Raw genomic sequence first — 127,558 nt, forward strand, 5'->3', positions numbered from 1 at the left:
ATATAATTTAAAATACATAAACATGCCTTAAATATCATTTTTCATGCAGTCTAACATGACCATAATTTCATAACTCATACAATATTAAATATTCATGAAGGATGCTCTTTAATCAAATTCATGAATCATATGTAATCATATACTTGATCCTAATTTTGAGAAAATATATCATATCAAATACAATTTCATAATTCCATACTTACAATTAAACAGTAAATTGGAATCAATAAGATGGTGCGAGGGTTACTTACTGCAATTTGCTTTCCAATTTCTTACGTCCGGGTGACAATTCCTTGATCACCTAAATAAATCACATAGGGGTCACATTAATCCCTATTTATTTTCTAATTTTCTAATTTATCAAAACATGAATTTACTTGCTTGGATCTCAAGTCCAATTTACTTAATTTAGAGCTCTTGGCCTCGATTTAGAACCAGATTGGGTTCACGTAGGTCAATTGGGTCTTTAATTAAAGAATTGGGCTCGGTTCCTGATTGGGTCTAGTCCTCTTGGGTCAATTTGGTCTTCTAATTAGGTTATTGGGCTCAATTTCAAGTCCAATTAGGTTTAATTTTGGTCCAGGGTCAATGTGGCTCATTTAAGCTTGAGTCAGGGTCAGCCCAAAGTCAATTTGGTCTCAATTTAGTTAAACTGGTTTTGAATTGGGCTTGATTCATATTCAATTTAGGTCTGCTGAGACTAACTCAGCTTAATTGGGTTCAGACCCAACTTAATTGGGCTTAATTTGATTCGGATTTAACCCAATTTATAGTTTGGGTTCGTCCGGACTTAGTCCAATCTGATTGGGTTCAGTTTTAGTCAAATTTGGCTAACCCATTTTTCTTTTCTTTTATTTGGGCCTAGCAGGTTCGGACCCGAACTTGGATCCGACCCGTTAGGTCGGACCCGTTAAGGGTCTTTTTTTTTTCTTTTCTTCTTCTTCTTTTCTTCTTTTTCTTTTCTTCCTTCTTCCTCAACGAACCTTCTTCTCCCTCCTTCATTTCTTCTCCTCCTCTTCTCTCGCGACGGAAGAAAAGGACGAGGGCTCGGGAGAGGCCGAGCAGGCCCCCTAGGCCGGCCGGCGGCTCCCGGCCGGGCTTGCGGCACACGCAGTCGCGCTTGCGGCCGTGCAGGTGGCGGTGGCGGGTGGCCTACGGCCGTGCGGGCGGTTCGCGACCCATGGCCGCGGCGGGTGACCTGCGGCCGTGGCCAGCACCCGCGATCGGCGATCCCAGGTAAGTCCTTAAGCCTTTTTTTTTCTTTCTTCTCCCGCGGACGGGAGATCTGGCTTGGGGAGGGCCCGAGCCGTAGCCGGCGGCACTCCCCGGCCAGTCAGCGGCACCGGTAGCCCCTTGCGGCCGCCGTGGCTTGCGGCTGACGCAGCTCGCAGCCACCGCAGCCGGCGCCTGCCACCCTCTTCCTTCTTTTTTTTTTGTTTGATTTAATTTCTAAACTAGGTCTACAAAGAATAATCTATGAGTAAGGGTGTTACCTACTTTGGAGAAGAACGTTCACCTCCTACTCCGGCAACGCGGCCCTTTGCTCCGGCGATGCAAGCCTAATACCAGATCTTGTCCACCGAGGAGAGTTTTGAGAAAAGGAGACAATGGAGGAGAAATAGAGGAAGGAGGGTGGTGAAAAGCCTCATGATCGGGGCTTCTTGTAGCCTCCGATCGCTGAGGGAGGTGGACGGTTGTAACCGTCCACCACCAGGCGTTACAAACGCCTGTACCATGGTGTAATGGCCCTCTTCCATTTCCCTTGGAATGGGGCGGTTATCACACGATTAACATACAATTGTAGAAGTTTAATGAATCTGGCATTATTTATAGTTTACACAAATAGCACAACATTTGAGCAATAAGATCCCCAAAATCCCAAACCATGGCCCCAAACCGCTAACATCCAAACGGGCAAACCGCAAGGGATTCGAAAGAGCACATATCCTGCCGCTAAAAATTGTTCAGGAAGCCAAAAAAAAATATAAAGTTCATCTCAGAAACATAAAACAAGGGGAGAGACGAATATTTTATATCAGCTGTAAAAATGCAAACGATGGAGACAATAGAGGTAAATACTGGGAAAGAGGGTTCCTTCCTCCACCAAGAAAGTAAAAAAAAAATAAAAGGATAAGGAAGACAGTAGAGGGAGAGAGGAGACTTTTGAGGGTGCTTTCGTCCGTGGAGCTTGTGGACGGCTCAAGATCGAAGAGGGATGGAGACAGATGGAGACACCACCACGGCAGCGAAGTCGAGGCAACCACGGCTTCAATCTCATAGAAGGATAGGAGGGAAGATGCTGGCAACGACGGCGGGGGAGAAGCCTGTCCGATAGACGGCGCCGGCGGCAACCGTAGAAGTAAGGGATGGCAGCGACGGCCGGCCGGAGAACGAACATTCAAATCAGCCCATCCCGGCCCAAAATCTGGCGGGCCTGGGTCTAATCTGGGCCCGTAATCAATCTAATGAGACTGTGAGACAGGACCTATCTTTTTATGGTCGTGGAAGCATTTTCTATATTTGTCACTATCATTAATGGACTCATTATGTGGTCCCATCTGAGTTTCTCCCTACAAATCTCGCGCGTCATCCATGACCTAACGTTGAGTGCTTGACGAAGGCAATAGGTTTGGATTTTCATCGTAATGTGCTTCGAGATTGTTGACTAATCACTCGGGGGGGCTGTTATTGAGGCGCTTAATTGTGGCCGTTGTGATTTCACAACACGATGTTGACCTTCGTTAAGATAATTAATCAATAGAAAGATATGAGTGGCAAGGAAAAACAACAAGAGAAATGGTATGAAAAATGAACCACAAGACAAGAACCAAGGCCAACTTCCCCCCTTCGTGACATTATCACCTCTTTTTCCTGCACCGGTCTTCGTTGCCATTATGACTTGTCCAAATTGGCCTCCACCTCTCTTGTTATCTATCACCTCTTCGTTCTTCTGATCTTCTGTTACCTGTCCAATTTCGTCTATCACATGAAATTTGGAAGATTTCCAATTTCTTATACCATCAAAGGAATCACCATGCATCTCGGCTCGGCTCGTCATTAGCCTGTTTCTTTTCCTCTCAAAAGGGCTGGCTAATGCTATTGACCTTTAATTTGCAAGGAAAGAAGAATGACAGTAGCTAAGGAGGCTAGAAAGCTCTCCTCTTCCTTAGTGGTACTCTCTCTACTATCTGTACTGCTGCCACCAACGTTCACATGTTCTTCTCTTGTGTCAGCTCTGAACACCATCACCCATCTTCCGGGATTTCATGGAACCCTGCCCTTCTATTTGGAAACCGGGTGAGCTTTCCATATTTTAGCAGCCAAGTTCTAATTGGTGCAAGGCTGCTGCTTCTCAATTATCTTGAAATTTAGTCAACTCGTGCTTCTGCTTTGCATGTTTTAGATACGTGACGGTGGATGAAGTGAATGATGCGCAGCTTTTCTACTACTTCATAAAGTCCGAGAGGAAGCCGGAGGAGGATCCTCTAATGGTGTGGCTGCCAGGAGGCCCGGGCTGCTCGGCGTTTTCAGGTTTGGTTTTTGAGATTGGTAAGGCTCCTTTCCTCAACAAAGTGATTGGTAAGCTTCTTTTAGTTTTAGCGATCATGATCCAAGCCAATCAATTCACTTCAATATTCGTCATGCTGCTTGGAAGTGTTGAGTTCACTTTGATAGTCTATTACATTGGTTAGAAGTGTTTAGATATGGATTGAAGAGCATGGGGAAGAGACTTGAGGACCATAGTGTCAAGTAAGAAAAACTTAAATAGTGGAAGTAGGGAATTCAAACAATGTCATAGATGGAAGTAATATTAGCCATTGGCAGAAGGCCGAGTTGGCATGAGGAGTTTGATTGTAGCCACAAATTCTGGTGTATAACAGATATATCCTACACGAATTGATCTCGTTAAAGTGTGTCGATGAAGCAAAATGTGAGCTACAAGCCATTGAGTGATTGTCGCCACACCCTTGCTCTTCATCTATAGACATAAATAAAAGAGATGAAGGGATCTATTATCAAGAAAGAAAACTACTATAAAAAAATTGATGTGACCTGATTATTATGGGTTTGCTTCAAGATTGCTCCATTATAAATTGGATATTATTTATTTGAAACATGAAAATGATCTCTTCATTCCTAGGGTAATAGTACGTACATATCCAACCTTTCTCTCAAATCTAGCAATCACACTGGCAAGCGTGCCTTGGTGCAATGCTAAGATTGCTTTATTGTGACCTAGTTATCATAGATTTGAAGCATAGTATAAGCCTCTCAGCATGTAAAGCTATGTATATCTAACTCTTCTCAAGCCCTCCAATGGTAGGAGTTTCAAAAGGATAAGATTCTATCATTCTATGGAATAGGATTCATGTGAGTTGATAAAGTAGGCCCATGTTCACTTGATGTGATTCCTCTTATTCAAGAGTAGGGTTAGAAATGGGCTCGGGCCGGCCCGAAGCCCATCGACCAAGCGGACTTAGGGTCGGGCTACGGGCTAGGCTCGAATAATTTCGGCCTAAGTTCGGATTTAATTACAGAGCCCATCTATTTTTCGTGTCAGGCTCGGGTAGGTTGTTGGCCTGGCCCAGGCCCAGTTCAAGTCTAAATTCAGGCTCGAACCTAATCCGATTCAATCATTTAGGATCATTCCAAAATGAGCCTGTTCAATACTTCAAGTCTCCAATGGGTTCACTGTGCTAGTAGGCTTTAAAGTATGTTTGATTGGCTGGATAATTAATTTGTTTTACATTAGCCTTAATTTGATAGCTAGATATTGAATTATAACTAATTATTTTGGGTGTCATTCAAAGAATTTTTCTGGGAGGTTCGGACTAGCCCAATTTTTGGCCCAAACAGGTAGTTTGGGTTGGGCTCAGGCTCGAGCTCGGGCCGGACTTTTCCAAATATTTTTAGACCTAAGCCCAGTCTGAAGCCCAATTTTTTTTTCTGATTATGTTAAGCTGAGATGGGTCATCAACTCTTGGCATGTAAATATTAATGGATTGATGTCATCGATATCTCTCTCTAATCTTGCAGGCCCTCTAAAATTTGACGTTGCCGGGTACACTGATGGCCTGCCAACCTTGGTCTACAACCCACATACTTGGACTAAGGTCTAATCTCTCTCGCTCTCGCTCTCGCTCTCTCGCTTTCTGAGCTTTAGTGGTTCTTCAGGTATGCAGCATCATCTTTCTCGATTCGCCGGTCGGGACTGGATTCTCCTATTCGAGTGCGGGGAAAAGCTACGAGACAGGGGACACCAAAGCGGCCCGGCAAGTCCACACTTTCCTTAGAAAGGTGTGGGCTTTTGCTATTTCTTTCAGTTTATCGAATTCATATGTTTAAGATGTTTATGAGGAGAATGGTGCGATTGATTTACGAGCAACCGGGTTGTGATGCAGTGGTTTATTGATCACCCAGAGTTCCTCTCCAATCCACTCTATGTCGGTGGAGATTCGTATTCTGGTATTGTTGTGCCGGTTGTTGCTCAAGAAATAGCAAAAGGTAATTTCTTGAAAACAGTCGTTTATTGTATGATCGATAATTTTCTGAAACCGGATGCGATAACAAGTCAACAGTCTCTGCTATAAGATTGGTATTCAGAAGATACTATGATTATTGGGAGGGGAAAAAGCTTCCACTCCTTTAAACCTTCCTTACAAACAAAAATTAGCAGCATAAATTCAACATTGCATCAAATCATTTGTCAATGTTTGTAGTTTCTTCGAGGTTTTTTGAACATAAATGCAAGGGGGCTTGAAGAACAATGTCCGGATATTGAATAGTGGAAACTAATTAGCGCATAATCTGGATAATTTATGATGGTCGACAATTTAAGAATTACTAAGCAGGTCATATTCAATCACCGATATCATAATTTTTTGAAGTCTTCAGAATTCTTCCTAAAGTACTGTTCCACTGATAAATTTGATGTATTCATACATTCATCTGCCTTTATGCCTTTAAGGTTTGTTATGTTGCAGGTGATCAAGATGGAGATAAACTTTCTTACAATCTCAAGGTTGGTGAACCTTACCAAAAAATATACCTAAATGTGTGTGTATTCATAAACAAATTATAATTGACTTCTTCCTCTGTATCTTTCCTGGTATGTTGGCAGCATCACTTAGATTTTCTTTTCCTTTATCAGAAAGTATAAGAACTGCAATCTGTGAAAGCAATAAGTGAATGATGACAGGTTCAAGACCAAGCATCATATGTAGCTGTTTGGATGTTCTCTGGAAATTAAATGAACAAATTATTCACATAATAGCATCCATTAGTGTGTACTTTATAAATTACTCTCCAACTCTCTCTAGATTTACATACGTAGTGAACTTGAGTCATTCAGGACTAAAATGACATTGAGATAATAGCAAAGCTTATTTTAGAAATAATCTGAATGGTTGCTGGGAGAAAGATCCATACCCCTTTTCTTAGAAAGTAGACTCAGTAACAAACATCTGGGGACAGGGCAAGACTTCACAATTACTTGATCATGATTCCACTCCTTTGTACAAAACAATGCAAAGCATTTTCATCATCACTACTGGTAGTGAATGTTTTTGATAGTTACATCTAATCGCATTTTGACCTTAAACTGCATGTTGTTTCCATGGTGGTATACAGAAGAAACCTTTCACCCATTACCATAATGGTGAAGTTAATTTTGACCACTAAAGAACCACCTTTTTGTTGACATATGGTGTTTTCCAGTTTTCCTAATTAATTAGATATTGCACAGCAAAGTAGCTCATTATTTCTTTCTTGCACAACATGGACTAATCCATCACAGATAAGGTATAACGACTACCAATCCTACAACATAATCATAGTTTTGATGAAACAAAGAAGTGGTCTTTTATGAACTTTAAAATGTAACAATAAAAGGTTATCATCACATTATTCTGGAATTTCCATTAGTAACATATGTAAAAAAATTTTGGTGAGCTGGATCCAATGCGAATGGTCCATAGGGACATGACCACTAACAACAATCACAATTTGTTTCATGTTCTTGTACAGGGATCACCATGACAGACCGTAGGCCTTTCTTTTCTGTTGTGGCTGTTATTGTTATTGTTTCTTCCATACACACCATTTTGCTTGCTGATTTTGAGATCGTCTGTACCATACCTGTGCCTGTAATCTTGCTTATGTACTACTTATATTTGTGTGCTTGTAATCTTCTTTTCTGGATATGGTTCCAGGGTTATCTGGTTGGCAACCCGATAACAGATGAGAAGTTTGATAAAGGAGCGTTTGTCCCATATGCGCATGGGATGGCAATTATATCTGACGAACTTTATGAGGTGAAAGAATTTATCCAACCATTTTCCTAGATTATGTCAAACCCTTTATGCTTTCCTTGGGAACACTTAACATCATCAACATCTTGAGCAATCAGAATCCATGTTAAGCAATCCATTACTGAGGTTTGTCAGATGCATCAAACAAAGGATTCCTTGACTTTTTTGTTAATGGTTGATGTAAATAAGTTGTTGGAAGGCAAGTATCACATCATAGAGATTGTTCAATAAATAGATAAACCTCTTTTGCAAGATATCTGATGATGGTCTCTATTGGACAATGTCCGTTGATGTGTCTGTTAGTTTATATCATGAATTTTCATTAAACTCTTTCCTTTATATCAATTCTAGCTCATGTGCAATTTATTGATAATTTGTAGTAAAATTATATTATTATTTTAAATTTGATTTACAGAATTCTAAACATCATGCTGACATTAAATAGTCAAAGTAGCATTCAGAAAGCAACCATTAAAATGGCACCATAATTATTGCATATGAATTTTATTATAGATATTGCTACTTTGAAGTTGGGTACATGTCCCAGCTTCCCCACAACAATAATAGTAATTTGGGAAACTCGTCACAGATATTATATAATATCCAAGCCTAATGCTCTTGAGTTGTTTACACTATGACTTCTTATTATGAAGAACTGCATTAGTATTACAGAGTTTTGGGAGAAGGTATATAATATTTAATTCTGTACTATTTCTTTCTTTCAGTCAACCAAGAAAAGTTGTGGAGGAGAATATACTAGTCCTAGAAATGAACAATGTGCAAACTATCTGCAGTCTGTAATTGAGGTGAGTGCGCTATTCACTCTTAAAAGTAAAACAACTGTTTTGACCTCTTTAACTGGAAATGGGTTTTTGGAAACATGCAGTGTATTGAGGGAATAAACTTATTCCAAATTTTGGAGCCAGTGTGCTTTGACGTCGTGAGCTTAAAGCCCAGCATGGTTGCAGCATATAGCAGGAGATTGCTTAAAGAGGATATTGAAAAGTTTCCTTTGTTAAAATCTGACCTTCCTTTGGAGTGTAGAGTAAATCCCTAGCCCTCCAACACAATCTAACACATGCACCAACACTTTCAGATGTTATCAAGTGTCGTAATATGTATTTTCTAAACTCTTCTTTGAATGTGCTTAAAGGCATTAGCATCTTAAAATGCATTTAGACTTTTGAGGCTGCTTCTTATCCCTGCATTCAGGTTGAAACTTGATCCTTGTTCGAAACTTCGGTTTAGAATCTTGCTATGTGTAAATATTGGTTCATCTGATTCTTCATATATGATTGCTTGTACATGCATCCATGTTGTTTCATGTGTGAAATAACTGCTGATGTTTATGCATTTATGTGTGCTTGCTTGTGCATTCTAATATGTGCAATCAGGTGCAGCTGTGCAGGTGTTCATCTTTGTACTAATGTGTATGGGCTTGTTAAATAGTGCAAACGGACCTCCACATGTGCACTTAGATTTGCCCCTATTTTCTTTTATACATGCTAAATCATGTAAAGATTGTTGGCTTGCATAAAATTTGAAATTGTTGATGCTTTTCTTGGACAAGAAATCTCACTGTTTCTAGCCTTGTATTTTGTTACAGAGTTCTGCATACTTGCTTTCCTACTTCTGGACAGACAATGATACTGTTAGAGAGGCTCTCAATATTCGTAAGGTAGTATACCTGATTATCTTCACTTCTGAGCTGTATGTAGTGAAATTAACAGTGTAACATAAAATCTCATCGTGCATGTTATGTATTTCTGCTACACAAATTTAACATTCTAAGGGTAGTAATAAGACAAAAGTTTGCCAAAGTTACTCGTGGGATATTTTTGCGCGGTAATTGGTGAAGTGTACTTGATCTGTGTACTAATCCTTTCATTTTAAAAAGGATCTTGCTGCATAGAAGCCTGTCAAATGTACTTGATCTGTGTATTAATCCTTCCCTTTTAGAGAATTTCTTAACAGTCCCTGAAAAGATATGGTTCACTACACAGAGTCCTTGAAGTCTGGTTACCACAGATAGAGCAGACATTCGAGGAATCTGCGCTAATTGATGTTCAAGTTATTACCTTTGCCAAATATCTCGACCATGTTAGCCCTAAATTATGTACATCTTTTTTGCAATAAGTCCCTAAAATCTTTGTGACTGGCATATTAATCCGTCGGTTCTTTTAAAATGTGCATATCATTCGTTGTAATTTAACGTGGAAGCTGTCCAGAGGAATGAAGTATGAGAGACAGTTTTCTTTTTTCGTTTTTTCTTTATATTATGTGGAAGGAAGAGGGGGGTGCGGGAAATAATGGGATGAGGGAAACTCTTGGCCTAAATTGCTGAAATCTGACTAAGGAAGAACTTTATTTTATAGCTCTCCCTTATCCCCCATGGTAGTCAAAAGCATGTAAGTCATATTACAATTCTGGTAACCCTTGACCACAAAATGGTTAAACTAGGCAAGGACTTATAAATGTCTTGACAGGTATAACTTTTAGAGATTAATATGCAATTTTGAAGAATTGAGGAATTGTTAAGGAAATAATAGAATTTTAGGGTTATTTTGCTTGGATAGTTTTGCATTCGGGGCTACCAGCATAGTATATTTATCTTCACCAATCAGATAAATATGTTCTGTTTTTGAATTACCGAAGGATGTGTGTGAATTCTGTCCAGGAACTGAGTAAGATTAAACAGTATACCAGTATGGAAACCCCTCATTCAGGTTACGATGCGGCACCAGTAAATCAGCTCTCTTAGTAGTTATGAGAATACAAGAAATACATGTGACATAGAGCTCTACTTTTTAGAAGCACATTTTAATATTTGCTTGCACACTAGATGAATGATTGCCATTCAATAGTCTTAGTCAAATGTTGTTAGTGGATTACCATAGAATGTCTTCATTTTATTTGTTAAACGGCTTGCTCATGGTTGTATAATTCAATCAAGCAGAGTAAAATTTATTCCAGTTTAGATATAAGTGATGAAAAATGGAGTGAAGACACATATTTTTGACGATGCCAAACAGGGGACAGTGCAACATTGGCAGAGATGCAACCATGACCTACTTTATACATACGATATCCCAAGTTCTATAAAGTTTCATCTGAATCTGACAAGCAGAGGTTACCGAGCGTTGGTATACAGGTGAAGTACCTACACGTTTCGCATGATTAGATATATTAATTTTACCTGCTATACTAAATTTTCTATTGTTCCATGCCAAAATGTTATTATTTGATGCTGCTTTTCTTATGCAGTGGTGATCACGACATGGGTGTATCTTTTGTGGGCACGCAAGGATGGATTAGATCTCTCAACTTCTCCATCGTGGATGACTGGCGGCCATGGTCTGTAGATGGGCAAGTCGCAGGGTGATCTCTTGTTACGCTAACCAATTTCATTAGGGAGCTTCATATTATAGTTCTTTAAAGCGTGTGATTATAAATCTTGATGTTCGCTTGTCAGGTTCACGAGGACTTACTCAAATAACCTGACTTTTGCAACTGTGAAGGTAAACAGTAATTTTCCTGCCCATAGTAGGAGATCATAAGGTACTTCATTGGAATGATGATGTTTTATCCACAGTTTTATTCTTGTCCTTGTAGGGTGCGGGACACACAGCTCCAGAATACCGGCCAAAAGAGTGCTTGGCTATGCTTCAAAGGTGGATTTCTGGCGCCCCTCTGTAACATGATTATCCTCCATAATTAACCCCAAAATCAGCAGTAGCCTGATTATAATCTGCGGGCTTGGGGTCAACTGATTTTCTATGGGACAAAAAGTACTTATAAGGAGTCCCAGAATTGGAAAGAAGAGCTACCAAGATTCCAGAGTAATTCATCTTCAAAATTGTGAACCCTTATGCATACACCAGCTTCGTTGCATCTTGATTGTTTTTCCAAGGAAAGACTGCCAGTAGAATGGGCAGAATAGAAGATTGCCATTATCCAACTATTCATTATAAAAATAAAAAAGCGTCCACTTCTTGGACTATTGCTTCTTCGATTTAAATAGTATGGTCCTTGTAGCCTAGTTTCATAGCTTAGGTTCGGTTTGGTTAGGATATGCCAGATTATCAAATACTTTGAAAATTTTTGAAAATTATTTATTTGAGAAAATGGTTATAGGAAGAAATAAATTTTACCATATCTAGCTGGCAGAAAAGTTAATTTAAAAAATGAGCGGAAAAAAAATACTATATTCGATTGGATATAATCTTATATAAAAATATTATCAAAATTTTTACAATTCAAATTATAATATTTATTTGTTGTTGAATTTATTTATTGGCCATTTATCTTCCACTCATATAATGGTTGTGAATATAGTCCATTTTAAATATTGAAATATATAATAAATATTTTTAAATTAATTATACATATTAAATATATATATTATAAATAAATTTTAGTATTTTTTAATTTTTTATTAAATAAATAACTGCACTATTAATTGATTAATTTAAAAAAAATAAATTATTAAATAGAAAATTAGACATTTGGAATTAGCGTAACTTATTGAGTTACTGAAAATGATCCCTTGGTTTATATTGTGAGTTAGGATTATTGTGGTTTGGACAATATTAAAAGAGAGCATGCGTGGGTTTCAATGAAAAAAAGTGGAGGTCTTAAATAATTCTTGGGGGTTGACTGCCTTTGGACATGGAGAAGAGGAGCACAGATTCCCACTCTAGCTCAAAATACTAGAATCGGGAACATGTCCATGTGGCGAAATATAAGATGAACGAAGTAGTTAATGGATGGCTGAGATCTCGTCTAACATGTGGTATTATGCAAAACTAACGGAGTATCTAATGGATGGTTGAGATCTCATATAAAATTGAAATAAAGGAAAATGGGCAATGTCACAAATTTGGAATTAAAAAACCAAACGTTAGGCGTGAGCTTTTTTTTTTCGCCTTCTTTGAAATAATTATAATTAGTAGGTGTGAGTTTTCGAACGAGTCGAGCTAGATGTAAGAAAATTTTACAGGTGAACTACGTAGAGGCAATCTATCGTCTATTGGTTAAGAGTGCAACTTCGTTCTCTCATCTATTTCTGCTTGGATGGACGCACTTGCAGCGGAGAAGTGCCGTCTCCGAACACAAATGGTGCAAAGCCTAGGCCTCCGAAATCTACGAGCTTGCTTGAGTAGAAGACCCCACCACCCCATACGCCTACTGCCCATTCCATTGTAGGACGTTGGCCCTGCCGGAAATCAGTTGCAGGTCGTTCAATTTGAACAGGACTGAAGCCTGACTCAACAAACCTCCAGGCATGGTTGAACTGAATAACACTTACTGGAACCAAACTCAAGTACCTGAATTCTTTTCAAACCTCGCCATCTTTTTGGCTCTCTAAGGCCAGTTTACTGCGTGTCTTTCCCCGCCTTCAGACAACCAACCCATGGTTCCCGTAATATTGCACGAAGGTCACAGGACTGGTCACTCCATGCCAAACCTTCATCTAGATCATTTTAAAGAAGTTAGGACCCGGCCCTCGACGTCCAGCCTCAGCCCTGGGAGAGAAGAGCCCAAGCCCACCATGTCTCCTCTTCTTCGCTTGCTGCTCTGCTGTTGTTCCTGCTGGCCTCCGGTCCTCTCGGCAATCACTGTCTCTCGCCTCCCAGGCTTCCGCGGGGCTTTGCCCTTCTACTTAGAAACCGGGTGAGCCCAAGTAATCCATGCTGGTCTCTTGTTTCCTATGGTCTGGTTTGTGGCTGTGGACGCTCCATTCTTGCCTTGTTTATGTTACACCATAGGTACGCGACTGTGGACGAGGTTAACGACTCACAACTCTTCTATTACTTCATCAAGTCTGAGGGAAACCCAGAAGAGGACCCTCTCTTGCTTTGGCTCTCCGGCGGACCCGGGTGCTCCTCCTTCTCTGCTCTTGCTTTCGAGATTGGTATTGTAATTAACCTTTCGGTCAAAGATTTAGATACGTCATGAGTTATCTTGTGATCTTTGTTCAATGGGATCGGGGCATAAAAGTCCTGACTGCTGCTACTTTGTAATTTTCAAGAATATGGATATTGAATTATCAATTAATCTTTTCGGCAATCACAAATCATTTATCATTTCAAACTGTTGGGTCGGGATTGATTCCTAACATGTTGTGCACAGGTCCTGTTCAATTTGAGATTGCTGAATATAATGGGAGCTTGCCAACTCTAGTTTTGAATCCGTATTCCTGGACGAAGGCAAGCAGCCCTATTGAGCCCCTTAAAATAGTTTAGTTTTTTTTACTGATTTATGATTTTCAGGTCTCCAACATTATCTTTCTTGACTCCCCCATTGGAACTGGGTTCTCATTCTCCAGAAGCACCAAAGGTTATGAAGTTGGGGATGTCATATCATCAAAACAAATCTACACCTTTCTCAGAAAGGTGAAAAAACCTACCTTATGTCAATCATGCTGCTTGTTAAGCAAAATTGGAAGGCAAATGCTGGGCAATGAATATAACATTCCTCTCGACTTGTAATGTAGTGGTTCAAGGATCATCCCCGATTCCTCTCCAATCCTCTCTACATTGCTGGTGATTCATATGGTGGGAAGATTGTTCCAGTTGTCGCACAGGAGATATCGCAAGGTGAACTCTTATGGATTTTCTTCTCCACATCTCCTGGTATCCAGAATGAAAAATGTGGAGCTCATCTAATCAAAGGAGTATCCAACTGCTCATTTCATTAATATAATTATCTGGAATCAAATTGGAAGCTTTTTTCTTTCTGCATCTGTTAAAGGTGCGGTCGCATTATCTTGTGGTTTATATCATACCATAAAACAATGCATAATGCCTAATAAACTAACATATAGTGACTTTTCTGGTTGACAATTCTTCAGTAACTAGCTGCATTGTTCATTCTTGCCTTCAAAATGATGATTACGGTATCCACCCTGGGACTGTTTTGAGAAATAAATTTTAGGTTGTGACCCAAAGGTTGTATGCAGAAGTATGTTGCATACTAACCAAGAAAAAATAGCCCAGCTGCCTATTATTTTTAACATTTAGTTAGTTATTTATATTTTCTTTTGAAATGATTTTGTTTGCATATTGTCGCGTACATACGATTGAATTCACTCTGTATCAACGATACATTGTTTGTTTGTTTGCCATTGCACCATAATCAGAACTAAGAAAATAGTTGGTAAGACTTCTAAACATCCTGTCATGGTGGGTACTTTGACTTCCATCAAAGAGAATACAAATAAGCAACTAGATGCGCCCAGACCTATATGCATGAGTCCAGATTGTCTTGCTTTGTCAAATCAGTGTATAGACTTACAGAACTTCTGAAGCTTGATTTGTTTGTTTGAGGAAAAGTTATTTTGATTTGTTGAATGAGCTTTGATGCATTTTCAGTTGGGTTATGTCATAGGTATTGAAACTGGACAGCAGCCACTTCTTAATCTAAAGGTATTGTCTTTAACTTCAGGAAAAAGATTCTACCATTTATACTTGTCAATCAAATCCTTTTTGCTGCATAATTTTCTTCTTTCTTGCACTATAATAACTTCAAAGAATTTCAATTCAGGATTTTAGCGCATTTTTTTCTAGTTAAGTATATTAATGCATCCTTGACCAAAAAAGAGGAAAAAAAAATCATTATGAACTGCACATAATCTATCAAAGTAGGTTGTCATGCTGAGAGGAATCTGTAAAAGATCATGTTAATGGAGAATGCTGGTTGCAGTTGCAATAAATGTTGGGGGAGGATACATAGACCTCAACATTGATAGTTGAGTGAGGCTTCTTTTCTGTTCCTTTTTCGGATTTCTTATTAATGTCCTGGAGGTAATTGATTGTACTTAATACAGAACATAGGTAATGGAAAGAATACAAAGTAAACATTAATAGAAGAGAAAGGGGATGAGTAGGCATGGATGAGGATAATATCCTACTATCCGAAGTTGATATGAATGTGATGTGTTGCACTTAAATTGCTACATAATATGCACTTTAATGTATTCTCAATTGGTGTTTCTACATAATATTGCTAACAAACTGGGAGGCTTCGTCCTACCCCAAGCGGTGCAGAGCAAAGGAAGCATACCGCAACAAGTGGGATTTTTATTAGTTGTCTGATCTTTTGCAATGTAGCGATTTTGATGTATCAAGAATCAACAATATGAGGAGCTATAACTTGCTTTTGAGTTCACATTCAAATGGCAGGTGACTTTGAAAAATGAATTTAAATGCTGCTTATGTTTCTTTTGCATAAGTAGGCTATAGTTTTTATCGACAATATAATATGCTGCGAAAAAACTGACAGAGGATTCATGATTTCTTTTTTAAAAAAATCTACCATAGAATACTGGTTGATCTTGATTCTGTCATAGCTGTTCCAGTAAGGTATTTTTTGATATGTGACTATATGCCCTAAATAATATGAGAACATTGTTATCTCATATCCTTAAGGTTGTAACGACCATTTGTTCTATTGATTTCAGGGTTATCTGATCGGAAACCCTTTAACAGGTGAAAGAATTGATGTCAATTCCCGGGTCCCTTACGCTTGCCAAGTTGGTATCATATCGGATGAACTCTATGAGGTGATGTCTTCAGGCACCTTTTTTAGTCTGTTAGAGACAATTATGTTCCATATGCAGAACCAAGACAGCATAGACTCTTTTCCTATTTGCTATCTAGCAGCCGGTGCTAAACATTGTGGGATAGCTAACAGTATCCTATGCAATGATGTGGAACATATTAAGATAACCATTTTTTCTTTCCTCTAAAGGGTTCAAAAATTGGTGCCAATATCGATGTCAGTATAGTCTAAGATTTTAATATGGCTTTTAAAGTTCCGTGTTCTGTTTGTCAGAACTGAGATTGTATCTAATTGTATGTGTGATGTATGATTAATTTAACTGAGATAACCTTGTTGAGCTCTCTGCAAAGTGAATTGAATAGTGTTTCTTTTGCTCCATTTCTTAAAATAAATGAAAGGGACAACCTTGTTGGGTTTTCATTCTTTCTGCTGGTTAATATGGATGGCTTCCCTTTTTGGAATATGAATCGATTTTCCTTGAAACTTTTCTGAAAAACAGTAACGGAAAACATGTCCTTGAACCATATCTTTATTTGTTGTATGCATATGCAGAAAAATGGTTTTGCTTTCAAAACATCATTCATCCAGGCAGCCACAGTTTTGGTTAGCTGCATTAGGTACAAGTAGGCAGGCAAAAGCATATGTTGCATATATAGATTCTGCTGTCTTCCAGGTTTTCTGCTTTTACTAACCTGCAATTGGAGAAAACAAATGTGCAGATTAAATAATTTTATGTTTTCTTTCTTATCAGCTGACAGAGAAGAACTGTGAAGGAGAAGATTATGAACATCCAGTTGGTGCGCAGTGTGTTGCAACTCTTGAAGTAGTTGCAGAGGTGAGAAAGCTTCTTGCTCATGTTGATTTTTTACTCAAAACAACAATGGTGAAGCTGATGTCTTCTCTATGCAGCAGTTTTTTCAAGAGATTGACTATACCCATATCTTAGCGCCTAAATGTTCTCTGACATCACTGAAACCAAAGGCAGTGACTGGAGATAGAAGAATTCTCAAGGAAAACCATGACAAATACTTGATTCCTCCACCAGCTCCTGCTCTAGGTTGTAAGGTATGTCATCTCCCCCTCTTCGCTCTGTGTGTCTATGCATGTTCATGTGCATGCATGCCTATGTTTGTGCGCATGTGACCGGTCTATCTATCTGACTATCATAGGGGTAGTGCAGATGCTACCACCCACACATGCATGGGTTAACAGTATATGGAAGCATTACACATGAACACATGCATATAATATGTCGATACTATATGGAAGCATTATACATGGACATCTAATGATGCAATTTCCTAGATTTGCAATATGTTTTGAACATATTATCAGATATTATTTGTTCTTGCAGTCATATGCCCACTATTTGTCCTATTACTGGGCAAACAATCATGCCACTAAAGAGGCTCTCCACATCCAAAAGGTAAAATCTCTACAAACCCCTTTACCCATAGACCACAATACTCAATCCAACTAAGCCTTAGTCCTAAATTAGTTGGGGTCAGCAGCTACATGAATTGTTTTCCTCTATTCCGCTCCATTGCCATACTTTCTGAAAGATACATGCTCTGTTATTTTGATGGGGTTATTTTGCTGCTTCAAAATGGACATCATTCATAGAACCGGTGCAAGGTTTTAATTTTCTTTCTCCTTGGATCAGATGGATCGGTGCATTCTTAATGATGTGTACGTCTGCAAGGCATGAAAGTTTTTTTGGGAGCAAGACCCCCTTTTGATGATATCGAGAAAGGTCGAGAGATAACAACCCGAGATTAGGTGAGATAATGATGGAGGAGGTCTTGTCGGACTAAAACAACCAAAAGGATAGTGTAGAAGAGTGGAACCAATGAAAAGAGATTTTTTTTCATACAAGCAATAAGATGAGGTTAATGTACTAAGGTCCACATTTTTTGCCTACCAAACAAAAAAAAGTGAGCGATGGAAGGATGGTGGAAAACTTGAGATACCACTTTATTTTAAACGTGCATGGCTTTCATAGTTGCACGGTGGTCCTACCTTTATCTCCATTTCTTTTAGATAGTGATGTATTTGTTTCCATGTTCTTAACATTGAACCGGCTGCCCCTGTCTTGGAAATAAATGAACTCGAATCATGTGAAGCAGGGAACAGTTGGAGAATGGTTAAGGTGCAACTATGAGTTACCATACAAACGGGACATTCCAAGTAATGTAAAATACCATCGGAAGCTTACAAGTGAAGGGTACCGAGCTTTAGTTTACAGGTGAAATTCTCAATTTATCCTATTCTCACTACCTAGCTGTATCTATAAATTGATGATGCAGCTTACCGTCAGGTTTTGTCAAATGTTTTAATTTCTTTATAGCGGGGACCATGACTTGGCTATACCTTTTCTGGGAACGAAAGAATGGATTAAATCTCTCGACTACTTCATCGTGGATGATTGGCGGTCGTGGCATGCGGGTGGCCAAGTTGCAGGGTGAGCTTCTTAGTTCTTACTGCTGGAGTCAGCTTCAGATATGAATAATGCAAATAGGAGCTTCTAAATTATCTGATCCAACAATATTCTCCTGTTATCTTTTCAGATATACAAGAACATACTCCAACAATTTAACGTTCGCAACTGTAAAGGTTAGGTATTATCTTCCTCAAAAATTATTTGGGAGAGGACTTCTTATGCAGATCGGTTTTCTATTATGTATACAGGGTGCAGGACACACAGCTCCGGAGTATCGGCCTAATGAATGCCTAGCTATGTTTAAAAGATGGATAAATCACAAGCCATTATAAGGTTAAAGCATCATTGGAAGCTGAAACCTGAACAGTCCTGCAAATTGCTGGATAAATTGTTGCATCAAATTAATCTGTGCATCCACAAATTTATAGCAATCAAGAAGTATGGAGTTTGTTTCTTACCTCCTGCCTCCACAACCCCATCTTCTCTTCAGCGTCGGCAGAGAATTGAATTAATTACGGTTTCGATTAACATACGACTGTAGAAGTTTAATGAATCTGGCATTATTTATAGTTTACACTAATAGCACAACATTTGAGCAATAAGATCCCCAAAATCCCAAACAATGGCCCCAAACCGCTAACATCCAAACGGGCAAACCGCAAGGGATTCGAAAGAGCACATATCCTGCCGCTAAAAATTGTTCAGGAAGCCAAAAAAAAATATAGAGTTCATCTCAGAAACATAAAACAAGGGGAGAGACGAATATTTTATATCAGCTGTAAAAATGCAAACGATGGAGACAATAGAGGTAAATACGGGGAAAGGGTTCCTTCCTCCACCAAGAAAGGAAAAAAAAAATAAAAGGATGAGGAAGACAGTAGAGGGAGAGAGGAGACTTTTGAGGGTGTTTTCGTCCGTGGAGCTTGTGGACGGCTCAAGATCGAAGAGGGACGGAGACAGATGGAGACACCGCCACGGTAGCGACGTCGAGGCAACCACGGCTTCAATCTCATAGAAGGATAGGAGGGAAGATGCTGGCAACGACGGCGGGGGAGAAGCCTGTCCGATAGATGGCACCGGCGGCGACCATAGAAGTAAGGGATGGCAGCGACGGCCGGCCGGGGAACGAAACATTCAAATCAGCCCATCCCGGCCCAAAATCCGGCGGGCCTGGGTGGCCCGTAATCAATCTAATGAGACTGTGAGACAGGACCTATCTTTTTATGGTCGTGGAAGCATTTTCTATATTTGTCACGATCATTAATGGACTCATTATGTGGTCCCATCTGAGTTTCTCCCTACAATACAAATCTCGCGCGTCATCCATGACCTAACGTTGAGTGCTTGACGAAGGCCATGGGTTTGGATTTTCATCGTAATACGCTTCGAGATTGTTGACTAATCACTCGGGGGGCTGTATTTGAGGCGCTTGTGGCTGTTGTGATGTTACACCACGATGTTGACCTTCGTTAAGATAATTAATCATTAGAAAGATGTAAGTGGCAAGGACAAACAACAAGAGAAATGGTATGAAAAATGAACCATAAGACAAGAACCAAGGCCAACTCCCCCCCTTCGTGACATTATCACCTCTTTTTCCTGCACCGGTCTTCGTTGCCGGTATGACTTGTCCAAATTGGCCTCCACCTCTCTTGTTATCTATCACCTCTTCGTTCTTCTGATCTTCCGTTACCTGTCCAATTTCGTCTATCACATGAAATTTGGAAGATTTCCAATGTCTTATACCATTAAAGGAATCCCCATGCATCTTGGCTCGGCTCGTCATTAGCCTGTTTCTTTTCCTCTCAAAAGGGCTGGCTAATGCTATTGACCTTTAATCTGCAAGGAAAGAAGAATGACAGTAGCTAAGGAAGCTAGAAAGCTCTCCTCTTCCTTAGCGGTACTCTCTCTACTCTCTGTACTGCTGCTACCAACGTTCTCATGTTCTTCTCTTGTGTCAGCTCTGAACACCATCACCCATCTTCCGGGATTTCATGGAACCCTGCCCTTCTATTTGGAAACCGGGTGAGCTTTCCATATTTTAACACCCATGTTCTAATTGGTGCACGGCTGCTGCTTCTCAATTATCTAAAAATTTAGTCAACTCGTGCTTCTACTTTGCGTGTTTTAGATACGTGACGGTGGATGAAGCGAATGATGCGCAGCTTTTCTACTACTTCATAAAGTCTGAGAGGAAGCCGGAGGAGGATCCTCTAATGGTGTGGCTGTCAGGAGGCCCGGGCTGCTCGGCGTTTTCAGGTTTGGTTTTTGAGATTGGTAAGGCTCCTTTCCTCAACAAAGTGATTGGTAAGCTTCTTTTAGTTTTAGCGATCATGATCCAAGCCAATCAATTCACTTCGATAGTCGTCATGCTGCTTGGAAGTGTTGAGTTCACTTTGATAGTCTATTACATTGGTTAGAAGTGTTTATATATGGATTGAAGAGCAGGGGGGAGAGACTTGAGGACCATAGGGTCAAGTAAGAAAAGCTGTAATAGTGGAAGTAGGGAATTCAAACAATGTCATAGATGGAAGTAATATTAGCCATTGGCAGAAGTCCGAGTTGGCATGAGGAGTTAGATTGTAGCCATAAATTCTGGTGTATAACAGATATATCCTATATGAATTGATCTCGTTAAAGTGTGTCGATGAAGCAAAATGTGAGCTACAAGCCATGGAGTGATTGTCGCCACACCCTTGCTCTTCATCTATAGACATAAATAAAAGAGATGAAGGGATCTATTATCAATAAAAAAAACTACTATAAAAAAATGATGTGACCTGATTATTATGGGTTTGCTTCAAGATTGCTCTATTATAAATTGGATATTATTTATTTGAAACATGAAAATGATCTCTTCATTCCTAGGGTAATAGTACGTACATATCCAACCTTTCTCTCAAATCTAGCAATCACACTGGAAAGCGTGCCTTGGTGCAATGCTAAGATTGCTTCATTGTGACCTAGTTATCATAGATTTGAAGCATAGAATAAGCCTCTCGGCATGTAAAGCTATGTATATCTGACTCTTCTCAAGCCCGTCAATGCTAGGAGTTTCAAAAGGATAAGATTCTATCATTCTATGGAATAGGATTCATGTGAGTTGATAAAGTAGGCCCATGTTTACTTGATGTGGTTCCTCTTATTCAAGAGTAGGGTTAGAAATGGGCTCGGGCCGGCCCGAAGCCCATCGACCAAGTAGACTTAGGGTCGGGCTACGAGCTAGGCCTAAAAAATTTTAGCCTAAGTTCGGATTTAATTACAGAGCCCATCTATTTTTCGTGTCGGGCTCGGGTAGATTATTGGCCTGGCCCAGGCCCAGTTCGAGTCCGAATTCAGGCCCGAACCTAATCCGATTCAATCATTTAGGATTATTCCAAAATGAGCCTATTCAATAATTCAAGTCTCCAATGGGTTCATTGTGCTAGTAGACTTCAAAGTATGTTTGATTGGCTGGATAATTAATTTGTTTTACATTAGCCTTAATTTGACAGCTAGATATTGAATTATAACTAATTTATTTTGGGTGTCATTCAAAGAATTTTTCTGAGGGGTTTGGACCAGCCCAATTCTTGGCCCAAACAGGTAGTTTGGGCAGGGTTCAGGCCCGAGCTCGGGCCGGACTTTTTCAAGTATTTTTAGACCTAAGCCCAATCTGAAGCCCCCAAAAAAATTTGATTATGTTAAGCTGAGATGGGTCATCAACTCTTGGCATGTAAATATTAATGGATTAATGCCATCGATATCTCTCTCTAATCTTGCAGGCCCTCTAAAATTTGACGTTGCCGGGTACACTGATGGTCTGCCAACCTTGGTCTACCACCCATATACTTGGACTAAGGTATGATCTCTCTCACTCTCGCTCTCGCTCTCTCGTTTTCTGAGCTTTGGTGGTTCTTCAGGTGTGCAGCATCATCTTTCTCGATTCGCCGGTCGGAACTGGATTCTCCTATTCGAGTATGGGGAAAAGTTACGAGACAGGAGACACCAAAGCGGCCCGACAAGTCCACACTTTCCTTAGAAAGGTTGGGGCTTTTGCTATTTCTTTCAATTTACTGAATTCATATGTTTAAGATGTTCCGAAGGACATCAGTGCGATTGATTTACGAGCACCCGAGTTGTGATGCAGTGGTTTATTGATCACCCAGAGTTCCTCTCCAATCCACTCTACGTCGGCGGAGATTCGTATTCTGGTATTGTTGTGCCAGTTGTTGCTCAAGAAATTGCAAAAGGTAATTTATTAAAAATAGTCGTTTATTGTATGATCGATAATTTTCTGAAACCAGATGTGATAACAATTCAACAGTCTCTGTTATAAGATTGGTATTCAGAAGATACCATGATTATTGGGAGGGGAAAAAGCTTCCACTCCTTTAAGCCTTCCTTACAAACAAAAAATAGCAGTATAAATTCAACATTGCATCAAATCATTTGTCAATGTTTGTAGTTTCTTCAAGGTTTTTTGAACATAAATGCAAAGGGGCTTGAAGAACAATGTCCGGGTATGAATAGTGGAAACTAATTAGTGCATAATCTGGATAATTTATGATGGTCGACAATTTAAGAATTACTAAGCAGGTCATATTCAATCATGGATATGATAATTTTTTGAAGTCTTCAGAATTCTTTCTGAAGTACTGTTTCACTGATAAATTTGATGCATTCATACATTCATCTGCCTTTACGCCTTTAAGGTTTGTTATGCTGCAGGTGATCAAGATGGAGATGAGCTGCCTTACAATCTCAAGGTTGGTGAACCTAACTGAAAAATATACCTAAATGTGTGTATATTCAAAAACAAAATATAATTGACTTCTTCCTCTATATCTTTCCTGATATATTGGCAACTTCACTTAGATTTTCTTTTCCTTTAGCAGAAAGTATAAGAACTGCAATCTGTGAAAGCAATAAGTGAATGTGACAGGTTTAGGACAAAGCAGCATATATAGCTGTTTGGATGTTCTCTTGAAATTAAATGAACAAATTATTCACAAAATAGCATCCATTAGCGTGTACTTTATTAATTACTCTCTTAACTCTCCAGGACTAAAATGACATTGAGATAATAGCAAAGCTTATTTTAGAAATAATCTGAATGGTTGTTGGGAGAAAGATCCATACCCCTTTTCTTCAGTAACAAACATCTGGGGATAGGGTAAGACTTCACAATTACTTGATCATGATTCCACTCCTTTGTACAGAACAATGCAAAGCATTTTCATCGTCACTACTGATAGAGAATGTTTATGGTAGTTACATCTAATCGCATTTGACCTTAAACTGCATGTTGTTTCCATGGTGGTATACAGAAGAAACCTTTCACCCATTACCATAAAGGTGAAGTTAATTTTGACCACTAAAGAACCACCTTTTTGTTGACATATGTGTTTTCCACTTTTCTTAATTAATTAGATATTGCACAGAAAATTAGGTCATTATATCTTTCTTGCACAACATGGACTAATCCAACACAGATAAGATATAACGACTACCAATCCTGCAACATAATCATAGTTTTGATGAAACAAAGAAGTGGTCTTTTTATGAACTTTAGAATGCAACAATAAAAGGTTATCATCAGATTATTCCGAAATTTCCATTAGAAATATATGTAAAAAAATTTGGTGAGCTGGATCCAATGCGAATGGTCCATAGGGGCATGACCACTAACAACAACCACAATTTGTTTCATGCTGTTGTATAGGGATCACTATTACACACCATAGGCCTTTCTTTTCTGCTGTGGCTGTTATTGTTATTGTTAATTTCTTCCATACACACCATTTTGCTTGCTGATTTTGAGATCTTCTCGACCATAAGAAGGAAAACAATATTCACATCTATTTTCTGTGCCTGTAATCTTGCTTATGTACTGCTTATCTTTATGTTCTTGTAATCTTCTTTTCTGGATATGGTTCCAGGGTTATATGGTTGGCAACCCGTCAACAGATGAGAAGTTTGATAATGGGGCATTTGTTCCATATGCTCATGGGATGGGACTTATATCTGATGAACTTTATGAGGTGAAAGAATTTATCGAAACATTTTCCTAGATTATGTCAAACCCTTTATGCTTTCCTTGTGAACACTTAACATCAGCAACATCTCGAGCAATCAGAATCCATGTTAAGTAATCCGTTACTGAGGTATGCCAGATGCACCAAACAAATATGTTGTTAAATAAACCATATGATTAGCATTAGATTGGAGATGAAAATAAACCAAATGATATAAATAAGTTGTTGGAAGGCAACTATCACATTATAGAGATTGTTCAAAAATAGATAAACCTCTTTTGCAAGATATCTGATGATGGTCTCTATTGGACCATGTCTGTGGATGTGTCTGTTAGTTTATATCATTGATTTTCATTAAACCCTTTCCTTTATATCAATTCTAGCTAATGTGCCATAATTTATAGTAAAATTCTATTATTATTTTAAGTTTGATCTACAGAATTCTAAACATCATACTTGCCATAATTATTGCATATGAATTTTATCATAGATATTGCTGCTTTGAAGTTGGGTGCATGTCCCAGCTTCGCCACCACAACAATAGTAATTTGGGGAAAATTTTGTCACAGATATTATATAATATCCAAGCCTAATGCTGTTGAGTTTTTTACACTATGACTTCTTATTATGAATAACTGCATTTGTATTACTTAATTTTGGGAGAAGGTATATAATATTTAATTCTGTACTATTTCTTTCTTACAGTCAACCAAGAAAAGTTGTGGAGGAGAATATGCTAGTCCTAGAAACGAGCAGTGTGCAAATTATCTGCAGTCTATAAATGAGGTGGGTGTGCTATTCACTATTAAAAGGTAAAACATCTGTTTTGACCTCTTTTACTGGAAAAGGGTTTTTGGATACATGCAGTGTATTGAGGGAATAAACGGAGCCCAATTTTGGAGCCAGTATGCTTTTTCGTGAGCCCAAAGCCCAACATGGTTGCTGCATATGGCAGGAGATTGCTTAAAGAGGATATTAAAGAGTTTCCTTTATTAAATTCTGACCTTCCTTGGAGTGTAGAGTAAATCCCCACCCCTCCAAATTTTGAAACTAACACTTTCAGATGCTATCAAGTGTCGTAGAATGTATTTTCTAAACTCTTCTATCAATGTGCTCAAATGCATTGGCATCTTAAAATGGATTTAGATTTTCGAAGCTACTTCTTATCCCTGCTTTCAGGTTGAAACTTGATCCTTGTTTAAAACTTCAGTTTAGAATTTTGCTATGTGAAAATATTGGTTCATCTGATTTGCTTATGGCCGGTCAAGTAATATCTTACACTAATTTATCTTCATATATGAGTGCTTGTACATGCATCTATGTTGGTTCTTGGTAACATAACTGCAGATGTTGATGCATTTATGTTTGCTTGCTTGTGCATTCTGATATGTGCAATCAGGAGCAGCTGTGCAGGTGTTAATTTGTTCAAACGGACCTCCAAATATGCACTTAGATTTGCCCCTATTTTCTTTTATACATGCTAAATCATGTAAAGATTGTTGGCTTGCATAAAATTTGAAATTGTTGATGCTTTCTTGGACAAGAAATCTCACTGTTTCTAGCCTTGTATTTTGTTACAGAGTTCTGCATACTTGCTTTCCTACTTCTGGGCAGACAATGATACTGTTAGAGAGGCTCTCAATATTCGTAAGGTATTATACCTGATTATCTTCACTTCTGAGCTGTATGTAGTGAAATTAACAGTGTAAGTAACATGGAATCTCATCGTGCATGTCATGTATTTCTGCTACACAAATTTAAGGTTCTAAGGGTAGTAATAAGACAAGTTTGCCAAAGTTACTCGTGGGATATTTTTGCATGGTAATCTGTGAAGTGTACTTGATCTGTGCACTAATCATTTCATTTTAAAAGGATATTGTTGCATAAAAAGCCTGTCAAATGTACTTGATCTGTGTATTAATCCTTGAAGTCTAGTTACCACAGATAGAGCAGACATTTGTGGAATATGCGCTAATTGATGTTCAAGTTATTAGCTTCCCAAATATCTCGACCATGTTAGCCCTAAATTATGTACATCTTAGTCAAATGCTGCTTCTTTGTGAATTACCAGAGAATGTCTTCATTTTATTTGTTAAATAGCTTTGCTAATGGTGGTATAATTCAATCAAGCAGACTAAATTTATTCTAGTTTAGATATAAGTGATGTAAAATGAAGTGAAGACGCATATTTTTGACGATGCCAAACAGGGGACGGTGCAACATTGGCAGAGATGCAACTCTGACCTACTTTATACACACATGTCCCAAGTTCTCTAAAGTTTCATCTGAATCTGACCAGTAGAGGTACGAGCGTTGGTATACAGGTGAAGTCGCCACAGCGTTTCGCATAATAGATATTTTAATTTTACTGCTATAACTAAATTTTCTTATTTTCCATGCCAAAATGTTGTTACTCGATGCTGCTTTCTTGTGCAGTGGTGATCATGACATGCTTGTACCCTTTTTGGGCACGCAAGGATGGATTAGATCTCTCAACTTCTCCATCGTGGGATGACTGGCGGCCATGGTCTGCAGAATGGGCAAGTTGCAGGGTGATCTCTTGTTGCGCTAACCATTTTCATTAGGGAGCTTCATATTATAGTTCTTTAAAGCGTGTGATTATAAATCTTGATGTTCACTTGTCAGGTTCACGAGACTTACTCAAATAACCTGACTTTTGCAACTGTGAAGGTAAACAGTAATTTTCCTGCCCATAGTAGGAGATCAGAAGGGACTTCATTGGAATGATCATGTTTTATCCACAGTTCTATTCTTGTACCTTGTAGGGTGCGGGACACACAGCTCCAGAATACCGGCCGAAGGAGTGCTTGGCTATGCTCCAAAGGTGGCTTTCTGGTGTCCCTCTGTAGCATGATCATCCTCCATAATTAAGTTGTGAATAATGGCCCAAAACAGTAGCCTGATTATAATATGCGGGCTTGGGGTCAACTGATGTTCTGTATGGTAAAAAGTACTTGTAAGAAGTCCCAGAATTGGAAAGAAGAGCTAAAGAGATTCCAGAGTATTCATCTTCAAAATTGTGAACCCCTTATGCATACACCAGCTTCGTTGTATCTTGATTGTTTTTGCAAGGAAAGACCGCCAGTAGAATGGGCAGAATAGAAGATTGCCATTATCCAACTATTCATTATAAAAGTAAAAATCATGTCTTGCCAACTTGGAAGCACAAAATAAAGTTTATCTTTCAGCATCAATCGAGCCAGCAGTTGCATCATAAATCGCACAGACGTAGATGACACGTAGAGAATTACATGAATCTTTAAGGATTTGCATATGTTACAGCATAAATTGCACCCACTAACCATATTCGTTAGAGGATATATTACAAAACAAGATAATCTAGAATTGTTAAAAGAAGGTGAAAATAACAGTCATCTATATAACTAAAATAAATTCGCATCTGGAAGCAATTCGAGAAAGATGCTGGCAAACGACGGCGGCGGAGAAGCTTCTCCGATAGATGGCGCCGGCGGCGACCGTAGAATAGGTGATGGCAAGCGACGGCTGGACAAGGAACATCTAATCAGGCCCATCCCGGGCCAAAATCCGGCGGGCCCTGGGTCTACTCTGGGCCCTTAATGAGCCTGTCCAGACTATTACGAAAGGGATCGTTTAATCGTTTTCTATATTTGTCACCCTTCGACAGGATCATTAATGGACTCCTTTATGTGGTCTCCTTATTTGTCATCCATGACCTAACGTTGAGCACAAACAGGGCCGGTCCGCTGCCTCGTGCTACGAGTCTACGACTGTGACCATAAAACCACCCGCGGCTTGCTCTTTTTTTTTTTTTTTTATGGGTACACCCGACGAAGCAAGGGTTTGGATTTTCATTGTAATTAATGAGGTTGTTGAATAGTCACTCGGGGGGCTGTATTTGGGGGCGCTGGTGGTCGTTGTTGATGTTTCAATACGATGTGACCTCCATTAGGATAATTAGCCCCGTTTAGGCCAGCTTTTGCTGGGCCAAAAAAAATAATTTTTTACGTCTCAAAAATATTTTAGATTTAATAAAAAATATTTGGTAAAAATTTTAGAGAGAAAACTAAAAATAATTTTTTAGAAGAAGCTCTATTTTAGAGCTTTTCTCAAAAAAATACTTTTGGCTCCATTGAAAACTATTTTTTTTACTAACATACATGTAATAAAATATAACAATTAATAAAATATCTTTTTCTAATTCTGAAAATATATAGAAGGATAAAAATTAATTTATACTAATAATTATAATATTTTATACCTTTATATTGTACTATACTATAAATATAATATTATATTACATATATCTCAATACATGAATATGTTATGTTAAATAATTATATTATATTTATTATGAAAAATTAATTTATGCTACTAATTATAATATTTTATACCTTTGTTATTATATTATACTAAATATTATATTATATTATGTTATATCATAATATAATTGATTATTATATTAATAATTTAATATTACATTAAATTATTATGCTATAGGTATATAATATTATATTACTATATTATAATTGTTGCTGGAAATTGGACCGGGGGCGGCCGCGAACCGAGAGGGGAGGGGCTCCGCTGCCGGAACAGTGGGTGGCGGTGCGTCGGCTGGTGGCGTTCTCCTGGAGAATCCTGCAAGAAAGCCGGTGGCCGGATTTTCCGGCGCCGGCCCTCCAAAGCTTAAGTCAGAGGGGGCTAATATGTGGGGGAGTAAAGGAGGAGAATGTTTGTTTCTATATCCGTTTGTGTGTCTGCCCTCTTCCCCAGGTTCTCGTTTATAGAAGATATTATGTTACTGGGAGGTGACGGTAGATTGTCTTTTTCGTGATAATTGGGCACGATCACGCTCATTAATGGCATTGTGGAGATAAGGCGGATCAGACCGGAGTCAGCGAACTGTCATGGTTGATCGGACCCGTTGGAGTGGTTGAACCGCGCGCGTGGTGGGCCTGGGGTTCGTAGATGGCAAGTGCATTAATTGCTGAGTGAACCGGTGATCAGGGAGAGCCATACGCTTTGATGGTTCAGTGATCCGGAGATCATCTTGAGCCGTGTTCATTTAATGGTTGGTGCATCGGAGGCCGCAGGGGTCACGCATTAATGATAGGGCGTGCGAAGGCCTGCGGAGGTCACGTGCCTTAATGGCTCAAGGATGGTAACAGAGTACGGTGGAGTCGTGTATTTGTCGTCAGATCCTCTGGAGGATTAGGCGGAGGTTGGATATTTGGCTAAGGCACAGGCTTGGCACGGGTGCCGAGCCGAGCCGGTTGCTTAGCGGAGTGTCTTGTGGTGAGGTCGGGCGTTTTTCTGGTCGGCGCTCCTTGTCGAGCGCCTCTCTGGTCGGCGCTCCTTGGTCGAGCGCTCTGAGCTGGCATGACTTGGGTTTTCCCAAAATAATAATATTATTATATTATAGTAATATTATCTATTATATTTATATGTTTATATTTATTTTATTGTTAATACTATGTAATATTTTTTATGATCATTTTGTCATATCAAAAATATTTTTTAGTTTATTTACCAATATACATTAAAGTATCACAATACTTTAAAATATAATATCAAATAAAAATAATTTTTTATAAAAAAATTGTTTTAGATAGCTTTATTTTAAAAAGCTCTGCTGCCAATGATCCTCCTAATCGAGCCTTGGCCATTAGAAAGAAATAAGTGGCAAGGAAAATTCAGAAAAATGAACCAAAGAAGAACGAAGGCCCACTTCCCTCCTTTGTGACATTTTCCTGCACCGGTCTTCGTCGCCATTATGACTTGCTAATTGGCCTACCTCTCTTGTTTTCCATCACCTGTGACTTGCCATTATGACTTGTCAATTTCGTCTATCACGAGAAATTTGGGAAGAATTTCCGATATCTTTATACCAACCAAAGGAATCCCCATCTCGGCTCGTCATTAGCCTGTTTCTTTTCCTCTCAGAGGGCTGGCAAATGCTCTTGACCTTTAATTTGCAAGGAGCGGGAATGACAGTAGCTAAGGAGGCTAGAAAGCTCTCCTCTTCCTTAGCGGCGGTACTCTCTCTACTATCTGTACTGCTGCCAACCAACGTTCACATGTTCTTCTCTCGTGTCAGCTCGTGAACACCATCACCCATCTTCCGGGATTTCATGGAACCTTGCCCTTCCATTTGGAAACCGGGTGAGCTTTCCATATTTTAACAGCCAAGTTCTAATTGGTTCACGGGCTACTGCTTCTCAATTATCTTGAAATTTAGTCAACTCGTGCTTCTGCTTTGCATGTTTTAGATACGTGACGGTGGATGAAGCGAATGATGCGCAGCTTTCTACTACTTCATAAAGTCTGAGAGGAAGCCGGAGGAAGGACCCTCTAATGGTGTGGCAGTCAGGAGGCCCGGGCTGCTCGGCGTTTTCAGGTTTGGTTTTTGAGATTGGTAAGGCTCCTTTCCTCAATAAAGCGATTGGTAAGCTTCGTTTAGTTCTAGCGATCATGATCCAAGCCAATCAATTCACTTCAATATTCGTCATGCTGCTTGGAAGTGTTTGAGTTCACTTTGATAGTCTATTACATTGGTTAGAAGTGTTTAGATATGGATTGAAGAGCATGGGGAAGAGACTTGAGGGACCATAGTGTCAAGTAAGAAAAACTGTAATAGTGGAAGTACGGAATTCAAACAATGTCATAGATGGAAGTAATATTAGCCATTGGCAGAAGTCCGAGTTGGCATGAGGAGTTTGATTGTAGCCACAAATTCTGGTGTATAACAGATATATCCTATACGAATTGATCTCGTTAAAGTTGTGTCGATGAAGCAAAATGTGAGCTACAAGCCATTGAGTGATTGTCGCCACACCCTTGCTCTTCATCTATAGACATAAATAAAAGAGATGAAGGGATCTATTATCAAGAAAGAAAAAGTACTATAAAAAAAAATGATGTGACCTGATTATTATGGGTTTGCTTCAAGATTGCTCCATTATAAATTGGATATTATTTATTTGAAACATGAAAATGATCTCTTCATTCCTAGGGTAATAGTACATACATATCCAACCTTTCTCTCAAATCTAGCAATCACACTGGCAAGCGTGCCTTGGTGCAATGCTAAGATTGCTTCATTGTGACCTAGTTATCAAAGATTTGAAGCATAGAAGAAGCCTCTCAGCATGTAAAGCTATGTATATCTGACTCTTCTCAAGCCCTCCAATGGTAGGAGTTTCAAAAGGATAAGATTCTATCATTCTATGGAATAGGATTCATGTGAGTTGATAAAGTAGGCCCATGTTCACTTGATGTGATTCCTCTTATTCAAGAGTAGGTTAGAAATGGGCTCGGGCCGGCCCGAAGCCCATCGACCAAGCGGACTTAGGGTCGGGCTACAGGCTAGGCTCGAAAAATTTCAGCCCAAGTTCGGATTTAATTACAGAGCCCATCTATTTTTCGTTGTCGGGCTCGGGTAGATCGTTGGCCTGGCCCAGGCCAGTTCGAGTCCGAATTCAAGCCCGTACCTAATCCGATTCAATCATTTAGGATCATTCCAAAATGAACCTGTTCAATACTTCAAGTCTCCAATGGGTTCACTATGCTAGTAGGCTTCAAAGTATGTTTGATTGGCTGGATAATTAATTTGTTTTACATTAGCCTTAATTTGATAGCTAGATATTGAATTATAACTAATTTATTTTAGGTGTCATTCAAAGAATTTTTCTGGGCGGTTCGGACCAGCCCAATTTTTGGCCCAAACAGGTAGTTTGGTTGGGCTTAGGCCCGAGCTCGGGCCGGACTTTTCCAAATATTTTTAGACCTAAGCCCAGTCTGAAGTCCAAAATTTTTTTTGATTATGTTAAGCTGAGATGGGTCATCAACTCTTGGCATGTAAATATTAATGGATTGATGCCATCGATATCTCTCTCTAATCTTGCAGGCCCTCTAAAATTTGACGTTGCCGGTACATTGATGGCTTGCCAACCTTGGTCTACAACCCACATACTTGGACTAAGGTCTGATCTCTCTCGCTCTTGCTCTCGCTCTCTCGCTTTCTAAGCTTTGGTGGTTCTTCAGGTATGCAACATCATCTTTCTCGATTCGCCGGTCGGGGTTGGATTCTCCTATTCGAGTGTGGGGAAAAGCTACGAGACAGGTGACACCAAAAACGGGCCCGACAAGTCCACACTTTCCTTAGAAAGGTGGGGGCTTTTGCTATTTCTTTCAGTTTATTGAATTCATTTATTTAAGATGTTCATGAGGAGATCGGTGCGATTGATTTACGAGCACCCAAGTTGTGATGCAGTGGTTTATTGATCACCCAAAGTTCCTCTCCAATCCACTCTACATCGGTGGAGATTCGTATTCTGGTATTATTGTGCCAGTTGTTGCTCAAAAAATAGCAAAAAGGTAATTCTTGAAAACAGTCGTTTATTGTATGATCGATAATTTTCTGAAACTGGATGTGATAACAATTCAATAGTCTCTGTTATAAGATTGGTATTCCAAAGATACCATGATTATTGGAGGGGAAAAATCTTCCACTCCTTTAAGCCAGCCTTACAAAAATAGCAGTGTAAATTCAACATTGCATCAAATCATTTGTCAATGTTATAGTTTCTTCGAGGTTTTTTGAACATAAATGCAAAGGGGCTTGGAAGAACAATGTCCCGTATATTGAATAGTGGAAACTAATTAGTGCATAATCTGGATAATTTATGATGTTCAACAATTTTAAGAATTACTAAGCAGATCATATTCAATCATGGACATGATAATTTTTTTGAAGTCTTCAGAATTCTTCCTGAAGTACTGTTTCACTGATAAATTTGATGTATTCATACATTCATCTGCCTTTATGCCTTTAAGGTTTGTTATGTTGCAGGTGATCAAGATGGAGATGAACTGCCCTACAATCTCAAGGTTGGTGAACCTTACCAAAAAATATACCTAAATGTGTGTGTCTTCATAAACAAAATATAATTGACTTCTTCCTCTGTATCTTTCCTGGTATATTGGCAGCATCACTTAGACCAAGCAGCATATGTCGCTGTTTGGATGTTCTCTGGAAATTAAATGAACAAATTATTCACAAAATAGCATCCATTAGCGTGTACTTTATTAATTACTCTCTAACTCTCTCTTGCTTTACATATGTAGTGAACTTGAGCCATTCAGGACTAAAATGACATTGAGATAATAGCAAAGCTTATTTTAGAAATAATCTGAATGGTTGTTGGGAGAAAGATCCATACCCCTTTTCTTAGAAGGTAGACTCAGTAACAAACATCAGGGGACAGGGCAAGACTTCACAATTATTTGATCATGATTCCACTGATTTGTACAGAACAATGCAAAGCATTTTCACCGTTACATCTAAACACATTTTGACCTTAAACTGCATGTTGTTTCCATGGTGGTATACAGAAGAAACCTTTCACCCATTACCATAAAGGTGAAGTTAATTTTGACCACTAAAGAGCCACCTTTTTGTTGACATATGGTGTTTTCCACTTTTCCTAATTAATTATATATTGCACAGCAAGTAGCTCATTATTTCTTTCTTGCACAACATGGACTAATCCAACACAGATATGGTATAACGACTACCAATCCTACAACATAATCATAGTTTTGATGAAACAAAGAAGTGGTCTTTTTATGAACTTTTAAATGTATCAATAAAAGGTTATCATCACATTATTCTGGAATTTCCATTAGTAATATATGTAAAAAAATTTGGTGAGCTGGATCCAATGTGAATAGTCCATAGGGGCATGACCACTAACAACAACCACAATTTGTTTCATGTTTTTGTAAGGGATCAATATTTCACACCGTAGGCCTTTCTTTTCTGCTGTGGCTGTTTTTGTTATTGTTTCTTCCGTACACGCCATTTTGCTTGCTGATTTTGATATCTTCTCAACGATAAGAAGGAAAACAATATTCCCATCTATTTCCTGTGCCTGTAATCTTGCTTATGTACTACTTATCTTTATGTTTTTGTAATCTTCTTTTCCGGATATGGTTCCAGGGTTATCTGGTTGGCAACCCGGTAACGGATGAGAAGTTTGATAATGGGGCAGTTGTTCCATATGCTCATGGGATGGGACTTATATCTGACGAACTTTATGAGGTGAAAGAATTTATCAAAACATTTTCCTAGATTATGTCAAAACCCTTTATGCTTTCCTTGTGAACACTTAACATCAGCAACATCTTGAGCAATCAGAATCCATGCTAAGTAATCCGTTACTGAGGTATGCCAGATGCACCAAACAAAGCATTCCTTGATTTGTTTTAATGATTAGCATTAGATTGGAGATGAAAAGAAACCATATGATATAAATAAGTTGTTGGAAGGCAATTATCACATCATAGAGATTGTTCAAAAAATAGATAAACCTCTTTTGCGAGATATCTGATGATGGTCTCTATTGGAACATGTCTGCAGATGTGTCTGTTAGTTTATATCATTGATTTTCATTAAGCTCTTTCTTTTATATCAATTCTAGCTAATGTGCACTTTATTGATAATTTATAGTAAAATTCTATCATTATTGTAAGTTTGATCTACAGAATTCTAAACATCATACTTGCCTTACATAGACAAAGTAGCATTCAGGAATCAGAAAGCAACCGACTAAAGGGCACCATAATTATTGTATATAAATTTTATCATAGATCTTGTTACTTTGAAGTTGGGTACATGTCCCAGCTTCGCCACAACAACAATAGTAATTTGGGGAAACTTTTGTCACAGATATTATATGATATCCAAGACTAATGCTGTTAAGTTGTTTACACTATGACTTCTCATTATGAAGAACTGCATTTGTATTACTTAGTTTTGGGAGAAATCATATAATATTTAATTCTGTACTATTTCTTTCTTACAGTCAACCAAGAAAAGTTGTGGAGGAGAATATGCTAGTCCTAGAAATGAGCAATGTGCAAACTATCTGCAGTCTGTAAATGAGGTGGGTGTGCTATTCGCTCTTAAAAGGTAAAACATCTGTTTTGACCTCTTTAACTGGAAAAGGGTTTTTGGATACATGCAGTGTACTAAGGGAATAAACTCAGAGCAAATTTTGGAGCCACTATGCTTTTCCGCGAGCCCAAAGCCCAACATGGTTGCTGCATATAGCAGGAGATTGCTTAAAGAGGATATTAAAAAGTTTCCTTTATTAAATTCTGACCTTCCTTTGGAGTGTAGAGTAAATTCCCAACCCTCCAAATTTTGAAACTAACACTTTCAGATGCTATCAAGTGTCGTAGAATGTATTTTCTAAACTCTTCTAGCAAATGTGCTCAAATGCATTAGCATCTTAAAATGGATTTAGATTTTCGAAGCTACTTCTTATCCCTGCTTTCAGGTTGAAACTTGATCCTTGTTTAAAACTTCAGTTTAGAATTTTGCTATGTGAAAATTTTGGTTCATCTGATTTGCTTATGGCCGGTCAAGTAATATCTTACACTAATTTATCTTCATATATTGAGTGCTTGTACATGCATCTATGTTGGTTCTTGGGTAACATAACTGCAGATGTTTATGCATTTATGTGTGCTTGCTTGTGCATTCTGATATGTGCAAACGAACCTCCACATATGCACTTAGATTTGCCCCTATTTTCTTTTATACATGCTAAATCATGTAAAGATTGTTGGCTTGCATAAAATTTGAAATTGTTGATGCTTTTCTTGGACAAGAAATCTCACTGTTTCTAGCCTTGTATTTTGTTACAGAGTTTTGGATACTTGCTTTCCTACTTCTGGGCAGACAATGATACTGTTAGAGAGGCTCTCAATATTCGTAAGGTATTATACCTGATTATCTTCACTTCTGAGCTGTATGTAGTGAAATTAAACATGAAATCTCACTGTGCATGTTATGTATTTCTGCTACACAAATTTAATGTTCTAAGGGTAGTAATAAGACAGAGTTTGCTAAAGTTACTCGTGGGATATTTTTGCATGGTAATCTGTGAAGTGTACTTGATCTGTGTACTAATCCTTTCATTTTAAAAAGGATATTGTTGCATAGAAGCCTGTCAAATGTACTTGATCTGTGTATTAATCCGTCCATTTTAGATAATTTCTTAACAGTCCCTGAAAAGATATGGTTCACTACATAGAGTCCTTGAAGTCTAGTTACCACAGATAGAGCAGACATTTGTGGAATATGCACTAATTAATGTTCAAGTTATTAGCTTTCCCAAGTATCTCGACCATGTTAGCCCTAAATTATGTACATCCTTTTCGCAACAAGTCCCTAAAATCTTTGTGACTGGCATATTAATCCCTCGATTCTTTTAAAATGTGCATGTCAATCGTTGTGATTTAACGTAGAAGCTGTCCAGAGGAATGAAGTATGAGAGAGTTTTCTTTTTTCGTTTTTTCTTTATATTATGTGGAAGAAGAAGGGGGGGGGGGGGGGGGGGGGGGGTGACGGAGGAAATAATGGGATGAGGGGAACTCTTGGCCTAAAATGCGGAAATCTGACTAAGGAAGAACTTAATTTTATAGTTCTCCCTTATCCCCCATGGTAGTCAAAAGCATGTAAGTCATATTACAATTCAGGTAACCCTTGACCACAAAATGGTTAAACTAGGCAAGGACTTATAAATGTCTTGACAGGCATAACTTTTAGAGATTAATATGCAGTTTTGAAGAATTGATGAGTTGTTAAGGAAATAATAGAATTTTAGGGTTATTTTGCTTGGATAGTTTTGCATTACCAGCAGAGTATATTTATCTTCACCAATCAGATAAATATGTTCTGTTTTTGAATTACCGAAGGATGTGTGTGAATTCTTTGTCCAGGAACTGAGTAAGATTAAACAGTATACCAGTATGGAAACCCCTCATTTAGGTTACGATGCAGCACCAGTAAATCAGTTTTCTCTATGAGAATACAAGAAATACATGCGACATAGTTAGAAGCACATTTTAATATTTGCTTGCACACTAGCAGAATGATTGCCTTCAATAGTCTTAGTCAAATGCTGTTTGTGAATTACCATAGAATGTCATCATTTTGTTTGTTAAATAGCTTGCTCATGGTTGTATAATTCAATCAAGCAGACCAAAATTTATTCTAGTTAGATATAAGTGATGTAAAATGGAGTGAAGACGCATATTTTTGACGATGCCAAACAGGGGACAGTGCAACATTGGCAGAGATGCAACCATGACCTACTTTATACATACGATATCCCAAGTTCTATAAAGTTTCATCTGAATCTGACCAGCAGAGGTTACCGAGCGTTGGTATACAGGTGAAGTCGCAACACGTTTCGCATAATAAGATATTTTAATTTTACCTGCTATACTAAATTTTCTATTGTTCCATGCCAAAATGTTATTATTTGATGCTGCTTTTCTTATGCAGTGGTGATCACGACATGGGTGTACCTTTTGTGGGCACGCAAGGATGGATTAGATCTCTCAACTTCTCCATCGTGGATGACTGGCGGCCATGGTCGGTAGATGGGCAAGTCGCAGGGTGATCTCTTGTTGCGCTAACCAATTTCATTAGGGAGCTTCATATTATAGTTCTTTAAAGCGTGTGATTATAAATCTTGATGTTCGCTTGTCAGGTTCACGAGGACTTACTCAAATAACCTGACTTTTGCAACTGTGAAGGTAAACAGTAATTTTCCTGCCCATAGTAGGAGATCATAAGGTACTTCATTGGAATGATGATGTTTTATCCACAGTTTTATTCTTGTCCTTGTAGGGTGCGGGACACACAGCTCCAGAATACCGGCCAAAAGAGTGCTTGGCTATGCTTCAAAGGTGGCTTTCTGGCGCCCCTCTGTAACATGATTATCCTCCATAATTAACCCCAAAATCCGCAGTAGCCTGATTATAATCTGCGGGCTTGGTGTCAACTGGTGTTCTCTATGATAAAAAGTACTTATAAGAAGTCCCAGAATTGGAGAGAAGAGCTACCAAGATTCCAGAGTAATTCATCTTCAAAATTGTGAACCCTTATGCACACACCAGCTTTGTTGTATCTTGATTGTTTTTTCAAGAAAAGACTGCCAGTAGAATAGTCAGAATAGAAGATTGCCATTATCCAACTATTCATTATAAAAATTTTAAGAGCGTCCACTTCTTGGACTATTATGAAATTCAAAGGCCAGTTTGCTTTTAATACTGCATTATGCTGGCCTCATGCTTCTTGGATTTAATTGGTATGGTCCGTTTGGTTGGAGTATGTTATGTTACAGGTTACTCTAACGATTTTTGAATATTATTTATTTGAGACAATGATTGTAGGAGAAAATAAATTTTATCATGTTTAATTGATGAAAAATTTACTCGGAAGTAGATTATTATATTTTATTGGATGAATCTTATTGCCATTTTTTTAATAATACTTTTAAATAAATAATTCAAATAATAATATTTTTTATTATTCATGATTATTTATATTCCACTCATATGAAGGCTGTCGAAATATATTTACATGCTTTAATAAATATTTTTAAATTAAATATAAATATATTAGAAAATATATTTTTTGTTATAAATAAATTTTAGTTCATGACATTTTTAATATTGTGTTAGTTGCTATCTTTTTTAAATTTATATTTTAATTCTTTAAATTTTTAATTTTATTATATGAACATCTCTTGGTTTAAGTTAACTAAATAATAATTTAATATTGTACTTGTATTCTTCTAACAGTATTAATTTCATATTTTCTAGATATTTTTACTCCTATTGCTCACACTAAATGAACTCCTTGCCCCTCTATCAGTGATTAATGGTGGCTAAGTTTCAGGATAGAATAGAGCCAAGGAGAAGAGACTAGATATCGAACCTCATTTGCTATTAAGTCAAGGGCATATTTGCCCTTCTTTGACTTCAACCTTATTTGCTGTGAAGTCAAGAGCATCTTTGCTATTAAGCCAATAGCATAATCGCTTTAAAGGGAAAGAGGCTTTTATGATTCAAAGTTTTGGATTGGGCTGGATCGGGTTTATATTATGTTTGGACCCTTTTTTTTTGTTGACCCAAATTAGACCTATACAGGCAGTCGGGTTCAGCCAGGTTGGGTTAGTTTGAAAAATACAAGACCTAGACACAACTAGAAATTTAGATTGAGACCCAAATCACGGGTCATCATACGTAGATTGGATCAGTGTAATCAACTCAGGACCAAGTTAGGTCACAGGCCGGCTCAACCCATTTGCAGTTTTAATTATACTATTACGCTGTAAACTTTCCCCAGTCATTTATCCACGTCACAATATCCATAGAAAGAGATGGAGTCCTGCCTACAATATCCAAAATTAGAACCAAAGATTTTGCTTTCTAAGCAAATGTGTGAACACTAGGTCAAGCCCATGTTCACATCCACATTATTGAAATATTACCATATGTTCATCCATGACACTTTTTGTACATATCTTTTATTTGTAAAAATACATTTCAATTGCAACAGCCTCTTCTGTACCTACCAAATAAAATATATTTCAATTAGTTTATTCTTGCTTAAGAAATAAATAAATAAAATTTATCAACTAAAAGTTAGTGTTCATTTATCCAACGAGACCATTAGTGTTGGCTTTCACATGATTACACTCATCTATATCAATATCAAGCATGCCCTAGCTCTACTGGCTTGCCTTCACTTTTTCATGACTATTTCATTTTTGTACACAAGTTATCAACTTCAAAAACAAGAAAGGTCTCCTCTTACTTCTTTTATTTGCTTTATAAAAATATCAATTTGACTTAAACATATAAACTCAAGTGGGTGGCGCCGGTAAACAGACAACTAAATTGATGAATAAACAAAAGATATTCCCTACAATTTCAAAAGTTCACAAGTATTTCGAAGTTTTTGTGATTGCGCTTTGTCATGGCAAACTGATGACGACTTCGAAAAAAAGAGAGTAAATTTTGCATTTAAAACATGCTCTTTTCCATTTCTATCTTCTACAAAGTGAAAAAGCCTCTCTAAGAAATAAATAATTGTAAATTACAATTTATCTAATTGAAATTTCCAGAAGGAATGTGCTATATTTTTCAGCTTGTAACCTTATCAATTAGTATAATAATGACAAAACAATAAGTAAAATTTTGTCTCCTATTTAGTATTTCTATAATTGAAACTAATAAAAAACACTTCCCCCAAATATTATTAATCAAGAAAAAAATATATATGGGATATATATAGAGATGAAAAGACAGAGGAGGACCAGTGCATGAGGTTGCAGGGCTTATCTTGTTGGAGCAAAGACCAGGTACTCCAAAACTTTCTATGTCAGTTAATTATTTTATTGGAGAAAAAAATTTCAAAGACGGTTCAGAAGATTGATAGGTCCAAGGTTCCTCACTGAGAGCAAATCATCCCTTTTAGGAATAAGAGAAACAAAAGCAAAGCTGAGCCTCGATGTTCCGTGTTAAATAAGATAAACGATCTTTACATTTATTGAAACGACAAAAATAACCTTTTCTTCGAGGAAAGGCTTGCAAGCCCCACAATCATTGACATATGAAGAGGCATGATTCAATTTGATCCTTTCTTCTTTTTTTTTTCTTTCCTGAGAACTTGATCCTTGATAGAAATATTATCATTCTACACTAAATAAAGCATTGATTCATGTGCACATAAAGCGTCATGTGTATTTCTGGGAGCTAAATTATTACATCATATTATCATTTCTGCAACCCCGCGTGCTGCTTAATCCCAAGAGAAGACTGCTGAAAAAAAAAAGAGGAGCAATTCCAAGGCAGAGGGGTTCGCCAATATATGTTGAAGTTCCAGTCGCATGGATGTCAAGGCATATCGTTCTCAAATTACTAAATAAATTAATGCACGAGATCGATTGGACAAGCATTAGGCAACCTAGAGCTTAGAAAGCGTGAGCACAGATCGATAAGGCTGTTGTTGACCAACGAATAACTTAACAAGAGTTGCATACGTAGAAGCAATTAAGATCTTAAAATTTACCAATTCCTGTCAGTAATCACCAAATCTGGCTGAACAGATTTGCTAGAGTTGGTCACCCAAATACCCAAAGTCCAAATTAAAATAATTGTCTAAGATGTATCTGCAATGTTACATGCAAAAGCATAAGTAAACTTTTTCCTTTTGAATACAATTTTCCGAATTAGTTGTGTGACAGTCTCTGTTTGAGGGAGTTGTTGGCAGTAGAGCTTTGGAAAGTAGAGTGGTTGGAAGTAGAAATTTTATAAAAAATTATTTGCTGTTTGGTAACTACATTTCTAAAGTACTTTGACACGTTTAGTAAACAAACTAAAAAAGTATTTTTGTATGACAAAATTATCATAAATGACATTGTATAGTATTATACAACAGAGCATAATAAAATATAACATATATTAATACATAAATACATGATATAATATAATATTACTGTAATGTAATATAACATTATTATAATATAGTAATATAACATTGTATACTATGGCATAATAATTTAATATAATATTAAATTATTTAACATAACATATATTATGATATAATATAATATAATATTATATTTATAGTATAATACAATAATAAAGATACAAAATATTATAATTATTAGCGTACATTAATTTCTCATAATATAACATAATAATAAATTATTTAACATAACATATTAATGTATTATAATATAATGTAATATAATATTATATTTATAGTATAATATAATATTAGAAAAGAAGAATATTTTTTTTATTAGGGCTCCAAAAAAAATTTAGATTTATAAAAAAACAAAGTATCTTCTTTTATATATATATATATATATATATATATATATATATATATATATATATATATATATATATATATATATATATATATATATATATATATATAAAAGCTTGCTTATGCATGGACGGACAAACTAGTGAATGCATGGCAACTAATCGCATGCTGAACAGAATTAATTGCAGGCACGAGAAGTGCAGTACACAACGACGTTAAGATCATATTGTGTTCCACCCGTTTACATTCACATTCAAATCAAGCGTTCCAGTACATTATGACTTTAAGATCCTAGCTATTGTGGTCCACAGGTTTTTTTATTTTTTTTATAAAAAATGATAATTTATATAGCTCTAACGTGAGCACATCCTGTTAATTCAGAAAAAAATAAAAAAGTACAAAAGAAGCGGGAGCTCTAGTGTGGGCGTCCACAAGAACTCCTCAGAATGACGTGCAACATAGGAGGCGACCCAGTCTGCTGTCTTGTTCACCTTCCGAAAAATATGAGCTACCCGGTGCACATCCCATCCACTACCCGCCTCCGTGTCTCACGAATAAGTGGGTGACCATCTCCATACCTATCCGCACCTCGTATCCACTCGATCACGATATATGAGTCTCCCTCAATGTACACCTGCTCGGCACTGAGCACCCGCCTCGCATACGATATTCCCTCCCAGGCTGCTCGAAGCTCTACCCCAGCTACGGTAAGGCCTGACGTGCACCGACCCCCTGCTGCTATCAGACTGCCACGGTGGTCTCTGATAACAAATACAATATCTCCAGACCTCCCATCTGCCGACATGCTGCCGTCCAAGTTCACCTTGAGAAAACCGGGAGGTGGGGGCACCCAAGAAACGAGAGCAAATCTGGGTGCTGTAACAACGAAGCAAGTACCCCAGATATCCCTGGCCATCCTAAGAGAACATATAGCAGTGCATGAAGTCACCTCCTCGGCCTGAAGCACCGCTCTAACCACCACCCACCTCGGAGACGACCTCCTCCCCTCAAACACGCCTGCATTCTTGTCCAACCAAATGTGGTAGGCCAGATATGCTCTAAGTACCCCTGCCTCAATAGATCTAGGGCTCTGAAATGAGTCTCTCAGCAGCTGCAACAGATCCTGTACCAATACCACCGATTGGGGAAGAGGGACTAGTGACATCCTCCATATTTCCCTGGCCCTGGGACACTGCAGAAGGGCATGCTCAATAGTCTCCTCAGAGTCCGTGCACACCTCACAACACAGAGGGATCCGCAAGCCCCGCCTAATAAGTACACTCATGGTAGGAAGGCAACCCCAAGCCACCTTTCAGAAGAAGAGTGCCACCTGCGGATGAATCTGCATCCTCCAAATCAATCCTTCCTCGATCTGTCGTACTGGCTCCTCTCTGAACAGAACCTGTAGATCCCTCGCACGCACCTACGACCGCTCCATTGACGCCCACACTAATATGTCAGGCTCCCTCCGAATAGGCACCGATAGAGACAAGACCATCTCCGCTGAGCGCTCCCAAAAACCTCCCAAATCAGGTTTACAACCTATTCAAACCACGTGTGAAACAATGAAACTTGAATTGGTAAATGCTGGTAGCTAAGTTTACCACACGCAACCAATTCCTTAATTGTTTAAAAGAAAAATTGCTATAAACTTCCAGAAGCTGCATATTGGAATATATAGTTTCCATCCTCGTGCATGGCAGTCAATGGCTTGCTCTTATCCTCGAACCGTAGCCATTGGTGTACGGCACGTAATTGCTAATAATTTTCGGTACTCAATCGACTAAGATCCCTTATAAAAACAGCTGCTCCTCCAACCAATACGCACCACCACCCACCATGGCCACCTTCCTTGCATTCGTCACCCTGAGCCTGTTCCTTTTCCACCTCCCAGCTAGCGGGTCCCCACCGGGCCCGGTCATCAAATGCACGTCCGGCGACACCAACTGCACCGTGACCAATGCCTACGGCGCTTTTCCCGACCGCAGCACCTGCCGGGTGGCTGCCGTCACGTACCCCACCAACGAGCAGGAGCTCCTCCTGGCCGTCTCCAATGCCTCGTTTGCGAAGCAGCACATGAAGGCGGTCAGCGCCTACGCCCACAGCATCCCCAAGCTGTCGTGCCCCGGCGGGCCGAGCGGCGCAGGGCTCGCAATCAGCACCGAGCGCCTGAACAAGTTGGTGAGCGTCGACCCGGCCAGCTCGCGCATGACGGTGGAGGCCGGGATCACTCTGCGGGCGCTCCTGGACGTGGCGGCCGCCAACGGCCTCGCGGTGCCCCACTCGCCCTACTGGGAGGGGGTAACGCTCGGGGGCCTGCTCGGGACCGGCTCGCACGGGAGCTCGGTGTTCGGCAAGGGCTCGGCGGTGCATGAGTACGTCGTCGGAATGAGGCTGGTGGTGCCAAGCCCGGTGCAGATCGACGGGCTCTACGCAAGGGTCGTCAGCTTTGGAGAGGATGATCCTGACCTCTTGGCTGCCAAAGTTTCTCTGGGTGTGCTTGGAGTTGTTTCTCAGGTACGTTAAAAATTTTGCCAGATGGGTGTACTAGGTCACTGACAGCAGCTTCACTTCCTTGGCCAGCAAAGATACATAAGTTTTGGATGGCTTGCATCAAAGGTAAATTGTATCCGGGTAAATTGCATGCAAGGCCTATGTGGCAGCTCCACAGCAATCACTTCTTCACTTTAATATTTTTGCACCGGTGCCGTATTCTATCTACTTATTCAGCTTCAAAAGCCCGAGGTTGTGAATTGCATGGAAGAGGGAGGATCAGGCTAAGAAAAGAACATACATGACCGAGGTAGTAAATTACACGGAGTGCAGGCGACTGCCTTTCCCACATGACCAGTCTGATCATGACGTTACATACACGTTACACATCTAAATTATTTTCTACATGTAGTGGAATTTTGAAACCAACCGTACCTTACCCCAAAAGAAAAAAAACAACCTTACCTTCCAAAACCTCGCGCGCCCGGCCCCACGCACACTCCTTTTCGACGCATCAGAGGCTCAACAAAGGTTATATATATATCTAAGATTACATATTTTTATGAATAAAAACATGTTATATATATAAATGTGTGATTATATATTTTTATGAATAAAACTATGGCCCTGAGAAAATTGAAAAAACAAGATCTCTCGTTCCAGCTCAACCATAGTCTCCTGGCAATTTTGCCCGTCTATAATAATTAAAGTTCTGGGACATGATTGCATTTCTAACCAAAGGATTTGTTGCATGAATGAACCATGCAGGTTACTCTCCAGCTGGAACCCATGTTCAAGCGCTCCATCACCAACAGGGTCCAAAGAGACGAGGCCTTTGAGCAGACCATCGCCTCATTTGCCTTCACTACGCAATACGGAGACATTACTTGGTACCCCTCACAAGCCATTGTAGTCTACGGGGACGATGTCAAACTTCCCATCAACGCTACTGGGAGAGGCGAGAACGATTTCTTAGGGTTCAGACCGCAAGCCAGGCTTATCATAAAGTCTACCCGTGCCTTAGGTGCACTTCAAACTTTTTTCCTATCTGATCTCCATTTTGATCTTTTAATGTTACGATATTAGGGATGTCCTTTTTTAGTAAAATGATTTAATGATGTCCAACGTTACCTCTTTTATGTAGAATTTTTTTTTAACAAAATCAATCCATGGTAGCATTAATATAACATTACTCCTTTAGCCTCCGTTCGAGTGGGTTCCCAGCTAAAAAAAAAAAAAGATTCTCATTCCATTTCCTATTCTATATGGCTTTTGTAATTTTGCATCCCATGTATATTGTACACACATTGCAGAGGAATTAGCCGAGGCAAGAGAGGATGCCAATGGAAAATGCTTGCTAGCTAAAACGCAAGTGATAAGTTTACTCCTCCTGGGCATGGGCCTCAAGAGCAATGACGGCAGTATCGTCGACTTCACAGGCTATCCGGTCATCGGAAATCAAAGCGACATGCAATCCTCAGGTATAATTTGCATGCAAGTTTGGGCATGTTCAACAATTAATTTTGTACATAAACATTACTAGAAGATGGCGACTTTCATTGAAGTATAAACAAATCCAGTTGGAGAGCATAACATTAACACCGAAGTGCCAACTTACACCGTTGGATTATTAACCAAAATTTTTCCACAGGGTCTTGCCTGAGAAGCCCGGAGGACAACGTCCAGACAGCCTGCGGATGGGACCCTCGAATTCCAGGAATCTTCTATCACCAAACTACAGCGAGCATACCCTTCACCAGCATCGCCAGCTTCATCGCCGATGTAAAGAAGCTCCGCGACGCCAACCCCGGGGCTCTCTGTGGGACTGAGCTGTATCTCGGCTTCCTCATGCGCTTCGTCCGCAACTCCACAGCCTACCTCGGCAAAACAGAAGACTGCGTCGACATAGACATAACCTACTACCGCTCCCGTGATCCGGAGCAGCCCCGGCTCTTCGAGGATGTGCTCGAAGAAATCGAGCAGATGGCGTTGTTCAAGTACAACGGGTTGCCGCACTGGGGGAAGAACAGAAACATTGGCTTTCTGAAGGTGAGGGAGAAGCTGGGAGCTAAGGGGGACGAGTTTGTGAGTGTGATGGAGAAGTACGACCAGGAGGGTTTGTTCTCGTCGGACTGGACGGATGCTGTGTTGGGTTTAAGAGGGAAAGAGCTGGTGATCTCCGGGAAGGGCTGTGCTTTGGAGGGCCTGTGCATCTGCTCTGATGACGACCACTGCGCTCCGGAGAAGGGGTACTACTGCAGGCCGGGCCAGGTCTATGGAGAAGCTCGAGTGTGCCGGAGGATCCAAGCAGCTGGGGAGCTGGAAAAGAGGAATGATGTCGGCCAAGATATGTTCATAATGATGCCAAATCTTGCACGCTCATGATCTTTGATGTGTCGCGTTTATTTTGAGGATGTTATTTTTCGAATAAAAGTGACTTGGTGGTCACTATTTCATCATCTGTACGTCTTATTTGTATCTTTTATTATTCTGTGGAACTCCATTTCATGGGTTGGCTAGCCAGGCGCACCACCTCGCTTGCATGGATTTATGCGCGCATACTGATTGGCGGACTCGGTCGAGTTAGTTGCCGCATGGAAGGTTTCGTGCGGGCGATCGCATTTCCGTGCGTCGTCCTGGAGCACCCGCTGGTTAAACCCTTTCGAGGCAGTCCGGTGGAACCCATCGCTCCCAATTTCCAATTCCAAATGGAGCGGACGAGAGCAGAGAAGCGGAGGAAGTTCCACCAGGCGCTCCTCAACCTCTACCATCCCCTGACGCCGCCGCCGTCGTCGCCCGTCCGACAACCTCAAGTAATCTCTTCGTCTCCGTGCTCTCTGATCTGTATTCTACTGCTATCTAAATTTCGCCATCTGCTCGGATTTCTGGATTCTTTTTCACCTAATTGAGGACCCAAATCAGCCTAATCTTTTCCTTGATATCACCAAAGATCGAATCGAAAGTGAAGATAAAGATCTCGTGCAAATCCCTTGCCGCTTGTTGATCCCTCTCCTCATCCATGATGGATGTTAGAATTTGTTACGAATATGATCGGAACGTTGAGTAGTAATTTGTTGAGATAATTTCCTTCCAGGATTAGGGCTCGATGGTTAACTCCATGACTTGATTTAGCAAACCCTAACCCGTTGGGTCAGCAAACAAGCGAGGGAGTGAATGCAATTGATACATTGGATAGGTTAACCGCTGTTAGATTGTTTCTTGTGTGATTTGACGATTTGCTCTAACCATGAGGATACCCTACTACCTGAGATATGGAGCATGCTCTTAGAGATGTTTTGCAATGCTTGTAGGCCAAAAGAATTGCGAAATCTAAGTAAAGTCACAGTTCTTGTAAAAAGGAAAAGTATTCTCTTCAAGCAAATAATCAGTAGCTGAGAAAAGGGCAGAAATTACCTCGATATTCGGATGTTAATTCCGTGATGGTAAATATAATAACAAGGACATATCATCATACTGGTTTCTTGTAGTGTATGTCTCTTCATGCATATTTACATTTTTACATGTTTAATAGGTCGATTGTTATGAAACAACTTAGTGTAATATAAGTACTAAATATTTTCATTCATTTTTTAAAAAATAATACTTTTTCTTAATATAGGTTATTACTTTAGAAACTCCAAGACTATAAATCCGAAGATTTCAAACTGTGCAGCATGCCCAAAATTCATGTGATATGCCACATTTTGTCCTAATCTTTTTCCTTTTATTTTCTCTAGTATCTTCATTTTTTGTCAAATTCTGAAACTCAAGTCAAAATTGCTAAAACTGCAGAAAGTGGAAGTTTGTAGGTCTGACCAAAACCAAGGTTCTGAACCTTATCAGATCTTTTGCTAATGGCGATTTTTCATAACTCAACCCTAAAGTACATAATCCACAATAATGTGCATGTTTGGTTGAAAACCATCTCAATATGATATGTAGCTCATACTTCCCTGATTACTGTACATGATCCTTGTCAAGTGTTAGCAAGGTACATGGCTTGTCAGCCAGGCGAGGCATGCACAACAGGTACATGTTGGGTGGCTGCAATGTTTGGTTGTTTTCATCTCCAACATATTGATATTGTTCTATAATTCGATTCCAAGAAGGAATGAATGGCATGCTTATGCTTGGACCGGCTGAGAGTTACTTTTTTCTTTGCCTATTACTTTTCTGATTGAAACTTAAAGACTATGTCTTGGTATCTTTTGTCTACTTGTTCGTGTTTAGTTGGACTTTGTCTAGCATAAAAGATGAATGCCATGCTTCAAGTGGGTGATCTGTTGATAGTTTTACTTCATATCTTATGGGACATCCCCTGCTTCTAAGAAGGGAAAAAATTAAAGAAAGAAAACCTTGACAATCTAAAGTTAGCCTTTTTTAATTTCTTATCGAAAGTATACAGAATAATTAGTGAGATATGCTACAGAATTTCTTTTATACATGCTTTATTTATTTATTTATTTATTTATTTACTTTTGTTGTATGTGATGTGTATTACTACTTTCATTAATTAATGTACACTGTGCTTTCGCAAATTTCTGGTTAATCTTGGATTTCATGACAATGCTTATTAGGAATCCCCAAGGAATACCCTAGCTTGCTTCCTGCCTTCTGTTTATGCAACATACTATACATGCATGCATGGGCATGTATATGTTTGCATGTATGTATATATATATATATGTATGTATACACAAATACACATGTTATTTGACGACACAACAATTCTATCATTTCTGTTTTGTTCTGATTTCAAAAGTTTGCATAAAAGCCCTTACATATTTGATGGAACTTATGACAGTTAGCTGAAGAGGAATCAGTGGCAATGGTTTCTGGGTGCATGGACTTGGACTTGGACCCAGGTAAATATACATGCAAATTTGTAAATTATAAAACTTGAATCTTTCCTGCGACCTGTTCCTTGAGCTCTTTGTTTTAGCAGAAGATGCTGACAATGTGGAAAAGGAAAGTTTGCCGAGCGATACAGGTGATTCGGTGCCACAAAAGCTCACAAGAGCTCAAAGAAAGAGGATCAGGAAGCGAAAGCTAAAGGAAGCTGCATCAGTTCGAAGAAAAATTGTAGGACCTCTGTTGCCGTCTGCCTACCAAAATCTTGAAGATGAACCTCATGTAAGGCAGTGGAAGGAAAAATTATGTGATCCTGCACAGAAACCTACACAGGAATCATCAGGTCAGGTAAGATTCTCAGAATTGGGGCTTATGGGTGGATTTCTATGCTATATTCAATGCCATCCTGCCTACGATTCATGCTCAAGTGGTCACATTTTTGAGTCATGAACATGATATGCTGAGAGCCAGGGTCATAGTTCTCAGTTCTGTTAGTTTAAAATGGTATTGTTCTAAAATATCAGAATCTGACTACCGGTCATGGAAATGCTGTAGGCGTGATCATACATGGCATTTTAGAATTTAAGGGAGCTTTGGTGCTTGACTTGGGGAATAAAACTCTAACGTAGTATGCGTAAGAACAAGGATGAAACTGAGAAACCACTGGAACATTCTGAATTTCTATTTGTCTGCAATAATCCCTACTCATGTCGAAATGTGAGTACATCATCTGTTTGTCTGTGTTATTTGAGTTCTATATGTCCTTGATTTTATCACAAATGATGACAGAAGGTAGGTTATTACCAGGGATGGTGCTCCAGATCGAAATTTACTTAAAAGATCGAAGCTGAAGTGATAATAATATGATCAATGGAGACAAAATAATGTTCCTGTTTTGATTGTCTGTCTTTTGATTTCAACTGATCTTGGTCATCACAGTTAACTAATATAACTGCATTCACTAATATAATTGCCTTCTTTTTGTTTAACCAACTGCTAACCAGGATAACAGCTGAAAGATGATTGGGAAAGTTGCATGGATTTTCTTAAAGAAATGTGCTTTGGGGAAACGACTACAAGCTTTTCACCATGGGGTACAGGAGACATCCTGTACCTGCTGCCACTTTCATTTCTGCCTTCTATCCTGTAAAGTTCAAATTTAATTGCATGCCTTATCCTATAGGATGAAGCTATGAAGAACTTCTCAGTCTGGATGGCAGGCAGAGGACAATGGTTGGATGACTTGTAACTGAGGTAATTGGGGTTTCAGACTCGCTGGAGGTCAAGCTCGACCGTGGGAACGTGAATAAACCTGTGCTTCAATAGCTGTTGTCAACCGCTTCAAAATTAAGCATCCGTGAAATCAAACAGGTATAACTTTCAAAGAGGCAAAGCATGCCTTTGGGAAGAGCCTGCTCTGTGATTTACAGGAAGGCACCATGAAGCCCAGCTTGGCTTATTTAGAAATTAGATATAATGCTTCAATTGCTGGTGTAAATGCAGTTTAGTGAATTTTATAGTGGAGGAATCTGGGAAGCTGAAATCAGCATGTTACAGTAAATGACCAGAGACACATGATTATTTGTCATCTCATAGATTACTCTTAAACTCGATCAGGATTAGCGCCAACCATTGTTGTTAAATTTTAGCAGCTGCTTTAATTTAACAAATGTGAATGCTCTGTCAATGGTTACCCTTCTAAATGACTGTGTATGCAATCAGAAGATCGCACAAGCTGAAGTCACCAACTTGATAACCTTGAGCTCTGCTGCCACATGGAGAAATTCATTGCATTCATGGTCCATGGATTTTTTACTAGCTCCTCCCATTTTGGCTTGGGTCAGGTGCTGAGACGACTTATTCTCACAAGCTTGCAGATATAACACCCAATGGTTCTAATTTTGGTAGCTCGTTGAGCTTACGCGACTATTTTCCATTGTCTTCCGCTTACGTGTTTTGCATGCAAGTTTTGCTCAATAATTCCAGCAAGCGTTGATAAGCTAGAGCTTGGGAGCTTCATTTTCAGTTTGAGTTTTCCACAACAAATTGCATCGAAGGCTGCCTGTATCAGCTTTGGTCTCATTATTTTCAGTATGAAAAACAAGTTTTTAAGTCAATTATAACAATTAGAATTAGATATAGTGTACTAGGAAAAAAAAAACATGCGTTGCATGGTTCAGTTTTTGATGTCTGATGCTAACAAATATCATTAAGACCCATGCTACAATTGATGACAAATGAGATGTCACAACCCTCAAATGACAGATGAATACATCCTTGACAGTTGTATCAGGTGATAAGAAACAGGCATGGAACAAAATCATCAGACTGAATCTGGATACCACATAAATAGCTGTACACATGGTGACAAGAAATGTGATGCCCTTTGAGGGTACTCTTCATGCAGGTAAGTTTTGTAGCGCTCATCTCTATATCTCCAAGCAAAATGAAGTTAGCCTCCAATCCGTACCGGAGGTAGACGATCATCACTGCCACATGGGCGGTTAAGCTCTTCCCAAACTTGTGTAACATTTACAAGTGCTACCTCTGGCACCAAGCATAACAAGTATGATTTGTCTCGTTTTGAATTCTATTGGTCACGATTTTCTCTTTTGGGAAGCATATCAGGCCTTCCGAATCTAAAGTTGAACCTTCTACCTGCAGAAAACCAAGAAAGGCCTCCTTGTTCGGTTCAGTGAAATTAGAAATCAGAAACAGAAGGTTGCAACATCCCAGTTTAGGCCAATGAAGGAGTTGCATTATATTTTAAATGACTACACGCTCCAAGCCAGTTCATCAGTTATCAAAATTATTGTCTTGCCATGCACATATTGCTTACAAGCAATATGGAGTGGCATGGATTAAAGTTCTTTTTTTTATTAAAAAAAAAACTTGATCTTGGTCTATATATGCTTTTTCCATTTTGGAAAATTTGTAGCATCAAATTGTGTGACAAGGCAATGAGGTCAATTATAAAAATGGATGCAGATATTAGGCATCATTTGCATGACTAATAACAAGCCAGAGATGATAGTTGATAAAAATTGAGATTAAAATTATAAGACTATAAAGCTGCAACATGGCTATGAAGAGTGACAAAAAATTTAGGCCATGGAGATTATAGGATGAGACTAAAAAAATGCTGTTGGATCCTTTTTGCTTTTGCACTCTAATTTAAAAATAAAACAAGGAAATGTTAAGCAGAATCTCAAAATTGAAGAAATGATGGAAAATCTTACCTCTATAATTTCTTGAGAAGAACTTCAATACTTCATCAATTATTATTACCTATGCAAATGCACATCTAACAGTGAGCCAATACGTCTAGGGTAAACAAACAATAATCAGAATATAGTGCAGTATATTAATAATTTTGCTTGTTGACATAATAAAGCTTATCATAAGGAATACAAGCTAAACAAGAGAATGAAGAAGTAGAGACTAGCAGCAGATATTTTCTGCAGTAAGCAAAAGTCAAGTCAATGACAGCTTTGAAGTACGGTATATCACTATGCATGAGGAAGCTGTATCTAGTAACAACTAAACTGATGATGGATTTAGATCAGCTAAATTGATTTGGCGAACTGCAGAACCAACTTTCCTAGTCTTTAACCAGGCACAGTAACATTTGAGATAACTTTGCATTGCTTATGAATTTTGTTACTAATGATCTATAAAATTTGACAACTATATATCATAGTAAATACACATCATATAACTTAATAGATGAGTTTAAATTTCATTATAATATTAATGGAATGTGCCTAATATCATTACTCAGAGATCATGACAATATTACAAAAAAATCACCTGCTGGTCCACGAATGTGGTTTTGATGATACTTGTTTCATAAAAACAATGCATGCAGTTCTTCAACATACCAATGGCTCCATTTATCATTCTTTATAATTTCATGATGCCATTATTCTACTTCTTGGGAACCTAAATGTATGAAAGCATAGAAAATTTAACCAAGAGAAAATATTCTCCATGGTCCACTACCCCTTATGACCCAATCGCAATGTTCTTCAGAATGCTAAACTTACAAATTAATGTAGATGAGAATTCTCTACAAATCCATTTATGCAAAGGACAAACATATATCACATAAAGTGGGAGTGGAAACAAGTACGATTGGCAGGTGACAGCCATGAGAGCCCATTCACAAAATGGGCACACTCGATACCCCTAACAAACATCCGTACACAAATATATGTACTAAAAAATTCATTTTAAATATTGCAAGAACACCACAAACTTATTAGTACCATGTGTTCTGTGGGGGAGCAGAGATAGGATTAAGTAGTTACAAAGTGATTTCTGATGCTGATAGAAAATTGAAGTATTTTTTTTTAACTTGAGCTTTGGAGTATGCATAATGTTAATTTATGCCCCAGGTAGTACAAAAAATTGTCTTACTTAATCCAGGATTGCTTTATGGTGCTTTAACATACAATGTGGAAATGCATGTTACAACACCAGGAAAAACAAGAGGCACATCCGTGTTGTCAATCTAAGATTGAAGTGCATTCTCTTCTTTCAGGGCATGGTTTCTTGTTCTTGAGAACACACTTCCTAAATGTTTTAAATAGAATGCATTGAATTGCCTTTCTGAAGCAACTACCATTATAGTTGGCTTCCTGCAATAAGGAAAAGGTAATGCACACTGAGATGGTATGATCTTTCAATACGATCATAATGGTCAACCTGTAGTAATTTGAGCAGCTATCTAATTCTGCTAATCAACATCAATCACTGTGTGATCGTCTAAAAATCAAGTTATATAAGAGAAGAAGGATGTACTAACAGGAAAAGAGAGATATAGAACAATAGTCCACTCAGCCCATGATAGTGGAGTCACCTGCAAGACAGTGAATTATTTCTTAGAATAATATTTTGGAGTATTTTACAAGGTAGAGACTCTCTTATCAGAGAAAGCCGTAGTAAAACAAAGCAAAGTTCGATAGAATAAGAAACTAGACTTACCGAGAAAAGTGCAGATAAGGGTTCAACATACAAAATCAGTATGTGGACGAGCATAGTCAGAACTATGGATCCGACGAGCCATAGGTTACTCCATGGCGGGATAACACTGAAAAGTGAAGAGCATCTTTAATTATCAGTTCAGCAGGTCTCCCTTCTCAAAGCAGTGAAGAATGGACAATAGTCTTCCGTCTCAAAGCAATGCATAAAATCCTCATTTTCATAGAAATAGTAATATGCTTGAGTTTGGGTTGAATCAGTAGCCCATTGGGCTGCTGATCATTTTAAAGTTCATGATAGCATGAGATCAATCTCAACTTTTCATAAGGATAAAAATAGCCAAAAACTTGCAGCTTCAAATTGTAATGGCGGTCTTACAAACATTCCTTCATAAATCATAATAATCCTTCAAGGTTTTCGAGCAATCAGTAACACACAAAAGTCAAAGTAGCAGTATGGAGAAAATCAAATCTACTTTTATCATTTATTCAACATAGTACAAGTAGGGAATAGGATGACAGAAGCACCATAAATTTTTCAATCTATCAAAATCCAGGACCATTTAAATAAAAATGAAATAAAACAACGGAAATTTAACTTGCAAAATTTAATCCATCTGTGTTGTCAGATCTCTATATCAAAATAAAATCCATAAACTTTGAAAGTTTTTCAAACTGGTCTCAGGCTCGGTGCTATTACACTCCACCTCCTTTCTTACAAAAACATAAGATTAAACCAATTTGGTGGTTCCATGTCCCATGATCTATTTAAAAAAACTTGCACCACCACAAATGAGGTTGTAATTAGTCAATTTATTGAAGTTCTCGTCAACCAAAAAAAATATAAGGTTCTGCATAAAAATAAAGTTACCTGCAATGTACTTCCCCATAAATCTTTCTCTCTCTCTCTCTCTCTCTCTCTCTCTCTCTCTCTCTCTGTGTGTGTGTGTGTGTGTGTGTGAGTCTATCTGTGTGTGACTGTCCATGTGCATACATGTAATAAAGCAAAACATGACATATATCATGCGGCACTAGAGTTCTAGTTACAAGCTCAGCTTGAGTCTGATCTAGGCTTGACTCAGATCCACTGAATGGTGCGCTTAAAATATTGCTAAGCTCATGTCACTGGTCCTCCAATAAATCAGTCTGTATGTCATAGATTCTAAACTTGACAAAAAATACTTAGTTTTATAATTCACCCGCTTCAACAAATTAACAAAAATAATCTATAGATGATTTCATACATTTGTAGACATTTAAGCTAGTTGAAGTCCTCTTTTTTCTTTCAGCCACAAAAATCACTATGCATGTGCATCACAACTCGAAGAAAATAATGATAGCAGATGTCTTTTCTCAATTTTACTAAATCATGCACATAGGCATAAATTCTTAAAGGGAAGCAAGCATGTGCAACTATGGTTGCATCCGTGCATAACTACACAATATGCTGCAATAAAATTGATAGATCTTGAGAGGCAAATCTTCAATAAGGCGGGGTCCCACTATTTCCCACTAAATTTGTATTGACATCAGATCAAAGAAGATGTGTGAACAAGTGATAAAAATGATAAGAATATAGTAATATAGTATAAGAATGATGTCAGAACTAGTGGATAATTAGGCTCACTATCACTAACTAGTTCTTGAAAGTCAATAAAAGGTATAGTCAAGAAGCCAGCATTCCATCCAACAATATAGTAACATAGTATAAGAATAATGTCAGAACTAGGAAATAATTAGGTTCACTCTCACTAACTAGTTCTAAAAGTGGCAAGCAGCCTAGGAGTGCCCCCATGAATTCTGCCCTGTGTGGTGTGAATCAAAATGCAATTCACACCGGGCCCCATGGCGTATATGCTTGCCACCCATCACACTTGCTACCTGTAGCAAACACGACTATTTCCCTAGTATTAACCTTTTTAAAAAGCTCCGGAAAAAAAAACAAAAATCAATGCATGGGAGAGAAATTTTGGACAATTTCTAAATGTTTCGGCCAGCGTAAGTTGGAAATATATACAAATTTGAGATGAGGCAATCAAATTGTAATTGCAAATCATTAACAACTTACAGGAGAGACTGATTTTCACTCAGGTTGTTTAAAGCATTAAACATCTCAACGACAACAAGCACAGTCATTGACACAGTAGACGGATGTCGATCGTCAAAAATACTGCAGGGGTACGTTGTCGGTCTTGTTGAACAAGAATCAAAATTGACCTGAAATTTTTGAGAAAAATAATAAGAATTTAACAAAAAATAAATCAAAATAATCTAAGGGAACCTTTACAAGCTTAATTTTAAAGGAGATGAACATAAGGAATGGGGAGAAACAGAAAATATCATCAGAAAAAGAATCAGAAGTAAGAGTGTATTCTAACAAGGAACTAGCTTTAGCATCGAGGTTAACAGCTCCTTAGCATGCAAGGGACAAAAGCCAGTAAAAATATTAAACGTACAATTGATAAGTGCTACAAGATCTCGTGCATTGGAACCCATGGTTATGGACCCGAATACGTTAGTATGGAACATTTTCTTTTCCAAGTGAAATCCCCTAGTATATGAAAGAATGAAAAAGTGCTTCCGTTGTTGATGAATAAGAAGCCTTCATAATCTTAATGCATGTATTTAATTATTCGGAGCTATAAGAGCGAGATCCACTTTTGGAGGAATATGACAAAGCAATAACAAGAAAATTTCTAGTAGAATGTCTTTCACAATGCATATTAGGCAAGGACACGCTGCTTTTGCTAATTCGAATTGAAGGGTGATATCAAATCGGTCTATTTTCGGCGTCATATACATAGTTAGCACATTCGTCATAGTTAGCAGCTCCATGTAAAGGTCATCATGAATTGATCAGGACCCCATTTTTTTTTTATTTCATCTTGGTTCATCTTATATCTTATCTAGTTCAAACCAATCATTGTAAATCAATGTAATGCAGAAACTGGGGGGGAATTCATATATTTCATCTACTTGACTTTATGGAATTGATAGAAAGGAAAAATTCTTGAACCTGAAGTGAAAAAAAAGGAAGACATGTATAGTATAAAAAGTTTGATTAATAATTGATTTTGTTCCAGGAATGTAAATCTATTAAACGTTCTTCTTTGATGTTTATAGTTTATTTGCTCGAGGAAAATGGATCTTTCGTGATTGATCGTCCCGAACAATCTTTTGAAGATGCAAATAAGTCTTGAGCGAACTTATTTATTTGTCTTTTTTAGAAATGTGTTTCATTCATATGATAGAATCTAGAGTTAAATAAATTAGATTCGAGCCTTACCGGGTAAATACTTATCTATCCATATAGAGAGAGAGAGAGAATGTATCATTACATACTTGTATACATGCACTGGTTGAGCCAATGACTATTCATGATTCCATATTAATTCATGTAAAAAGAAAGGTGATTGAGTTCATTAAAAGCCGATGTGACATTTTTCCCCACATCTTAAGTCTTAACGTTTTCCAAATTTAGTATTGTGTATTTTTTTATATGAATTTTGCAATTTCTCTGGAATTGAACTGTGCACTGTCAGAAAGAAAAGGTATATATGGGAGTAATATTTTCTCATACAACATTTCAGAACTTATTGCCTTCACCATACTCTTGGAGGGTGTCTCTTTCACTCATATGCATAGACTGTTAGCTCTACTAAATCCATGTCCTCTTATGAGACCAGTCAAGAAGAGTGCTAGAGACCCATGATTATGTTAGCTGTCAGCATAAAAAAATGCATTTAAATCACCAAATAGCAAACAGATTTTCCTATAAAACTTGAATCTCATTGCTAGCAAAAAAATACCATGTCTCATAGTTCTCATTAGGAGCTATCAGTAATGTCTAATGCAGTTCAGTATTTTCTATTATTCAAACTACAAATGTGTTCCAGGTTCTTCAGTATGCACTTTATTTTGAAAGATTTCTTGAGAAAGCTCGGTTTATAAAGATATTTAATAAAATTATGAAAGGTCTAATTGAAAATGAAACAATTTTTTTGGAGAACATGGTAAGTGAACCATAAGCTTGGGATCTTTTATAACAACAGAGTCTATCTAATTGTTTAGACTTCTACAGATTTGGAGTCCCTGCAATTAGTCTTATTTGCTAGAAATATATATTAACCAATTGAATTTAAACTTATACAACCATCAATCAGAACTTTTTATTCGGAATCCAAAGTGACATCATGGAACATTCCAACAGACAGCAACTGCATATTGTAATTTGCAGACACCCATAGTTATATCCGTGGTCATCCTACCATATAGTCACTTAAGCTCATTACAAGAGTAACTAATGCTTGTTACTCAATGTCAATTAGATAATTTTAAAAATTAATAAATGTAAATAAAACACAAAGAATGGAAAAGCAATGCATCTTACCAGTTCACTATATGGCAATTTGGGGCCGTTATCAGAATAAACAAACCACCAGATGAATCCAGCAATAGTAGCAAAACCAACATACGCTGCATCAGCAAATATATTGAAATCATATACCTGATATAAAATTGCAAAAAAAGTAAAATAGGAAATATCTTAAGCTTTTGATATAAAACTTATTTTTTGAGCAATGATATATATAATATTTATTCATCAAACATTCTAATAAGAACGGCATCCTTCCTCACAACTATATATGTTTGTTTAGGTCTTTCTTTGCTCTCTCTTGACCCTCTAACATAAACTGAGCATGGCATAGTCAAGGCACCAGAAAAAAATATAAAATTGGGGATTAGAATACCATGAACTTGCACATTTGACATTACCAAAGGTGGTGAAGCTGATTTTTGTTATGGAAGTGGTTTGCTCACATGCAGATGTGACCGCATCTGGATGCCAATACATGCCTTATGGCCCATGGAGCACATCCGGTGACCTATATGAACAGGCACTTTAGGCCACGTGCAACATCTAAAACCTGTATTTTCATGCAGGAACATTGGATGCACTCCATGGCCCATGTCATGCATATTGGTGTTTTCATGAAATTGCCAGGATGTGAGGTAAACTGCTTTCCTCTGTCACAATATACATAATTTCCAAAGTAGAGATGATCCTTGCTATTGCAAAAGCTCAAAAGAAAATAAAGTCCTTTTCATATGGAATATTACATATAACAGAAAGAGCTAGCCAAAATATAAGGTTGTGACATCCACTAAAAAAAATCTGTGATAAAAAGTAAAAACAATATTTTGATGGAATGCAATGTATGCAATGATGGCTTACTTAAACAAAAGACCAGGAAGGATTACAAGTAGATAATAGCTGCAAAGTACCTCCAATAACCAGGTAACGAAAAAAGAGCCATCCACTAACTACAGCTTCACTAGCCTGCAATACAACAAAGAGAGCACCAAGGGGAGTAATCCTTCATACTAAAATTGAACTTTAGATTTTTACAAAAGATCGTATAAATACAACATCCACAAAAATAAAGTGAAGCTTCCATCCCCTAGATCAAAAGGTGAGCTTTTTCTTCTGTTCATGGTGTTGTTATAACCGTATTTATTTTGCTAGACATATTCGGTAAATTCATGACTCATATCGAACTTCTCTAGAATTTACTAACTAGTGATAAGTTGATGGGCCTATGCATAAAAATCATGACCATGTTTAGAACACATACATGTTTCACTGATTAAATGTGCACTGATAGTTATAGTCATAAATCAAGAATATATATATATATATAATGTACAAATGAAATTGCTTCAGAATCTAAATTAACTCTCCTTGCATATGTTAACACCATGTTCTTCAATGCTATGCCTACTGGTGCAACCTAGATTTGGCCTTTTCCACACTTGTCCTCTAAAGTAATATACCCATTCAACAGTTAAATATCTTATTTTATTCATCATAGGAATCACTTTGTTACTATCCACCCATATTCGTTCCCTCATCCTATTATCAACAGTTACTCTAACTTCCTGAACCAACTCACTTGGATAATGGTCCTCCTAGTTCTTGTATCACAAATGTCAATTGAAGTCCCAAGGCCTTAGTATGAAGTTGTTATTTTAACATCCAAAAAGGCAAGGAAAATGTTTAGGAGCTTCCGACTTGTCAAGAACAAATTGAGTTCCAATTAGCTAAGATGGGATGAAGTAGGCTTTGCCTCAGTGGTTCCTCTGTTTAGCAACCAAAGATCCCAGGTTCAAGTCTTGGCTGGTACATCCAAAAGTATTTTGAGGCCTAGGTGATTTAAGGGTAAGCGGGTCTCTCTATCAAAGAGAGAGAGCTAAGAATGAGTATATAAAATCAAAACCTCCTATGAAGTCAAAGGAAAATAACAAAGTTTTTTCCCCATGGTCTAGAATTAGAAATATAGCATTGGCTAGAATGAATGCTATGCCCAGGTACAAAGATGACAATTGTTCTAGTTTCATTCATCGTAACAGTAGTTCTTAGCTTCCCTTGCTATCAAATGGATGCAAACTTGTGAAAGATACAATTTCAACATGGAAAATTTCTGGCAGTGTTTGCATTCAACTCCTTCATCAGCCTTGCTTAATCAGTATTTTGGTCTAAGAACAGCCCCTCACCTGATTAGAGTGTTTTAGCCATGCACACCTCATAGTTATCATAACTGGAGAAGCCCGGAATGTCAAACCAGAAAACCAGGTGAAGCAGACCTAAAGCCAGTCTGGTTGCTCAATTTAAAAAAAAAACAGAAGAGTTGTAAAATTGAGCAAAACACATCCAACCAGTGGGCTTCTATGCTAAACCAACAACCTAGTTAGTTGCTATAAAACCACGCAGTTTTATACCAGCCTAGAAGATAAATTTACCCTTAAATCACAATATTCATTTAGAACAACTTTAAAAGAACTTAACCTTTAATATCAAGGAAAAAATTTAAAAAAAGTAAGGGCCTATTTGGCATCACTTTTATTTTAGTTTTTATTTTAAAAATGAAATCACAGAAATCAAATCAAAAAACATGTTTGGTGCTACTGTTTTAATTTCTATATTTTAAAAGACATTTCCATTATTTTTCTAAAAGAATGTAACTAAGAAATTCTTACTTTCACTATTTTCAAGAGAAAGACACTTATGTCTTTTATTTTCCACCCCCACCAACACCCCCTCCATCGTCCCAGAAACTATCATTGTCGTCATCTTTACTGTCGTTGCCACCACCTCCATCATTGTTGTCTCCACCTCTCATCAATGTCACGCCATTGTCATCATTTCCACCACCATTACCGTTATCATCTCCACCGCTATCCTTGCTACCGCCGCCATAGCCATAATTGCTACGATCGCCACCTTCACCACCTCTGCCACACCGCCACCACCGCGGCCTCTGCCACACAACCACCACATTGTCGATGACCCCACCAGCACCGTCGCTATCGCCACATCGCTATCACCTCTACCATCTCCGTCGCACCATTAGGACAGCCTCACTATCTCCATTTCCATTATCACCGCCTAGACCATCATCATCATATTTATATTTTCAAAAATAATTGACTATACCAAACATATTTATATTCTTAAAAATTCAGAAAATAGAATAAATTTTTTTAAAAAAAAAATAAGAAAAATGAAAGTAATACTAAACGACACTTAAATTAACCTTTACTCTCCCCAATCCCTTACATTGTCCAATCTCTTCCTCCTTATCTCATCCTCCTCTGACTCCACGACAATGGTGGAAGACCTCATCATTGCTAACATGGACGAGGACATCTATGCCCTCCTTCACTCTCAAGCCCCCTCCTTTGGCAGGTTACCCCTCTCTTTATTCTCTAAGCTGTCTCCATCACCAGCATCTAACCCTACTTTCTCCTACCAAAGGCCATGTACCCGGCCCTACACCCTGCCCAGCCTTCACCACTCTCTCTCTCCCTCCACACCCCACCCACCCCTACCAACCCACAGCCTACTGATCATTCCTCACTCTATCTCGTCGTCCAGTGCAAATGAGCAATTTTTTCCTCTTTTTTTATAGAATTTTCTGAAAAATTAGATAATATTATTTTTTACTCATTTAATGTAAGATCAATTCTTTCATCAATTATACAAGAAATGCTTTATCTAGTAATTTTCAAGAAAAAAATTCAGAAACTTTTCAGGCAAGTAATGATAATTTGGTATTCTAATTGCTTAGTGTTCAGATATGAAAGGAAAAAACCGATCTATTCCAAATCATTAACAATTAAGAGTCGGATAATTTTATCTAAAGTTGGTCTAATCAATTGATTATTATGGAATGAATTGTTTCAAAAATTTTGAAGTATTTTTATTTAGAAATTGTGTTACTAAATTTTATAAATGTCCAACTTAATATATGCTTTTTCTTAATTATTTTATTTCTTTCATTTTTTAAATAAGCTCAGTTCCAACTGCTTGAGCCAATGGTTGAACCAATAACCCAGCGACCTCACCCCATGGCTTAGTTGATGTAAGGTCCAAGTCCGATACGTACAATTATCATGGATATGCCCACTTTTCATGATACTCCTCCAACAATGCCAATTATATTGCTTAATGTATATGACATGATTACTGCTATTAAACATGCTTTTAACAATGAATATATAATAACACAAATATCATCTCGAAATAAAGGACCTTGACCTTCCACTACTTTCTAGGATTTTAGAATGACCTTTCATATTGTTGCTTATGACGTGGCATACTCCCAATGTATCAGCCATGCCACCTTGAACCAACATTTCCACCAGTAATACACTAGTAAGTTTTATTTTAACTCTGTTCCATATTGATCCCCTTTAGTGTCATCAACTCATACATACCCTGCTCACTTAGCTATTTCTTGGCCAGTCACTTTCAGTGTCACCTTTTTTCATCTTCCGTAGGGGCCTTGATTTGATTAGAGTAGAGGTCGCGAGAGAGCAAAGCGTACCGCCCTGCCTAAGCTAGTGTCTTAGTGCTCCTCATTTTGTTCACTATACAACTCTCTTGTTCATTTCATGATATATGCAGAGAACATCATTCATTTATTTCTCTTCTTTTTTGTTGAAACCAAGGATAGAAATGCCAGCCATGCTAGTATCGTGATAGCTGGCACAGGCTGTGCATGGGTCAGCTCTATCATTTAATGCTGGCCATGCTGCCATGATAAGTCCATGCCCATGCACCAACATGTCGCATGCCTTGGGGCATACCATGTCAATCAGTGACTAGCATGGAAAAGAGCAGCAACATGTTATCTTGAAGCAAAATCTTTTTCGAATTACAAAGCTAAGTATTATATAATAGCTCATACTAGAGAGTTATCTTGCCTCACTCTTTGGCATCAAGCTACTCCATTAAACTGTAGTAACTGGAGCATAATCCAGATTGGTACCAGTTTGCCTTTCGCATATTAGTAAAGCAATACAATTGAAAGACCCAGATGACTATACTTCCGAATCTACAGGCATTGGTCCTTAATTTATCTTGTCGATTTTAGAGGGTTATTAATTACACTTATGTATATCTGGTAGTCTCATGTATCACATATTCACTATTCCACTGTGTTCAAGCATTACATAAGAGGTTTCTAGCCTAATAAAATTGCATGGCTTAGGCTCCAAAAAGGTGGGACATCATGGCCAATTATGCCACCGTTTTTAAGGTTCGAAGCCTAGGGCAGTTCACACAGACCCAAGGCAATTAGCCAGATGACCACATAGGGAAATGCCTTGTCTAATGCCTCTACCAAATTAGATGCTTACAGGCGCAAGCCTATCAATAAAGCAGAGAAAAGAGAAGATAAAAGGTGAAGAAAAGAGAGTATAACTATAAATCATATGAATAATCAAATTATTACATGAATAATTGGTTATGATATATTCAGCATTTATCTACTATTGGCCAACATAATTTGACTAAATAAAGATTTATCCAAAAGATTGTGGTCATAGGTAAAGGATAATTCTATTTCTAATTCTTAAAATGCATCATACCTTACGAGGTTTAGCCATCATCACATTTGTATCTGGCTTGTTGAAACCAATCGCTGTAGCAGGCAGGCCATCAGTAACTAAATTTACCCAAAGTAGCTGGACCTGCAAAATGAAATGGTAAATGACAAGTTACCACTCAAAGTTCAAAAATGAAGTGCTTTACATACCAATGTACATTGCTTGCTCTTAGAGAAGGTAATATATAATAAACCATAGCATGTATGCTACTGTGAGTGTGTGTGAGAGAGAGAGAAATTAATCTTCTCGAGGTTCTAGGATTTAAAAAATTAAACACCAGAAATTACAAAAATATAATATGAATACAATATTGCTACTTCCTCAGATAGAATAAAATGAAAAATATCTGGAATGGATTACTGAAATTAAGAGCTTACAGGAACTAGAGTATCAGGCATTCCAAGCACTGCTGCCACAAAAATACAAACTACTTCTCCAATATTTGAAGAGATCATGTATCGGATAAATTGCTTTGTGTTATTGTATATAGCCCTTCCCTCTGCAACAGCCTGCTCAGAATTGTATCTACAATGAATTGCAAATACGAGCACAAACACAGACACACACATATAATATATATGTGTGTGTATATATATATATATATATATAATTTGTAGTATAAAGCGACCAATAGGACTCTCTCACAACATACTTACAGCAACGATTGAAGCAAAATTGTCATCAGCCAATACCATATCAGCAGCACTCTGGAAAAATCCAAAGAATATATTCAACTATCAACATTGACAACTTTCTGACAAATAGTCTTAAGAGTCCATGAGAAACCACAACAGCGCAAAAGAGTGAAGCATGCTAAGAGAGAAATTCTACTTTGTATTAATGTCAACAAAGCAGAGGGAGCTTAAAATAACATTCCTGAAACTGAAGGAAGAATTTCGCATAGGTAGCAGCAACAGAGAATATGACCTTGATAGGAATGAAAATAGATGCTTAACTCCAAGAACAGATTATAGCCTTCACAACTTCCACCACCACCAAAAGGCAGTAAATCTATGACTTCATGTTGATGCCCACACTTCTTAAGTTGGTTTCAGCTTATCTTAACAAATAATAATCATATAAGTAATATTGAGTTAGTCCATTATCTCTCTTATCATTGAAAAGGTTATGGGGTTCAGGCCCCATTAACAATGATAAAAAATCGCATGATCACAAATCAGCCAAGCAGTAGCACATCCATTGATATCATATATCATGGTTGTCACATGAATCTAGATATTGAACAATTAAAAGCCCTCCTTCTGATTGACTAATATCAACTTAAATGAAAAAGTGATCAAAGATTCACCACAGAGAAATCAAAATGTTCTAAGTCAACAATCAGACTAGCTTGATGTTAGATAAATCAACTATGTTGATTGCTTTCATTTTTAAGCAATGAGAACAAGGTGGTCAGACCACTATTTCTCAGAACAATCTGGTCCTCCAGCCTGACATAATCCTTACAACCTCCAAGCATGCTCTTAATTCATGACGTGTCTGATCTAGCCTATAAAACTTCCAATAAAGGTTTTGCTTTAGGAAGCCAGGCAGTGGCAATCTGACCCATCTCCTCCCCCAAAAAGAAAAAAAGAAAAAGAAGAAAATGGTGGAGTATTATTTCACTGAAAACTCTTTTCAAATTTAATATTATTCCCTCCAAACATTAAGAAACATAAAGGTTGCGAGTATCCATATTAGCTAAATAACTGGTTAGCTTGAAAGCATAATTTATATTCTCAAAACATGATGGAGATGCTGAAGTGGGCAATGCTCCCTCCCTCATGAAACCTCCATAATTTTCCAGGCACAAGTTTCATTGATATTCATAACATTAATAGCATGTCAATCTTACTGGAAAAGTGATTAGTTATAGGAGTACTGAAGCAAGACAGTCAACCTATAGGATCTCCAGCATTTAGACAAAAATAAGTATACCTTAGCAACTGCTGTTCCTGATCCCATTGCAATTCCTATGTCTGCTTTCTTCAAGGCAGGTGCATCATTAACACCATCACCAGTCATTGCGACCTAGTACAAAAGAGAAATTTTCCAATGTCATTATATTGCAATCTAGCTCATAAAAAATAGTAAAAAGTATCTCTAGTTACCTGGATCTTATACCCTAGAAACAACTGTATGCATGAGAAATTACAAACATATAATTTGTTTAAGCATTATGGGAACAGTCAGACCAAATTTGGTTTGGGTTCATACATCATACAGAGTACAAAGTGATAACCCAGTTTACTCTGGGTTATCTGGCCAGACAACCTTCTGCAGCCCGCTTGTCCCATGGGCAAAAGGGACATTATACAGATGAGGATTAATAGGGATAAAGCTATTCAGGGTTATCCACCCCAACTTTTCCCACCTAACCTGAATAAATCAGGATAAAGTTACTCCAAGAGAAAGGCGAACAAATTTTTCCTGTGTAAAAGCAGGGTTAGTTTTCCCCAGAAACACATACGTATAACAACACCCAACACGTGTTGAGCTGAAATAGTTATCAGCATATATTTCACAGAGAACATAGAACTGCCATATCAATGTATTTTCCTATATGCACAAAACCAATTAACTATTAGAGACATAATGACAGTCTCCATAAAGAAATGCTAATGAGGTAAGAGCCATACCACTTCCCTTTGATTTTGCAAGGCTTCAACCAGCATCTTCTTGTGAGAAGGTTCAACCCTAAACCATCCAATTACACCAGCTTGCATGAAAATCTTTTTCTCAAAGTGAGCAGTTGAAAATTGGAAAGTGGAAAAGAACATATGTATTACTTTGGATTGACAGAAAGGAAAGAAGAAAATGACCATATATAGCGAAATATTAGGGAAAAAATTAATTACATAAACAACGTTACGAATTTTGATTGACATTACACATTCACATCATCTCAGCAACAATACCTAAAGTTATCATGGCATGAGCGCAGAAAGCGACATCCACAATAATTTTTAATCTCTCCTCAGAGGAATTAGTAAGAATTTGAATTTTTGAAGTCTATTATTTAAACTGTTACTTGTCAAAACCCAGCATAGAGAGAATTAAAATAAAAAAGAAATAAAAGACATGTACTTCAGTTTCTTCACAGGCATGCCACTTATATCAATTAACAACTTCTATTCTATACTTCAAAGCATACAAATTCAAGATTCATAATCTGATGAATTCTTGGTGCCAAAACGGAACGCCTGATTTTAAATGTAATAGCATGTACTTTTACCATTGCAGGAAATGTAACCTTCCAAATTTAAGTTAACAAAACATCAAGGCTGAGTCATAAAGAAAGTTCAGTCATACCCCATATGGTCCTATAAGGGTTATGAGTTGACTGAAGAAAAGATTCAAAAGAACACTAAGTGTAGATGGGGAAAACCTGAAAGTGAGTTTCTTAGTAATCTTATTTTGTGTCAGTATGTGCTTGCTCATGATCAAGGTTTTAAAACTCTGTTTCAGTGACAGTCCCTCAGGTAGAGATTTGGTTTTGATAGTGCTGCTCCGAGTTTCAGAGATTGTGGCCAAAAATTTATAAAAATCCAAATAAATAGAGAAAAATAAGAAGAAATCAAGGCAAGTTATTTCCAAATAAATATTCAGTTAGCATTTCAACATTTAAAATACAGCCATTATATGCAAGTAGTTAGTGGACTGCATAGCACCTTGGTGGTTTCTATTTAAAAAAATATTTCACAAAATAGGAAGAAGACTTAGAGAGACAAGATTGAAAGGAGTAAGAGAATGGGAGACATTCAACGGGAGGAGGATTGTCAGGCAGAGGGTAGTGTTGACATCAACAGCTGCCACAAAAGGGGCAGAAGCAGAAAGGAGAAGGAAGAGAGGAGGACAAGGAGAGGGAACAAAGAGAAAGAAGAGAAAGAAGCATACTATCTCAAGTTCTCAACCACTGTCAGTTTTCAAAAGATTCCCACTCACTCATCATCCAATAAGGTCATTGACCGCCACAAGCTACTACACCCTCCACCTTCTTCACTATCGCTCCCCTCATGCTCTCTTGAGCACTAATAATTGTAACTCAAAATTGAACAACACACGTACCACACCAAAAGTAGGCAATGTAATAAATGGAAGCTTAACTTCACCTGAGCTGCCCTACCATGATAGCCCACTTGCCTTACATCTTGACCAGGCCAAATGTGCAAGCTAATGAAGCAAGGGTGCTTAGGCTCATGCTATGCACTCATGAGATGCATCCCAACCACATAAAAAAGCTTCCTGCATGCTATTTATGGTGGCTAGATGAATGCCTATCCATATGTGGTTGCTTGGCTTCCTATTAGAATAATGTGGCATCCCAAACGTTTATGTACAGGAACAAAAGGTCAAGAATATCTTTCAAACAAAGAGGCTCATTAATGCAAGACAAAGCAGCCAAGGACCAGCCTATTCAACATCTATGACTGGTCCTTGAGAGTTGAAGAACCCAATCAGAAAGGCTTTGGCAACTTTTAAATGTACACAATTTGATCATCTTAAGGTTCAATTTATTTCCAACTTGAGAATCAAGTTTTATTGATAACTATTCGGAGTTTTTGCACGTCCAGCCAATGTTTTAAGTCTTAGTTCAGGACCCTGCACCGGTACCTTCGGGTATAGGTCAATATGGTAAGTAAGCTCCCACACAGACACATGGTATGCTATTGGGGTTGGCATAGCACATAATGTAAATATAGGAGCATAGTGAACCTCTGTACCACATCAATATCGTGTAGAGCTGGTTCGATACTCCCCATACCAGGTTGATACTTAAAAACCTTGCGTGCAACTATAAAAAATCTATCTTTTACTCACTATTTGAGACAAGGTTGTAATCTCTATATCGGACCCTGTACAGGAACCATGCTGGCACAGTGTCAATAGGCCTAGTACGGAGGGTCAGTCTAGTGTGCCGATACATAGTATGCCCCCTATACCAAGTATCAATTCGGTACCAATATGGTACAATTGCCCGGTACCAGGCAGCACACAACAGTACCGTACACCTTGATTTGCAATTTGCTATATCACCAAAACAAATCTTTGGTGCTCAGATCTGAAGAGATACTACTTATTTTCAAGTGTCCTAAAACGAATCAATTTCATTTTTTTCAGAAGGATGCTAGCTGAAAGTTCTGCTTGTACGTAAGAAAGTAATAAAAGAAGAAAGGGGATGTTGTTCTTATCTCTTCCCTTACTCTCTCTTCCTCTCTTCCCCCAATAACCCCTTTATTTCCTAGTTCCAACTTAATCTTATCCTCTCCTAAATTACTGTTATCAGTTGTTACTTCAATCAACGAGAAAATAACAAGAGAATTTCATATCTGAGCCCAATCAGAACAAATTACTGCAACATAAACTTTCAGCAAAAAACATTCATATCCGGGTTTGCATCCTTAAATCAAAACAAATTCCTAGTAGGGAAGTCAGCTGAAAATGGTTCTGTGGAAAACGAGTAAAAAGGGGGAGCACACTAATCCAAGAAAGGTTGCAACAAGCATAGGTAATGGAGCAATGCTGAACATCGACAGGGTCTTTAGCATTTAAATCAACAACTGAAAGAAATAAAGATGGTAAAGGGACAAATTGTTTTAGATCCTTAATGCACTGAAAGCAACCAAGCTAATGTTTTAAGATTGTATGCAAGTAAGGATGTCAAACCAGATCCAGGCAACTCCAAACTCCAATGGACAGTTGATGATGCTGATCATTAAGTAAATTCATCAGAATACAAAACCGTTAAAGCAGTTGAAGTTGTACTTCTCAATGCCAATAACAATTGTAAAGTTAGGGAGTTGGTGAAAGGTTCTGACAAAGAAGCTAAAATACATGTCTTGCATGTTTTTTATACTACTATATAGAAAAATGTTTAAAGCAAGGATTTAAAGCCCGGTTTCCTTTTCTGATTTCAGTCACCTAGATGGAGTTCCAGTTTTGGCAGCTTTGCTTGAAGTTTCAGTCAAAAATTCAAATAATAAGGAAAATAAAAGAAATCAAGGGAAGTGATTTGACATCATTGTATTATGTTATAAAGTTATTTGCAATTACAATTTACATAGATTAGGTTAAAATCTTATAACCATGCATAATTTCCACTCAAAGTCTTCTTTCCCTATTGAAGTTTGAGCAATACATAGAATTAAGCTTGAATGACATTTCAGTAAAAAAACCACTCAAACACTACCTGTCTATTCAGTTAAAATGGAGACACTATGTACAAGGCCCTACCTCTAGGATCCTTCAAAATGATGACAAGTAATCCTTTCTTTATCACTAATGGCATCCTAAAAACAAACAAATAAATAGAGCTAAGATAGCAAAAATATACATTCTGAATTATCTAATTGTCCCCCTCCCTCACCCTTTTTCCTACTTTTGCGCCACTTCTAAGCTGTGTTGCAATCTTTCAAGTTTGACATCAAATAAACATATGATGGTTGAAGCCTTAACAGATAAATTTGTGATTGAATAAATGTATTAAAAAATAATATCAATGAATTCTATAAATAATAAACAAATATAGTCGTTCAAAAAATAAAAATTGTACTTTGGTTTTTCCAAAACCAGCCAAAGTTCAAAACCAAAAATTTTGGTTAGTTTCAGCCGAACTTTGCAATCTTGGTTTAAAGGTGGTTGACTGCTACAGCTCAATAGGATATTAATTACCGCAATCACATAGGGAATACTGTAACAGCCCATAATACTAAATTATAGTACGAAGAGTTTTTTTTTTTTATAAGAACCATATATTCAATAGTATAATGAGTTTTCTTCAATAACCATTTTGAGATTAATTTGTTAATAATGAATAGATATGAGTCTTCAAACCCCACTTCTTATCCATGTTAAAGATGCAAAATAAGAAATAAGTGTGTGGATATCTCTAAGAAATTTACATTTGCAAGAATGTTCTAAGAGTGGTCATGGTACCACATTTTTTGATAAGGAATCTGAAGATCTGGAAGAGAACTTGTAAGCTCATTAACTGCACTCTAGTGTATAAGACATGAAATTGCATCTTCCAGAAGAATGCATAAAACATGCAAAAAAAAATAACTACCTGGTAAAAAGAACCATTCTCTGCAGTGCTAATGTTCGTTGCATGGGTGGAAGTTCTTCAAACTCACAGGCAGTATAAGAGCACCCAGTAAAATCATCCAAGTGCTTGAAAGCACCAATTTGCCGACACAGAGATTCTGCTGTAGACTAATATAGCACAAAATTAATTTTCTATCACGGGGATTACATTCTATAAAAAGAAGCAAACAAGGAAGATCATGTTCTTTACTTTGTTATCCCCTGTGACAACTATAACACGTATTCCAGCAGACATACAGGATAGCATAGCATTTCTTACTTCCTCTCTTGGTGGATCCAGCATTCCAACCTAAAGACAGATCACAAGAAAATGAAGGGAAGCGATCATTAGTAAACTTTCACTGACAACATTTATACAGAATTTCACAAAGAGAAACAGTTCAAGTGGCAGGAGGATTGTACTTATGGGAAAACGTTGCCAGGAAAGGTCATGCAGATAAAAGTATACATCTAAATCAATCTAAAGGAAGGAAAAAAACTCTAAGTACCAGAGTAAATTTATAGGGAGTTTAATGCTTGATACAATATATATATATATATATGAGAATTTATAAAGTCCAAACTCAAAAGTTACACATAAGACAATTTATAAAGCCAAAACTCAGAAGTACTGATACTAGTGCCAATCACATATTTAACTAACAAAATTAGAGAAAAGGTGAATGCATACCAATCCAATGAATGTCAGGTTTGCCTCATCCTCATGGCAAAGAGTCTGCAGACCCAAGGGCATGCGCTTCAGTGCCAACGCCAAGCATCTCAAAGTGTCTTTTCCTGCAAAGCTGCCATTCAGTAGCATGATTAGCAGGTTTCAGATATTGAAGACTGGAAAAAATGGTAGAGTTCATAGCTAAATGGCATTAACTAGAAGGATGAATATAGAACTTTGATCATCTGCCAACAATTATTTGATGTTCAATATTATCAGTGCAACCCAGCTGTCACCAACGAATGTTGCATGGAGATACATTGCTAGGAAATGAATAAGCTCATTGACTATGAAAGCAGATCGTCTTATTAGAAGAGAATATTTATATTTTTAACTCATGACATCAGTCTTTCAAAAGATCAAATTGGGAAATTTTGGACCAAAGATAATCCAAACATATCATGCTTGTCGGAATGTATTGACCTTTGCTATCCGGCGGGCACCATAACAATGTTTGGGCAAAATAAACTTAATAGCCTTTAAGATTTGCGGGATACCTTCAAACTTAACAGTTGATATTTTAAGCCAACCCAAAAATCTAGAATTCGAATAAAAGTTAAGAAATGAATTTTTATTCTCAAGGAATTTGAATTACAGAGTATTGTATTGAACTCAAACAGAGAATTATTTCTTATTTGCATGCAATAATTAAAGTAAATAGACATATACTCATGGTATGCTGAACCAGCCCGTACCGGCCGATTCAGCCAGTACCGGACCGGTCCGGTCTCTAACCGGTCTGGTTCTGCAGAGCCCATATCGGCCTGAACCGGCCAATACAAAGGCGTACCAAACGAAACCGAACCGGTTCAGTCCGGTTCGCCTGCAAACCGGATGCCTCAAAGTGGACATTTAATGCCACTATGTGGCATCCAGTTCGCCAAAGAGTGGCATTGCCGCTCTGTGGCATTTTCCACTCTGTGGCCATAGCGCGTTGTGCACTGTTAGCCGGTTCGGTACTGCTATAAACCAATCCAAACCAATACTATACCGGTTCGGTAGGCGACCGGTACGCCTACCAGTACCGGTACAGCATACCTTGCATATACTTGACATCCATGTAAATAAGCTTGTATTTAGTAGTTGATATGTCAATTAGTAGTCCGGTGGCTTCTTGGTTTCCACCTTCAAATGATGAAAAACACCAAAAATAAGGTTTAAAAGGCTTCCGATCAATATCAATGGTATCAACCGGTTGAGGACCCGTTTGGATACAATCTAGCATATTTCAAGTGCTTTGGCCCTGGTTCAGCCAAATCAGGTGTACCGGCCCCACTACTCTCAACAACTGACCAGAATATCAAGCTAATGATATTCAAGCACTAGTAATAAAGTAATTCAAACCAGTATATGTTTAGAATTTGAGTAAAGTGACATATCTCAGCAATGCAACTTACAAATCTTTTCCACAAACTTGTATATCCTTCTTTGCCAGTGCATGTGCAGACAAAACACAAGTAGCACAGTAGGTCCTGACTAGCAAGTCAAATTAGAGTGCTTTATATAGATAAACGTTATATTTATAACAAATATCCTTGTCTCACTTAATTTGCCTCAAAGAGCACCCCAGTGATACATCACTAGGATATTTTATTTTTAAAAGATAATCTTCAAAGAACTATATATTCTTGTCTCCTCCCCCCCTTCCTCCATCAGAGGTCTTATATTTAACCCATTATTATAATCCTTGCCCATTACCAATTTGGCATGATTGAGCACATGATCAAACTTGAGATTTGGTACAATGCACATGGAGCAGACATGGGGGAACCCAGATTAATCTTTGCACACTAGGGTCTCTACAACATTCTAATAGGAGGTCTTTCAGTTTGAGCCTGGGTCTTGAACTAGGCATGGACATCACACAACCACCATGTGGATGCCCCATACATGCTAAACATGCATAATGGAACCTTTTTTGGAAAGGCATAGGTCATGCAAGCACCAAATCTTCCCCACAATTGCTACGCATAAGTCTAATGGAGCAATTTTGAAATCAAAAAATTGACAGGTATGGGTGTTGATGAGGCTAAATGGATGCCTGAGTGAGCTAGTTTGATAACCCTGAGTGGGTGTTCCAAAAAGCGAGGCTTAATGGTATTCTTAAACTATTACTATAGTACAGAGCAACCTCCAAATCATCAAATCAATGCCGGCCATTGGTAAAATAACATAAACTAACCTTAATCCTTCATTCATGTTGAGTTAATTAGTTGAGTGTGTACTTTGTCATAAATATAATGCTGAATGTCAAAGTCTAACAAAATTGATAATCTCAGACAACCTACATAGCTAAGATTCTGTCTCAAATCTTACAAATTCACACTTCTAAATTCTAACACTATCATTCCAATGAATCTTGCAGAGTTATTCTATATTATTCTTTGGTTCTTCCTTGATTCATCTTCTTGAGGAAATAATAAGCATCTTGGTCTCCCTCTTTGTTATTGAACAGATTTTTCATCTTGAAGAAAGTTCATAAAAAAAATCAGATGGCATAAATAGATCCAGCAAATAATGAATCTCCATGACAAAACCATAATTTCAAGAGCTAGTAATACTGGCAAGCATTTGGCAGGCGTGGCACCTATTGATTCCCTTCCAATAAAAAAAGGGGTCCCTAAGTCCATTTCTTTTTTCCCTTTCTTTTTCTTTTGACATGCTGGCACCTCATGCCAGTGTCACTTAAATCCTTGGATGAAACCTTCCAAAAGGAAACGAAACAAAATGATTTCCTACATAATGTAGATAAATCTGATGAATAGAAGCATATCATTTTCAATAAGAACCAAGTAATAGCAAGACTGGATAAATTTGATGAACGGTTGCAAGTTTATGTGAAAAAACAAAAGACAAGCTGACCTTTGGAACCTAGCCACCAACTCATTGCGAATATCAGCAGTTAGCGGAACTGAAGAGCCATCATCATTGCACAAAATATGTGTGCACCTGGAGATTATACTCTCTGGAGCACCTTTTGAAAACATGATTTCTTGCTGCTTTCGACTACAAAGGACGCTCATCATTTTACGGTCACGAGAGAACTCTAAAACAGAGATCTGTGAAAGAAAAACAAGATATCAGAAAGAGAAAGACGATACTAAATCTTAGTTCAAGAAAAAGGTAAAGATGTTCATTGTCAATCTGTTACAAAATAAAAAATAAGTACAATGGGGAAAAAAATGGACAGCCATAACCATGAATTCTATGCTTTATTTCAAGATTCACAACTTAGGTTAGCCTGCAAATACTTCATAACCATTCCAGAATTCATGCATGGTACTTGAAAAAAATAGAAGCAAGATGCTAACTAGAAGATGTAGTAAAGATGACTCAAAGTTTTCTCCCCTCAAACCAATTTATAGAAAAGGGTATTCAGTAATAAATTATGAAAAATATGAAATCAAAAGCATTTTCTGTTACAAAATAAAAAATAAGTACAATGGGGAAAAAAATGGACAGCCATAACCATGAATTCTATGCTTTATTTCAAGATTCACAACTTAGGTTAGCCTGCAAATACTTCATAACCATTCCAGAATTCATGCATGGTACTTGAAAAAAATAGAAGCAAGATGCTAACTAGAAGATGTAGTAAAGATGACTCAAAGTTTTCTCCCCTCAAACCAATTTATAGAAAAGGGTATTCAGTAATAAATTATGAAAAATATGAAATCAAAAGCATTTTCTGCAGCCTTAAAGTTGTACTGTATCATTGTAGAACTAGCAAGCCTATGTCAGACAGAATTCACAAGACTTCTCAAAAAAAAAAAAAAGGGTTCTTTCTTACAAACACAGAGATATCAAAGGAAAGCAATACAACTTGCATTAGAAAAAGCATTGAAACATATAAAATTAAAATATATGTTCCATTCCAGATTAATTAATACACAAACCTTTTTGAACTGGTGTTCCCAATAGCGGTTGCAATAAGATGCACGTTCATGCTTACTCAACATATTCAGAGCTGAAGGCATAGAGTCAAAACCAGGAAGGCCTACCTGATAACAATTTAGATAAAGGAGACACTAGCAATATGTGAGGGAACAACTGCTACCAAACAAAAAATACACAAAAGTGCAACTACACTTGAGAGCCAGATATATCAACAAACCTTTTCCACTAACACACGTAAAGCAACTTCAGTTGACTCCCCAATTTTCTCATAGTTTCTCTTATCTGGATTATATTGTAGTATAGAATCATTGCAAAGAGCTGAACACATTGCTATATGAAGAAGACATGGAAATTGAGCAGGAAACTCGAGCTGCAGAGGATGACAAAAGAACATCAGCATGTGTGCTAAGAAGATCTTCACATCTAAGACAGATCCGTTTTCACAAACCCATATTAACAGACAAGGCCTGGTTGTTTTCGTTGTTATTGCTAACATGTCATAGAACCACTGAGGTAATAATGATAATGTGGCCTACAGGTAATCACAATGGAAAATAATATCAAAAAAGAACTGTCAATTTTCTGTTACTATGTATATCTTGTGATATGTCCGCATATGCACTTGACAAGTAACTAGAAATTAAAATAATTGTCCATAATTATCCTTCAAATATTCTGTAATAAATAGAAAATAATGCAAGAATTGTAAGCTGAGACCGAGGTTATAGAGGCAATTTGAAAGCAAGAACTTCCTGGTCCCATATCATTTAACCTATTAGCACAGCTTCTAGCCAGGTTTAGCCTAGTTGGGATGTTGTTATGCATTCATAACTTGTGTCATAGTGAACAAACAAAATGTTCAGAACCACAGAATTTAAAAAAAAAAAACAGATTGGATCATGACCCACATTTTAATCAAGAAGATTAGTTAGATAACCAACATCAACATCCACCATAGAACATGCCATATCACCAACACAAATGCTAAAAGCAAAAGCAAACTAAACTACCTGCACTCCTGCAGCATCAAAAATCAGGCCCTCTGGTGCAAATGTTGTTCCACTAACAATGTACTCATTAGTGATAGGACCTCGGTGCACAGATTGGACCACACAAATCTGCAAAGATATAAGGTATTATGAATTGAATAATATGAACATGTTCAATTAACTCATAATGTAGTTAAAATATGAATAGTCAAATTGTATTCCTTTCTTGTAAATAGGTCACAATGGGAATAATCAATTGAATAAATTCTATCCCAACTGGTGAACTAGATCAATGATTGGAATCTAGATATCCATTCCAAGCAGTACACCTTTTACTTGAAATCAAATCGAAACCTTGTGAAGCTGTTTGAGAACAAAGATTATGAGGATATAATTAATTTGAAAAACTTATACTAACAGTCTGGAGTACTGTAATTTACTAGCAAATCTGAAGACAAGCAGGTATATCACTAAAACAAAGTCCAGACACAGCATCTAGAGTTTCAAGTGATTCACCTTTGAAACAGACATCATGTTTGTAGTAAGGGTACCAGTTTTGTCACTACATATCACAGTTGTGCAACCTAAAGCCTCGACTGAAGGTAACGACCTGACAATAGCATTCAAGCGGGCCATTCTTTTGGTACCCAGAGCCAAGCATCTAAATGAACACAAAAAACATCATAGTTAAACAGAAATCAGATGAAATAGAAGCAACTAAGTGTACATTAATGCAAGTTATTATAAAATCACCATGGTACATAATTCCATCAGGAAAAGTATATTTCTGTTAAATATAAGTAGGCATAAATTAGACAAATAGAATTAGATTGAATAACAATATCCTGACACTGAGTTTTAGTGGCAAAAATGTTATAATGTTACTATATTAGGCTCTTTTAGCATAATAATTAGAACAAGTATAATCTAAATCTGATACAGATACAACACTAGGCTCAAATATGATGGATACATACCCATCGCTTCTCTTGGAATATGACAATAAATTCATAACTTGGTACATGGGCTTGGATGTGTAGGTTAGGGCTAAAACACAAAGCATAATCAATGACCAGAGCTAGAGATTTTCAAAATTTTATATTTACCTTCATTTTTGCGAGAGAAATCCACAAATTAACTATTTCCAGATCTTTTTATTTGTGGTAGAAGACTGTTTCTGGATCTATGCTGCTCCACATCAGAGAAATTCCAAAATTTTATAAAACCATACTCTAAACAATGATACTTCTACAGCTTCCAGAAGACCCCTTCACTTCTTCCTGGGATAACCTTTTTTTGGCAGGAGAAAAGGGATGGATACGAGGGATGCATTATAAATCCCCATATGACCACCAATACATAACAAAATGCTACGACACTTAAACAAGAGAAATATGCTTTTAATGGCATATCATTCTCCAAGAAACTCAAGCAATTATGAAGCAAAAAATCCTTTTCCAGATCTTTTGCACCACTCTATATCAGAAAACTTATAAGATTTATAAAATCCATTCTGCAAGAGATAATATCTACTTATAAAGTTTTGTTGGTTCTTGTCAGATAGGGAAGTAAGCTATACCAAGATGTTTGTATAGGATTCTCACAAAAATGACACATAGGACTGGGGTTTCTGATTAGATGACGTGTTCTTGATTAAATAGTATTATGGCAGACCCAACATTTTCGAACAAGGCCTAATATATGGTTATGTTACATTCTGTGTTGTAAGCCTAGCATGCAGCATTTGTTAGGTTCGCCCAAGGTAATGATATTTTGTGTGCCGCACAGTACTAGAACATAGAACCTGCAAATGATTAACAATAATGTTATTGCTAAGGCTAGCAAATTGCTACCTCCATCGTTTTTTGGATAATTCCTTCATCATTATTTTAATGAAAATCTTATATTAACTGCTCGTAGGACATAAAATTTCAGTTTCTTTATTTGAACTTTTTGCATGGCATTCATTAAATCTCTTGAGGTGCTTGACTTGTACTTAGATACAGTTAATAAGTTTGGCTCTTTTCAATTTAGGGAATTACATGAGCAATTCAACAGTTTTTACTAAATTTATGTTGGGCAAGCAGAAAATTGGAATTTCATGTTAATTTCATTATCAAAATTATGTTTAATAAAAGCTCCATCAAGAAAGGTTGAAACCATAGTTACTTCATGATTCAACTTCGAATTGAGTTTTCATAAGACCCTAAAACATTGCAACATAAGCTGTGGCAATTTAACAAGGTCAGAAGCTGTTGGAAGTTCAGTTCTTGGTTGTTGTGGTTTTATTTCTCAAAGAATAGGGACTTGCATGATCTCCCTAAATTATGAGATAGTACACCAGAAACCTCAGTGGACTTGTAGATTCAGCGGACAGGTGCATATACCTTTACAAGAACTTTCTGGTTACAGCTACACGTGCATAAATAGACGTCAAGGATTTGGCAAATATATTATCTAAACAGGCTCACAAATGGCTTATCCTTAGTGAGTAAATGCTAGAGAGCATGCGAAAATGTATGCATGCAATCTTATGTTTTTACTTTATGTTGTTTAGCATCTTCCTCTATGAACATTTAGTTGCAAGGTTCGCCGTCTCGATACTGGACCCCTTATCAGTAGCACGCTGGTATAGTCTCAGTACGCCTGGTACGGAGATTGGTTCAGGATACCAAGACTCATTACGTCCCCTATACCGAGCCTCGGTTCGATACCGATATAGCATGGTACGGCATGGCTAGTACGAAGCGGTATGCGACCAGTATGGTGAACCATGTTTAGTTGTTTGTCTTTTTTCTTGATTTATAGCAACTACACAATTGTGTGATAGAATATGTAATTAAAATGAAAGCAGGAAATACTCTTTCTATATATATTAATATCAAACACATTATTTCATATGTCGATGCTTATGGCACATAAACATCATTTAGAGTGTCAGAAAAATAATTTCTTAAAAGTGATGCAAAAGCTTATGATGTAAAGTAATGTACAATCAAGGAAACTCACGTTGTAACAACAGCTGGAAGCCCTTCAGGAATGGCTGCAACTGCAAGAGCAACTGCGATCTACGTACAAAAGTAATTGGTCAAGCAAATGAGTGAGTTGGGGGAGAGGGTGAGAAAGATAACTTGTCACATAGTCATTCTATTTGTTATTAAATTATCAGTATAGATGGAAGACTGGCATACCTAAAAAAAGAAAAAAAAAGACTAAAGTAAAAGGATGGACACAATTTACAACCTATGAGCAGCAAAAATATCCAAAACTTGAGTGCAAGATCCAAAATGCAAATGGTGCAGTCAAATGACAGGAGAGTACAATGAAGATCGTATCCTCTTGATACATGAGGTGTATAAACTGCAAATCTTTCTTTCAGGCCCCATTATCTTCATCACATTATTTTAATGATCATGACAAATCCCACGAGATGGAGCAGAAGAAATAAACAATATGAAATTATGAATAATGTACTGCTATTAATTACATCATTATTTTTTGCTAAGCTATGCCTTATAACATTAGTTTGTTTCTGTGCTGGGTTACAAAAACAAAAAAAGAAAAAGAAAAAGAAATCTACTGCTCCTGATAAATTGTTTATCTAATATAAAACAAAACACCAATCCCCCCAGCAAGTACATGCATGCTTGGAGGGCCGGGAGGAGAGGGGGGGTGGGTGGGAGCAGGGAATGCCAACTGTTGCTGGAAATTGGACCCGGGGGCAATCTTCGGTCGAGGGAGAGGGAGCTGCGGGTCACCACGGCGGGGCGGCGACCAGTCTGCGGGCGGCGTCCTCCGTTTGGGGTGGCCGGAGAGAGGAAGCAGGGGGTCCTCACGGCGGGGCGGCGATCCGTCAGCGGGCGGCGTCCACCGTCTGGGGTGCCTGCAGGCAAACCGGTGGCCGGGCTTTCCGGCGCCGGCCCTCCGACGCTCAAGTCAGGGAGGGGGCAAAGTGTGTAGAGAGGAGATAAACAGTGTTTGTAGGGCACGGAATTTCCCAACCCCCTCCTGAGAAGCCAAGGCTCCCTTTTATAGGTGGGGGTCGGTTTACCTGTGATGTAACAGGGCGAGGCCATAGTACGGCTCGGCATGTGGCTCAGGTCGGCGCACGGTCAGGCGAATCATTGTGCTGATGTCGGCGGTGGGGGCGTCGTACGACCCGAATCAGTACGCTACCAGGGGAATCATTGCATTGGTGTCGGAGGTATGGCCGAGATCAGAGACTTATCATGGTTGACCAGACTCTGCTGGGCTAACTTGCCGTGGAGAGCTGAGAGTCCGTAGATGACAGGAGCCATACGCATTAAATGTGGAGTAAGCCGGAGATCCGCATTAATTGCAGAGTAGGCCGGAGATCCGCATTAATTGTGGAGTAAGCCGGAGATCCGCATTGATTGTTGAGTGAACTGGAGGTTTACAGTAGCCATGCGCAATAAATGCTGAAGCAGCGGCAGGATATGGTCCTCAGTTGGACCTCAGAGGAGTACGGCCGTAGTAGGTGGCTGACAAGGGTAGACCTTGAGCATCAGGATTTTCCTAGGTCGGAGGTTTCGAGGTCGGATGTCTTGAGGTCGGGCGTTCCGAGGTCGGACGCCGACTTTGGCTGTTCAGGGTCGGCGATTGTGCGGCTTCTTGGGGGCATTTGTGTCACTTGGGGGGAAAAATCTTATTCCCCCAACACCAACCATCATCCTCCATCAGCAACCGGCTGCCTCCTCTTCCAACAGATCTTGTTCTTTTATTTCACTTCCCCTTTCTCTTTTATTTTTCCTATTCTTCTATGTTGTTCTTTTATTTCGCTTCCCCTTTCTCTTTTGTTTACTTTAAATGTTTATCTTTTGTTATTCTCCCTCTTGTTTTCATTTCTCCTCTTCTTCTCTTTTTTCATCCTTCCATTTTTTTTTACTTTACCTTTTTCTTTTCCCTTCCTCTGCCTACATATGTTTCAAAAATCCAGGTCACTAGGGTCTGCACAGATTCGTGGACAACCAAGAATTCAGCTATATTCACCATGTAGGCCACCCTGGCAAATTGGCATATGCTCCATTGCTCTATTGATTTAAGTCCCTTAATTACCAATCAAAAGGAAATGGCAGACATAAGTGACAGCACATGGCTACATCTATTACATAAATAAGTGAAAATATTGTGCAGAAGTTTATTTGATCTATTTATAATGATATGATTAGTTTCTATTTAAAGGATTATTCGACCGACTTCTTTAGTCAGTTAAAAAATTTACAGCAAAGAAAGTATTCGAATTGAGCATCCAGATGGTTGTTGCAAAAGTGATCGTCAATACTTTGGCAAAATATACATTTCTTTGTGAAAACATAATAAAAATAAGGAACAGCTTCAAGAAAATATTCATCCCATATGCATGCTCAATTCACAGGTTAAGCTGGCGCCCGCAACCTTGGCAAAACAAATAGACAATGCAGCTCTCTGTACATCAAAACCATGTGCCACAAAAACCATATGGACAGCCAAAATTTCCAAAATATCCAGCTTAGAACACACTATATGAAATAACAAAAATCAAGCATAAAGATTTACCTTGAAGTAATGGATAGCACCTCTCAGAAAGCCACCATGAGAAGGATCCTGGAAATGGCCAATGTTTACAACCCACACGAGAACACAAATTCCTGCAATGACCTGAAAACAAGTAGATTTACAACTATATTCCTACTAAAATAGTGACCATATGAGAGCAATAGATTTACAGCTATGACACCTTCAGTAATCAGTACATGACTATGACAGCAACAGAATGAGTGATGAATAAGGCTCTTAAAAAAAAATGGATAATAAACTGGAGAACTTTTAAAAACAGGCAAAGAAAGGTTAGTAATGAATCTTTGAGGTAAATTGTCAAATATCTGAGTTCAAAAAGGACAATGGTTCTGCACTTCTGCATTCTAAATTTGTCAATAAAACTACAAGATTACCATTCATTAGTATATTAGTGAGTCAAATGAAACTTATATATTAGCATTTTATGATTGAAGATATGAGGTAAATGCACAGATTGAAGAGTTCAAGCCAAGGTTCGCCGTACTGGTATCGGTAGGCGTACCGGTCGCCTACTGGACCGGCACGGTTCCGGTTCGGACCGATTTAAACCGGTACCAAACCGGAACACTCTTCCCCACTGGAGCCAGGGAGAAGAAGAGAACGAGAGAGCGAGCGGGGGAGAGGAGAGGCCGCCCGCGGAGGGCGGCGGAGCCGGGGGGGAGGGGGGCGGAGCCCGCAGGGGGCGGCGAAGGCCAAGGCCGCGGTTGCGTCCTCTGTTTGCCGACATCACTTACAAATCCTAATTTTTTTTCCATGGCCGCATCTTCTGTTTCGAAAGAAACAAGGGACGCGGTCGCAGCCTTAGCCTCGGCCTCCGCCGCACCCCCGCGAGCTCTCCCCCCCCCCCCCCGGGCTCCGCTGCCCCCCCGGCCTCCGTCGGTCCCCCATAGCCCTCCGCAGGCAGCAGAGGCCTCTCCTTCCTCTCTCTTCCCCACGCTCTCTCTCTCTCCTTCTCGTCGTCTTCCCCGGCTCTAGCTGGGTTCGGCTGGTACCGATTTTCACTGCTCTGACGTACCGGTTATAGGTCGGACCGATCCGAACCAGCCAGTATGGGCCGGTTCGTCAGACCATGGTTCAAGCAATTCAAGATCAAAGACTATAATAAAGAAATATAAAGTTAATGATAGAAATTCAATATGCCCAAGTAAGAAGCATCCACGAGGCATTTAAGCTTCTTCACGGCAATCTTAGCCAGGACACCTACAAGCAAACTCGGCATTAGTTCTCAATGGTTTGATATGCTATTTCTTAGCTCCAGGGTCAAGAGATCCATAACAAAAGAATAACATGGTTGGGCTTAGCTAGCAAGTGCCATATTGGTGACATTATATTTCTCTGTTGTTTTTGCAAGGAAGTCAATTAACCTAACTTCCATTCAATATGCAAACTTCTTGAAATGAAACCATCAACAAATTATTAGAGCTTAGAAAATGATGAATGGACAATGAAATCATTGACAATTACCTTGGCCAAAAATGTGCCAAATTCATCTAGCTTCTTCTTTAAAGGTGTCATTTCCTGCAAGCCATAAGAATTTTGTCAATATAAGCAACAATAGCACTAATAATGGTACATAGACATGAATAAGCATAATGGATACTAGAAAAGAAAATGGAAAGAAATAACAGATGATGCTAAAAAATACACAAGATGTGAAGCAAGAGAAGGATTGCCACACATCATCTCTGGAATGAAGAAGCAAATTTCACAGCCAATATGGAAAATCAGAAGGCTCTTACATCTTCTGTTCTTAACATTGCATCACGTATACTACCCATTGCAGTGTTGGAGCCAACACCAACAACAACTGCTCTTGCTCTACCGGCAACCACAACAGTACCCTGCATAATAAGGGTTAGGATTTTATTATACACTATAATCACAAATCATAGAGCAACTAAAAAGACAATAAATTAAGGGCTTCAAGCAAGATTGGGCGAAACGTACCGAACCATACGTTCAGGGTGTACCATACCAAACCGAACCGACAGAAAATCGGGACGGTTTGCTCCATCAATTCGGCTCACACTCCCTCCCCCTCCTTTCCTGCCTCTCCCTCCCTCCCTTTCTCTCTCCCTCTCTCCCTGCTAGAGTTAGGGTTAGGAATTAACCCTCCCCTTCCTTTCTCCCTCCCTCCCTCCCCCCCTCTCCCTCTCCCTCTCCCTCTCCCCTCCTCTCTCTCTTCCTCACTCCTTTTCTCCCTCTCCCCTTGTCTCCTTGTTTTCGGTTCGCCTTGGATCAACACGGTACGAATCTGTACCGTGCTGAACCGGTCACCGGCCGGTACGCCCTTCAGTACCGGTCCAGCGAACCTTGGCTTGAAGCATTTAAAAATTTAAAAGTTAGGAGATATGGCAACTAATTTCACCAAGTGAATAGTTCTACTAATGACAATTTCAAATGCATAATAAAAAACCTATTTAATCATAACTATATAGTCATAAATTAAAAGGTAATAGCTTATAAAGGGGGAAATAATGGAAACAGCATTAATATACCCAAAAAATAAGGACCTTTTTAATAAATCCAGCTTAGTGCTCTGCAACTAGCAGCTTGAGTAAAAAATATCTATCATGAAATTGCAAGACATTGAAACTGGGTAGTGCCAGAAGTATAAGTCGTCAAAACTAGTGGAGCAGAGAATAGAAACAGAAATTGTTTCCTAGGCATAACTGAATACTTCTTTCCCCTTTTTTTTCTCAAACAATTCCTAGGCATATCAATTGCCAAGACATGTCTATATGGTAAATTACAGTACTGACACCAACGTACCATAACTAAGGAATGTTTGCGACATTCCTAAAAGTTATAAGTCATTAATGACTGCAGTTCTAAAGTTCACAGGGAACTCTACCATGAAATCTGCAAAGCTAAAGAAAAATTAATTTATTATCACAGGTTGTTAATAGACATGGAAGAGTCAAAGCTTTGCCAAAGTTCTGATGATACAGCATATCAGAAGGGGAAGGACGAGTGATGATTTATGCAGTCACTAGTGTTTATATACATCTTCAAGATGTTATGAGATTTGTCAACTATATTAAATTTTCTCCACTAGAAACGCACTATTTTCTGTCTTCTTGTTTTTAAAAGTAAATAATTGAAAATTTATAATGGTACAGAATTTTAAAATGAATTTTTCACCCAAAAAAAAACTACCAGAGCAACGAACAAGTAAACAAGCATAGCAGCATACAATAAATCTCATCCAGAAGTAGGTAAGAGATTCAGATCTTACTGAGAAGAGGATGTTTGTTTTATCTTGATAGACAGCATTTGTAGCTAAAGTAGATTCAAGGTCCTTTGCCACAGAGCAGCTCTCACCTAACATTAAACAAAAAAATATTTTCATAAGCAAAAAAAGCAATCTAAGGTTCATGAAATGTATAGAGAAAATGTCATGGATGACAAACTTCCTTGTAGGCTGAGCTCTAACTCCAAACAACCATATCCATATAACAGTGACTGAAAACATGCATAGCTATAAAGATTTTTACATGCAATCACATCTATGCACAAAGATAGATATATAGTGTTCCCCCTATTTATTCTATCAGCCACCATTGTCACCATGCAGTACTCACTAGCTTATAGACAGCAAAGTATGGCTGATGCACTGAGGTTTTGCACCTTCAATCGATAATCATCTCTTCACTAAAAATGCTCTTTTTCTCTGGAACTAAAAATGCCTCTTTTGTCAAGCAAATTTATAATGTTTTAAAGCCAATGCTCAAAAGTCCATAAAGTGGTTGTTCATAAATGCTTTTTTCATCACCAGTCTTTCACAAGTAGAAAACATCATATTTGCAAAGTGAATGTTCATAAATTATACAGGTAATATGCATCCTGTAATGCATCCATCCTGCTTAAATTTATTCAATTCAGTGGCATGCCAGTCTTACATAAATATATCCTACATATATGACAAGTCTACAAATGGCAGATTGCAACATACACTGCAACTAGATCTAGTCAAATTAAGCAATAACAATAACAAGCATGAAAAGTATAATTACAACTAACAGCTGTTTCATATAAGCGTTACAAACTATTGTTGTGACTTGTGATGCTTTTGCATGAATTTCTCTCACAAATTTATTGTGTATGATAAAACATCCGAGTTCAGACCATTTAAACACTCAAAATTGAAGGAAGAGTTTATATACCAGTAAGAATTGCCTGGTCAACACGCAATTGATTGCTTAGCATTTCAACCATTCTCATATCAGCAGGAACCTTGCACCCCACTAATTGACACCAAACAAGAGAACATCAAATTCAGATCATGCAAATAACCAGTCCAGCTCAAAATGCTCGTCCACATAGCCTCTGCTTGTTTACATGAAGGGCAAACATACCTCCAACTTCAACAATGTCTCCAGGGACAAGCTCGGAGGCAGGTATTATTGAAAAGCAACCTGCAGAGATCACCAGTTTCCAATCATATATGATCTTGTATTATATTACTTTCTTCACAATTTTTCACTTATTTGCAAATGTGATAGTTCAGTTGGAAAGAGATATTATCGCTGTTTGAGCTTTTTCTTCATGATTTCGCTAACCCATTTAGGACTTCTGAAGTTCTAGTGGGTTGGAAGAATTCTTCTTCCCATCACATCCAACCATGATTTGAGACATGGTCCACATAAGTACGTTAGAGTCAAGGTCCATCTTCTCACTCTTCCTTTTTTCCCCATACATATGCAATCAAGGAGTGTCATTATTCATTAAGTATTGAAGTATGTCAAGAAAAGGTCAAGGTACAACAATAGAAACATAGCTTTATTCTAGAGAGGAGAATGACAGAATCAACCAAAGATGACTTTGGGTTTATGCAGTAGGGTCAAAGATAGTATGATTTACATATCACTTCATATGTTTATTTAGACTGCAATATGAAAAAGTTTGAAACCAGTAACATAGATTTCATTATGTCATAAAAGCTCCAATTAATTGCCCATGCCTCAACAGTCAAGTCTTTGAAACTTCTCTTACCATTTCGTAGCACAGTTGCAACATCAGCTTGATATGCACGCAACTCCTGTAAAGATAGCAACATAAAGCATAGCAGCTGATCATTACAGATTCAAGAAAATTTCAATACGAAGTTCAGAATGTGTAAGTCACCATGTTTAATATGTACATAGAATGTGCTATAAAAGTAATAGATCACAAGAAACAGACTTTAACCTGTAGAAATATCAACTACCTATTACATTGTGCATGATGCTACTAGCATAAAATCTTAAATGCGAGGCAACTACTTATTTCTATAGGGAAAGACCAACTTTCAAATTAGTCTGACCTTCTAGCGACTATAAACGGCAGGCAGTAACCAGTTTTTTCAAGTATCGTAGCTTAAACTGCAGATGAATATCCCAAGCATCATCCAAAAATGACAAATTTATTATCAAATCAAAAGTTCAATGTATAGGCCTTAAATAAGAACTTCAACCCAAGCAAATGGTAAAAGATTCATCCTAGTTTCTCGCATTGCCCCAAAAAGCCTGCATAAAAGATAGTGCTTTTCATCCATGCAGTCCCACCAAAAATTGCAAAATTCAACAGGAGGGTTTTTTTAGCAAGAGATGATTGGGACAGAAAAATCCCAACTTCATCTTGAAGGCATAATTCTCCCTACATTTTGAACTAAATCCTGTTTTACATTGCATGACAAGAAAATCTATGGAAGGTATGAGAAATTGTTTAAGGAACTGCATAGCATATAAATATTCATATGCATCATATATATTATAAAACAAGATTATAAAGCAAGACAAAAACTTTAAAAGCTTAATCCATCTTAATGCATATAGGATCTTTTTTTTTCAAATTGCCGCTTTATCTTCTTCAGATTAACATGGCAAATATAACAGCTGATTTAATGGAGACAAGGGTAATACTCAAAATGAATTTTTGCACTAATATGCAGAAAGGAAAGAGCAGAAAGGTGGTTCTCACACTACTTGTAGACATTAACTCAATTTGCATAGCAAGTAGGAGCAATTGTTTTCATGCATGTCTAGAAGAATTTTTCAATAGTCATGCGGCAAGTGACCAATAAGTTAAATCAATTCAAGAAAGAAACACCATAATAGGAGACTAGGAGTTACAAGGCTGCCTCTGAAACACATTCTCATAATTAGCAAGCCTTCGAGTATCTAAGACTGGTTTACAAATGCTTTACCGTTCATTCCTGGGAAGGAACAAAACCTTCCATAAAATCCGTTTCTCAATCTCTTCCTTCTAGATCCTTTTGTACCTCTCACTCTAACATTTTTTCCAAGAATGTTACACAGAATACCAGCCCCTCTCAACATGACATTATGATGTCACACCTCCCTTGCAGTATTCTCTACCAGTGCTACCTATGCAGCCATATCCAGCAAAATAGTTTCTCTAAAAATCACATAAAACAGGGGAGCAGATTCAAGGCTGGGAGCTAGGAAGGAGTAGGGATCTCAAATTTACGATTAAAGTTGGGAGCTTGTAAGAAGAGTTTTTGATGGAATAAAATGTGACAATACATTTTTCAAAAAAAAAAATCATCTTTTATATTAAAAAGAACTAACAATATCCAAATGTTTCAAAACAAAGTAACTGATGTGTGAAGTAAACATTTTGACAACGAGAAGCAGGATTGCAGGTGCAAATTTTCAAATAGCACATGCAATGTCTATGGAAGAAGGTTCTCAATTATGAAAACCGAAAAAAAAAATGCTCAAACCCTCTGACACGTACCTTGCATCTAATGAACATGTATAAAGCTGCTGACAATCAATGCTTTCTCCAATTATATAAATCATACACATGGAGCGAGAACTAAATTACCAAAAGTCTGGATGATTATAGTTGCTCAATGCAGTGCCTCTCAAAGATCCTTGCAACCCTTAATTTCAACCCTAAAGTATTTTAGCATTTTTTAAAAGATTAAAAGTACTGACTAGATGTCTGTGTTTCATATGGAATGAAATGTTTTAAGCAAGCTCAAGGCATGCAGAAATCTATTTTAATATATAATGCCAAATCTCCTGATGTGCTCATTCATGAGGTGTTTCTTACTGTCCACATTTTGCCTCCCTATTTTCTGCATCTCCATATTTTCGAGAACATGTACACATGCTGGAGAAACACATGCACATTTCCTTGCCACATATTTTTCAAGAGCAGGTGACAAAGGTAGCTTTGTTAGACCATGTGGCTTTTAACTATAAGGTTGAAGGTTCAAACACTTCTTTTAGCATTTGTTATTCATTGGGATACATCCTTTTTCTTAAACGACAAAACACATGCACCGCAAATGCCATAAGCAAGTCGCGACAACAACTAGACTGAGTTCCACAAGCAATAAAGAAAAAGGACATGCATTATCTAATTTTCACGTACAATATCAGCTGCTGTGAATTGTTATAAAACAATTTAAAGCGTACAATGTTCAGGAACGCTGAGTCATGTATAATAGAAATGACTAAGTACATGGACCAAACAGATACTACAAAGAGCATAAGAAGCAAAAAATCTAGATGTTCCATGAAAAAAGAAACACCATAGAATGATATCATGGCATTATAGAAGTTAACCTCAAGTGCCTTTTCAGCATTTGTTTCTGTTATTACTCCTACGGTTGCATTTGCCACCAATATCATAAATATGACCTGAAATGTTTCAGAGACAACTGAATGAGACTATTTACTACAGGACAAAGTTGAAAAATGATACCTATTATCACAGCAGGAATTAAAGCATGTCATAAAATTAAAACCATTAAACCGGAATGATAAACTAACAAAAAAATGACAATTACTAAAGATAGATATATGCGATCTGTAAAAGGTGAATGCTTAGGGTACAAAAACTGAAATCAAGTTGTGGATAGTTTAAATAAAAGGCCAGCTTGTTGTCAAAATAAATAACAATTTTTAACAAACAAAGAAACTCACCCAAATTTTTACTCTTTGGCATGCAAAGACATTTTCTCTCTCTCTTTTTTTTTTGCAGTATATATATAATAGAAGAATCACTCATGCTGCAGCAAACTTTGTTATGAACGGTAATCCATACATGGAAACATAGCTCAAGCACATATAAATTTTAAACATACATGGCCTAAAGCAAAATGCAGAAGCTTCATTTCGCTTACAGAAAGTTCAAGAAATGCTGTGAGGCATATTTTTTTCTTTTTTTCTTGTTGTACATTATATAATAAAAGAATCACTTGTGTTGCCGCAAACTTCGTAATGAATGATAATTCATACATGGAAACACAACTCAAGCACATATAAATTTTAATCATACAGTCCCTAAAGCAAAATTTAGAAGAATCATTTCGCTTACAGAAGGTTCGAGAAATGCTGTTAGGCCTGTCTCGCCATTAACCAGAGCCAAAAGGAATGAAACAATGGCAGCTACTATCAATATTTTAACAAGCAAATCATCGAATTGCTTCAAAATTAATTTCCAGAGGGGAGTACCTACATGCAAACTTGCAAAGTTAGGCAAGAGCATTGGGTGCTGTAAACATGTGATTGATTGGTAGGCAGCATTGCATGGCTCAAGATAAGGTACAATCAGAAGATAAAAAGTAAGCATAAAATCTTAACGTCAACAGAAAAAATTCAAGGAAATAAAGAGTAGAAAATTTCAAAAGTCTGCATATTAACAAGAGCAAAGATTTTTGCCACAACCGTGTACTTCGAAAATGTCATCACCGTAAGTAAGAGATATTTGGCATGTGGATATCATGAAAAGCCAATTTAAGGATACAAGTAAATCAAGAGAAGGCCCATCATCATCTTTTTACTTTGATATTCTCATGGACCAAAATAGATGTACCCAATCATTTGAATATATGCAACTAATAGTTAATTAAACTTTCTAGTTTAAACAAGAGACAAAAGTCATTAGAAAGAAACTATCTTCATTCTTAAGAATGAGCGAGCAGCACCCAGATTTTCACATCAACAGCATGTCCGCACACAAGTTTGGCAATGCAGGTGACGAGATATTGTTACTAGAATATTACAAACCTACACAATAAGATTGTTTTCTCCTCGAATGTAATTGTCTTACAAATATGATTGTCTTTTTTTTTAATTCTTTCTCGGAGAAACTTATGAGATGATTTGATCTCATAGATCTCTTAAAAAAAAGAAAAGAAAAGATAGCTACAGTTGTCCAAGCTAATACGTGAAGAGAACACTTATGCATAAGGAAGGTACCTTGGCAGCTTGTACAAATATATTTTAAAAAATGCTAAACATATAAATATACAAATCTATAAATCAGAAATGAATCAATAATGGATTAAAGATTAATGTGTCATTAACATGATCAAGGTACGCCATCCCGAACTGCCTGTTTGGGGGTGTATTGGCCCGAACTGGCCGGTTGGGGGTGTATTGGCTTGAACCGCCCAGTTCGGGGCGTACCAACCCGAACCGGCATTGCATCAAGTCAGTTGGGGGTTTGGCTCGGTTCAGCTCGGTTTGGGCCAGTTCAGCCTGGTTTGGGCCCTTACTCTTTTCTCTTTCCCTTTTTACTTCTTCTTTCTTTCCATTTTCCTTCTTTCCTTGCTATCTTTTTTTCTTCCTTCCTTCCCCTTTTTCTTCCTTCCTTCCTCTTTTTCTTCTTCTTTCTTTCCTCTCCTTTCTTTATTTTTCTTCTCACTTCCTTCTTTTCTTTCTTTTTTCTTCTTCTCCCCATCCTTTCATTCCTTCCTTTTCTTCTTCTTTCCTTCCTTTTCCTCTTCTTTCCTTCATCATTCCATTTCCTTTTTCTTCTTCTTACTTTCTTTCCTTTTCTTTTTCTTCCCCTAATTTATTTCTTCCTTTCCTACTTCTTTCCTTTTCTCTTTTTTTCCTGCATAGACATGTACTTGATACATGGAATAGAATGCCATAATATTATTCCAAAAGGCTGCATAATCAATCATTAATTAGACACAAAGTCACTACATCTTGCACTCTTTCAAAAGTACTTGCCATAGCAGAAACAGCTTCCAGCATGACATCTTCATCTAATTCTTAATACAAAATTTACAATCCACTGTCCTCCACTTACTCTCTTATATCCCATAGTATCCATGCCTACTTGCCCCTTATATCGACACCAATAAGGTGTTAATAACATTTAGACACAAATGAATATATGCAATTTATATTCTTATATGGAGAAAGCATATTATTGATTATGCACCACTTCACTCTCGAGGGATGAGGCTATTATTGAATAGCCTTAGGAGAGAATAGATCAGAAAAAAAAAATAACTCTTGAAAACAATATTATTAACTTATATTATAAAGCAAGATGCAATATTCGAATTCAATAAAGAAAAATGTCATGCAAAAACCTCAAATCCAAGAAAAAAAATGCTCCACCCACACATATAGACCATCAAACTGCTTCAAGCAGAAAAGAGAGCAAGGATAAAGTCTGAGAAAGTAGTTTAAATATATTGATGATGGATCTAAATTGGCACTTTAGTTTTTCCTCATAAAGAAAACAAACCTCGTGGATGGACTTACTTCAAATTGATCATTTGATTTACAAAAAACAAAGAGCAATTATAGAAACTTTGCTATTATATGTTGATGAGTCCAAATAAATTGAAATCTTCATAATGAAGGCAAATTGCATGTCTTTGTGGTGAAAATTTGCTTAATACTTAAAATTATTACAGATTGCAACTATCAATGGAAGAATTCCTGGAAAAATAAAAAAAAAATTTTGAACCATTCAAAAAGATTTTGATAAATATCCATGAACAAATGTTCCTAACTAATAAACGTTTGCATCAAGGTACGCAGAACCGACCGAACCGATGTACCGGTGAAGACCGGTACCGGTTCGAAATCGATACCGAACCGGTTCCGCTTAAAAAAAAAACACGCGGACGCGTTATGGCATAGAGTGGCAGTAAATTCCACTCTATGGCATTAAAAGCCCACACGGTGGGCTCACTGCCCCGCGCGAGGAACCGCGCACGAGTGATTCCTTGCGCAGGGACGCGCAATTCGCACCGCGTGGAACGTGCACAGGCGCGAGTCAGGGACGTGTTTTCCCACTCGCGCCCGCGCCCCCACGCACGAGCGCACTGCCCCGCGCGCGGGCTGGCCTCTCCTTTTTTTTTCCCTTCTCCTATTCATCTTTCCGGCCCTTCTCCTCCTCTCCTTTCTTCCCCTCTCTCCTCCTCTCTTCTCCTCTCTTTCCCCCCTTCTCCCACGAGCAAAGAAGGGGCCGGAACCGCACCGGAGAACGAGTGATCCTCATCGGCCCGAGGGAGGAAGTCGGCCTAAGGGAGGAGGTAGGCTTCTTCTTCTCCTCTCTCTTCTTCTTCCTCTCTTCTTCCTCTTCTTTCTTCCTCTTTCTTCCTCTTCTTTTCTCTTCTTCCTCTTCTTCTTCCCCGGTGCCAGTACCAGGCTCGCACCGGTTCACACCAGTACGGGCAAGGAACCGTTCGGTTTCGACCCCAAAAGAGTCGGAACCGAATTCTATGGCTGTATTATACCGGTGCTGGCCGGCACCGGTACGGTACAGGCTGAACCGGTCGGTTCCAACATGTTCAGCAGACCATGATTTGCACACTATAGGTCGAGCAAAAACTGAGCAAATAGTGTTATCATGTAAAAGTACTTTGAACACTCATAAACCTTAATTAGGTACTTTGAACAATAACTGATGCTTAATGGGTACTTTAAAAGTACACCACAGTACTTTTAAACATCCATAAACCTTAAAATAATCCTCAAAAATTAAAAATGATGAAAAAATAAAAAAATTGTTGTAGTGGTATCAAACCGGTATGTATTTGCATATCGAGAGTACTATATAGTATTGGTAGGACCTGATACCGAGACTGCATACCTTGAACATTATGGTATGGTATTTGTTCCATCTTAGCCAAGAAAGAGCTTACCAATACCGAGATAGCATTTTTTTACTAGTGGTTGAACCATCTGGAAACACTGATGTATCTCAAGTATCAAACTACTTTGGGATCCATGAGAATCCCAGTTCTCTAAGTATTTTTTGGTAAGAAGATTGACTAAAGAAACTTCTAGAAGAACAATTTTCCCTTCTAGTTCAGGACCAAGAAGCAAAGCTCTAGGAAGAAATAGAAACAAGACAGACAAGTACCCAAAAAAATATGTGATGTTACAATACCCTCATGTCAATATGATGCAAGATGCAGTACATCCCTCATGTATTCATGGTTCATCAAACTGCACAATACCCTCATGTCCAAACTCAATATCAGTCAATACAGTGGAAAGTACAAGGTTGACATAGTATGGTACGGTCAAGAGTTGAAAGCTTTCAAGTGACTAAGACAAGGATATTCAGGCACTTTGGCTAACCTCCTACAATAACGGTACTAACCATTTGATGGAACTTTATGAAATAGACCTCACACTCCCCCCTCCCCAACCTTTCTATCAGCTAATCCTTCCAACACAGCCTAAAGATGATAGGTCTTAGGTGTAATGCCCGGGTGCTGAATGTTAGTATAAAGCTTTTCCTTCTGACCATTGCATCATAAGAGAAGCCTCGAACTGAAATAGAATCTGCTAAATCACTTGATGCCACATCTTGACAGACCTCATGTAAGCACTACAGGAAATTAAAAGTAAATGCATCATCAAAATAGATTCATATTCTAGCCTATTAATAGATGCATAATTGCCAATGGTAATTGGCATGTGAATATTGCAGAATAAGCAAAGACATATAATCAATTAATTGACTAAGATCAATGTCTTAAAATCAGTATGAGGAAGAATATCTTTCTAGATAATCTTGAAAATGAATTCAATAGTCACAGATTGGAGGACAGATGAAGCTACAGTTCGACATATTGTCACCTTTCTCAATAACAAACCTCAGAGAGGCATGTGGCATAGACACTTCGAAAATTGCATTATTCAAAGGCCAGTTTGAAGAAATAGATCATGTTTGTTTGAAGAGTTTTAAAAAACAGTTTTGAAAGCATAAGATGAGAGAGGCAAACATGCAATGGTATGCATAATATATCTAGCAGGATGCAGAAACAGTAAAATATTATAACACTGGGTTCTTAATTAAGTATACTTTCTGCTGAAGCTTGAGAATATAATCCTGAGAAATCAAACAGATATTTGTCTATATAGATGCTAAGGCCACAGAAGTTCCCAAACTGCCATCAGATGGCCAACAAAACTGTGCCATTAATTTATTTTATTTGCAATATTTCTGAAGATAATTGCAATGACAAGGGAAGTGTTCATCATATCATAACAAAGAATTAAGAGCACAATATATACGTCTTTCCAATAGAGAGGTAAAGGCATTATGCAACATTAGAAATACATACAAAGTAATGAAAATCAATAAGAAAACCACAGATATTATAACTTACTTTCTTCTTGGGGCAGCACTGCAGATCATGGAGAACATGCAGAGAAAGAAACAACAAAAAAATTAGTCTGATCTGCAGTGTAGAATACATAGATATTATACTCTAAAAAATCAGTAGCTGAAAATCCTCCAAGCTAATTAAGAAACTGTATCAAGAGCTTATCATTTTTCACATCACATTACATTTACTACTGTTTCGGCCATCAAGGTTATAAAGCAAAATACAAATTTACATCAACACAAGTTAACAATACCTAATAACTGAAATTTTCTGTTCATGAAAAAAATTCTAGACATCAATACATGACGTCTAGAATTGATTTCAATCAAAAAATGACATATCAGTAGCACAAAAGAACAGAAATGGAAGGTTTTTAACTTAGAACAAAAGAGAAGCTATAGGTACATGAGATATTGCCAGAACTTCAATGGACGAAAACTCTTAAATACACATGTAGTTATTTGAAAGTAGTTGAATTGTTGTATGTTATGTCAGTTGGAGAACTATCAAATTCATGAGATCAATATTAGGAGGTTTTGTCTCACTAGAACCTGAAAAGGAGCTTATAAGTGGTAGGAGGAAAAAATACTCCACCATGATAATGAGACAAATTAAAAACATTCATCCAGCAAAAGCATGTGGAAACTGTTAAATGGTGCTCAAGTTGATTAGCAATTTACAACAAGAAAAAGTAATACATCACAAGTCGATCAATGCTATGTGTATATGCCTGTGCTATCAGACGGTTAAAAAAAGAAATTACTTTCCCTCAAACATCAGTGCTTCCATTAAGGTGTACAGATCCCCAAAAGCTTTTCATGACAGTAAACTCGTTTCCAACCTTATCTGTAGTTGCATGCTCTACATGATATGCAGTGCATGGTGAGACTTCCCAAGTACGAATGATTTGAGCAATTCTGTAAGCCCACTACCAAATCCTATTTCGCACTAGATGAGTTGACCGGCCAATGATGAATTACCATACTACTAGACCTCTGTTTTTGTGAGCTGAAATCCAAATGATGGCAGGGCCGGTAAGCTTTAAATTTCTCAGATCACCTATTATCCTACGAGAGTGATAAAGCCCACCAAGCATGTGATTTTACTTTATGTAATTTTTTCACAGACAATAGCAGAGAAGACACAGTACCAAAAACGGTACAGTTCACAATGGCATCACTGAATAACAAGAATGCTTACCGTTTCTGCCGTATATCTGCGCATGTTCAGCAACCTGAAGTTTAAAACAAGAAAACGAAATTAAAACAGCAAAGCTTCAGTCCCAAGAACCGGCTCGGGCGAATTGAATTCTTGAACGGGCGGATCACGAGAGAAACGAATCGATACCTGAGCATCCGTAAGGCCCTTGGCCGGATCTACACCAAATGCTTCAAGAACCTGGCCACAAGATCACACACGAGAAAAACTCCATAAGAATCAAAAACCCTAACAATCAAAGATCCGGAACTCGAGCGGATACCACCTCCCGCGCCTCCACATTGGCTCCGATCGATCAAACGAGAGAGAGTAATAGATAGAAAGAGGGAGGAAGGAAGAGATTTACCTCGGCGATGGATTTAGCGTAGGCGTTCTCCATCGAAGAGATGGAGATCAATCTTCTGGAAGAGGAGAGCGAGAGATCTGATGAGGGCGTTGGGGGGAGGAGTTGTTTGGCTTATAAGCGAAGGGACTCTATCTTCGCTGTGGCAGGGCGGAGAAGCGCCCTCTCTCCTTCTCCGTGAGAAGAAAGACGGTCGGGGGTTTGGGTGCGGAACGCCCGACGGGGGACCGGAGCTGAGGGTTCTGAAAACGGGTCCGGGGGTCGCGCGGCGTCAAGGCGTATGGATGCGTGACGGTAACGCCTGCGAGGCAGCGGCACGTGAGTTGGAGGGGGATGGCGTGAGCTGGGAAAAGCCATCAAGGTTTTCCGTTACCATCACGGAGCTGATCCGCTGCACCCGATGGTCTGAAGGAGGGCGGTGAGGCTGGGGTAGTACTTGGCTAGACCATCCCACCCAGCCCAGCCTGCATTGGGCTAAATCCATCAAAAGTTGAATCCTATCCAACCTAACCCGACCCAGTCTGATGCTAAAATAGATTTTCAGGCCTATCCCTCGTCCACATGCATCTCTATCGCGAGTCTTTGTACACTTCTTCCATTTAAGCCATACTTCTTCTGTTTAAGTCCTGACATCAACTCAGGATCTTATCCAAAAAAACTAACCAAAAGATATTATTTGAATTTCTTGATCTTATATTAGTACCCAAAATTTATTCAACGAAATCGATGTAGGACTAAACACACGCTTGCACAGATTCTCACGTTAATGATTTATCCAATTTAGAGTACGAATGGCTTATAATATATTCAATGTAACTAGCAGTTTTTGGAGCCACAGGCAAGAGGCTGCAGTAGCTGTTGGTTTCAAATGATTCTGTTATGGTTGTATTAAGAGACACGTTGATTCTGCCATAAGCCCCGTCTAGATATCACATGAACCTAGGTGATAGAGTCATTCTTTGAAAGAAATCATTGAGGAGATGTGCTGAATGCCTTAGAAGATCAAAGAGAAGTACCAAACATGTTACATATTCATTGTCCCCCAAGCATATTGAATATTTGGTTTGACTGGCACTGAGAATAAAACATGTATCTCCTATGTTGGATAATACGAGCATATAATACGTCATGTTTTTTAATTGACTAATTCTCATTGCTGATATGGTATTATAAGTTAACGTGATATCCCGAAGATCGGAGTTTTGTTGGAACATGAGGAGACAAAAGAACAACATAAACGAAGTAAAAAACCAAATATTTAAAAAACAGGGATATAGTTCACGTATTTGAAGGTTGGAGTACAAGTACTAAATAGAACGATATCAATTTGTCCATCAAGAATAATTGATCATCCTCAACTCATCCATGCCGATCGTTTAGAGTACAGCGCATGTTATCATCAAAAAAAAAAAGAGGAGTACGCAATAGCAGACCCTTGAGAAGCATGGTCTAAAGCTTTATTTGATTTACTGGTAGAGTTTTTTTTTAATAGAGCTTTTAATTAAAAATTGATTGCTATTTGACAACCATAATTTTAAATGCTATGAAACTTTGCCATTCAGTATCAAATGGATGGGAGGTGGGCAGCATAGAAGTTGGTATTTGAGGCAAAATGAAATGACGATAATATCAAAATATCTTTTTTATTAAGAGAGAGATGGAGGGAGGTCTACCTACATCATCATTATTTAGATCCAATTGTTTAATAAATGCACGCCAATTGAACCTAGAGTCTTTAATTGTTAGGGCAAACCCTAATTTTTAAAGACATTATCTTTCATTACAATTGTTTAGATATCATATCCTGCAGCACTAATATTTTTTGCAAAATCTCTCTTATTAGCACGAAGGAATTGAATTTGATTATATTTAACCATGCATTTGTTGCATCACAAAGTAAGCTCCTTGAACTAAATGATAAGTAAAATTAGGATCAACAAACATGCTTTTCACCAATTACAAAAAGAGATATCACGCAAAGAAAGTGAATTTGGTGATATAAGATAGGAATTTATTAGCAATAACAATGATAATGATGGCAATAGTGAGTGTGACAATGATGGTGGTGGTGATAGTAGCCACAATAGAGTGGCTATTGGCAAGAGTGAAGGTTGGTTGAGAGTTCGGATTCTTTGCAGTGTGATTTTTGCACTGCGGAATCATGTGCCAATATGGATAACCATCATATCATCCATTTCGAAAACGGATAGCTCTCATTTATTCCAAGAGATGTCTCTATACTTTTCAATGTGAAGCACAACATGCAGGAAGTTAAGGAAGAGCTATATATCTCCGAGACGGATAACATGGTGGCTATCTACAATGGTACCACTCTTTGTATTATAAAAGTTGCACCACAAAAGATCCCATTTCAAATAGTTGATGGTCACAAGGAATTGATGATGGATAGTAGTATGATAATAGATATGGGTGAAAATTCTAATAGCAAAAATGTATCGCTACTTATGGATGGTAATTGAGATAGCGGCCTTGTCAATAGTGTTGGTGATACAAGCATGATAACATCAGTGGAGTGATGGTCTCGGGATAATTTATTATTCCAGTTCTACTTTGAAAATTTTATAATACAAAAATATTTTCTTAAAAATAAAAAAAAGAAAGAAAGCACTTCTTGTATTCCAAAATTTGTCAATTTTCTTCCTCTAAAAGAAGATAAGCGGAAGAATAGGTGGTAGAGAATAATAGAATTTCCTGACCCGTGTATCCAATGTAAAGGTGGTAGTTACTATAGCGAGGGAAAGCAAACAAAATGGTAGTAGCATTGTAATATTGGGGGCAATATGTCATTATAATTATTCTAATTTAAATTTAAATTACCGCATCCAACAATCAAACTCAAAATAATAATATTTTCTGAAATATATCCAAAAAATAATGCACGCTCGGACTTTATAGCAACAAACTGGCAGCTGAAGCGTTGATTAAAAGCTAAAATACCAACTTTGCTCTTAGCAGCCCCTAAAATAGATAGTTAGGATCTTCTTTGAGGCACCACACGACATAATCCATTTTTTGTAATTTCAATATATTTTTTTGAAAACAAAAAACTTCGTATCGACAATCGAACGTGTTTCTTTGGATTTTGGTTTTTCTGCTTTTTTTTTTGTTGGAACAAAAACGGGTGAATAAATAAAGAAAGCGATACGTAACGGGGAAGTGCCTCTTTCTATCTCGAGAAATCGAAAATCATGTCTAACGGTAATCCTAGCTAAAAACAGCACAGGATTCATCCAGAGAACCGTTGATCGTAGTTCGTTTTTCCGGGTAGCTCGGCTCAGGTAAAGATGACGAGCATCGAGATGCCGCCTTCTTTTTCAGGATATATATCTCCGCATTACTGCTGTTTTAGCTGGGCGGCTCCAAAAAAAGCGCTTCCGTCGCCCCATTACTCCTCCCAACGCCGGCCCCACTCCCCACCTGTCTCCGTTCGTTAGATCTCGTCCCCATCCATTCGCCTCCAACTCCACTCTCCCCCGCACCTAACTTTCGAGAAATCCCTCCTTACCCCTTCCTCTCAGATCTGAGCCCCTTCTCCCATGAAGAGAGGGCTCCGGAATTCGACATTTCCTTTCCGAGATACGATCTAGGTTTTGAGTTGGTCCCCTGGATCCCTTCCGGTCTCCGAAAGATGCAGACGAGGGTATCCTCGATGGAGGACATCAAGGATTCGTTGCAGAGGGCTCAGCCCAGGGTCGTCCCTCTGGTTCTACTGAAGGTTTTTGTACTTTTCCTTCCTCTCGGCGTCGGGTTCTCGGCGCTTAGTCTGTACATGACGAGGAATTTAAAGGTTCAAAATGTGGTCTTCCAAGCGAGGGCCGGTTTCCAACCTTGCGTCGAGGAGCAGAGCAGTCTCGATTGGTGGATCAGGCCTCCGTCCAATTTGATGCATAATATGAGCGATGAGGAGCTCCTTTGGCGGGCGTCGTTCGTGCCGCAGGTGAAGAAGTATCCCTTCAAAAGGGTACCGAAGATTGCGTTCATGTTCTTGACCAGAGGGCCGTTGCCGCTGTCTCCTCTGTGGGAGAAGTACTTCAAGGGGCATAAAGGGCTCTACTCGATCTATATCCATGCCCTGCCGTCGTACCAGGGGAACTTCACTTCAGACTCGGTGTTCTATCGGAGGCAAATCCCCAGTAAGGTATCATTTATTTATTTATTATTATTATTATACTGCTGCCGCTGCCGCTGCCGCTGCCGCTGCTCCTCCATATATGCTAGTCTCGTAATTTTGCATACGAAAAACCATTTTTCGCATTTTTTTTATCTGTTAATTGTTTCATCTTTCGAAATCGCTCTTCATTATGTGATCTTCTGGTTTATTTTTCAATATTTGGATGTATACAGACAAGTAGAACATAACTTATCAAATATATTCGGACATGGCTATTTGTATTTGAGCTTGCTATCCAAGGTCTATTGCAAGTGCTTTTAAAAACCATTTCTTTGCTTGGTCTCCACCCCATCACTCTGTTCCTTCGACTCTTATAGCAGAACCCCTTCTATCCGAGGTTTTGAGGATCCCTTGGAGTGTACTCATTAACCTAGTCTACCCAATTGTGCATACTCTATTACCCTCTCAGTTGCCAAAGTGGCAACAATCGAAGCTACATCTAATTTTGATGATTTAAAGCCTCAATAGTTATTGTCAAATTTTAGTGTTGATGCCATTTGATTGCTAGCCAAAAGTGCATTTGTGTTCTATACTTCTATCATTCTTCTTTTTTTTTTGTTTATACTCATTATTTTTGATTTGGAGCTTGCTTGTAAGATACATAATTAAACTTTGTCATTTCGGATAAGTGAAATTGTATTTCTGCTGTTGAGTATAGTATTCGATTTTGATGAAGTTTACTTTATTCTAACAAACTTGCTGAAGGTTTTTTTTCCTTTTGGTGTATTGTAGCTTTGATGCACCTGTCGATAATAGCCTAATTTTTGACAAAAATACATAGGGATATGTCGCTGCACCAAGTCTTTAAAATTGCCATGTGGTAGAGTGAGGTACATCCTGCATCTGGTAAAAATTTAGGTTTACACTGATTTATCTGTGAATGTGCAATGGCACGATAAAGATCATGACTTGGGGCAATCCAATGTTGAGGACCAAACACATACCCTGTCCTGGACATCAAATGTTAGGTGAGATGTCTTGGTGTCATTGCTGAGATCTTCAGTTCTTTGTATAAACATCTGGAATCTTATAATTTAGATATTTAGCCTGATATTATGCCCTACTGTGGAGCTTTCTCCCTGACCGGAGTTTCATTCTTCGGCAGGATACATGAAAATAAAGCAACCTATCCACGCCATATTCATGTATATGCTGTTTAGGGGCATGTGGAAGCACCAATTGCTTTCCTTGTTGACCAAGCATCTGGAGAAAATATATGCTTTGAAGTTTGCACCACCTTTACTTCAGCTAGGATAGGATCATTGCATCTTTGATAATCTCCACCATGCCTTCAGCTATAACTTGAGACAGTCAGGAGTCTAATGACTCTATTTTGACCCAACCAACTACATTGGAGGTTGCTTGGGCCAAATGATCAAAATTGTTTATGAGAACCGCACCCCCCCCCCCCCCCCCCCAAATGTGTGAAACAGTATCTTTTTGTATTGGTCTTGAATCTTGACACATTCATGATAAAAATATCTTGGACCTTGAGTAATGGCATCATATTCTAGTTCCTGTAGATAAAATGCTGTTGATCAAGGCAAAGCGAGTAAAAGGAGTGAAAAAAAAGGTGCAAGGCCGAGTATTGGATTGATTGGAAGAGATGCAAAATGAGTATAAAGTAACAACCGAAAAGAACTCCGATATTTTGTTATTACTATTTCAGAGGTTTTGGTATTATATCGCTAGATCGTAGAAGTGAAGTGTGCCATGTAAAACAACGCATTTTCTTGTGATTATTACTGCTAGAAGTTTTGGTTGTTTGTAGAATGCATTATTTTTTTTCTTTGGAAAGTAGATCTAGTTGTAGATTGTTCTGGCCATGAATGGGCCACATGTTCTATGATCCATAAACCATATAGGTAGAAAAGCAGTAGGTACAATGCTTGCCTTTTTGTGTTGAATTGTATTGGGTTGTTAAATATGTTCGCACTCAGGTTTTTCCAGTGCCTTTCAGAAGGGAACAACTGAAATGATGCTGTTTGTCTAGAGTTTTTTTTTTTTTTCCCTTCATTCTCCTCTTAAGCTGTATCAGTGATTGAACATTAAGGCTAGCTGAAAGGTTGCTAGTTAAAGTCTTAACAGTCTCCTTTTGGTTTGATAACTGGAGGATTGACTATGATTCGAGATATTTCTGACAAATCAATTTCAGATTTTGATCATATGGCTATTTTTTCATCTAGCAGACATCTCTTAGCTCTGTAAAGAGCAAAACATTCATTAATTTATTAGTTTAGAAGGATGGTTTGCTAGCTATAAGATTGTGATTCGACTAGGGAGGAGTACACCCTCCATCCATCATCAAAAGAGCATCATAAACATCCTATGCATCATTATTGTATATAAGCAGGATCCTCATAGAAGTACATGAGGGCGTATCTATCAATACTGCAGGGTTTTCATCTTATAAAGGTCATTCACTAAGAGGGAACGACAGGCCAATCATCTTTGATAATTTGATGACTGCATGATGGCTGGTGTTACTGTAAAGTAATTCTAGTAAATTCAGAAGGTATAGAAGCGCCAGTTAATTCTGAAATACTTTAAGCTAGCAATTTTTATCTGCTTTGTATTTTATCCATTACGGGAACTTTTGTAAGCATAGTTTTAAGTGCTGGTTGTTGTTAATTTATCTGCAGAAGCATATTTGTTTTTTCATGGGAATTTTGTAATCATTTTTGGACTGCATGACTAAGCATAGTGACTCTTTAATGTCTAACAATTCATCATAGTTGTGTCAGTTGAGTGTTACAAAGAAAGAAATTTGATACATTGATTGTTTTTTTATATGTTCCAATTGTTGTCTAAATCATCTCCCTTCTTTATACCTTGTCATAACTTGGAGTTCTGACCTGCAGGTATCTGAGTGGGGGCAGATGAGCATGTGCGATGCTGAGAGACGACTCCTTGCAAATGCACTGCTAGATCTTTCCAATGAATGGTTTGTTCTGCTGTCTGAATCATGTATCCCGCTGTCTAACTTCAGCATTGCCTACCAATACTTGATGAGATCTAGGCACAGTTTTATTGGGGCTATGGATGATCCAGGACCTTTTGGAAGGGGACGATACGACTTGAACATGGCACCTGAGGTCAACATCACACAATGGCGTAAAGGCTCTCAGTGGTTCGCAGTTAGTCGGAAACCTGCAGTCAGCATGGTGAAGGATACCACGTACTATCCGAAGTTTGAAAAATTCTGCAAGCCAAATTGTTACGTGGATGAACACTACTTTCCTACCATGCTCACCATTGAATCGCCACATCTTCTGGCAAATAGAACTATTACTTGGGTAGACTGGTCGAGGGGTGGTGCTCACCCAGCAACATTTGGGAGGGCTGATATTACTGAAACATTTCTGAAGAGTATTCTTGAGGGAACTACATGTCCATACAATAACCAGTCCATATCTGTTTGTCACCTGTTCGGCAGGAAGTTTGCTCCAAGTGCTTTGGAGCCTCTTCTACAGCTAGCACCCAAGATGCTTGGATTCAGTTAGGCAAGGGAAGATATGGATGCATAAGACGCTAATCTTTCATTCTGCCATTATGGTGGCTCAGTTTTCAGCAGATCTGTTCGGGAATCATTCTTCTAGGAAATTAATAGACCTATCTCAGTAGTGAAACCCTTCAATATTTTTCTCCCTCATCCATTACCTTCTCATAATTCTTCCTCTGTATAGCAAAATACCAGATATGGTACTCACAATGCTATTTGAATGGCAGGGTTTCATTTATGTAATTCGCTAGCATGAAGCAATTAATTCTGCTCTATTTTGGTAGGTCCAGCATGTTCAATTTCCTGATTACACAAATTAATCAAATTGATATTCTGCACATTCAGCGGTTATTCTAACATACTTGTTATTTTATAGTTAGTATGTTCGCTTGTCGTAGAAGCTATTGCATAAAATCTACAAGAACTGCTTACAGCGTGGGGTTCATAAAGATAATTTCCTAGTGTGACCGAAGTGCTTATCTCGTTATGCCAAATAGATTCGATCAATTTAGTCAGTTATCTTACAGAATATAACACTGATAAGGTAATGAACCCCGCAAGAAATATGGGAACCAAACGTGAGTTGTCCAAGATCAGCCTAGCTGAAGCTTCTATATCAGAGCTGAAAAAAAGATCACATTTGAAATAATATTGACAGTATGGATAATTCTGTTCAATCTTATCCATAAAGAATCTTGTGGTTCTGCTTGCATGCGTGCATTCTAAATCCTGGAACCTAAGCATCTCCACCTCAGAAAGGGGGAAGGAAAACAGGGACCGGGGTGGAAAGCGGGAGCGGAACAAGTGATAGATCCATGGCTCTGCCTTGGGGAACCCTCCCTCTAAAGAACAAGCCAGCTGCTTCTTCCGAGGGAGAGATCCATTGTCTCAGAACTTTCGTTAAATTAGTTCAGGTAAAGGTAGTTAGAAGGAGCCTATTGCCTCTGCTTGTGTCAACAGCCACACTCCCACAAGGCAACGACTCAAAGAAGGACCTTCTTCAAGGTATTCAATGCAATTTCTGAACCTTGCTCCTAGTGATTACTTGTAGGGAGCAAAATAAATTAGTGTTTGGTTGTCCTTTAATTGATGTTCCGTTTAATCGAATATACAATGCTATGATTGTGGATCATGGAATGTGATGTAATTATCAATGACAGTGCAATTGCACTTCAGCCAGAAAATTTTCTTGATGATATAACTCAATATTTTATGCTGTCAGAGTATCTAAAGAGGTCCAAAGAGAACAAAGCAAGAAATGACAAAGAGGTCCATGTTTCCTTGTTTAAAATCTTTTTCAAAGAAGTAAATATATGAAGAAATCAACTTGATGTTTTTAGAAATTAACGAATTGGTAGCTTGCTGGGCTTTGATTTCCTCAGAGACTAGATGATTACTACAAGCGGAACTACAAGGATTACTTCGAACTCATTGAAGGTTCAGCGAGAGACAAGAAAGAGGAGCTGCTTTCTGAATCTGAAAGGGGCATCCGTGCATGGCTTGAGAAGAATAAGAAATAATGGAGAGCAGCTCACCAGACTCCTCTGCAACTGCGACCATGATGCAAATAGTGGAGACTGGAGAGCATGCTCGATTTTGCTAATATCTATGCTTTGTAGCAGAATTTGGACGATTCTGATCCTGGCCTTGGCACTTGATATCGAGAGGACAAGCAGCTTGGTAGCATCATGGGGTCATGGCCACCAGGTGCCCACTCTGCACTCGAATGATTTCCTAATGGTTAAATGACCAGCTGTGCTTTTAGTTTGACCAAGTCCTATCATAATTTATCTGGAGCAAGTCTTGAAGAAATTTAACACTTGTAGCATGCCCAAGGCTCTCTATCAAGAAGATGGATTACACCACAGACACATTTTTAAAGTAATACTGAGAACTTCCAACTATTTGTATCATTTAACCGAATCCTCATGCATATCAGAACTAACCAACAGCCATGATGTTTATTCTGCTGTGTTCTGAAAAGGTGCCAATACATGGTACTACGAGAAGCTTGAATTCTCTGATAATTTTCAAATTTGCTAAAACTGCTAGTTTGGAGAAGATTTGATTTGAGCCCTGCCGCAAGAATACATCTTATAACATACAAGCTCATGGAGAGCTACAGCCAGATGTCTCGTACAGCAATGCTAGCATCCTTCCATATCTCTCCATTTTAGGTACACTAGCCCTGCCTGGTAGTGTATGTAAGCCCCGGCAACGACTAGCACATGGAAGAGCTGGTGACTATGCCCTGCGATGTCGAATTTTCCAGGCATCCACCGTTCTGGAATTCTTGTAGCATATACCAGCGCCCCTAATCCATATGAAAGCCCCATCAACACCTCATACCCGGTTGTGTGGATTGCCTCCGGTTGATTCCAGAAAACTGCCAACTTGTGCACCACTGGCACCACCCCCGATATGCCCATGCCGAAAAATAGACTTGCCCTTATAACTCGGAACTCCGGGCTTTGGAAGACTTCAAAGAGCGAACCGCAGATGGTGGCTATACCAAGAACGGTTATGAAGCTGAGGTAGAGGTTGCAGAAGAAGGGGTTGCACATGAAAGAGTAGTACACCATGGGGTAGAAGGATGTTGTGATGAGGGCAGCAATCCCAGCATAATCAAGGCGCAGCATTATGTATGCAAACCGCCGGGAGTGGCACGATAGAAGGTGGCACGCGCTGCTGGCAAGAAGGCAAAACATGGCTCCACCTAAAAAGGCAAAAAACGGCCAACGTGGAATTGGCCTTACCAGCAGTGGTGCTATCATGTTAGCCATGTCATCTTTAAAGCTCCGCTGCATATCCGACATATCATGGGCTTTAAGTTAGTGTTGTGGTAATAATTCAAGAAAGAATGATTGTAACATGGCACTGACTAAAGGTTTAAATTAAATATAATTGTAAAAGATTGATAACTATAAAACCACTTAAATATACTGGACACAACAGCAATAACAGCGTAAATAAACTTTGCACTTGCTGAAGACAAGTGTTTCTGTCCCATATTCAAGTCCGATATAAAGTCCAAGAAAGAAAAAAGGAGGAAGAAGAAGAAGAGGAATAAAGAAAGATGTCCAAAATTTGTTTATGTATTTTTGTAGCGGGAAGAGTATATATAATATTTGAGAATATCATATTTGTATTGATTCTTGCAAATGAATCTCAGTGGAAAAGCATAGCTTACTGCAGAACCAACATGCCTATCAACTTACGGAAAACAAATACATTCTTAGAATTTTAAAAGTTCTACTATATGTCACTAAACATGCCATATCAAGACAAATTTCTCAAAATAAATGTAATATGCTAGCAGAAATTTGAATAAAACGGTGAGGGTCTGCAGGAGCACATACATTTGTCTGATTTGTGTGGCTAAATCTCTGAGGCAAACAATTTGACAGAAGTTCCAGAAGGTGCAAGCGGGGTAGAGATGGAAACATGTCCATAGAAGCCAAGGAGGTCTTGAATTCATCTTTTAATCTTTGCAAATCACGTAGGTGTGGCAAAGAAGGAAGACAAGCCATAATTTCTGACTGGATCTTTTGTAAATGAGCTCTTTTCAGGGCATCTGGCAAATGTTGCAATGACTGGAGATCTACCACCTGTGGAACCTTCATTGCAGTGTATATGGTCAAAGCAAGAAACAGAAAGAACCCGATCAAGTGCCTGAACCATTAATGTGAATAGTGTGAGTAACAAACACAAGCTTTAACGGGTCACCAAAATAAATCACATAATGTTGCTCACACAGTATGAATCAAAGTTTTGAAACAACCAAGCTCCACAACATAAGCAAGGAAGAGAAGTAGATAACAAAAGCTTCCTCAAAGTCTTATGATTCATGATAATGGAATTCATAGAGATTAGTAGCTATAGGTATCAGGAATTTAAATAGGACTTCTGAAAGCTACCAACCATTTCCTGGTTTCCGAATCAGTCCAAATTCACCGTTGTTCATGAAAGATTAATCTTACATTTCCCTTCCTAAAATTCAATGGCTTCAATCCCTTGTTGACACAACATTTGCAAAAACTGAATTACATAATCATGATTCTTTTTTATTTAAAAAATTGCCAGTTTGCGACGTTTCATGGCCAAAAATTTAAAATTTTAAAGACAATCCTTTTTCTTGAGTGAACTGTAGATAATATAGACTTCAGTATTAAGAGAAAGATACATAATTCAGGATAGAAAAAACTAAATTATTGAAATAAACCTACGTTGGTGAAGGTGAGTTTGAAGATAGAACAATTTTTTCTATTATGTATTCTCGATTGATGCAGCCTCGGATGCTTCAATTATTAATTTGAGTATCGAGCGAAAGGTTACACATATGGGTTCTATATTATAGGTCAATCTTATTCCACTAGTACCAATAGTCAGCACAAAGGAAGAAGCACGGAGGGTGAGTCAGGGCCTAAGATCAGGCCGAAAGGCATCGTCGATGGTCAACAGGTGAATATTCATGTACTACCTCTTGTTAGTCCCGAGGGGTGGAGGAGGGTAGGTTAGCCGGAAGATGGTTATTGGTTCACTGTTAGCATTACTGCGCTTAAGCATGATTCTTTTTGTCATAGAAATTTGAAACTATAAAGTTGGAATTATCTAGAAGATGTTTGGTGGCTAGAAAAGGGGCCTAAATGGAAGATATAGAGTTAGAGGAAGGGAAAGTCTGCGCAAAATGAAATTCTTTGAGCATTTCACCACAATTTATGGTTACACCAGAAGACCTATTTATAGAATCCTATATGTCCAATACAGATAAAGGAAAGAAAAATGAACATAGAAAAATATAATACTTCAAGAAGAGGAGGAAGCATGGGGAAAGTGTAGACAGGAAGAGGATAGCCTTGCATCTATCAAATAAGAAACACGTGGGAGTCCAAGCAAAAACAAAATGAATCCTTGAAAGATCAAATTCTGAGGATGGACTGGCTTCTACATGTACGAGTTAAACTAATGCCATGCCCAAGGAATAAAGATAAATATAAACCCTTGTTAGATTTGGTTCATGGTAAGTTTCTTTTGAAGAAAAGCAATATCAAACAGTCTACAAAACCCAAATATGAGTTACAACCAAAAGACAGCTCATCTAACCCCAACTCGAGAGAAATTTCGAAAAACTTTCTCAAAATTTAAAAAGCCAACCACTTTTAATATCGTATATGACCGTCACAGATTGGCAATTTGTTGATATTAGTATTGAAAGAGTTGGTTACAAAATTCCACTATCTAATTCATTCTCTATGGTTCCTCCTTGAATCATGTAGATCTGATCCATGAACCTAAATAGCATTTTTGCAGTAACAAAATCTGCACAAGGCTTTCCATAATGCAAAATTCATCCCCATTTCACTGAATTGCCTTGTATTCCGTATTGCAGCATCTGAGTGCTGTTTCATTTACATAAGCAGATCTTGGCAAGAATCCTAATTCATAAGCCCATCCTTTTAATCAATCCCAACCTTTTCAAACTCTAGATATTTGGTCCTTCATCAAAATTATATCGACTTTTATATGGTAAAAGCATAGACCAAGATACAACAAAACCCATTGATTGGGAACAGCTAGGATTGCTAAATGATACGTTTTCTCCTTCATAAATAGTAAAGCGAGGCAAAATTCTGACTCATGGAATTATGGAGAAGGGATTAAATTGCAGACCTTTTGTAGCAATCAGTGGAGGTGCACAACATAGTAATTTAGACCTAAGAAAATATACACCAGGCCCTTCAGATTATGTTGGGCGATCATCATCTGAATTAACAAATTGGTTGGATCAATAAAACTAAGATTTTTGAAAGAAACTAAAATTATATGCATGCACGAATCTGGACAACAATCTTCCCTTTGCTCCAATCTCAACTGTCTGTAATCACGTGATATCTTTCTCTTCACACCAGACACCAATTCAAAATTCTCTAATTTTCTGTACAGAACAATCGTTTCCTAACAGGAGAGAGAACCTAACCCAATCCACCAGCCCAGATGAAAACATCACCGGTGAGAGGAAACCTTAATTGGAAAAACGCAGCTAGAGGGCGAATAAACAAGAAATTCAACGAAAAAGATCCAATCTTGGGTGCACGGGCAAAGGAAAAGATCCGATCTTTGGCAAATTAACAGAGGGATTCATCAAAGAAAAATCCGATCTTACGTCCAAACATTGAGGGTCTCGTTGTGGATGGTGAAGATGCTGAGTAGGGTCTGCTTCAGGGGCCATTCAGCCCGGTAATGGCGCAATATGTACTCGTTGTCCTTGAGATAGCCGGGCAACGTATGGTACTCCACCAGCTGGTACTTCACCCGCTTCCAGAGCCTCCTCCCCTTGCCTTCCTTCCCTCCGGAGAAGCTCTCGAACTCGTCCGAATCGGCCCCGACAAGCGGCGGCTCCGCGCTCTCCATCACGCCCCCTAAAAAGTCCCTTCCAGAAAAAAAAAAAACTCTCTCAGAAAGGAGGAAACGGAGATAGAGAGAACCCCAAAGCACCGATAGGAAAGGGGAAGGAAGCCTCGCGGCCCGAGTCACACCGTCTATATATAGAAAGAACGAAACAGAGAGCGAGTCGTACCGTTTATACATAGAACGAACAAATCGAAGGGAGATGGAGGGGATGGAAGGCGAAAGAGACGGCTCCAAAAAATATCCAAAAGCTTTCAGTTCTCGACGAGAGATCGACGAGAAAGAGAGCGGAATCGTTCTTAGTTATATTCGCTTCTGGATTCCTTTCACGGAGAAGCAGAGGTTCCGTCGCGGAGGAAAAGAGGTGATAGGGATCGCGGTGATCCAACCCCACCCGGCATCCGGACGCCTCGAAACTTCGGGTTAGCTCCATAGCTCGTCGGAGCAGCCAGTAGTCCGATTCATCTCGGCCCGTACATGACGCGCCCAGATGCGCAATAGTAGGGCTTTTTTACGCATCATAATGCTTATGGTGACACCGATATTGCAGCGGACCGTCGAGATCCGACCACCGGTAAACGGTGGACGTAGCCCCGCCCACGTATCGGTATTTCGCTGTCTCTAGAATAAAGCGCATTATAAGAAAGGATCTTACACCGGGATTAGGTACTGCCCACGTGTATCTGAGTCATCAACACGAATCATGACCACACGTGTATCGCGATAGCCTTCGTTCTGGGCAGTGTTTAGAGCACGTTTGAGAATATGATTGGGTGAAAAGGCTGAATCCTGGATGAAAGGAACAGCTTGGGAGAAAACGGATCTGCAGACCGAATGAGTCCGCGTTTCGTGGATCTCTGGGAAAGCTAGACGCTGCGAGCGTTTTGAAATTTTCTTCCGAGCGGTTTATTTAAGTTGATCCTGCGTAACACGTTAGCAGTTCCGTGGTGATTGGGGTTTAGGGCCCATTTGTTTGGTAGGGATAAACATAACAACTGTTCCCTTTAATTTACCGCCGATTTCGACTTGGTCCGTACACACTTGGCATTTCATGTTGAGCGGTGTATATGATTAGGTAATATCTTTTTCCATATTATTAAACATAAAATGACTGTTGAATCAAGACCATGTCTGATTGCCGAAAAAGTTGAAAAACTAATCTTATTTTTGGTTGAATAAACAAAATAAAAATTTTTACTTTAGGTATGCCGACTATTCTTGATATTTATGTTCTTTTGTTGTTATTTTTATGAACAATCATCTTTCTCAGAAAAAACAAATTAGATATTTAAAGCATGTTTGGTGTTACTGTTGCTTTTTGAAAAAAAAAATTTAAAGCAAAGGTAATATTTTACTTTCTCCTAAACATATTTTTTAACTATTCTTTCATATGCCTAATTCTTGGATAATATTATTAAATATATATATTTTTTTAAAGAGGGTAAGTTTAGGTTTTCTGAATGAAAGACTGTCATAGTCTTTTGGAGCATCGTCATCTATGATGCTTTGAGATATGCAATCACACTTGATCACGTGCAGTCATGTGCAATTATATAGAATCATACATTTTTATGATGATCTTTTTTTTTTTTGTGAGGATGTAATTTTCTGCTTTGAAACACTTTTTTTTAACCATCCAGACAACTAGACAAAGTGTGCCGGTAGTGAGATATTGAATTGAAAATATTTGTGGCACACAAGCAAATACGGCCGAACATCTAACTGGTTGCGTCATAATACCTGAGAAATGGTCATTGTCTAATAGGTACATATCTTCCTCTTCAAAACTCTCTGCCTCTCAAAAAAAATAAAAATAAAAAATAAAATTATACCTACTTGATTTAATTGGACTTAATTTATAACCAAATTTGAAACGCACAGGCTGGGTACACCTACAACTGCGGCCCATATCATAGAGAGTTTGACTCGATCCGTAACAATTGTGGTCCAGACCATTAAACATAGATACGTCTTGAGCCAAATCCAAATATTAAATGGTCAAAATTTCAGTCTAACTCTAGAACGCCCAAAGCTGGTTCAAGTCGGACCGAGACCCAATTCAACCCACTAGCAGCCCTTCAAAGGTTGTGCTTAGAAGAGCCAAACATAAGGTCCATAGACCTGGTAAGCTGTGTTTTCTAGATATACACCGGAGTTGTCGTCAGTAAATTCCCTTTACAAACGCATGAATCATCTATGGGATCCATCTTGGCTTGATCAAGTTCAAATTTGATAGTATATGGGAGAGCAAACATACGATCTGCATTGTCCCATAGAAACTAAGAATCCGATCAATTTCAACTTCATTGAAATTTGATGGACATTCGCGCGCGATGATAAATACCTCATCCTTGTTCAAGCATGTAAGCAGAACGGGCCCATGTATGCTTGTTGGATGTGATGGTACTGAGCCCCAGGTATATTTCATTTCAGCCCAGGCCTGGCTCAAGATTGGGCCTTCTATGCAAAAATGTAAGCAGAACGGGCCCATGTATGCTTGTTGGATGTGATGGTACTGAGCCCGAGGTATGTTTCATTTCAGCCCAGGCCTGGCTCAAGATTGGGCCTTCTATGCAAAACCACCCATCTGCATGCTCTAAAACAACGGCCCATCGTCTATTCATATCAGCATCTCACTGTGAATGCATGCACTCCATTTGTTCAACATGTACACTCTTATTGTTACCGATGATACTCTTAATCTGCATAAGCAAAGAGAAGTACTTATTATTATTTTTTTATTATTTTTTTATTTTTTTTACATCGGCGACTCACACACAATGGATGTGAGTGTAGCCCATAAAGTCAAAAAGAAGTAAAAAATGCAAGAGAGATCGAACAAAATCATGTCTCTCCCAAATAACACTTCCGGAGTGATAGGCCGCATAAGATGCCACCTAATCCGCAGCATTGTTAGCCTCCCTGTACACATGAGAAGCCCAGGAGGCAGTGCATTTACTTAAGAGATTGCGAATGTCGTGAAGCAATCGCAACCCTTCGGCAAACCGCCCGGAACTCTATATCTTCTCTATCACCGTGGCGGAATCCCCCTCAAGAATAATGTGGGCCGCACCCAGCATCCATCTTGCATAGAAAATGCCCTCTTTGGACCTCGGCCCCAGCGATGGTGTGATTGAAGATGCGCCGACTCCCGGCCGCCACTAATTTGGCCTCCTGATCTCTGATGATAAATCCAGCACCGCTACATCCACCCGCCGTAATACTGCCGTCGAAGTTCACCTTGAGAAAACTAGGAAGTGGGGGCTCCCAAAAGACGAGCATAATTTGGACTCTATAAGAGTGGAAGATAAATTTCTCCACCTCCTGACAAGAAAGAAATATATTTAAAAATAGGATTTGACCAACTGATGAGACTTTGCTACTTACATAATCTATTCTTGTTGATATTCATGAATAATTCCCTGAACGATAGAGAATATTTGCAGCACTCGGATTTAACATATAATAATAAAAGCAATGTCAAGGAAGCTTATGATCCGAATCAAAACAGGCACACTACTTGTATCCTAAACTGTAAGGGTAGTGAGATGGGGCATCGAATTCCTCGATCGACATCATCGATCATGACGTAGGAATTCCCCAAATCCGGAAGCTCAGTATCTTCCTGTTGCTAGTTGACATTAATGAGAGAGAATCGCCCCCCTCATCCATCAGACATAGTTTCAGAGTTACATGCTCAGAAGAATCTAAGCAGCTTCCACTGAGAACTTAGGAGGCCTGAGAAATATTCCTTTATAGCCTGTACGCACTATGGTTGTGCAATTTGCGGACACGGTGATGCCCCCTCTAGGGTTCCATGCACTCATAAGATTTGTGATTTGCTAGGCCCATCTTGCGCTGGGTTGGGTTGAGATCGATTCCCTAGAATCACTCCTAAGAATCCAATTGCATCGGTTATTTCCACCTTTGTTCTTCACTAAAGAGTATTCCAATGGCAATCTTGCGTGTGCGATGCTAATGTCAAACTTCAATTCATACTTCTTCTCGCATGCATCACACGTATGCCAAAGGTTCCATGCACTCATAAGATTTGTGATTTGCTAGCTCCATCTTGTGCTGGGTTGAGTTCGATTCGCTAGAATCACTTCTAAGAATCCAATTGCATTGGTTATTTCCACCTTTGTTCTTAAGTAAAGAGTATTCCAATGGCAATCTTGCGTGTGATGCTAATGTCATAATTCAATTCATACTTCTTCTCACCGTTGTGCCGGTTTATACCCACCAGAGGATGTGAGTAGAGCTCATGCGAAATAGAATAAGATGTCATATTTACTTGTGAGAAGTATATGTATGCTTGTATGCATAAAGCATCCAACTTATTTGGAGAACCCAACAAATTATTTCTTCAATTTCCATAAGACCTACAGACTTTTTAACAAAAATGAACGAATAATATAATAAAGAAATCGATCAATCTAATAGATGGAACCCCCATTTTTTTTTTTTTTTGGTAAAACGGGCAACTCATACTACTCGGATACGAACACACCCAACAGAATCTGCATACAAAAGGTCCCGGAATGCTCCAGGCACGTCATCCCCACCAACCCAAAAGGTGCCTCCTGAGTGGCTCGCAACATACGCCGCCACCCAGTCTGCCGCCCCATTCGCCTCACGATATACATGCATAACCTGAAAGGAAAACCCCTCACTCACCATCAACCATATATCACGAAGTAAAGGGTGAACTCCTCCATCACTATGAGGGCCCTTCCGAATCCAACTAATTACGGTGGCTGAACCCCCATCCAAAGAAACTATTTGCTTTAAAAATGTCAGTGGGATGGGTTCTGCTATAAGAAGAAAATTACCCTCGGGTCCAATCTAAATATCGACACAGCCATGTTCCTAGTCCTAAGACCACCTTTCCATTTAATATTAATGGACACTCGGCAATGGCCAATTTGAATTGGAAGGTTGATATTTGCGGACTGGACGACTACTGGCTTTGCCTCGTCGAAATGATTGCTTCCACGCCAAAATCCAAATTGTTGAGGGGAATTGAATTCTGCGGACCGGACTAGTGGCTGGCCTTCTAGAAATGATTGCTTTCACACCAAAATCCAAATTGTTCAGGGGAACACCAATTGAATATTATGCCTTATTAAATATCAGAAAAGCTGGTCCATTCGCTTTGTCTAAGAAAAGTTGCCTAGGGAAAAGAAAAAAAGAAGACAAAACCACGCCTATGTTTCATTTTACCAAAGCTGAAGATGCATGGACTCTCCACCAAACTTCCAGGCCTACCCAAACTTACGTGGAATGGCGCCAAGATACTCTATGATCGAAGTGGTGGTGTTCGCCTCTTTGGCCAATAGGGATACGACACGTCCGCATGCTCAAGATTCCCATGGCATTCACAAGTGGCATCCTAAGATACTTTCGTGCCATTGTCTCGGGAAAAAAAAGGATACCTCCTCGGCACCTCATTCTTATTCATCTTATAGTATGGCGAAGCCTAAGCGTGACATGAAGAAGCAAAGGAGGAATCTAGGTGATGTCATGAATCAATTGGAGGGGGTGCGTTTCAGACTTTGATCTCTTTTTAAGGGTTTAGCAGGCCGCATCGTGGAGGCTACGTACTCACCTCTGTGCCCTTGGTGGTTGAGGGGCCCCGCCGTCAAAAACAATTACTTTCTACGTAGATGGTGTGCGAGAAGGAAGTTGGGTTGTTAGAAAAAGCACAGGATGACGTTGGTGGGACAATTTGGTCCTATCCATATATAATTCAAGCTTCAAGCCATACCACGGCAATGGAACTTGAATGCTATAATTCAAGCTTCAAGCCATACCACTGCAATGGAACTTGAATGCTATAATTCAAGCTTCAAGTCATACTATCAGCGTTAACGAGTTTGACTCGTTTTAGATGACACAAATGCAAGAAATGGTTATGATGGAGGAAATAGTGCACCTCAACCGTGGACCAGACCGACTTCGTTGATCTTAGATGTAAATCAAGGTGAACGACTTCGGTCTCAACTGAGGAGAATATTCAGCGTGCGTCAATAAAAGCTAACGACTTTAACAACCGACAGTTCTGCCAGCCCACAATCATGGCAGCACCATGCCCCGCGTCAGGCCTGCATCGCAAGCTGCCCACGCGGACTGACCCTCACGCTGCAGCAGTATCACCGGCCATTGCTCAACTATCATTATATACCATGTCGGCTCAAGTAACGACAAAACTTGCTTTCCTATATAAAGGGGCAACTCGAAAGGCCTGAGATACGTATGCAATATTACTCATAGAAATCATATTCCGATGAAATCCTCTCCTTTCCATACTATTGTTTTGCTGTTCTGATTTAGACATCGGAGGGTTTTCTGCCGGAAATGCTCCGACAAGCGGACTTCTTGCAGGCTACCCAGTGGAGGAGACAAGCACTCAACGCCTCAACCAGCTTGTTCACCTCGTCTTTAACTAATCTTAACGTCGTTGGAGCTGTACTCCCGCCTTGATCAAACGCCTTGATCAAAATTTGGTAGCAACAAGTTAGAAGACGAGAAAGAGAATCCTTCAACATTATTATATACAAAGAACTTGTGGGAAAGCCCTTACGGTTGACGCGTGTCATAAAAATATATTGAAGTCGCGTGCACTATCCTGCAGTTTGTTTTTAACAGTAAAATAATTATAAGCGGCTCATCAAATATCCAATCTTCGATAGTAAAATCCTTGTGATATAATATTTTTTTTAGAGTGACACCACATAACAAAGAAAATTAGAGTCCAATAGGATATTGGATTTTGTGACATATCTAGAAAGAACGAAAATTGCCACCAAGATGGTAGCCTAGTGGTAAGGGAGCGATAATTCCGCCCAAGTTGTCCGGATTCGAAACGCGCGGGCATCAATTAAATTAAGAGATCGGATGCCCCATGCCCGGATGGCTTGCTGGCGGTTATGCTTTCCTTTCACTTGTACCAAGGTGGCGCTGAGGTAGCGTACCCACACGTGAGGTGATAAGCCCACGGGTCGGGGAAAGCATATGAAAACTGCGACCTGTATCGAACATGCTCTGGTGGAAGGGGGGCCCAATGGGGGCTGTTATGCGGGTGGGCTGGTCCCTCCCCCTCCCCTCCTTTACATTTACGAAAAAAAAAAAAAAAAACGGAAATCTACATCTTTTTGACCGTCCAATTGCGGACCAAGTGTTTGAATCGAAGGAAATATAATTACATCAAGAAAAGTACAGACAAAACGGACCCATTAGAATGTTTGCGTGCAAGAGTGAGAGCACGATAAACGGGTCAAAAGCCATTGTCTCTGCAATGATGGACACAAAGTGCCCGCCATTGGGTGGATGTCCTGCCGATCTTCCAATAATAGACCAGTTAGGCCGATCAATTATTTTTTGCATGCTAGCTCGCATGGGCGCGCGTACAAAAGTTGCAAATATATTCGAGAGATGGTCCGTTGCCCGCGTGTCACCCCCACTAGACAAAGAATCTAGGGTGGAATCCAATTTGCCAGCAAAATCTTCCCATTTGGTCCTGTTCTTTTTCCACGACTTCATCACGCAACTGACGTGATTCACAGCGGCTCCCCCAAACTTAGGGATTCTTAACCTTCCAAGCACCCATCAATCATCTCTTCCATCCGGCCTCCTCCTCGTGATATAATATACGTGAGCTTCTCGATGTCCTGAGGGCTGAGAAGTGTTTTCTTTTTCCTTCCTTTTTTTTTTTTCCTTTTTTTTTCCCGAATCTATTATTGGATTGCACAATAGCGGTTTTGAGATTTATATAGATTCATCCTCCTTCATATGAATCCACTGTTGGATGGATCACATAATGGCTATTTTGAGATCTGTGCTGGTGAATGAAGAAGAAAGTTTGAAGTTCTTTGAGATTTGTACAGAATGCGATCCAATGGTGAAAAAAAACTAATGATTCCTTCACCTGAAAAGATACAAAACTGAACCCAACATCACAATTAGCTGTTGCCTAGTGCTAGTGGCCGTGGGGCAAGCGTGGGAGGTATCCCACCAGGGACCTGAGAGAGAATATCTTAGGCGACCCATAATGTGGAATCCAACAACCTTAAAATATTCTCCCAACTAGATTAGGTTCTCTTCCTTCACTCAGCTGACATGATCCCTTTTTTTTTGAGGTAAAAAAATGACATTATGTTGGAAAAATAGAAAATTCAAAGACTAAAAGTATGATGCCTGACAATTCATACTTTTCAATAAGCAACATCAATATGAATAAGCATTCCATAACAATTAAGCACAATAAATGTGGTGATGACGAGGGCTATTCTTTCCACTTTTAGAGCACTGAGTGCGTAGAATTTTGCTACTAAAAGTATTATGAACAACATCATTCATAATAGAATCTAAAAGCCACATCTCCAAAACCTCGCAAATTTGTCAAAAATGTGGACTACCATACAAGTTTGAAATGTTTACAGGTGGAATCATTGGATCTGTTGCTGGAAATTGGACCCGGGGGCTGCCGCGAAGCCAGGGGAAGAAGGAGCTCCGCTGCCGGAAGGGCGGACGGCGGTGCGCCGGCCGGTGACGTCCTCCTGGAGGGGTGTAAGTCCTGCAAAAAAGCCGGTGGCCAGGCCTCCCGGCGCCGGCCCTCCGATGCTTAAGTCAGAGGGGGCAGATATGTGGAGAGAGCAAGGAAGAGAGTATATGGAGAAGACAGCCGGAATATTTGAATAAGATGAAGAACATGAAGAGGGTGATATCCTCTATTGTGTCTGTGCTGTTTACTTCTTTTTACCCGGTCCAGGAGGGTTCTGTCCCGGGGCCCCCTCCCTTTCCCTCCAGGTTTTCTTTTATAGAAGGATTTTTGTTACCTGGGAGGTGACAGGAGGTTTGTCCTTTTGTGTGATAATTGGGCACGATTTGGCCCATTAATGGCGTAGTGGAAAACGGGACCGAATCGGACCGGAATCAGAGAGTTGTCACGGTCGATCGGACCTGTTGGAGTGGTTGAACCGCCGGCTATGGTGGGCCTGGGGTCCGTGGATGGTAAGTGCATTTATTACCAAATGAACCGGCGGTCAGGGAGAGCCATACGCTCTGATGGTTCAGTGATCCGGAGATCGTCTTGGGCCGTGCTCATTAAATGACTGGGTGCATCGGAGACTTGAGGGAGTCTCATGCATTAATGGCAGGTCATGCCGAATACCTGCAGAGATCTTATGCCTTGATGGCTCGGAGATAGTGGCAGGCTATAGTAGAGTCGCGTGTATAGCCGCCGGACCTTTCGAGAAAGCTTGGCGGGGAGGAGTATTAGTCGCCCAGAGGGGCGCCCTGTGGCGAGGTTGCTTCAAGTACTCCTGGTCGGCGCCCTTTGGGCGAGCACCTCCTAGCCGAGCGCCTCTATTTGGCGCTCTCCAGTCAGCGCTTTCTAGTTGAGCGCTTCTCTGGTCGGCGTCCGCTGGTCGGCTGTTCCTATCCGAACATCTCTACTCGGTTATTTTGATTGGGCGCCTCTTGGCGCTCTCTCTGGTCGGCGCCCTTTAGTCGAGCGTCTTCCTGGTCGGCTCTTTCTAGCGTTGGTTGGTCCGAGCGCCTCTTGGCGCTCCGGTCGGCACTCTTGGGCCGAGCATCTTTTCAGATTGGTGCTCTCTAGCCGAGCACCCCTCTGGTTGGTACTCTCTGGTCGGCACCCTTTGGCCGAGCCCCTTTCTGGTCGGCGCTTTTTGGCCGAGCGCCTCCGTAGTGGTATGACTTTGGGGTTTTTCCCCCAACAGGACCATTTGCTGATCTGGGAATGGCATTTCTCATCTCAGAGCTAAGCACAAACAGCTCGAAGACAGAAGGCTTTGGGCAAGCAGCAGTATAATTTTTTAAAAAATTTATTTTTTGTGAAAAAAAAGTAACCTTCCATATGAAGTTAAGATTTTTAAATTTTTATACACTTAAACTAAATCTAATTCTATGCTATCAAATTATATTTTGATAAACAACTATATATGTAATAATTTTTAGTATAATCAAAAACACAAATTTAGAATGTTGGAAAAGTATTTTGTTTAAAAACTACTATATCTTTATTAGAATAAATTACACTCAATTTGAACAAGCCTTCAAATACAAATATTTTTCCAACACATGATATTTGATAGCTCAAGGATCAGATAGCATCCATTCCCACGCCTTTCCCTCTTCAGTGAGAATCTGATTTCCTCCATAGGGATGGAGTGCCCAAAGCAAGGATGAAGCAGTTGCCAATTATAATTAAGTCAGTGGAGACGTTTCCAAGACTATTGGAGAGTTTTTATTAACAGGGTGTCAAGAGTTTGGCAAGCAGCCTGTGCGGGGGAAAGAGACTCTAGAGAGGTCCCTCCTCTGCCGAGCCATCATTATTTAAATTTAATGAGTAATGTGCTCTATATATACGTCTCTTCCTCTCTGCGAGAGTTTGCATCCACTGGCTAAAGCTCGCAGCAATGCTGTGATTCTCCTTGTAACGTCCCATTGACGAGCAGGTTACCTACTTCCTTTTCATTCACCCTTTTATGTGCGAAACCAAGTCCTTATGACAATTTCATCCGTTAGTACAAGGATGGACATAGAACTGCAAAGAGTATTTTATAAAAAGATGGATTTTCTTCCTCCCAACGGGAGAGAGAGAGAGAGAGAGAGAGTATCTATAATCTATTCTACTGGAAGCATTTAAAAATAAGAAATAGCATATTTCGATAGTCTCCCACGAATGCAATAAGTGGATATAGAAATAAATAATATTTTTCTGCCAGTATGCTAAAATACATACTAAAGCATTCTTATATGTTAAGAATATTTCTTATTGAGTATAACCAACACGTAGTAAAAATTAATAGATTTTAATATTTAGATCTTGCAAAATGTGGTCTAATATCATTTCGAGCGTATATTTTATGCCCATTTAATGGATAGGTTGGTGACAATAATGATTTAAATAAAACAAAAATCAAAAGTGACTTACGAAGAGATCAATTCACGGAGCACAACTAGCTAGTGGATATGACAATAGCCGTTAGAAAAAGCTTTTCAAAACATAGCTGTTTAAGTAATGGCACCATTTCTATGATGAGACTCCTACAAAACTCCAAAAGGTTGTAGCAGGCTGCAATACTTTTTCTTTTTTTAAAAAAAAAATGCCATACAATTCCTTTTGAATGCAGTCTCTTTGGTATCCTTGTTGCTTTATCGTTTTTGTTTCTTTACAAATTATTGAAATAATGCATGGAATTTGATATTAGATATAGCATTGGCACAAAACTTTTGCTTTTCCCTCTTTTATTTTCACTCTTTTTGAAATCAATAAATCTTATTTTTCAATCCACCCCAAAATTAATTTTTTATAAATATTTTGAATTTAAAAAATACAAAGAAAAGGGTTCCATTAGATAGGGGGCTCATTCTAGTTTATTTTTATGTGGAGGTCCTTAAAAATAAAAGTGGAGAAAAAAAGAAAAGCAATGACAAACGGCCTCATCTAACTCTTTTTGCAAACCCCAAGCATGATGCTTCTTCATGCCTCAGAAATATATATATATATATATATATATATATATATATATATATATATATATATATATATATATATATATATATATATATATATATATATATATATATATATATATATATATATAATGTTATAAAAATGAGCAACCCTCAAAGCCAAGAAAACTCTTGTTGGATAGGATTTTTACACGTAAGCAATTGGGAGTGATTGCTGGTGAAAAGCCATTTATGGAAGGATTTGGCCTTCCCCAAACCAATCCCGCCCCGCAGCAAAGTAATGAAGAAATTTCAGTGGGAGGGCTGCTTAGCGATGCTTTAGCATTGCCCTCAAACGAGAATGTTTTAACATTTCACATCATGAAAACATTATGAGGACCAATTTGTGATGACACAAGGACTATAAGATGATCACTCATCTTTATAATCAGATATCAAAATAGACCATCGCGGTTGTAATGATCGTTCCTTAATTGAATGTTTCTGTTTTCAAGGGCGACCTCAAGTTAGTTCTCTTAGGACATATACCTTCTTGATAACACTAGATGCCTCCTCAGAGCGTATCTAACGTGGCTGCCGAACGACATATCTATGTGATATATTCGGAAGATGACCGAATATACTTATGTGAGATATTCGGAAGATGACCAAACTTTTTCGATCCACAAGTTAAGAGAATTGATATTGATCAACAAACTTTTTGCAAAAAGACAAAGTACTGAGGTTACAAAATAAAACAAAATATTTTCTTAATTCTCCACTTTTTAGAAAACACTTATCATTCATTATAGAAATACTGCAAAAGATGAGATACAATTGATTTCATCATTTGCAAATTTGTATTTTTGATAAAAAACAAGATGCAGGTCTAGTCACAAACTAAATAACGGCCTAAAACTTATCATAACCTTAGAAAACCATGCCTTTCAATTAGCATACGTCAAATTAGCCATTCTACTAGAAAATCCTTCATCGACATGAGTTCAAGATCAGCCATATGCAGTAGTTTGGAAATCAAGTTAGAATTGCCTCTCTTAAATATAAAGAATGGGTGAAAGAACATTGGATCACCAACTAATCTCCTAATCTTTAGAAGGTAATGGTTGCATGAAGTGGAGAGATTAGAATATTATTGATCCATCCTACCATGATGATCGACTGCAAATTTGTTATTCTTAGAAAGATTTTCTGTTATTGCTACCACATATTATCATGTCTTTAGCCCCTTTCTTGTTCAGATATCAATTCATGCCTTGCTTGCATAATGATATTACAAATATTGTATAAATTTTAAATATTAATTTCAGAATTTATGAAAAGCTAGTATTAAAATTTAAATCTCAAGTGATATGACCAAAGTCACAATTAAATTTGATGCACTATTTATATGGACTCCAAATATATATTGTATATATAATATATTGTATATTGTAGTGTTACCAATATATATAAATATATGTATATATATTCTAATTACCAGACCAAAAGCATGATTGGGTATGTTGTGGCATGGGTGCGACCAAGAGTATAAAGATATTATTCATATATGCACGTGGAAGTTGCAAATAGCTGAATAGTTTTTTATTAATCTATTTTTGTTCAAAAATTTCCTTCATTGCTTGTTAAATAATTTTGACAAGAGAAAATAAAAATTAAAATAAATTGCAAAAATCTTTCTGAGATCAGCAGTAAATTATATTTGCACTTAATAGTATGAAAAAGCTATGCTTACTCTTCTGAAGTTTATTTTTATCCAGTACTTAACTCATAACTTAATCGAACATTAGTCAAACCATTAACTTTTAATGGAACCCAAATGCCACATTAATTTTTTTTTAATAACCAAAATAACTTTATAAAATTTTTCTATGGTTTACGTTTATTACACCTACACCCACTATTTTGTAAAACTTACAATTACATCCAATCAAAATGATAGCATTAGTGAAATCGTTTATCTATCGTAAAAACTCAAAATTATCTCCATAAAAAAATAAAGCTTTTCTTTCACTTTTTCGACTCTCCGATCTTTTTAAATTTTTCGTCTTTTAAGAGTCTTCTTCTCTTTGAGATTGAGCGGCTAGGATTTCTTTCTCGTTTTGCCACCTCACTATAAACGTTCCTTTCTTACAAGCTACCGGCGACAAGCTTCCTTCCGAACGAACATCCTTAATTTCTAACCAACATATGGCAACGAGCATCCTTTCTAATCAAATTTCGTAATCGCTTCCCCGGCGACTATATCATAGAGATTTCGGATGCCGATGTGTCATTTGCTGATTTTGAGTTCTAATTGTCTAATACCGTAGATATGATTTCTTAATATTGACGCCACGGATGAGAATTCCTATGTTTACATATAGAATTATGATAAATCTCGCAATATGTCATCAAAAAGATCCACATCTGTTTGTTTCTTTTTGGAGGATGCATCAATTGCGGTTCCATGGTCTGGCTTGGACCATAAAGAGGCTGGCTCAAGCGACAGAACTCTTGATACTAGTTTCTTGTAGTACAAAATTTTAGAGGTATCTACTTGCGTGAGAGATATAGATTGCTTTTTTCTTGGTGCATAGCTCTTTTTTAATGATTCATCAAGATCAAGCTTCAGACCCATGGTACCTCATGGTTGTTCTCCTCAGATGGATATTATATCACTTAAGACTAGTTTAGTCATTTTCTAATTTTTTATAGTATGATATTTAGGTTTCATTTAAGTTAAGTTATGGGTTAAAGTGTTGGATAAAAATAAATCTGCGAGGGATAAGTATAAGGAGTATTTGTAAGTTACTCATTATTGAGGGATAATTTGATTTTTTTTTACATGAGATAAACGGATTCACTAATGCCGTTAATTTAATTATATCCATGCATAAATTTTATAAATTATTGAATATAAGTGTAATAAACAAATTTTTTTTAAAAAATATAATTTATTCTGAAAATTATGCAACGCACGCACACCGCCTGTATGCCATTCCCTGTCTTGGTAGGATGCACCGTACCATGTGACGGGATCTGGAACGGAGCATCGTTAGCCAAGGAAACCCTTGGCCGCAGCATCTTCTCCTTTTCTAACGGAGTACGCACCGCACGCATCAGGTTGACCGACCGCGTTGTATCATATCGTCTTGCCCAGGCCGTGCTATATTTACCCGGAAATAAACCCAAGGGGCTGCAAACCGGCCTTCCACCGGACCGCCAAGGGCAAAGCTGGAGTTTCAGCTGCAAGAAACTAAGGAAGAGAAACCCAAACCTCCTGAAGCGCAAAAACATCCGGTTTACGCCATTTTCAGCCCTCGGCAAGGCTTTGGTAAGATGTGAAGCGGCGGCGGCGGAAGATCACATGAATTTCTTCCACGTGTATCTCTCGCGGCCAGAAGCTTAAGTAAGTCATCCGTGTTTATAATTAGGTATATTTATTAGTCAAAGCACAAGTCATGGGCAATATTTTTTGCTAAAGTCCTAAATTATCTTAAACACTTTTATCTTCTTATAGTTAGTTTAAGTATGGATGATTTCGAGCAAGACTATATTATATTTATATGTCTAAGCACTATTTATTGACGTTAAAGAGGAAAAAAAAACCTTTCCTGCTATCTTGGAGCATGTCATTTAGACCAACTTAGTCATCCACTTGACATATTTGTTATCAAAGTACTTCAAGCATAGTGAGCACTAGCTGTTATATCACTAAATCAAGGCTTGCCTTAGTAATTATACCGCCTTAGTAATTATACCTATTTGTTTGGTTCGAGATGGTGCATTCTTGTGTATTGAGACCTCAATAATTACAATCCAAATAAACCTCCTCCTTTTTTTTTTCTCTCAAAGGAATAAAGAACACATTGGCTATTATAGCAAAAGCCATCTTAGCCTCGCTGTTCAATTTGCAAGGAAAGGTAGATTCGTGTCTTCATCAAAATGTTCTATAGTGATGGTGAAATAAAGATTTTTGTTTAACTTCATCTAAATTAATCAGTTTACAAGGACAAATTATGCATTCTAATCTTTTTCCCCTAAAACAAGTACAAATGAAGCGAAACAAAAAGGCCAAGGTATGGGATCAAGAATTAAAGAACATTGTAAAAGATCTTAAGTTATTTTCTATATTAATTTGCCTATAATATCATTATGCTTCTCATACAATAGACATTTCAAAAAGGAAAATTAGACTAATACAAATTGCAACATATTTTTATCTAAGTAATTCTTTTACTTTAGGGTTTAGTTATTTAGTTTAGTCCTCGAGAAACGCAAAACCTATATTTTATTGTATTGGGAACCATCTCTTACCAAAATTTGAGCTCACTTTCTAATTACCGTGTTTAAGTTGACTTTACTTGCACTCTCTCCTTTCTTGAAACACTACTTTGGAGTAATGAAGATCCTAGTCTTCCATTTAATTTAATTTACATAA

The 127,558-nt window shown here is 38.4% G+C and overlaps 9 protein-coding genes across 18 annotated transcripts; 6 read left to right on the forward strand and 3 right to left on the reverse strand.

Annotated features, from left to right (window-relative positions):
• Nucleotides 1-1,150: 1,150 nt before the first annotated feature.
• On the forward strand, nt 1,151-11,310 carry LOC120103975 (serine carboxypeptidase-like 2). Of its 2 annotated transcripts, XM_039127678.1 has the most exons (15): nt 1,151-1,236; nt 3,234-3,297; nt 3,404-3,549; nt 5,038-5,114; nt 5,176-5,298; nt 5,403-5,505; nt 5,985-6,022; nt 7,212-7,313; nt 8,036-8,116; nt 8,197-8,355; nt 8,917-8,988; nt 10,343-10,461; nt 10,575-10,688; nt 10,783-10,828; nt 10,923-11,310. In XM_039127678.1, the coding sequence occupies exons 3-15, from the start codon at nt 3,489-3,491 to the stop codon at nt 11,004-11,006; spliced, it is 1,179 nt and encodes a 392-aa protein (XP_038983606.1). In that variant the 5' UTR covers nt 1,151-1,236; nt 3,234-3,297; nt 3,404-3,488; the 3' UTR covers nt 11,007-11,310. The 2 variants fall into 2 exon arrangements, with proteins under 2 accessions (XP_038983606.1, XP_038983605.1); XM_039127677.1 differs by lacking the exon at nt 1,151-1,236 and having other exon boundaries at nt 1,425-3,297.
• Nucleotides 11,311-12,662: 1,352 nt separating this feature from the next.
• On the forward strand, nt 12,663-19,595 carry LOC113462750 (serine carboxypeptidase-like 17). The gene is made up of 14 exons (XM_026804827.2): nt 12,663-12,983; nt 13,079-13,224; nt 13,443-13,519; nt 13,583-13,705; nt 13,807-13,909; nt 14,700-14,737; nt 15,772-15,873; nt 16,624-16,707; nt 16,785-16,937; nt 17,227-17,298; nt 17,999-18,117; nt 18,220-18,333; nt 18,440-18,485; nt 18,561-19,595. Exons 1-14 carry the CDS (start codon nt 12,724-12,726, stop codon nt 18,642-18,644), a joined length of 1,521 nt encoding a protein of 506 aa, XP_026660628.2. The 5' UTR covers nt 12,663-12,723; the 3' UTR covers nt 18,645-19,595.
• A 255-nt stretch (nt 19,596-19,850) lies between these two features.
• Nucleotides 19,851-38,454, forward strand: LOC103707550 (serine carboxypeptidase-like 2). Of its 4 annotated transcripts, XM_039127682.1 has the most exons (15): nt 19,905-20,212; nt 20,274-20,337; nt 20,444-20,589; nt 22,077-22,153; nt 22,215-22,337; nt 22,442-22,544; nt 23,023-23,060; nt 34,330-34,431; nt 35,195-35,275; nt 35,357-35,512; nt 36,042-36,113; nt 37,455-37,573; nt 37,687-37,800; nt 37,895-37,940; nt 38,035-38,454. In XM_039127682.1, the coding sequence occupies exons 3-15, from the start codon at nt 20,529-20,531 to the stop codon at nt 38,116-38,118; spliced, it is 1,176 nt and encodes a 391-aa protein (XP_038983610.1). In that variant the 5' UTR covers nt 19,905-20,212; nt 20,274-20,337; nt 20,444-20,528; the 3' UTR covers nt 38,119-38,454. The 4 variants fall into 4 exon arrangements, with proteins under 4 accessions (XP_038983608.1, XP_038983609.1, XP_038983607.1 ...); XM_039127680.1 differs by lacking the exons at nt 22,442-22,544; nt 23,023-23,060 and adding exons at nt 32,602-32,702; nt 33,179-33,218 and having other exon boundaries at nt 19,851-20,337; XM_039127681.1 differs by having other exon boundaries at nt 19,852-20,337; nt 20,444-20,571.
• Nucleotides 38,455-42,538: 4,084 nt separating this feature from the next.
• Nucleotides 42,539-43,315, reverse strand: LOC113462748. Its single transcript, XM_026804812.2, has one exon. The coding sequence runs from the start codon at nt 43,313-43,315 to the stop codon at nt 42,539-42,541; it is 777 nt and encodes a 258-aa protein (XP_026660613.2).
• A 521-nt stretch (nt 43,316-43,836) lies between these two features.
• Nucleotides 43,837-51,003, forward strand: LOC103707507 (probable L-gulonolactone oxidase 4). Of its 4 annotated transcripts, none has more exons than XM_026804811.2 (8): nt 43,837-44,547; nt 45,292-45,547; nt 45,837-46,004; nt 46,175-47,336; nt 49,328-49,388; nt 49,469-49,722; nt 50,379-50,468; nt 50,558-51,003. In XM_026804811.2, the coding sequence occupies exons 1-4, from the start codon at nt 43,870-43,872 to the stop codon at nt 46,906-46,908; spliced, it is 1,836 nt and encodes a 611-aa protein (XP_026660612.2). In that variant the 5' UTR covers nt 43,837-43,869; the 3' UTR covers nt 46,909-47,336; nt 49,328-49,388; nt 49,469-49,722; nt 50,379-50,468; nt 50,558-51,003. The 4 variants fall into 4 exon arrangements, with proteins under 4 accessions (XP_026660612.2, XP_038983614.1, XP_038983615.1 ...); XM_039127686.1 differs by having other exon boundaries at nt 49,469-49,717; XM_039127687.1 differs by having other exon boundaries at nt 49,466-50,468.
• Nucleotides 51,004-51,518: 515 nt separating this feature from the next.
• Nucleotides 51,519-97,901, reverse strand: LOC103707506 (calcium-transporting ATPase 3, endoplasmic reticulum-type). 3 transcript variants are annotated; one of them, XM_008792021.4, is made up of 34 exons: nt 97,541-97,888; nt 97,324-97,374; nt 97,177-97,210; nt 95,977-95,994; nt 90,918-91,054; nt 90,164-90,238; nt 87,579-87,624; nt 86,942-87,001; nt 86,750-86,830; nt 85,822-85,907; nt 84,323-84,424; nt 84,048-84,101; nt 82,563-82,664; nt 80,016-80,074; nt 77,523-77,667; nt 77,028-77,135; nt 76,235-76,387; nt 76,017-76,121; nt 74,983-75,179; nt 72,082-72,193; nt 71,602-71,700; nt 71,374-71,519; nt 66,947-67,004; nt 66,246-66,338; nt 64,964-65,014; nt 64,685-64,816; nt 64,290-64,391; nt 59,643-59,697; nt 58,747-58,832; nt 56,425-56,573; nt 54,361-54,466; nt 54,182-54,235; nt 52,614-52,662; nt 51,519-52,032 (listed from the first exon to the last, which is right to left on the reverse strand). In XM_008792021.4, exons 1-34 carry the CDS (start codon nt 97,571-97,573, stop codon nt 51,965-51,967), a joined length of 3,006 nt encoding a protein of 1,001 aa, XP_008790243.2. In that variant the 5' UTR covers nt 97,574-97,888; the 3' UTR covers nt 51,519-51,964. The 3 variants fall into 3 exon arrangements, 2 of the variants coding, with proteins under 2 accessions (XP_008790243.2, XP_008790244.2); XR_003385805.2 differs by lacking the exon at nt 56,425-56,573 and having other exon boundaries at nt 97,541-97,897; XM_008792022.3 differs by lacking the exons at nt 51,519-52,032; nt 52,614-52,662; nt 54,182-54,235; nt 54,361-54,466; nt 56,425-56,573 and having other exon boundaries at nt 59,593-59,697; nt 97,541-97,901.
• Nucleotides 97,902-100,906: 3,005 nt separating this feature from the next.
• Nucleotides 100,907-105,569, forward strand: LOC103707505 (glycosyltransferase BC10-like). The gene is made up of 2 exons (XM_008792020.4): nt 100,907-101,696; nt 104,591-105,569. The coding sequence occupies exons 1-2, from the start codon at nt 101,187-101,189 to the stop codon at nt 105,230-105,232; spliced, it is 1,152 nt and encodes a 383-aa protein (XP_008790242.2). The 5' UTR covers nt 100,907-101,186; the 3' UTR covers nt 105,233-105,569.
• Nucleotides 105,570-105,963: 394 nt separating this feature from the next.
• LOC103707504 lies at nt 105,964-107,144 on the forward strand. The gene is made up of 3 exons (XM_008792019.4): nt 105,964-106,236; nt 106,454-106,500; nt 106,614-107,144. The coding sequence occupies exons 1-3, from the start codon at nt 106,047-106,049 to the stop codon at nt 106,749-106,751; spliced, it is 375 nt and encodes a 124-aa protein (XP_008790241.1). The 5' UTR covers nt 105,964-106,046; the 3' UTR covers nt 106,752-107,144.
• LOC103707503 (heptahelical transmembrane protein ADIPOR3) lies at nt 107,124-112,139 on the reverse strand. Its single transcript, XM_008792018.4, has 4 exons — nt 111,809-112,139; nt 111,395-111,661; nt 108,591-108,903; nt 107,124-108,032 (listed from the first exon to the last, which is right to left on the reverse strand). The coding sequence occupies exons 1-4, from the start codon at nt 111,817-111,819 to the stop codon at nt 107,379-107,381; spliced, it is 1,245 nt and encodes a 414-aa protein (XP_008790240.2). The 5' UTR covers nt 111,820-112,139; the 3' UTR covers nt 107,124-107,378.
• Between the last annotated feature and the right edge of the window lie 15,419 nt (nt 112,140-127,558).

This window comes from Phoenix dactylifera, chromosome 6 (genome assembly GCF_009389715.1).
Source record: "Phoenix dactylifera cultivar Barhee BC4 chromosome 6, palm_55x_up_171113_PBpolish2nd_filt_p, whole genome shotgun sequence".
NCBI classification, from domain to species: domain Eukaryota; kingdom Viridiplantae; phylum Streptophyta; class Magnoliopsida; order Arecales; family Arecaceae; genus Phoenix; species Phoenix dactylifera.

What these genes read in the sequence shown, in the direction of transcription:
- LOC103707550 (XM_039127680.1), top strand. Translation starts at nt 20,168, where the DNA reads ATGACAGTAGCTAAGGAAGCTAGAAAGCTCTCCTCTTCCTTAGCGGTA. An exon ending in TATCTGACGAACTTTATGAG is followed by an intron (nt 34,432 to 35,194) that starts GTGAAAGAATTT and finishes TCTTTCTTACAG; the next exon opens with TCAACCAAGAAAAGTTGTGG. An exon ending in TGACTTTTGCAACTGTGAAG is followed by an intron (nt 37,941 to 38,034) that starts GTAAACAGTAAT and finishes TTGTCCTTGTAG; the next exon opens with GGTGCGGGACACACAGCTCC.
- LOC103707505 (XM_008792020.4), top strand. Translation starts at nt 101,187, where the DNA reads ATGCAGACGAGGGTATCCTCGATGGAGGACATCAAGGATTCGTTGCAG. An exon ending in GGAGGCAAATCCCCAGTAAG is followed by an intron (nt 101,697 to 104,590) that starts GTATCATTTATT and finishes TCTGACCTGCAG; the next exon opens with GTATCTGAGTGGGGGCAGAT.
- LOC113462748 (XM_026804812.2), bottom strand. Translation starts at nt 43,315, where the DNA reads ATGAGTGTACTTATTAGGCGGGGCTTGCGGATCCCTCTGTGTTGTGAG.
- LOC103707504 (XM_008792019.4), top strand. Translation starts at nt 106,047, where the DNA reads ATGGCTCTGCCTTGGGGAACCCTCCCTCTAAAGAACAAGCCAGCTGCT. An exon ending in AAAGAAGGACCTTCTTCAAG is followed by an intron (nt 106,237 to 106,453) that starts GTATTCAATGCA and finishes TTATGCTGTCAG; the next exon opens with AGTATCTAAAGAGGTCCAAA. An exon ending in AAGCAAGAAATGACAAAGAG is followed by an intron (nt 106,501 to 106,613) that starts GTCCATGTTTCC and finishes TGATTTCCTCAG; the next exon opens with AGACTAGATGATTACTACAA.
- LOC103707507 (XM_039127687.1), top strand. Translation starts at nt 43,870, where the DNA reads ATGGCCACCTTCCTTGCATTCGTCACCCTGAGCCTGTTCCTTTTCCAC. An exon ending in TGCTTGGAGTTGTTTCTCAG is followed by an intron (nt 44,548 to 45,291) that starts GTACGTTAAAAA and finishes TGAACCATGCAG; the next exon opens with GTTACTCTCCAGCTGGAACC. An exon ending in AAGCGACATGCAATCCTCAG is followed by an intron (nt 46,005 to 46,174) that starts GTATAATTTGCA and finishes ATTTTTCCACAG; the next exon opens with GGTCTTGCCTGAGAAGCCCG.
- LOC120103975 (XM_039127677.1), top strand. Translation starts at nt 3,128, where the DNA reads ATGACAGTAGCTAAGGAGGCTAGAAAGCTCTCCTCTTCCTTAGTGGTA. An exon ending in TCCACACTTTCCTTAGAAAG is followed by an intron (nt 5,299 to 5,402) that starts GTGTGGGCTTTT and finishes GTTGTGATGCAG; the next exon opens with TGGTTTATTGATCACCCAGA. An exon ending in ACCTTCCTTTGGAGTGTAGA is followed by an intron (nt 8,356 to 8,916) that starts GTAAATCCCTAG and finishes ATTTTGTTACAG; the next exon opens with AGTTCTGCATACTTGCTTTC.
- LOC103707506 (XM_008792021.4), bottom strand. Translation starts at nt 97,573, where the DNA reads ATGGAGAACGCCTACGCTAAATCCATCGCCGAG. An exon ending in ACGCTAAATCCATCGCCGAG is followed by an intron (nt 97,375 to 97,540) that starts GTAAATCTCTTC and finishes TCTTGTGGCCAG; the next exon opens with GTTCTTGAAGCATTTGGTGT. An exon ending in TTGATGCTGCAGGAGTGCAG is followed by an intron (nt 76,388 to 77,027) that starts GTAGTTTAGTTT and finishes CATCCTCTGCAG; the next exon opens with CTCGAGTTTCCTGCTCAATT.
- LOC103707503 (XM_008792018.4), bottom strand. An exon ending in GAGACCCTCAATGTTTGGAC is followed by an intron (nt 108,904 to 111,394) that starts GTAAGATCGGAT and finishes TTAATGGTTCAG; the next exon opens with GCACTTGATCGGGTTCTTTC. An exon ending in GCCACACAAATCAGACAAAT is followed by an intron (nt 108,033 to 108,590) that starts GTATGTGCTCCT and finishes TCGGATATGCAG; the next exon opens with CGGAGCTTTAAAGATGACAT.
- LOC113462750 (XM_026804827.2), top strand. Translation starts at nt 12,724, where the DNA reads ATGGTTCCCGTAATATTGCACGAAGGTCACAGGACTGGTCACTCCATG. An exon ending in ATCCGTATTCCTGGACGAAG is followed by an intron (nt 13,520 to 13,582) that starts GCAAGCAGCCCT and finishes TATGATTTTCAG; the next exon opens with GTCTCCAACATTATCTTTCT. An exon ending in CTCTTGAAGTAGTTGCAGAG is followed by an intron (nt 16,708 to 16,784) that starts GTGAGAAAGCTT and finishes TCTATGCAGCAG; the next exon opens with TTTTTTCAAGAGATTGACTA.